The sequence below is a fragment of the Lissotriton vulgaris genome, chromosome 10, assembly GCF_964263255.1.
Source record: "Lissotriton vulgaris chromosome 10, aLisVul1.2, whole genome shotgun sequence".
Taxonomy (NCBI): Eukaryota; Metazoa; Chordata; class Amphibia; order Caudata; family Salamandridae; genus Lissotriton; species Lissotriton vulgaris.
The window spans coordinates 191,420,439-191,564,617 of NC_141698.1; the positions used below are offsets into that span (position 1 = coordinate 191,420,439).

General features: G+C 46.4%; 1 pseudogene; it reads right to left on the reverse strand.

Annotated features, from left to right (window-relative positions):
- Positions 1-9,470: 9,470 nt before the first annotated feature.
- Positions 9,471-115,855, reverse strand: LOC147684965 (uncharacterized; annotated as a pseudogene).
- Between the last annotated feature and the right edge of the window lie 28,324 nt (positions 115,856-144,179).

Below are 144,179 nucleotides of genomic sequence, written 5' to 3' on the forward strand. Positions count from 1 at the left end.
ATTAGAAGTGTTAGGTTTAGGGCCTGTTCAACAGTACCCAGTCCCTCCCGGAATCCATACTGTAGGTCGGTTAAGATGTTCTTGTCTGCCGCCCAATCCTGGAGGCGATCCAGAATTAGGCGTCCCGCGACTTTACCCAGTGAATCCAGGAGGGAGATGGGCCTGTAGCAGGCAGGATTGTTTCTTTCACCCTTTTTAAAAATTGGAAGAAGTATGGACGAGGACCAAGAGTCCAAAAGGCCAGTATTTAAGACGGCCGCCATAAGCTGGGTGACGATTGGGGACCATAAGTCAATGTTAGAGACAAATATGTCAAGGGGGGCACCATCTGGGCCGGGAGCCTTTCCGGTTTTTGAGGAGGATAGTGCACATATGACCTCCCCGAGTGTGAAATGGAGATCTATTGGATAGACCCCTTTTTTGGCGGATGCAATTATTGGATTGAGCTGTTCAACGCTTACCGAGTGTGAGTCACTAAAGATCTTAGAAAAGTGAGTCACCCACTCGTCCGCGGTCACAGCTACGTCCAGATGTTAATGTGAATTTGCCTCGAGCAAAAATGGAGATTTAACTACCTGCCAGAACTGGAAGCTGTCCTTACTAAAGCAACTCTCATGTTGTTGGGCCCATAATTTGTTCTTATGGTCTTTTTTACAGCTAATTTGGGCTTGTTTGTACTCGGATCTTAGTTTGGCTACTTTATTTTTGTCTCTGATAGGGTTGTGTAGTTCCTTTTTTAGAGCAGTTAGAGCTTTCCGACATACCGTGTTGAACCATCTTGGCTCAGAGTGGTTACCGGATTTGTGAGTTCGGAATAGTTCATTCTGGATAACTATCAGGATTTCCCCGAAGCTAGAAATAATTTGCTCGGGGGGAGAATCCTCCTCAAGACAGATGTTTATCCATGGGAGTGCCTTAGATATGACCTTAGTTGATGTTACTAGTGGATCAATCCTTGACCATTTCACAGAATAACCATTGGTTCTATCCATACTCAGTGTTTTTTGGGTCAACAGGCTCTTCCTGGTAAGATGAGGAATATTCATGGATAACTTAAGAACGATACTGTTGGGAAAATGATCGCCTGAGATTTCTGCTCCTGTATTGAACTGACAGAGTGTACCCTTTAAAGTATAAGAACACAGTATGAAGTCTATAGTGCTCGAACAACCCCTGCCGTGAAAAGTAGGATTAAAGTCAACAGGGGGGTCTACAAGTTCATTGGCATAAGTCATTTCTAAAGACATTAAACTGTCATTGAAGGAGTCTCCTGCGAGGGAGTGGGTAAAATGTGTCAGCGGACAATCATTCTCATCTAGAAGGCCACAGTTGGTTTTCTTGTAATTAGGACACAGTTGAACATTAAAATCTCCTCCCCATATTACGTTACACGTTGTTGGTAAATGCTTAGTACACTGTTCGCTTATAGACAGGGAAATTGCAGACACAGTTTTCGCACATTCTACTGGAGATAAGTTGTTATAAAAATTAATAAAAGTATATGACGTACCATTTTTAAAAGTAACCATTAGAATTTGATAATTCGATGTGGTACAAAGGGTAGAGATTTTCCTTGCTGCGAGGTTGTTTGAAGTGTATACCACAAGACCCCCCATAGGTCTGCCATGTGTTGATGGGCAAGCTGGAGAATGGAATGTTTTATAGCCTAGTATATGAAGTGGGTCAATTGTCCAGGTTTCTTGCAGACAAATTATCTGATGTGTGTTAACAAATTCCAGCCAAGGTTTCATTAAGATCTTTGATCGGAGACCTGCTACGTTCCAGAATAATATTGGTACTAGGAGGGTCGACGAGGTTTCATTGGTGAGTGCTGGACTTCCTTTTTGAGATGGAATTTTTAAGGGTAAACAGGGATCAGTATTAAGAGGGCAGGGAAGGGTATCACCTCGACTGTCACATATAGTAAGATGACGGGGCTGAATGTCATCACATAGAGAAGAATATGCATCCACTGTATCAGTTAAGACTACTGAAATGGGTGACAGCGTCAATCTAGCTGCTGGAGTAAGAATTTGAAAAGAACTTGGAGGCATTGTTGTTGGTTGACCAAGTGGAAATGAATTCCTGCCGATCAGAGGGGTGGGCGATGGTGGTCAATCTACCATCTCCAGGCAGTCAAACCTATTATACGTAGGAACACCCATCCAATCAAGGAGTGGCGTGGTGTCTCTACCTCCTTGTCCCGTCCAGTTTGACCAGTCTGGGTTTCTGTCCCAGCTTCCTACCTGGGTCCAGTTCCACTCTGGGCCTGTTGGTAGGGATTTGGCTGGAGGATAGAAAAAGGCTAGTCTTTTCGTACCAATTCCTTCAGGAGATGTTTGGGGACCCCATGAGGAGATATATTCAACTGTTTGGGGATCCTCAAAAGTTATTATTATGCAATCTCCTGAAATCATTTTTGGCTCCTTCCCTACCCAGGGGACTCTGCGGACTGAGACAACTCTATTATTAGCATAGGGAGGAAGTGGCCGATTCAACGATAACCAGTGGAGTACCTTATTTTTTAAGGACCATCCAGGTTCTTCAGAATTGATGTGCAGCGCTGGGACCCCAGTCATGATGATAACGAATGGGGTTGCTTCTGGGGGAAGATGAGCAGGTCGAGCTCCATTACGTCTCGTGTTGTAAGCTGCGTTTTTTGGTGCAGGTGTTTTTGCTGTAATCGATGTTTTTGTTGGAATGGAGGGTTGGCCTGTTGGTACAGGAGGGACGGGAACGGAGGAATTAGTGGGCTTTTTTGCAGCTGTATTAGTTGTTGTTTGCTGCACAGATGTACTAGTTGGTTTTTGATGGACTGCCGCTGTGGTAGTCACCTGTTTGAGAGCTTGGGGCGTTTGATGGGGAATTATTCCTCCCACATTTTTTGGTTTTGGCTTATGTGACTGGATCGCAGGAAGTGAGGGTGCAGGGATCGGACTTTTCTTAGCTTTTAAATCAGATGTTATTAAAGCTAATGATTTTTCGATTTCTAACAGCGATAGTTCGATAGGTTTTAAGTGTAGTTTAATCAATGTCTCTATAGAGGCTAATGTATGAGTGTCATTAGTGGTAGGATCCCGCCCACTACATACATTACCATGTATGTCAGATGAAAGGTTTATTATATCTGACGTTGTGGTGGTAATCTGCTGTTGAAGGGTCAACGGTTGGGAAATGTGCTGGACTGAGGTGGGAGAGTGCACAATAAATTGTGCCAAGGATTCCTGTCGAGTGTCGGGATTATTTTGGGGAGATTTCATATTTCCTTTTTTCCCTTCCTCTTTTTGGGAATAGCACCTTCCCTCTGACCCCTTGTGTTGGGAGAAGAAAAGTCCTCCTCTGGTGGATTTGTAAAGAGGATCAGGGTTCTCTCAATTGATGGGGAAAGATGGGATGTGGGAGAGCGTGATATTTGTGTTGTTGAAAGATCAATAGACACTGATAAGTCCACAGTACCTGCTACCATTAGATGTTCTTGTTGCAAGCCAGGGTCTAAATTGCGTTGCGGAGTTTTGGCTGCTGCCAATAGACCCAAGGATGAGCGTTTGGCTGCAGCTAGGTCCTGAGAGACCCTCCTTTCTAGCAGGAGAACACCTTGGTTTATGGCGTCATTCGCTTTGGAGATAAATTGGTCTATTGGGCCTATAACCTGGGCAGCATGGGTAAGTTTACTATTTCTAGTGATTCTGGGTGACATATTTGCAAAATCAATGAACACAGTATCAGAATACAATACAAAATGTCCGGTTTAGGCAAAGTACTGTTGTTTAGTAAAAGGGTTGAACGTAAAAGGGAAATGAAATGTCAATAAGGTGGCCCAGTCCAGTCTTACCCGGTCTTGAACGGGCTTAAACGGGCCCGCCCTTGGCCCGGGCTTCGCCCCGTGCTCCGTCCCGCACGCGTCCCGCGTCGCGGTTGAGCTGGTGCCAGTAAAGTACAAGGAGGCTGGGGGCGTGGCCGCCGGGGGAAGAGGCACCAGCTGTGTGAGCTGAGGCTGCTGGTGTCGCGAAAAGTATCCGGTTAGGCTGGGCAGCAGCAAACAGAAGTCTATCTCACTCCGTGGTTCGAGGTAAATCCCAGGAGGCACCCACTCGATCAGTGGACCCAGGCGTAGTTAACAGCGGAGGCTGGGGGCGTGGCCGCCGGGGGAAGAGGCACCAGCTGTGTGAGCTGAGGCTGCTGGTCCTCGCAGTCCCCCGGTAGGCTCCACGCACTGTGCAAATTGTAAATGCCTCGTCCTGGGAGCACGTTGGCTCTCCACCGACTGTGGAGCCACTCACACCAGGTAAGGCTGAGTCAGAGTGCAAAATGAGCGGCACCCGCGAAGCGGGTGTCGCGAAAAGTATCCGGTTAGGCTGGGCAGCAGCAAACAGAAGTCTATCTCACTCCGTGGTTCGAGGTAAATCCCGGGACTAAAGAACTGTAGGTTTGGAGGGATGTACTGACTGAGCCACCCGGCCCGTCCACACACGCACGCACGCACGCATACAGCCTGAGGGCGGGTCATGCCCCAGGTATAAATAAACGGGCGCGAGACCGCCTCGGGGTCTTCGGCCCTAACTGCCAGCTAGTGTCTGTTGTCTGTTATTGCACGATTGTTTAGTTAGGCCCCACTCTGTGGCCTAGGTTGTCCCCACCCCTGCCAACACCACAGCAAGGGGAGGCATTAATAGCATTTTAATGTCCTACACCGCCATGGTTTGACGAGTAAAAAATTGGCCTCAAGTATTCTCATCCTGATATGGGGGGGGTTGGGGCTATGTAGCCTTTTTCCGACAGCCCTTAGTCCGCCGCGCCGTTGAAGCGGTTTGGCTGTGGTGGTGATGGATTAGTCGCCGTTATATAAATCTATATGGTCCACCCACATCTCATCAGGCGGGTGGATCATTACGTTGGCTGTGAGGATACTCCATCACAGTTGCTACGGAGTATCAGTACGGGCAACATATAAATCAGCCCCTTAGTCATGAATTTCCAGAAAATAAGTTTTAATTACTCGTGGTTGCTGTGAATAAGCACGCTTTACTCCAGTAAATTATTCACAGAGAATGTTGTGAGAATACGGCCCCAGTTGTTCTAGCGCATCTGGGGGTTGAGGATAGCAACACGTACATTCTGGTTTTACGTTTTTTACATCACACTTATGCATGCTCTTTCAAATCAAACGGGATGGAGAATTCGACAAGAGCACAATGCAATAGCATGAACATTTGGCGCTCATACTTTTTTACTCTTGGTCCAACTGATCAAGTGGTTAATAACAGAAAGCGGCGCCAATTTGTTAATTCAAAGCAGGTAGCATAGATTTTTGTATGGAAACAGGTGTAATATTTAAAAGTGACCACAAGGTAGCGCCCCAAACGCACTAATAAATAGAGTCAGGCAAAATTAAATCAAATAAATGGCTGACACCGCCGCAAGTAAAATAAAAACGTTTGTTATAAAGCTAATGCGTCTACCTTTTGCATAGTGCATGCACATACCAGGCACGCCCAGCATGTCTTCCTTCACCTCTATAAGTGGTTCTCACGCGTGAGATATTCATTCTTATTTAACTGTACAGCTGTATGTAATTTCCCTCTTGACAGCGTGTATAGTGAGCAGCTGTTTTATGGTAGGGTTTTCCCTTTTTTCAGTGCTTATATTTTTTTCAGTCCTTTAGATGTTCAATGCTAAGTAGCTAGTTGTGCGGGCCCTTTTGTTCTTTGTGGCACTTTATACCCCGTTTTATGGACTTTCAGGTTACAGAGGGTCTTGATTTACTACAATGGGTATTCAGTGCTCCTTCTTCCAGGAGGTTTGCAAATGTTTTGATGGGAACATATTTTCTGTTTTGTGAATGCTCTCGGGTTGGTCTGTGGTTCGTGTCCTGTCGTGCTGGGCCTCGGAGTCGGCCAGCACTTGGCGCTTCAATAAATAATGACTCAGGCCTCATTTATGAGAGGTGGAGCATCGCTGCGTGAAAGCAGCGATGCGCCACTTCTCGGTGCGCCCTCCTTGAGACGCCAATGATGCGTCATATTTATATTATGACGCATCATGTCACAAGGAAGGACAGATATGTCAGTAAAACTGACGTATCTGCCAGTGCAAAAAGTGGCGCATTGCTGGAGTTGTGTCAGAAGCATGACGTGACCCCAGCAATGTTCCTTTCACATGGGGCAAGCCCCATGTGAATGGGCCTGCGTCACCCTTACGCCTACCATGAGGCAGGCGTAAGTTTTTGACACATTGGCGTCCTAGAAGTGGCACAGCGAAATCTCATAGAAATGCCAAAAAATCTGAAAATTCTATCTTGGAATGTGCATGGTCTCAGAGTCCCTTCCAGAAGAAGGAAAATTCAAGAATATTTGCGGCTTTTTGATCATGATGTCTTGCTTATACAAGAGTCACATTTATGCAAAGAGGAATGGGCAGCGATACTTAAAAAACAAAAATGGATAGAGCCTTGTATTTATACCACCCAGACATGTCCAACGAAAGGGGTTGCTATTATCTTTAAAAAAACAACGCAAGCAATATTAGGAGATTTTGCAGTGGATCCACTTGGCAGGTGGGCAATCGCCAGAGCAAAAATTAACGGTTCTTGGTTAACCTTTGTGGGCTACTATGGCCCTAATATGGATGACCCGGCCTCCCTAAATGCTTTCTTTCTCCACTTAATTGATATTAGAAATCCTATTATAATGGGTGGGGATTTTTTTTAAAATTCTTTTTATTAACTCACACAATATAAAATACAAAAATGCAAACATTAAGGTTACACTGGGTGGCATCTGAACATACAATAGTTGTTGTCACAGCTTCCAAGTTACAGAATACAATGCAAATAATATCAAACGGGTTCAGGGATCCTCCGACACAACATGGTCATACCGTGTGGCGGGGGGAGCACAGATATCTCCTCTGTAGCCGTTCCAAGCCCCCCACATTTCCCCCCACTTCCTGGGCCTGCTCATGGCCACGTACACAGATCGTTCTCTAAACATGCACCAGTCTAGGTCCTCCATCCATTTCCTAATATTTGGGGGCTGATTAGCCCCCCATAGTTGAGCGATATTGAGCTTGGCAATAGCACATGCCAGCGTGACCCAAACCTTTCCGTGAGACGTAAGATCAGTTGGTTCCCAGACATTCAAGAGACAACGGCGTGCCTCCAACTCAAGGCCGACTCCCCACACCTCACGTATCTTGTCATGAACTGTTGTCCAATGTCTCCGGATGACAGTACAGTCCCATAACATATGCATAAAAGTTCCAGCCTCACTGCATCCCCTTCGACACTCACCACTCGCAGCCAAACCCATTCGCACCAAATGTGGGCCCGTAACATAACAACGATGAAGGACCTTCAATTGCACCAATCGGAGTCTCATTTGTATAGCGATCACCCTTGGGGAAGATACAGCCTCCATCCAGTCTTCATCATCCAGGATCCGCGTTCCATTGTTCCCTAAGAGCCACGAGCGGATCGTCCGTGTGATAAACTAGCTTTTTATAGCTCAGGGAGATCGTTTTCGTCAGAAGATGACCGTCCAACACCCGATCTTCCAATGGGGAAGCCTCCGGGGGCGTAACTCCCGGGGAATAACAACCAGCAACGCATGTCTAATCTGTATGTAACAAAACCGCTCGCTCTCCTGCAAATGATGCCGTTCCTGAAGAGCCTCAAACGTAAGGATCCCGTCCTTGCCCCACATATCTCCCACCTGGGAAATCCCAATGAGGTCCCACTTGTCAAAACCTTTAGTCTTCCATAAACTACCCAGGCGTTCAGCATTCCATAATGGTGTGGCCAAAGTTATTTTCCCATCCCATTTAAGGGAACGACTAGCCTCATGCCACACCCGAACCGCCACCGCCGCAGGCCCAACCAAGGGAAAGCGCCTCTGTCTGGCATACAGTGCCCTAGAGTACTCACCGCCAGGTATCTGGCCGCGATCCATAGCATATCCAGGGTCAAGCGGTGATACGTAAATGGCATGATTGATTTCCGCCAGCTGAGACGCCCAGTAATACTTCTGGATATTGGGCAGGCCAATCCCCCCGTCGTACCACAACAGTGTTAGCTTAGAAAACGCAATTCGCGGCCTACCCTCCCAGAGGAGCTGCCTCTGGAGAGACTCAATCTCCTTAAAGTAAGACGGGGGAACCAGGTCCATGGAGATTTGGAGTGCATATAAGAAGCGGGGAAGAGCCATCATTTTGAACAGGACGGCACAGAGTGGTTTGAGAGCATAGACACTCACACTTTAAAACGCTATAAGTGTGGATTAACATAAGTATTCACATTAAGAATACCACTTGGGAGCTAATGTACGAATGATACAACTATATTCCTCCTGACTAGTCACGGTTTTGTAATAGCGCGCTGACACTCACTGGTGTACTGTTGTGCAGTGCGTTGCAATGCATGGTCATGGACAGCTGTCCTCTTGATTATGCACACCAGCGCCACAGCAAATCTGTGGCACGTTATATATGGTTACCATTTTCTAGCCACTGTACAGTATACAGTTATACCCACTTGGGTAAGCATGAATACCGTTGAAGAGGAGCACCTTGTTTTCCTGCAGATACCCGCAATTCAGTTGATGTTGTTGTGAATTTTTCTGTTTGTTTATCTTCACAGATCACTCTCTTTCAAGAATTGAGAAAGGGAACACCTAACTGTGAGTAGACGAGTGGGTTCCTCAGTGACTAAGGGTTGGGTACACCTTAGCGTGTGTAGACCGCCCTGGTCACTCTCATTGGTCCTGACGAAAACCTGGAATACTCCACCTAGAGGTTGAAACATGTAGACCTCTTTTAATTCACCTTTTTTCACTTACAGATACCGAAGGTCAATTATACCTAACACGGTATCCCCAGAATTAATTTTTAATCTTGTTCAGTTGCTCCAGAATAAATAGTTCCGGTCAAGGAGTTAAAACTGGCCAATTTTTAATTCATTCACTTTTTTCACTCAATCACAAAATACCTGCTCCACTGTAATCAGGTGTTGCAGCAAACCCGAACGGCACTCGGCTGTTTGTGTGGGAACCTGATGATAAAGCATGTCACCAACTAGGTTGGTGAGTGAGGGGTCTTTTTAAAAAAGGAGAATTTTTCCTTTTTTTTGTGTGCACCTCCTGTCTAACTTCAGAGACATTGCCATGTCTCTAGGGTGTACCCCTCCTAATGTTTTGATAAGAGCATCCGGATATTCAAGTAATCAGCAAAAAACTGAATTAATGACATGGAACACCAATTACAAGAGTGACCTTATAAAATATGAAATATGATATCTTGGGATCCAAATAGTCCATAATATAGAAAAGATAGTGCAGGTGAATTTTGAAAAAGTAACAGCGAGTGTGAGATCACAGTTACATGCATGGGAGACTCTCCCACTTTACATCCTGGGTAGATCAAACCTCTTAAAAATGTCCATTTTACCTAAGTTTACCTTTTTATTTGACACTATTCCATTAGAATGCTCGAAGATATGGTTTAGGAAAGTATAGGGGCTTTTCTCCAGCTTCATCTGGGGAAGAAAAAAAACAAGAATATCTCAAAAGAAGCTTAGAAGAAAGAAAGTTCATGGCGGCATAGCCACCCCGGACCTCTATTTATATTACTGTGCCTTTCATCTAAAAAACTCTTGCCAATTATTGAAGGAAAGTTTGATGTTTTCTCCACTCTTTAAGGCTCTTGGTATGAGTATTACGAATAAAGCTAATTTTTTCCTCCTAAAACTCGGCCACCCCAATTTCTTTAAGAACGTTAGGCTGAAAGTTCTCCTCGCTGCCACTAAAGTATGGTCTCAGGTGAGGTTGATGCTACAAATACCCTACTCCAATGACGAAGCACCCATCTGGGATTCCCCAGGTATCTTGGCTTGCTTAGTTGATAAACTTGCAGTTCCTCTCCAAACATGTGGGATACTAAAGGGGGGGGCAACTTATTGTAGACACTGAGTTGATCTCATGGCAGTGCCTTTCTGCGGTCTCAGAGAACTCAGTATCAAAGTTTAAATATTATCAGATTTCGAGCTGGATAAAATCAATAGGGAATGCGATAGAAGGGAATCGAGATCTGGTGAATAAGATCCGCTCAAGGTCCACAATACAGAAAGAAGTAGCAGAATGGTACTGGTTGTTAATTCAGACCAGTGAGTACATACAGAATCCATTTACAGAGATCTGGAAGAGGGACCTGCCAGGCGAAGACCTCGAAACCTTACAGCAAGTATCTATGTCTCTTTTGTGGTCACATGTGAAAGCTGCACCACTAAAGAGAAACAACCTTTTTTTCTGTCCATAAGGCATACTGGACGCCACAGAAATTGTGGAAGATGGGGAATGGAGTAAGAAAGAAGTGCCTGAAATGTGATGAGAACAATGTGAACAATGTCCATATGTTTTGGCAGTGTCCTTCAATCCAGTGGTTTTGGCAAAACGTGGGTAAGATCATCTCAGCTATTATGGGTCAAGAGATAGGGCTGACCAGGTCCTCTGTTATTTTTGGTGAGATTCCAGGTGGGGTGGAAAATCAAAGCTTTCTCAAAACCCAGAAGGTCCTATTTTTTGTCCTGATTCTTTTGGCACGAATGGAGCTGTGTGCTAAATGGATTCTCCCTTCTCCTCCAACTGAAATTGAATGGATCTGCTCTATACAGAGAATTTCACACCTCGATCGAGTAAATAAGCGGGTTAAGAAAACAAACTTTTCGGGTCTCTGGGACACTTGGTTCAAAAGCTATGTCTTCAGTATTTCTCACTGAGTACAGCCCCCACAAAACCTTCACTGTTTTTCTCTCTTTAGGTTTCCTTCTATTTAATTTTCCCTTCATCTGCCACTGTTTCCTTTCACGTTTGCAGGAAATCTTTTCACTTAACCATAAAACAAAACATTGTGCTCTATGGTCCAATGATTACCAACATGTTGTACAGGCTGTTATAGTGGCGATTCAATTCATCCTAAGTACTCACCTATAGAAGAATTGGTGCCATGGTCCATCCAGGAGGCTTATTTTTTTTATAAACTCCGGGGTAAATATCTACCCACCCTACCATGTGGAGTGACCGGGTATTCTCTCGCCTCTTACTGGTTTGTCTAGGCCCTATATTCTTGACCTCAGAGCATTATTCGTTGAATGAGGACTAAAAAAACAGAAAAAGAAAAAATAAGAAATCCAATGCTTGATGCCTTTTGTCAACTTAGTGCAGCAAGAATTTCAGTACAAGTTTAAATGCATAATTGTAGGTACATATTCGGTTACAATATAGATGTAGAGCAGTATTCAAATGGATACATTTTCAGTTATAAAACAAACACAGATTATTTAAATGAATATGTGAATATATAAGAATTATCAACACTATGCAAACCACACAAGGGCAGATATATAAATATGAACTGCAATTGTTACTGTAAGGGAAAACTTTAATATGCTCAGTCATATAAATGTCAAGATTACGCAGTAAGGGAACTTTCTGTATCTGTTCAAGTGCACTACATTACATTAGTAATGTTACATCACACAAGTATATAAGACTATGTGTAAACATATATGTGACCTAGTTAAGCGTGAAATATTGGAGCCAAAATTACGCTGCTCCAGGTCCCCCCTCTGACAGTGAATCAAACCATCACAGATTACAATCTGATATTATCAGATGGACCATCTAGAACTTTGTGGTCTTGTGTATCTTTTGCAAACACAATGAGATGATGGGCGGAGCGCTGAAACTTTTCGGACCCTCACCCCCAGTCACAGATCTGGGTGGAATCCATCATCATTTGCTTTGTTCACCCTAAATTGGCAGGGTATGCCCAGATGTGGGTCCAATGCTCACTTTGTCACTGGATTCAAGCTATTCTGGCTGATGAGGGGTGCTACCCCGAAACCAGTCCCAGGATGCCTGTTTCCGGTTCAGGTAAGACCTGGCTTGGCATTTCGGGCCGGACTGTTCCCATGAGACACAGGGTCAAAACTGATTTGCATATAGCTGGGTCTGAACTGAGGTGGCAAAGTGAGCTAAAGAACAATGATGGATTCAACCCAGATCTGTGACTGGGGGTGTGTGTCTGAAAAGTTTCAGCACTTCGTCCATCATTTCCTTGTGTTTGCCATTTGTATCTTTCACCTAGAATCCTCCAGACTTTTCATGTCATCATAATATCTACTCTGACTCTCCTTTAACTCCACATCTCCTCTCTTCTTTTTCACCCCCTGTCTGACTTGTGTGTACTTGTATCCCTCGAAGATCATAAATAGGAATATTGCACAAAGGGCAATTCTCAAAAGAGTTTTCAAAATGGTGCCCAGAATTCCCATTCTCAAGCTTTCAAACCATTTTCCTATGGCAGAAGGTCCATTCTTAATGGCTATCCAAGCACCTGTCACTTCTAACTCTTTCAAATGTTTTGTCAACTCAGATATATTCTGAATATATTCCTCCAGATCCTTACTTTTGTCTGGGATATAAGTATAACATTGCTGAACTTTGAACTCTGGCCTCCTTTGCAAGTAACAGGTCTAATGCAAGTTGGTTCTCTAAAACCCTAGATCTTATCGCAACCATCTCAGTATTTGGCAATAAAGAATTTGCAGTGCTCGTAGCCAATTTATCCGCTATTGTAGACAGCTTTCTAACAGCTTTCTAATTGTCAGATCTTTCTGAATAACGGTACAGACGGGATTATGGCACCAAAAATACCTCCTACTACTTCCACTGCACCAACACCTCATCTAGTTCTATGTTTTGTTTTCCATTAAAGATCATTAAAATGTTCCACATGGTAAATCTTCAGGAAAACTATACCAAGATAACATGTACCATGTCATCCATGGGGAAATTTATAATGTGCATAATGTGCATAAATCCTTCTTGTGGGGTATGCTTCAACCCATCATAATAAAATGCACACAACTCCCAAACCGTACCTCAATCCATTCTACAGAGGCATCTCAATGAAATCCAATTTCCTCCTGTTGAAATGACCACTGAACTCCTTATGTGACTCAGTGTTATTGCAGTTCTCTTCCCCACATTATTCTGTTGACTTACGACACATCTATGGCACAGTGCTTCAGCAATCAACCTAAACCCTGGATTGAATCAAGTCTACCTAACAACCTGACCATCATGTCTCTTTCCACATGAGTAGGATCATTATAATGTCTGGCCATCTGGGGTAAAATACTGTTAATAACACTGGTCTCCCATCTCCTGAAACCCAAATCTCATCCTCATCCCTCTTGACACAAACTGCTTTGACCCAACTCTGCTGTTTTGCCGTTGACACTTCTTCCTGACACCTCTTAACTTTCTCCCAAGTTTCAGGCTGTAGTTAACAAAAGGTTGTAGTTGGTCTCATTTGTCCCCTCGATATGTATAGTCTCCATTAAAGGTACAAGAATTGTAAGCACGGTATCTGGCAACTTCGTCAGCATATCTATTGCCAAGAGTCAGACAATCCCTCTGCTTACAATGTGCCACACACTTAACAACACCAACTGTGCAGGTATCTGCAATGCTTCATGGAGTTTTCTGAATTACTCCCCATTCCGAAAGGGCGATCAGGAAGAGGTCATAATCTCCTTCGGGGACCATAACTGTCCGAAATCATGAAGGATACAAAGCCGTACTGACTATCAGTGAAAATGGTCACTCTCTGCTGGTCTGCAATGCTTCAAGGATTTTTCTGACTTACTCCCCATTCCGAAAGGGCGAACAGGAGGTCATAAACTCCCTCTGGGACCATAACTGTCCGAAATCATGAAGGATACCAAATCTGTACTGACTATCAGTGAAAATGGTCACTCTCTGCTGGTCTGAGACACAGCATGCTCTAGTAAGGACAATCAATGCAGCCACTTGTGCTAAAAATACTCCCTGGAGCCACGAAGTTTCTAATTCTAAAAGTACTTTTCTTTCATGGGCTCTCAAACACAAGCCATCAACAAACATGCAAAATCAGATTCAGGTAGTGTCTCATCTTGTATATCTGGTCTTGGCTTGGTAAATAATTCAGTGACATCGAGACAATCATGCTCCTCTTCATTTTCATCATTGTCAGTTTCAAGAAGAGGCATCAGGGTGGTAGGATTCAAAACAGAGCATCTTTTTAGAGTTACATTTTCAGCTGCCAGTATGATCAGTTCATACCGGATCAGGCAGCTGTTTGTCAAATGCTGTGTGGAGTATGCGTCAACAGTATTTCCACAGAGTGAGGCACGCACACGATAAAAGGACGACCCATGTCAATGCCTTCACACTTCTCTATTCTGACACCCACGGCCGCCGCAGACTTAAGATATCCAGGCAATGCTACAGCTACTGGTTCTAAAGTAGTTGAAAAGTAAGCCTCAGGTCTACGTGCACTTCCATGTGTTCGTGTAACCACTGAGAAAAACACAGACCTTCCTCTTACTGCAAATAAAGTGAAAACACTTTGTTGTAATCAGGCCTTCCTAGTGCCGGTGTGCAGCATAGGCTTTTTCTCAATTCTAGGAAGGCAGCCAAACAATGATTGTCCTAGGCCATCCGATCTGACACATCTTTGCGTGTCAGACTCTGTAAAGGCTTGGCCCCTAGGGAAAAGTTGGATATCCACTGGTGACAGTAGCCCACCATTCCCAAGAACATCCTGACCTCTTTCTGGGTTGTTGGTGGTTTCATTTGCAAAATCGCAAAATTCTCTCCTCCAACACCTTTCTAACTCTTTTCTCAATATGATGACCAAGATACAAGGCTTCTATCAAGTAGAATTGCAGCTTTGATAGGGGACATTTTATGTCCATTCTCAGCCAAGTGGTTCAACTATGCAATAGTGTCAGTTTTACAAGCTTCCCGAGTATTTGACGCAACCAGCAGGTCGTCAATATACTGTACCAGGACAGAGTTACAGGGCATAACCAAAGAACCCAAACTCTTTTTAAGGACCTGATTGAAAATGGAGGGACTCTCTGTATACCCTTGCAGGACTTGACACGACTGCTGAGCCTAAATGCAAAGAGGAACTGACTGTCCTCATGCAAGGGTATGGAGAAGAAAGTTTGACACAAATCTATTAACGATAACCACTCAGCCTCACATGGAACCTGAAACAATATCACAGTAGGATTTGGTACCAAGGGACAACAAGGAATCACAATATTCCACAATGGAGTTAGAGTTTCCCACAAAAACCTAAAAGAATGGGGCAAGCAGACGTTTGCCAGTCAGAGTACAGCACCATGTTTTTGGCAGAGTACAAAGTCAACCAAATGCTAAATAAACCCTTTAGTCTGTATATTACTGGGTGAAGAGTTCTGAGTTACTTTAGGCAGAAAGAGGATCAGATATCTTATTAATTAAGTATCATCAACATCATAGATGTGAGAGTCTGGGAATTATCGAGAACAAATAAACAATTAAGTCTGTCTATTGGTAAGAGAAGTGCAGTTCTGGATTGTGTTCGGTTTCATCAAGTGCAAATTTCTGAGATACTCTAGCTAATAGTATGAATGGCTATTAGTGCATGTTCTTGGTATCATGAGAAGAGCTTTGAGTAAGCCTGGCTATTAAGAACAGATTTTTTTTTTAATTTACCAATCAGAAGCAGAGCTCACTAGTCTGTGCACAATGGAAACTCACAGCTCATTGTGACTCTCTGTGTCATCAAGCATAGATATCCGAGGGACGTTGTATTTTAGGTATTAGTACAATTCTATATGAACAGTGGCAGAAGTCAGTTAATTTTGTCTCAATATGTTGTTTCATAAACAGAATCCGATTGGTTGCGAGTTTCATTGAGAACAAAGATCTTGGAAATGTGTTCCTGGTTGATAGCACCAATCCGAATCTGAGTTAGTGTAAGCAATACCAATCGCCGGTCTTTGTGGCATGTAGGAAGAGAACTCTGAGTGAGCCACTGATAGAGGTATGGGCTGCCCCGGTGTCATTAAAAATAAACCATTGTGCTTGTATTATAGCAAAATCAGCAATAGCACATCATCTTCTTACTGGGAAGCACCTTGCGGAGACTGACTCTTTGATCTGAGCTCACATCTATGTAACCACTGGTCCGCATATATAAAAGAAGCACTTATTATGCCAATAATTAGTATTATTTTAAATGTTTTCAGGCTTTTTGAGATTTAAATTGCAAGTGTCAACATAAAACTGTTTTAATTTAAAGCAGAACATTATGATCAGTACATTGTTCTACTGCACTACACCATGAGGCCAAATTCGGTAGCCCATCAATCTATTGCCCCTATCTGGGCCTATCATTCCGGGGACTTGTCCCTTGGCGTGACATTCTAGGGGGCTTTATTTCTATTGAGCACAGTGTTTCGGATGGCAGCATTGCTGCCACCGTATTCTTCGTGGTGTTTTAAAACATTTGTTGACCTTAACACAGATTTGATAACCATATGTATGACTTGTTTGTGGAAATTAGCAATATTAATGTACATAAGCGGCGTTCATTTGCCTTCTCCCATCCCCCTCCCTGTGGGCACCATGAATACCGTGAAACGTTGACCGCATCATTCCGCCAGTAAAAAGCCCGTGCCCATATGTACATGACAGCCATTTTAGGCACCATGGCCTTTTTGCCTGCTCATTGGAATCCCCGGCTTCCCTCCTGCGCACATTTAAACACCCCCCCCCCACTCTCACATGCATAGACCATAAAACCCTCTCCCTCTGCGCGACCCTGCTCTGAAAAGTAACCCTCCTGCTTGACCCACGCACCCCCCATTTCCTCTTGAAGAAGCATCCTTCGCCTCAGCTGACATAACCCCCCCCCCATCTGTACCTGACTGCCCCCGCTCTCTCATGTACGGGTCATAAGATCTCTCTCTCTCTCTGTGCGACTCTGTCCCTGGGAATCACACCCCATGCCTGACCATCACCTCCCTTCTTCCCATGAATACCCCTCCCTTGATGACCCCTCCACTGAGCCCGATTGTCCGCACGGACCACTGGTCATCTCCTTCGCCTGAGGATACAGTTTGTTGCCCACCACTGTATGCGCTCGCCCCTCTTCAAAAAGAGCTACTATTGATCATGACCTCCCCACCCCTCCGAGAATCGATCAGGCGCCCACATTCCAAAGGAATCAGCGGAGCACTCAGCTGAGTGATAGCCCCCTCCCATTGTATGGGGTGAGGACCTCTACTGTAGCCACGTGTTGGATTGCGCCAGAACGGGGAGGGGTCGGGGATGTCTTTTCCTTGCTTCACAATGTCATTATTGTAATAAGGAATGTTTGTGATGTATAAAAGGCGATGTCTCAGAGAACTTGTTAGAGCACCTCCCGAAAGACACTGTGTTTCGTGTCCGAAATGACAGGCTCTCCTCATGAGAAATAAAACTCTGTTCTTGTGTTCCTGCTCCCAGCGCCCGTCTCTTTATTTGGTAACTATTCAGAATGGGAACTAAGAGGCGTCTTGCGCCAGCAGCCTGCGCATCGGTTGTAAATTGGGCTGACTTTCCACAATTGGCGTCCCAACGCGGGGCCCACCAGTGACATAGGGTCCAGTAAGAGAGGTCCAGACGATGGGGTGAACATCTAAAAAATTGGAGTATACCTGCCTTGAGAGGGCCCTCGTCCGGCTGCCGATTGAATGAACTTCACCGATTCTGAACGGACCTCTCTCGAGTGACCTATTGTCCTGGCTGGAAGCCCACAGGAATGCTGCATGGAGTAAGAGAACGATCGGGCGCTGGAAAGGGAAGACGAAGAACTGTCCATATGGTCCGGTCCGGGTAAGATTAAGTACGGCGTTTTTCACGCCTGATTGGTAGGATGGCTTTACCCATCTGATTGATTGATTGATTGATTGTATTGGAATCGGTATTTAAATACTGATATTGTTCGCTTATTGGTTCATTTAGCATTGGTTGCTACTTGAAATATTGGTTCTCTTCTTGAGACGAGACATTCTCTGTTTGCAAACAGCGGCGAATAGGAACGTTCGTCTCTCTTTGCAGATAGAGAAGGGTAGGTAATGCAGACTTTTGTCCCCGTTGTAATCCGTCATGCCTACCTTTCTCCCCACTGATTGTTTGATATCGATTTATATCGATTGTTGCTCTTTGAGATCTTCCCTGTCTACAAACAGAGACGAATAGGAATATTCCGTCTCCCTTTGCAGAGAGCGAAGGACAGGTAATGCAGACGTTTGTCCCCGTTGTAATCCGTCATGCCTGTTTTTCTCCCCACTGATTGATTGATTGACTGGACATTTATTGTTCAAGGAGTAGTTTGTTTGAGGTATTTTCTGTTTGCAAATAACGTGGAATAGAAATATTCTGTCTAGTCTTTGCAAGTAGTAAAGGGTAGGTAATGCAGACTTTTGTCCCCGTTGTAATCCGTCATGCCTACTCACTCCCCACTGATTGATAATCTAGATCCACCCGGACCATTTATTGGAGGTAGATCATCCGGCTCAACCGGAGGGTATCCCTGATAAAAGGACATATAAAATATGAAGTGATCACCAAATCCTGTTAACAGAAACTTTAGCATGAGACACACACTAGAAAAGGAAGGAAAAAGAAATCGAGCTAAGTCAGTAGCCCACTGATGAGTTTCCGACTTCACTAAAAATAAGAAACATTAGAAATAGTCCGTAATAAGAAATATAAAATGGCGAAAGAAGCCAAGCTTGACGCCAAGACAGCCACAAGGTAGCTAGGCCCCGCCGCCCCCTCGCTATCCAAAGCATGTCTGTCCCACCGCCCGCCACGCCCAAATAATGGTAACATGAAATAGATACAAATCAGCAGATACCTACCCCCATTCCGGAAGCTCCCGAAGTGCAACGGGTCCGCGGTTACGCCCATCCGGAAGGCGAGGCCTCAACACGTGCAGAGCAGGGCCCGGCTGGCCGCCATTGGAAGGGGAGGCTGTGGGGCGGACGGCCCGAAAGTTGTAATGGTCTCCCCTTTCTCTTCTTTTGGCTGCCCTGCGGGCCACGGGGAGGGGGGATGTCTTGCCTCTGCCACCGACCCCCCCCCTCTCTATCGCCTGCTCCGGCCATCAGAAAAACAAAACCGGAGTCGAGGTCAGCAGCGCCCTTCTGCGACAACACTGGAGGGTTGACAGGCAGCGCCCTGCTTCGACAACACTGGAGGGTTGCACACGGCGGCACTACTTCTTTCTTTTATGATGGCCCTGACAACGGAGGGGGGGGATGTCTTGCACATGCCACTGACCCCCCCTCCCCCTCGCATCGCCTGGTCTGGCGGCTACGAAAAGTCCAGAGAAAACGGTGCCCTGCAGGCCGCGGGGGGGGATGTCTTGCTGCCTCCGACCCCCCCCCCCCCCCTCTTCATTGCCTGGTACGACCATCCCAAAATGCTGGAACCGAGAAACGGCGTGGGGTCGCTGGAAGGGGGAAGCGGCGCGAACAAGCCCCCCCCACCTCCCCAGGTGGAAGCTTCCAGCGACACCCCAACGCTTCGATCAACAGGGTCCCAATCGAAAAACGGCTTTTGGCACAGGACTGGTGCACGTCCTGTGCTCTTCTCCTCGACCTTGAAGATTCTAGAAGAGCCGGGGGGGGGGCCGACCCCTCTCGGGCGCCCCCGCACCGGTCCCCAGATGGAAACCACGAGACGTCGGCGCACTCCAGCCGGCGCCAGCCTCAGTTTTGAAATGACTAAAATCCTGCAAAAATACAGATTTGTTCAGTTCCGGTGGAACACCAGAGTGACCCGGTAGGAGAGATTGTTGCCTCCCTCCCCACTTTTGACTGATGGTTCATATCGCCAGTCTGTTACCCTATTGCGAAAAACTCTTTGAACTGCGAAAAGAGGTTCTGGTCCAACCACGAGTCAGTGGAGACAATCTGACTGTACTGGGACCTGCCTGAACTCGCCCAAAATGACGCCGATATAAATGAAACTTTCAGCTCTTTGTTGTACCCTGAATGCTCAAGCCTTGATGTTCTGAGATATATATGTAGTTTTTGGACAATAAAAGTAGATAAGATGGATATTGATAATGTGTTCAGAAAAGGAAGTGATATAAGATGGATATTGATTATGTGTTGAGACAATGAACTGGTATAGGGTGGGTACCAATTATGTGTTAAAGCAATGAATTGATATGAAATAGGTACTAATTGAGCATTCGGACAATGAATTGATATTAAGTTTTAACGCACCATGGTTATTGAAAGTTTGACTTTTCGACATTTATGATGCTTACTCCCAATGAATTTCGATACGATGTTATTGCACTTGCCCCACTTTATATTATGAAATGAATGGCCACCGACTTCGTCCCCCTCACGCCCGGCTCCAGTCTGCTCTGTGGCCGGCCCACTGGGTTGTAGGCTCGTATTTGTGCGCCAACATTTTTATTAAAGGTTTTTGAAAAAGCAAGTACAACTGTAGCGATTGCATTAATGAGTTTCGAATGTGTTACTACTGTCTCCGATATAAGCGAAAGGTAAGCAGCTTTATTAAGGTTGAAGGTTAAAAAGCCCAATACTTAAGCCGTTACGTTGTATGCCACAGGCAGCAGGAAAAACGTTTTAGATGCCCTTAAGCAATACTGAAGAATCGCCACCTGGCCACCACCCTCGCACATGATCTAAAAGACCACGCTCGAGTGATTCATGCGGATACGCAGAACACCAATGATTATGTTTCTAACACTACTGGTCCCTCTGGGCTTAAACACCGAGATGGTAGAGAATGCACCGTGTGGAGATAGGTCGAGTATGTGGTAAGTAAAAACATTTTCGGATTTGTGCGCGCTGATGTGTTTTGAATGTTGCCCCCACCCCCCTTCTTTCTCCTCCCATCTGCAGGTCACGTCGGAACATCGGCTGAAGTATGGAGGAGTGATGACCGAACGACCGACGGAGGGGGAAGTAGGGAATTGGAGCATAGTGCTTATACATGACGAGCTTTGTAAGATGTAACACCCCCCTTACTTAGACATGACTGTTCCTCCCTCAGAACCTAGTGATTGGGAGGATGGACTGACGTAGATACTCGACGGGTTAGTACGATATGACAGACTATGACTCGAACCAGCACGCCAGATAATGCAACTATGACGTTTAACTAGATAGGGAAAGGACAAGGAAAGTTCCGGGGTAAGGTTTACCTAAGCACCGCCCGTCTGGAAGACTAGGAATGTTGTTAATGTTTAAAAAAAAAAAAAACGTGTACCACCTCCTTCTCGCACCCTTTTAGATATAGCTAAGCTGTCCGACTGTTCTCCTGATTAATGCCCTCCGTTGCCTCAGCCTGGAGAACCTTTTCGCCAAAAGGGAGAAAAGGAAAAATGATTCAAAGATCCCACCGTGAGCAGTAACCCGACCAGGTTAATTCCTGACCAACTGACCGAGGTGTAAGTATTAGTAACCGAGAACACTCGCAAAGATGGCAAACGAGAGGAAAAGGAGGAAAAAGGTAAAAAGAGCTCAGAACGTAGATAAATAGGATACTAAAGATGCGCAGCATGCAGAAAGAGATCTTTTTGGCCAATAACTGTTCTATGTTTTGTCGTGAATTTTTTGTATGTAACACACGTACTGTCTTCCCTTGTCTGAGTTTGTGTGTATGTAATGTATGGGTTTATGTCTTCCCTCTGTTTGCGTTTCCGTGTTACCTGACCCCTGCCGTTCTGTGTTGTGAGCGCACTAAATGACCTATTACCGTACACGTCTCTCTCTTTCTCTCTCCCTCTCTATCTCTCTCTCTCTCTCTCTCTCTCTCTACCTTTCTACATGTCATACGTGTACCGAATGGCTCGTTTAGAATGCGGACGACTCTCACTCTCTATGAGAGCCCCCCCCCCTATTGCCTCTTCCTTTTTGTGGTAAAATTGTGCCCGGCACCAGCCTAATTGGATACTTATTGAACGAGAAGGTGTTCAGCAAAATTGACAGAAACTAAAATGATTGTAACTCGCCATATTACTACCTCTCCTTTCTGCAAAATGAAAGAACTTGAATTGGCTAAGAAGGAAGGGACAGGTAAGACGGCTGATGTCCCCTAATCTGGCCCTTTTATAGGGGGACTATATGTCAATGGCATCCTATTTTCCAGTCCGTTAGTGATACAAGCCCCAATGTCCAGATTGATCCCCAATGCCCAGATTGCCCCACCCCTCTGCACTCAAGCGCGAATGTCCAAAGCGTCCTCGCCTCTCCCTGACCCCTGCTCCATATCAGCTGTCCTCGAAGTATAACTGATGACCTTGATTAACTGTCGCTCCTCGATGAAAGCCTGTTTTCCCTCCCCCTCTCTCGATGATAGCACCCCTGCCCTGTTTTTGAAAGGGTTAACCGGAATGAACGATAAATAGACTTGGCACAAACACAGTAGGAATGCCGACATATATACTTCATGGTGGTAGGGTTCTGACTGTGACCGATGAACGTAACCCCCAAATGCGTAGGATTGAGGGCAGAATTCAAATGCATAAATGTCTTCTCCTGCTAGTTCTCTAAAACTTGTTTTGTACCCATTCAAAGATATACGATCATCGGAGGAGAAGGGTCGGACGTGACGTACATCCTGGCTGCAGATCTTGAGACACATGTGACCTCGACCAAAGGTGGAGCTGCAGAGCAACAAGATACGGGACGAGACAGCAATCTCAAACGTGGAAAATGAAAGGTTGAAGGGCTGCCCTGAAGTCCTCTGTCTGCTAACCCACGTGTGCCTGAAGTCTTCGCTCCCTTTTTGGGCCCGATTGATGGGCCTGCCTGCTCGTTTTCCTTTGCTCCCTTGGTCCCTTGATGTGTCCAAGAAAAGACCTGACCCCACTCCGCCCTCTCTTCCCTCGACTATCCAACACCCCCTCTTTTCCACATGACTTTTTGACTCACACAAGAAGAACAGCATTCAGATGGAAATGGGGTTTGCCACAGAAGGAAAAAGGAAATACAGGTGCCGAGCATAAGGCATCCTTAAAGAATTGGTTAGGGGACAGGACTGTGGTCTAACAGCAGAGGACTGACCGCACCCTGCAACGCGTAAGGTTAGATCCGAGCGGGACCTATAGCTCCACCACCGGTGCTCAACAGCGCCAACGAAAGAAAACGGACTAGAGCCTACCAGTGATGGCTCACTGCTAAAAAGACACTGTGACGAAGACACCCATCAATTTGACTAAATTACTTGTGTCGAAGTGAATTCCACCCTCAACCACTTTGTATTGCTTTCAAAATGTTTTTCGGTCACTTTTAAAAGCTGTACATTGATGCCACCGAAGAGAAAGTCAGGACATTTATACTATGTAGTATGCTGAACTCTAGGCTTGTATAAGTAACCCAACAACTGTGAATTCATATGTGCTGCATTCCACCAACCGCGTCGATTGTGCCATGGTTATATGCAATTCGCTGGTATTTGACAAACGCCATCTCATCGACCACACATGTATTATATGTACGCCCATTAGTTAGGAAATGAACTCACTTATGTTAAAAGCGGCGACTGTGGAAATTAGTAATATTAATGTACATAAGCGGCGTTCATTTGCCTTCTCCCATCCCCCTCCCTGTGGGCACCATGAATACCGTGAAACGTTGACCGCATCATTCCGCCAGTAAAAAGCCCGTGCCCATATGTACATGACAGCCATTTTAGGCACCATGGCCTTTTTGCCTGCTCATTGGATACCCCGGCTTCCCTCCTGCGCACATTTGAACACCCCCCCCCACTCTCACATGCATAGACCATAAAACCCTCTCCCTCTGCGCGACCCTGCTCTGAAAAGTAACCCTCCTGCTTGACCCACGCACCCCCCTTTTCCTCTTGAAGAAGCATCCTTCGCCTCAGCTGACATAACCCCCCCCCATCTGTACCTGACTGCCCCCGCTCTCTCATGTACGGGTCATATTTATTTATTATTTATTTAATGGTTTTATAAAGCGCGTAGTAACTCAAAGAGCATCCCAGCGCTGACCTGTTTCTCCAAGGGTTTAAGCCGTCTGATGAAATTATGTCTGCGGGAAAAGGAGGGTCTTTAGGGTTTTTCTGAACTGGAGGTAGTTTAGTTCTGTCCTGAGTCTTCGTGGTAGATGGTTCCAATGTTTGGCCGTGTGAACCGAGAAGCGACGGCCACCGTTCTTGGCTTTCCTGACTCTAGGGACTACGATAAGATTTTCTACGCTGGACCGGAGGTCTCTCTCCGCTTTGTATGGGATTAGGAGTTCTTTGAGAAGAGGGGGGCCGTTGTTGTTGAGGGTTTTATGGGCCAGACAGAGGGCCTTGAAGACGACCCTTTCTCTGACTGGGAGCCAGTGGAGGGATTTAAGAGCTGGCCTGGCGGAGGATCTTCCTGGTGTGCCCGTAAGTAGGCGGGCGGCGGCGTTTTGGACTTTTTGCAGCGAGTTCAGGGTGGCCTCAGGGGCTCCCAGGTAGATGGCGTTACAGTAGTCTAATCTTGCCAGGATTAGACCCTGAATAAGGAGCCTCCTTGCGGTATCGGGGAGCAGGGGGAAGATCTTCCTGCAGGCTCTGAGTAGCCCAAAACATGTCCCTGCCGTTCTTTTAGCCTGGGTTTTAAAGCTCATGTCCTTCTCAATCCACACACCAAGGCTCTTGACCTCTTCCTTGGGTGCAGGAGGGTCACCTAGGCAACTGGGCCAGAGGTGAGATGGCAGAGAGGGCCCCTTGTGGCCCATCAAGAGGATCTCAGTCTTGGACCCATTCAGTTTCAGTGAGGAGAGATTCATCCATCGGTGGACTTCGGAGAGGCAGCTATGGAGATCAGATGGGGCGTGATGGGGATGTGAGAGGGTTACGACCAGCTGAGTGTCGTTGGCGTAGTTGATAATTGACACGCCGAATGAGCTGACCCTCTTCTCCAGTGGGGCCATGTACACGTTGAATAACGTAGGGCTCAAGGATGAGCCCTGTGGTACTCCGCACCGGAGGGGGATGGTGGATGAGCAGCTGTTGTTTTCCCGCACCTGGAAGGAGCGTCCTGATAAGAAGGATTCTAGCCATTTCAAGGCCGTACCCTTTAGTCCGATCTCTCCCAGTCGGTGGATTAGGGTAGGATGGTCTACAGTGTCGAAGGCCGCACTGAGATCCAGGAGGATCACTGCCACTGATCCTCCTGTGTCCAGAATGCTTCTGGCCTTCTCCACCGCTGCCAGGAGGGCGATGTCCGTGCCCTGACCTGGACGGAACCCTGTCTGGGAGACCGCTAAGAAGTTGTTACTTTCTAGGTAAAGCGATAATTGCTTGTTTACCAGCTTCTCTGCGATCTTGCTGTTTCCAGGGAGAAGGGATATGGGCCTATAGTTGGTGAAGTCCTGCGGGTCTAAGGAGGGTTTTTTTAATAGACCTTTGACTGCTGCCGCTTTCCAGCTGGGGGGGACTATGCCCTCCGAGAAAGAGGAGTTGATCAGGGCCGTGAGGGGAGGGATGATGGTGCTCGACACTTTTTTTAGGAAGCGGAGGGGTGCAGGGTCGAGGGGGGAGCCACTTTTAATTGAGGCCAGCGTTGCTCCCACTTCTTCCGTTGTTACGGGGCCGAAAGCGTCCAGGGAGGGTTGGGGGTGGGCTAACAACAGAGGAGGATAGGTGGTGGTGGTAGTGAGATCCTGCTCTGTGTGGGCCTGATCGGGGGGGGTATGGTAAGAAGAATTTTTTGAATCTTCTCGTCAAAGAAGGTGGCTAAGTTGTTACATTTAATTTCAGCTTCTTTGGGATCGAGGGGTTTAAGTGGGGGGTCAGGGGCGTGGAGGAGTTCTTTAAGAACTGAATAGGTTTCGTGGGCCGAGCAGGCAGCGTTTTTAATTCTGTTCTCGTAGAAGCTAGTTTTGGTGTTGCGGAGCTCTTTTTTGTAGGTTTTTACAGAGGTACGGAATGATTCTTTTTGTTCCTTGGTTTTTTCCTTCCTCCAGATACGTTCATTCCTTTTGCAAGCCTTGCGCAGAAGGTTGAGTTCCGGGGTATACCAGGGTGAGGGATTAACTCTCTTGGTGTGTTTCAGAGAGTGGGTTTTAGGCAGAATGGCGTCGAGCGATTTGGTAATCCAGGTACTGAATTCTTTGTCCCCTACTACGGTGTCGTGGGGGGGGTAGGGAGCGTTTTCCCTGAGTTTGGCTGCCCAAACGTCTGGTTCCAATTTCTGCCATCGTCTGGTATACGTTCTGGTTTTGGGAGGTGGAGGGGGCGGAGTGATGATGTCCCATACTAGGGAGACCAAAAAGTGGTCCGTCCAGGGAAGGGGGATATGGTCAAGGGTTCTCAGATTGGGGATGTTGGAGAGAACAGGATCAAGCAGTTGCCCTCTTTCATGAGTGGCCCGTGGGTTTTTGAGGTCAAGGCCCATTGCGGTGAAATCCTGGAGTAGTTCACTGGCCTGCTTGTCATCCGGGTCCAAGAAATGTACATTCAGGTCTCCTAGTAGTAGGTAGTTAGTGGTGGACGTACATTTGATGGACGTCTGGTCGATAATTTTGTTCGGAAAGTCTCCTAGATTGCCTGGCGGGCGATATACCAGCGTCCCTGACAGCGAGGTAACTGGGTAGATTTGTATTGTATAGTGGCAGCTTTCGTATCCCTTGATGTTGCCATCAGATGTTCTACAGGTGAGGGTGTCTTTAAGAATTAGCGCTAGTCCACCTCCCCTCCCCTCTGGTCTGTTCAGTGAGCACATGACGTACCCGGGGGGGAGTGCTAGAACGATGTCTGGGCCACTGCTGGGGGTGAGCCAGGTTTCTGTTACAAACAGAATGTCTAAGGCATTGTTTGTAATTAAGAGGTTCACTTCGTGTGAGTGTTTCACGAGCGACCTGCAGTTAAGTAGGCCTAGGTGCAAGCCCTTGGGTGCCGTGGTTTGATTGGCAGAGTCGCAGAAGTCACAACCGGAGAATTGGGTATCTCCATTCAGGATGCGCGAGCAGGAGGGTTGTTTGTTAGGGTTTAAGGCTAATAATTCCGCGCGAGTGTAGGTCCGATCGTTACGGGCTGATAAGGGCAGAGTGGCTGGGCCTAGGGCCAGCTGGGCCCGGACGGGCCCAGACGGGCTTGCCTTTGGCGCGCCTTCGGCGCGCTGACGGCGCGCCCGCTGCGCCCGTCCGCTGCGCGTCCGGTGATTGCACATCCTTATAAGGTAGGTCATAAGATCTCTCTCTCTCTCTGAGCGGCTCTGTCCCTGGGAATCACACCCCGTGCCTGACCATCACCTCCCTTCTTCCCATGAATACCCCTCCCTTGATAACCCCTCCACTGAGCCCGATTGTCCGCACGGACCACTGGTCATCTCCTTCGCCTGAGGATACAGTTTGTTGCCCACCACTGTATGCGCTCGCCCCTCTTCAAAAAGAGCTACTATTGATCATGACCTCCCCACCCCTCCGAGAATCGATCAGGCGCACACATTCCAAAGGAATCAGCGGAGCACTCAGCTGAGTGATAGCCCCCTCCCATTGTATGGGGTGAGGACCTCTACTGTAGCCACGTGTTGGATTGCGCCAGAGCGGGGAGGGGTCGGGGATGTCTTTTCCTTGCTTCACAATGTCATTATTGTAATAAGGAATGTTTGTGATGTATAAAAGGCGATGTCTCAGAGAACTTGTTAGAGCACCTCCCGAAAGACACTGTGTTTCGTGTCCGAAATGACAGGCTCTCCTCATGAGAAATAAAACTCTGTTCTTGTGTTACTGCTCCCAGCGCCCGTCTCTTTATTTGGTAACTATTCAGAATGGGAACTAAGAGGCGTCTTGCGCCAGCAGCCTGGGCATCGGTTGTAAATTGGGCTGACTTTCCACATGTTTCCCCAAGTAAGACTGTAAGGTGGCAATCCTGTTGTAAATGAATAGATCATGTAGATGAATGTGTTTAATGATGAACGTTTAGGCTACAGCAAGTTTTCATGATATCCCAGAAGTGTTTCCCTTTGATCTTAGATCCGCCTGCACTTTTCCCCTCTACAAGAACTGGCGGAAGTCCCTAATCCTCTTTCAGCTACAGATATGGTTGGTGCTGATGAGAACCCAGACTTGGGTGTACCCTGAGATGAGAAAACGCTTCACTGGTTTCCACACTGAAGTCTCCAGGGGCCAGCAGCACTAAAAGTTCTCTGCAAAAGCTCTGGGTCGTGCACAGTATTTTAGTTTTTGTAGTGTGGTAGCAGAAAGCTGAGTACCTCGTGTTTCACTCTGTTTTGAAAATTGGATTGTGACAGACAGGGACCCTTTTGTGTTTATTTTTAGTATGCTTTGAATATTCACAAACATAAAAATTGCAATGTCAGAAGCAATAGCAAGGGCATATCTGCACAGTAAATACTTCTTGAACACTAGTGCCTAATTTGTAGAAAAAATATAAGTCCCAGGGCCAGCGTCAGGTGCCCACTGCAACTTACACCATCCATTGTCCTTGCCTGCACGGCCAGTGCCAGTACCAACAGAATCAGAAACCATCACACTCCAGCAAGTGAGACAATTCAGATCATTCCAAGCCCTCAAAACTTTAAGAATGGCTTCGGCGGCAGGTATTAATCATTTGGTCTCGCCTGAGCCAGTGCATGCGTTGCTCTGGCGAGACATTTAGTAAGTGGGCTTTTAAAAGTCCGACCATATGCTTTTGTCAGCCTCAAGCTTGCGGTTACATGCGCGTGCACGCGCACAGCCGCCATCTGCTTGTCATGCGCCCCCATCTGCTCCTCATGGCTCATTAATTCTAAACACACAATCCGCCCCCTCTCTTTCTCATTAAGCATGAGATCACTTTCACTTTCGCGGCCGAAAGCCGCGTCACTGTGACGGTCGCGCGGCCAATGCTTGTTGGGGAAGTTGCTGCGTAGGAATTTCCTGTGTGGGCAGACAGAACTTCCTGACTCATAGGCTTCTTGGAAGGAAGAGAGCCTTTTATAATGAAATGACAAATGAAAGACAAGCGGTTCTTGAAAAAATTCAATTCATAATAGAGGCAACGTGCGCCATGTCTGTACCCACGCAGTAGGTGGAAGTTCAACTATGAAGAGAGAGTGCGTGCTCCATCCTGTCCCGCCCCTACCCATCCCCAGGCCCACTGTCACCCTGTGAATATTAGATATCTACACAAAAGCATGCCCATGCATTTTCTCTTCTTTCTCCTTTTTATTTTTCTCTTGTACGTGCTTGATATGTCAGCACACACACATTCTAACACCCCCACACACACTCTCTCACCACCCCACATGCGCACACACACAACTCCCAAAAACATACTCGCTAACCTCCCCCTCAAACTAACACACAGAAACACAACACACACAAACACACACACAAACTCACACACACAAACACAGACTTCGTACGGACTCCATGTACCTATTAGGTTCTCCTCATCTTGTGTACCCATGCCAACAGCTGACTGTAATAAAATCGAACAAGATATGGTAAAGAAACTCTCTGACAAACATTTGGTTAGCCCATGAGCTAATTAAGTTACCAATTAACTAATATGAAACAGGTTTTGCGTAAAAGCGCACAAGAGTCTACTGCGGAGGGACGTGCATTCTCCATTTAACCTGCATTGCTTTACAAGGGTGAAAAGTTTAACCTGAGGCCAACACTTCCAGCAAATAAGGGCTAAGACATTCCAAGGCTGACACCAAACAAGACTTCGATTCCCGGAGATGTGGCTTCTGTAAGCCGCCCTCCAACATGTCAAGCCGCAGTAATTCTAGGGTTTGGAGACAGCCGTCAGCGCTGAAGGAGTCTGTGAGCCTCATTATTCAGGCAGAGACCCATCAGTGTTATCTTCAGCAAGCATCTCTTGTTGACAGTGGGGTCACCTTCCGCGCCCACAGTTCCTGTGGCAGGCAGCAGGCCAGGCCTTCTCTAACGGATTATGACAGGGCCACTGACTGACAGCTCTGCTTCCTCCTACCGCCAGGACAGTCGTTAATTAGAGCAGTGTTAAAGTAAGCAGGGGACATCACAGCATTCCATAGAATGTGCATGTGTTTTCCACCTCTCCCCCTCTTTAGCTTCTCCACCCTGCTGAATACCCCTCTCCCATGCTGCTCTCTCCCTTGTCTATTGCTCTGTCTTTCTTGTGTGCTTCTCCAGGCAAAAGTCCCATCCCTCCATGTAGCTCACTTGTTCATATACTTCTCCCCATAACCCATTTTTCTCTCTCCCTCATGTGCTGATTTCCCACCCCACTCAGGTTTATTTTTATTTTACTCCCCCCCCCCACACTCCCATTGTCCCCACCCACTGGCTCCCCTCAAGGTCATATTTTTTTTTCTTCAAATGTTTGGCAGGTGCATCAACAACTTTTCAGCAGCGTCTTTGCTTTACAAACTAGCATTGGCGTAGCCAATAGGTCTCGCCTTTGGGACCTTATAAGTGTTTAGCCATGCAACAGTTGATGTTGTTGCACCAAGGATATTGTGCTGCATAACTAAATGCTTATAAGGTCCCAAAGGTGAGACCTATTGGCTATGCCAATGCTTGTTTATATATGGAATTAATAAACAACTGTTGTGTGCATCTCCAATTTAGACAAACATCGCCACCATGTGGCAGGCTGTCATAAGTGCTGGTGTTGTCAATTAAGTGCCTGTGCCAAGCACTGGAAACCACTGGCTCAAATTAAGCACTGGTCATGCACCTTTATTAAGGTAACCCTTAGCTCCTTGCAGACATTAATTTATTTATAGGACTGTAAAATGCAGGATGAAAGATGGATACCAAGGAGGATAACAAGGATTGTCCCATCTCTCACTGTTTTCTCTGTTGTTCCTTGATTTCATGGCTGCTGGGAAGGAATTCATAGGATATCCACCAGATCAGCTCCCTGGTCATCTACTTGCAGGCAGCGAACACTACAATTGAATCTGGGAACATGATATTTTACAGAAATCACTCTAAATATGGAAACATAGCCATACTTTACTTGGATGGACATTTTGAACTTAGAGAATTAACTGACTACTATGAGCAGTAGGTCATGTCCCAATGAACATGGGCATATAGCTGGAGTTTCTCTTCAGTTTGTTGAACACTATTTGGACAGAGACGTCCTTGTACACTGCTACTCTTGGTGCTTTCGGAGCAAGGACCTGTGTGCTGCATCTTTACTCCTGCTCAGGAATTAGCCTGCCTTCTCCTGCTGAATCTGTAGTGGCTGTTGACCTTGTCTGCATGAAGGCCTCCAGCCAGCCCTCCTAATTGCTTCTGCAGATTGAAGAATAGCTCCCTAAATCCTACTGCTACAACTGCAGGTAGGTAAAGTGGTGACTATGTGTGGTGAGCACACCTACTCACTGCACCACCTGTTGCTCTTCTTTTCATTAGACCTATTCTTTTGGTTGTAGTCCAGCATCCGTTTGCTTGCCAGTTAGTTGCATCAACGGAGATCCTTGAGGTCTTACGCAAGTCCTTTGGGCCAGTGAGTTTGACCAAGTTGCTGTGGGCTTAGCCCTAGAGAGCTATTTTAGAGAGGTATGGAATGAGCATGAGGAATTGTCCCCTCAATGCTACTGATGTGACCTCTCTATCAACAGCACTCAAAGCCAAGCTCTACTGGCCGGGGTCATGCTTAGTCATCTGGCACTGGTGGAACAGCTGTTGTGTGCTGCTCCTGTGCCACCCCGTCACCCCCTTCCCTTTGGTTGGAGGAGTAGACTTTCCCACTCTGGCAAAGGGAAGTGTGACGGTCTTGCAACTGACACAATCACATCACTGATGTGATGATGTCACTTGCAGGACCAGCAACCAGGTAAGAGCAAGCTGGTTTGGCTGCGAGTGCGGAGAAGGCTGAAAACAGCCCCATTCTCCACACACCTGGGAAACTGTCAAAAGGGAGATATCGCTGGAAAGCTGAAAAACTAAACTGTCCAGCAGGACATCACTTGCCCTTCAAAGAGCCAGTGATCACAGTAGAATGTGATCACCTAGCACTTCCATTGGACACTAGGGATTATTTTTTGGGGGTGGAGTACTTCCCAGATCCATGGTCTTTGCTTCCCCTCATGGGTGTAATCAGTCTTTCTATTTCACCCTGGAGGTAGATTCAGGGTTTGTCCACAGTCTTTCCTCCCAATAAGGTGAAAAGTTCTATAGCCAGCGAAAAAAATATTTTATTTTCAAAAAAGGCGTGGGAGCAGCCCAACAAAACATAGGGCCACATTTCCACCCGAAAGAGGGATATGACAGTCTTTCTGCCCTGTTGAAGGCAGTTTGTGGCGTTTCCTCCCAGTCTGCCACCCAGAGTAGTAGGAAGCCCACGAGACACCAGGGATTGTCATGAGGCAAATTGGGGGTTTGTCCCCAAGTCAACCCCTCATGGCAGAAGAAATCACACAAGGGAATGTAAATAAAAACAATAAAAAGATGGTGGGGCAGCCCACCCTGAGATAAGGTCATGCCCACACTCCCAAAGGGGGAGATATAGACTTTCTGCTCCCCTCGGTAGGCAAATTTGGGGGCATGCTGCAAATCTTGCACCTGGGGGAGGTAGAAAGTCCACTAGCCACCAGGGATTTTTTTTAACGAAAGGCATAAGGCAGTTCACCCTGGCATAAGACCATGCTCTAGACACCAAAACAGACAATACAGTCTTTCTGCCCTCCCTCGCCCCTGGGAGGCAGAGTGGGGATCTGCCTGTAATCTGCCCCTGTGGGGGCTGGAAAAGCGAGTAGACTCTAGGAATTTTACACTGGGGCAAAAAAGGGATGGCAATGTCCCACCCCGGCATTGGGTTTTATACCAACTCTATAAGGAGCACCACAGTCTTTCTGCCCCCAGGGTCGAATGTGGGGTTTCGCCCTAATTTTCCCTCCTAGGCAGCAGAAGGCCAACTAGAGACCAGAGATTTCAAAATGGTCCCCAAACAAGCAAAAGGATTGTGGTGGCTCACCCTGGCATTGGTCCATACCCGCCCCCCAGAAGGAGCAATATAGTCTTTCTGCCCCTTTGGAGAGGGGTCATATCGGAGGTTTATCCTGGTTGGGTGACTCTGCCCCAGATTGACCCTGGGGGTAGAAAGCCAGGGATTTTACATTTGGGTAAAACAAGGGGATGGTGGAATCCCACTCTTGCATTGGACCATGCCCCTACCACAGAAGAGGCAATATAGTTTTTTCTGCCCCCCCTGTGGAGCAGACAAGAGGTGTGTTTCAATTGAGCATTTACCCCTAATCTGTCCATGGGTGGTACAAAGGCCCACTAAACACCACTGATTTTATAATTGGGCAAAACAGAGAAATGTGTGGACATCTCACCCTGGTATTAGGCCATGCCTGCACCCCAAAAAGGGGAACAGTCTTCATGCCCCACCAAGGGGAAGATCATGGGGTTACCCCAATGTGTCCTGACTTCGAGTTGCAAAACCAGAGATATCTAAATGGAGCAAGAACAAACAAAAGGATGGGGGTAACCCACCTTGGCATCGGGCCATATCCCCATCCCAGAAGGGGAAATAGAGTCTTTCTGCTCCCCAGGGGGCAAATAGGAGCTTTGATTTGATTAAAGATTGCTCATAATCTGTTCCGCCCGAGGTGTAGAAAGTTTACCAGACCTCTTGGAGTTTGCATTTAAATTAAAAAAAGGGGATGAGGCTTTCCACCATAGCATTGGGTCAAACTCCCACACCCAAAAGGGGAAACACCGCCTTTTTGTACCCATAGGGCAGAGAGGAGGTTTGCCCCAATATGCATATGAGTGGGGCAGAATGCACACTGAATGCAGGAATATTTTCTATGAAATAATGGGGTGTGTTTGGCCCATCCTGAGATCAGGCCCCACACCCAACAGTTAAACAATCTTTCAAAATAAATTTTGAATCTTCTGGGCGCCTTTTTTACATACAAATCCCACTTTTCCAAGCTGAATAGCTTCACTATACGTGCTTGGGGTCGCCATCTGTCAAGGGAACCTACCAAACCAAGACAATTCTAAAAGTTAGCTATCCAGAACTGTGGCCCAAAACACATATTTTTCTCACATTTCTATGGGAGAAGGTTCCATATGCTGAGCTGAGAAAAATGCATTGTTTTATCTAAAGTTTGAGGGTTGCAATGACTTCTGGGTAAAAACAAAAAACTGATGAGATCCATGCAAGTCACATCACCCTGGACTCCTCTGTGTATCTAGTTTCCTGAAATGTCTTGGTTTGGAAAGTGCCCAATGGTGAGGGCCGAGCATGGGCCAGTTATCCACAATGCAATAAAAGGGTAAGCTTGTACTGGTAAAATCAGGGGTCTCCGCATCTTATTTTGGGGTGCTTTGTGTTGCGGCGCTAGGCCAACCCACGTAAGTGGGGTACTGTTTTAATTAATTAGGAGATGTGTGAAAACACTGGGTGGTAGAAATGTTGGTGATCCCAATGCTTCTGGAATTTGAGCCCTAATAAATGTGAGGAAATTGATGTTTTTAGCCTATGTTTGAGGTTTACATGGCCCTTTAAGTAAATAAAAACGTTGCAGTATCCCCTTATTAACACCATCCTGGACTCCCCTGGATGTCTAGTTTTATGAAATGTCTGGGTTTAGTAGGTTCAATGGGTGGTGTCTGAGTTAGGACCCAAATTTCACAGCTACCCAAATTGTAAACAATATGTGAAAAATGTGATGCCTCCACGTCATGTACCAGGGTACTTTGGGCAGCTAGTGCTAGGCTCGGCCATGCAAGTAAGCTACTGTTTTATTGGAAGACATGTGGGAACACATGATTGTTGGACATTTGTTATTACCAATTGGATTTCTGTGCATTTTTTACTTGCAGTTGTAAGTTGGTGTGCAAGAAAGAAGATATTTTTCAAAACGTCTCTGATGGTATCGATAACCCCAAATTCAATAGTGTAAAAATAGCCACTGTTCCTAAACTCAGTATCTTGTGCACATTTCACAAAACAGAGGTTTCCTTCATATCTATTTTCAGTCATTATATTTTACAGTGGTGCAGGAACAATTTTTAGAGTAGGGTTGCTGCCATTAATGTTACATCACTAAAGTCATAGGGTTTGTGAAAAATCCAAGCATCATACAAACAAATCACATGTGGCAAATGTGCCAAGCTCATTCAGCAGGAGTGGTGAGGGTGTGGTAGTAGCTAGTGGTGCATTTTGGAGCACTGGTGTGGAAGCGGATTGTCATATACAGGCAGCACTTTTTCAGTTGAATCAGCCACTGAACTTTCATAGACATACAGTTTAACTGATAAAGCTATATAGCACAAAAATGATAATATGTGGAAATAGGGTTTCAGTGAATATTTAGCATTTGCTCATCTCCAAGTAAAGTATCTTGATTTATTTTGATCCAGTTAATTTTCTTTCCCATCACACTTAAGAATTACAGAAATGTGCTTCATTTGTGCTTTTCTAATTGTTGATATAACTTGAAATATGTGTATATGTAATTTCCCAATATTTGACTGTTGCTGTGTGTTAGAGAAGCTGCATGCTACAACCATTCCTTTTGTTTCCCTTGGCCCATTAGGGTTGACACTTAGATCACTTTTACAGAATAATCTTACTTTGGAGGCAGAGAAATAAAAGTACACTGCAGTTTCTGAATAATCAGCAATTTGTCAGAAGATATAGCCCAATATTTGACCTTTGCTTTGAAGGAGCAGCAAATGTGACAAGATAAACACAATATATCAAGGCATCTGTATTGCTCATTCACTTTCTAAACTCCAGCATGATTATTTGTGGGGCGCAAGCAGCACCCCTGCTTCCAGCGCCAATGATATTTTACCATATCAATAGCTGTATGGAAGGTACACCATAAAAACTCAATAGAGCAGGGGTCTCCAATCTTTTCTGTAGTGAGAGCTAATTCTGCTCGAGGAAAGTCCTGCCGAGCTACTAGCATATTTTATCACTGTAGAATGCTGATGATATGTACTACCATTACACTGTGACCACCCTAAGCACGATTATTGGTAGTAACCACCCAAACATTCCAGGTGAAGTTATCAGCAGAATACTAGGGAAACGTTTATCAATATTGAATGCTTGTAATCAAGTAAAATTCAAATCATCACATGCTGTGTGTATAATGATCCTCTTGTTGTCACCTATCTCAACACCCGTTCGATGGTGAAGCACTAACTAGAAATTTTTCAGTTGCTGGATGCTAACAACATCGATATCCTTCTCTTGTCAGAAACATGGCTGACGGATGATTCCGCCCCCGACATCCTAGCTGCCATACCTGCTGGTTATTACAGTCTGCAAACGAATCGGCCTTCGGGTAAAGCCGGGGGGGAGGGGGTTGCAGCCATTATCCGCCAACAGTACAAATTTACGATCTTGGAAAGCGTTACTCTATCTAAGGTGGACAGTCTTATTATGAAATTTTCCTCCTCAAGGTCTCTTTTTTATCACCCCCCCCGACCACATGCCCCTGTTCCCTCAGCTCTTTGGCGATTTAATCGCCCAACTCGTAATTAACCATGCCAGAATCATCATTTTTGGGGATTTTAACTACTGGCCCACGGACACTCTGGAAAGCAGTCTCTCAGTGGAGTTCTCCGACCTCCTGCTGGGAATGAACTGCTCTCAACATGTTCATGTTGCCACTCTTACTAAGGGACATATCCTAGACCAAGTTTGGACCTCCAATATCGACATCTCCTCTCCCCTCATTTCCCCCTGCTCTTGGTCTGACCATTCTTTTATTTCCTTCACCCTGGCTCATATTTCCCCTACCCCCCGTCTCCTGCCAGCAATCTTGTGGCTCGAAACTGGAAACGTGCCAATCTGGAAGAATTCCATTCTCTCCTAGCTGCCTCCGTCCCCAGTGATCTGGCCTCTGTTTCCTGCCAAGCCTCTAGCCTTGAATCTTGGCTGAAATCAGCCAGTGATAAGGTTGCTCCTTTGAGGAAAATAAAAACTAAACGTCCCCACGACGCCCAACGTTGGTTTACTGAACAACTAAAGAGGGACAAATTGGCCCTCCGCCAGGCGGATCGCCGTTGGAGACATTTTTATGCCGCGGATGATAAAACTAAGCATGTTGCCTTATTAAAACAATACAAAAATTCCATTCTTCAGGCTAAAACAGCATACTTCTCACAAAAGATCTTGGATTCGGCCTCTAGGGCTAAAGACATCTTCTCCATCGTCAATTAACTTACTTCGCCCGATCGGGTGATTATTCAATCTTGCCCTTCACAGACATTATGTGACTCACTTAATTCCTACTTTATCAATAAAATTGTCACTATAAAAAAGAATATCCCCACTCCTTTTTCACCTGCCACCCCGGTCTTGCCTTGCAAGAATTCATTTTCGTTGGACCCCTTCCCTCCGATTTCTAAGACAGACTTCGAGGCTCTCCTGAACAAAGTGAGTTTGAGTTCGCCCCATGATTGCTGCCCTCCCCAGATTCTTAAGGAGGCCTTTCTCGCCTGCCCCGAACTCCCGCTCGCATTGCTTAACAATTCTCTAGCAACAGGCATAGTTCCAGACTCGTTCAAACGGGCAGTAGTGGTCCCCATTTTAAAAAAGCCTAATGCTGACCCTTTAACTTTCGCCCTATTTCGTTACTCCCGTATCTATGGAAGATTCTGGAGGCCTATGTCATTAATTGTCTAAGCCTATTTATCGAAAACTCCCGGTTCCTTGATCCCCAGCAGGCGGGTTTTAGGCCAGCCCACTCCACCGAGGCCGTCATTGTGGCTGTGATGGACGAGCTTAGGTTGGGCGCTGATAATAATATCTTCCAGGCCTTGGTGCTACTAGACTTATCGGCGGCCTTTGACATGGTCGATCATGAACTTCTGATCGACCGTGTCAACAATGCTGGCGTACAAGGCTTGGCACTGAAGTGGATTAGATCTTTTCTGCATCAGCGCACCTTTCCACCTTCGCGGCATCTCCCTCCAGTCTGACTTGTGGAGTCCCTCAGGGCTCTGCTCTCTCGCCCCTTTTGTTTAATCTTTATATGCATCCCTTGATAGCTTACCTCTGTAATAGCCCGGTTTCTGTTTTCAATTATGCGGACGATCTCCAGCTGGTATTTAAGCTTGATTCCACCTTGGCGTCTCGCACCAACTTTCAAACTACCATGCTGGCTATCAGCGACTGGATGTCCCATAGCCAGTTGAAGCTTAACCCAGATAAGACGAAACTTGTCTTAAATGGAGGGCATGCCAACCCTTGGAATGCCAGCTTTTGGCCTCCCCTTTTGGGTTCTCCCCCCCACCCTGCCGACTCGGTTAAAAGTCTTGGCGTCATTATCTGTAAAGATCTCTCAATGAAACCTCAGATTAACGCTGTCACCTCTTCCTGTTTTTTTCATCTTCGCAGAATTCGCAAAATCTGTAGGTTTCTGACTACGGAGGCTCTCATTCTTGTCGTCATGGCCTTGATCACCTCTCGTATTGATTATGCCAACATACTTTATGTTGGCATCCCTTCTTACCAGCTCCAGCGTTTGCAGCTGGTGCAAAATCAAGCTGCCAGGCTCGTCTTCCGACAGCCTAAACACCAACATGTCTCTCCGCTACTGAGGAACCTTCACTGGCTCCCGGTGGCCAAACGCTGCATTTTCAAACTCGGGTGTACCGTCTTTAAGGCTCTATCTGCCCAGGGCCCAGCTTTCATCACTTCCAGAATCCATTGCTACGCCCCCTCTCATGACCTTTGCTCAGCTCACCATAACCTGCTTGTTATCCCGTCATATAAGCAAAAAAAACATGGTGGCCTTCGTTTTTCCTTTCTGGCCCCCAGGTTATGGAACTCTTTTCCGAGTGAACTCAGACTTACCCCCAGGTACGCCCCCTTCAGGACACTTCTTAAAACGTATTTGTTTTTCCAAGCCTACGAGTAATCACACGTCCATTATCACCCTCCGTCTCTAGCGCCATGAAACCGCCTGGTGTCCGTGCGCTGTACAAATTCTTTTAACATAACATAACATAACATATGGCTAGGTTCAAACAGGAATGGCACGGGGAGCACACAACTATGGATTTATTCACATATCTCTGAAGTGGGGTGCATGAATGACATTGTTTTGCATTCTGTACATCAATTGTCCTTGCTGCAATATGCATTGAAGCATTTGGGTGTCCATTAAGTTGGGCAAGGATCGTGCCCCACCCAAGAAGGTTTGTGTCAACAGTAATCTCTGTATGAAGTTTCAGATAAAAAAGTAGGCCATTTCATTGGCATTCTCAATTGCATGTTCCCATTGGGCGTATGGTGAAGACTGATTTGCATATGGCTGGGTTCAAAATGGAATGGCATGGGGAGCAAATAAACGATGAATTTAGGCCCAGAGCTCAGTATTGAGGTGAATGTATGAAATTGTTCTGCATTCTGTCTATAAATTGTTCTTTTTGAATTAGTCACCCGAGTGGGACGGGTATGCCCAGACGTGGGTCCCGTACTCTCCACGCCACTCGAGTCAAGCTATCCTGGCTGATGAGGGGTAAAACCCTAGAACAGGCCTTAGGATGCTTGTTTCTAATATAGTTGTGTTCAAACTGGAATGGCATGGGGATAAAAAAAAAATTATACATTTAGGCCCAGATCTCTGTACTGGGGTGAATGTTTGACATTGTTCTGCATTCTGTCCATCAATTGTTCTTGTTTGCATTTGTCACCCTGAATGGGACGGGTATGCCCAGACGTGTGTCCAGTGCTCTCCATGCCACTGGATTCAAGCTATCCTGGCTGATGAGGGTTGAAACCTTGAAACAGGTCCTAGGATGCTTGTTTCCAATCCAGGGAGGACCTGGCCTGGCAGTTCGGGCTGGACTGTTCCCATAGGGCACAGGGTCAAGACTGATTTGCATATGGCTAGGTTCAAACAGGAATGGCACGGGGAGCATACAACTATGGATTTATTCCCATATCTCTGTACTGGGGTGCATGTATGACATTGTTCCTCATTCTGTCCATCAATTGTCCTTGCTACAATATGCATTGAAGCATTTGGGTGTCCACTGAGTTGGGCAAGGATTGCGCCCCACCCGAACAGGTTTGTGTCAACAGTAATCTCTGTATGAAGTTTCAGATAAAAAAGTAGGCCATTTCATTGGCATTCTCAATTGCATGCATGATTTTCTTAAAACTTTGCTCACATTTGTGTGACCAGTAAAATGAAGCATTTCTTTCTGTTAAGTGGCAAAGTCACTTATTTATCAGGAACAGTAACTGCCCATGCCAAGGAATGAATGTAACATGATAACATCTTGTGGGGGACTGGTAGTTGATGAAGCTTGTACTTTTGCTGGATCTGGCATCATGACCCCATCAGGAAAGATATGGCCAAAGAATTTAAGTTGTGTTTTGTAGAGCTCACCTTTCTCAGTGTTTAAAGTTAAATGTGCATCAGCAAGTAAACAACACACTTGTGTAAGAGCTTGATAATGTTCCTTTTGTGTACCTCCGAAAACTAATATGTCATCTTTGTAATTGAAAGCATTCATGACAGGTTGTATGATACGTCAAATGATATCTTGAAAAATGTATGCAGCCTCATGACACACCAAACATAATTGTTTATATCTGAACAAACTAATATGGGTAGAAAAGGTGGTAATGTACCAGCAATTTTCTTTGATCTCCAATTGTCGACACCCTTTGTTCACACCAAGGCAAGAGAAAACGTTAGCACCAATTGACTCTGTGATCATGTCAGCAATGTGTGGACAGGGATGTTGTTCTTTCAATTGCCTTGTTGGCTTGACACATATCAACACAGATGAGTACAGCTCCTTCTCTGCCCTTCTTGAGCACTACCACTATGGGCGAAACCCACAGAGTTGGAGCAGTAAATCGCAAAATGACATCATGCTTTAGTAATATCCCAAGCTCTTTCTCAACAGCTTCTTGTAGATGAAATGCAATTTGTTTGTGTCTTTGAGCAACAGGACAAACTTTCTCATGGATATGCAGTTGCACTTTCATGGTCTTATGTTTTCCAAATCCATGAACAAAGACGGGAACTGACTTACTATTTTGTGATTAGCATTTATTTTGAAGTTAAAAGATATCAGTCCCATATCAGCAGCAGTATTGAAACTGAGTAAACAGGCACTTGATGCAGTACCTTGAAGTACATGGATGGGTGCTTGTACTTTTGTCCTTTTGTGTTTCATGGTTGCTATGAATAAACCTTGACTCTTTAATGGGGTCGATGCACCCCTTTTTATACACTTTTATAATTCACGATACGAAATAGTAATGGAGACAGTTCACTGTATTTCTCCTCAAGCATAATGTTTATTGACGCAACACGGTCGATAATAAAAGTTATGGAGCAGTCATTTTTTTTGGTATCATTTTGGGGAAATGTTTGAATGACTTTTATGAATTTACTAATCAACTTTTCTTTGACTCATATTCCTCTGTGCTTGCAGCCAGTCTGACATGAACTCATGTGTCTGAGGTAAGCATGGACATGGCACATCTGTCTTCCACACTGTCACTTGACATATGAAACTGAAGAACTCTTGGACAAAGATTTAGATGACAATGGACTTTGATTAGTGTTGATTAGCCTCAGCAGATGTTGCCACTTGGCATTGTGGGTGTATGTAGAAGGTCGCTTCTGGAATGTTCTGGCATCCATATTATTTTGTCACCGTGATGCACTTAGCATTTCCTTCACCTTGCAAACCATTAAAAAATGGTTCTCCTTCTAACAGCCTTTGCATACTTGTTCAATGGCGATGCATTTACCTTTGTGTAGAAGCAAACATCCACTTCTAAAGTATAATTTCTTTTTCTAGAGACATCATTTTGTGTCCTTCAGCGTTGTGTTTCTGCTTACTTTTCATGTTTATGACTGACTCATTCTGGGCAACTTTGGCCTCCATATCAGCAGCTTGTTTAACAGCATATTCCTCAGCTCTGGCAGTCAAGAGAACTCGCTCCGGACTCAGGGTTTCCTCTCAGCACTCGTTGTCTGAATGAATCTGACAGACATCTGTAGAGAACTCAAAGACGTATAACTTCTTCATCATTTAAATAATTGAATTTACAGTGATGAGCTTATCAAGTCTCTCAACATATTTGTTAATTGTTTCACCAGCTCTCTGTCATTCCTGACTGATTATATATCTTTCATAATCAACATTATACATTGGATTGACCTTGAGATTTAACAAGTCTTTGATTTGACAGTATGTGACTTCGTCAGTTTACTGAAATTTTGCAGTCATTTCTTTATTACCTCTTTTTCTCCTTTACCAGTAGGATTTTTGAGATATTTGACAATTTTTTTTGTTTTTGTTTCTTTTAGTGCATCAAAGAAATCATCAAACATTTCTGTCCAGGCAGGCCTTCTATCACCAATATTCTTTTTTTTTAGCAGTGTGGAATGAAGGTGGTGGTTTCAGGAAGGCGGCGGCTGTTCACCTGGACTTGCACCATTCATACCATCGACAAGTCCTTGCGACGTGCTTCCTTCAGGGTTGCTATGGCCAATCAGAATGAGTAGAGCTTCTTTTCGTGTGTCCATCAGAAGTTTTCAACTCTTGAACAACTTTCAAGTTGTGCGGATCGAACCAGGCAACTCTGGTGGTGTCCACTTCAGGGATCAACAGCTCTGTATTCACAACCTCTGGTATTCTACTTGAGTCCCGGTTCCCACAGTAGTGGTATGAAGACTCTCTTTACTTAGCTTTTGGGTAAGTACCACAATCATTTCTCAACCTGGCTTTCACGGCCTTTAGCTCTTTTCTTTATTTGACTATTTTCACTGCTAGCGCTTTTCTCCCCTTATCTGTTGCGGCACCCAGCACTTCTCTGTACCTGGTTGTTTCCGACTTTAGCGTTATTGTTAGAAATGGGGGTTTCTAGTTGGCAGTGGTTTGCACCTTGCCCAAGTAGGGTTCCTCCTTCTAGTCAGGGTAAGGGGATTACACAGCTAAAATAACCCTTGCTCACCTCCGTGGTAGCTTGGCACGAGCAGTCAGGGTTATCTTAGAGGCAATGTGTAAAGCATTTGTACATATACACGCAGTAACACACTGATAACACTACAAAATTACACCACATCAGTTTACGAAAATAACCAATATTTATGTCAATAAAATAAGAACAAAACAACAAAACCCAACATATACAAGTAAATATATCACTCTTTAATAGGTTCAAAACAGTTTGGCTCATAAAAACCTACGAATGGGTCACTTTTATAACAAAGTACCTGAGATGTGTCAAAAGCAAAGTCAAAAATAGGCGCGGGGGAGGTGAGGTGCAGAGAAAGCAAAGTGATGCATCGGTTCCTTACTTTCAGGGGAGGTTATGCATCGGTTCCTTACTGCCAGGGGAGGGTAGGCATTGGTTCCTTACTGCAGCACAGGGGATGTGATGCGTCAGTTTCTTACTGTCGGGGGGGTGATGCGTCTATTTCTTACTGTGAGAGGAGGTGATGCGTCAATCTCAGCACACGTGGCCTTGGTTCCTTACTGCTGAGCAATGTTGATAAAGAACGATGCACAGGGATGATGCATCGAAAATACAGAAGCACTGGGTCAATGTGGTGATGGCAGAATAAGCGCTTCATCAATTTCCCAGCCACGAAGCAGGTGATGCGTTGATTTCTCAGCCACAAAGCAGGGTCTGCGTCTGAGCCAGAGAGTGCACCACGGGCATCAGTGACACAGTGCTTGGGACTCGCGGGAGCGGCGATCTTTCGGCCATAAAGCAAGCACTGCGTCAATTCTTTGGCCACTGGAATGCGTTGGTTTTTCTACCACATGGTGGCGCTGCGTCAGAGAAACAAACGCTGAGAGCAGATATGTGGATTTCCTTGGTTCTTAGCAGCAAAACCACCTCAAAGGGCCCAGCACTGGAATTGCCCCACTTGGCAGGTCAGAACCTCCAGCAGACGAGTTCTGGGGCTGAAGAAGAAGTCTTTGAAGTCCCTGAGACTTTTTAACAGGAGGCAAGCACACACCACAAGCCCTTGGAGGACCTTGGAAGTAGGATATAGAAAGCAAAGCCCGGTCCTTTCACTCCCAGGACAGAAGCAACACGCAGCAGACCAGCACAACAAAACAAAAAGTGGAGTGGCAGTTTCCCTCCTACAGAATCCAACACTTCTTCCTGGCAGAATGTCCTCTTAGTCCAGAAGTGTTCTGAAGTTATGGTGTCACAGCTCCAATAGTTATACCAGTTTCTGCCTTTGAAGTAGGCAAACTTCAAAGGAAAGTCTTTGTAATTCACAAGACCCTGCATTTCCCTGACTTGGCTCCAGACATGCTTTAAGGGGAGACAGCTTTGTGTGAGGACAGGCACAACCCTATTTATGTGTCAGTGACAACTCCTCCCACCACTGCAGCTCAGGAGGACCCATCTGCCTGGTGATGGGCCATCAGGATAAGCAGGGCACACCTCAGCTACCTTTGTGTGACTGCCTAGAGTGAATGCACAAATAGCCCAACTGTCAGCCTCCCTCAGACATGGACTCCACAGGCAGACAGAATCACAGAATGGTAAAGCAGGAAAATGTCCATTTTCTAAAAGTGGCATTTTGAAACACATAATTTAAAAACCAGGTTCACTAAAATATGTATTTTGTAAACTGTGAGTTCAGGGACCCCAAAATTCCAATCTCCATCTTTTCCCAAGTGGAAGTTACACTTATAAGAAGAATAAGTCAACTCCAACGATACACTATGGGAGAGATCCCTGCAATAGTGTAAAAATAATTTAGCAGTATTTCAATATCAGGACATGTAAAACACACCAGTACATTTCCTACCTTTTAGGTACACTGTACCATGCCTAGGGGCTACCTTGGGCCTGCCTTAGGGGTGCCTTACATTTAGTAATAAAGGGAATGTTTGGGCCTGGCAAGTGTGTGTACTTGCCAGGTCGGCATGGCAGTTTGAAACCTCACAGACAAACACTGCAGTGGCATGTCTCAGACATGGTTGCAGGGCTACTTATGTGGGTGGCACAATCAGTGCTGCAAGCCCACTATTAGCATTTGATTTACAGGCCCTGAGCAAACACAGTGAAATGTACTAGGAACTTACCAGTAAATTAAATATGCCAATCCTGAATACCAATTATAGATACATTTTACACAGGGAGCACTTGCAATTTAGCACTGGTCAGTAGAGGTAAGGGGCCCAGAGTTCTGAAACCATCAAAAACAAAATGCAGTAAACAAAAACAGGAGGTCAGACACAAAATAGACCGGAGAAAAGCACACCAAAGATGCAATGTCTTTCAGTTATCATTCCAAACTATTTATAGCTCAGTTTTGCATAGTAGCACAATACCTCTTTCATGGCCTTAGTATCAGATTTCTGACCAACGATGAGTAAACTTCTCAGTGAGGCTTTCATTATCCTCAAATGCTTCACAGTGGCAGGAGTGGCGCTTTGTCTTCACATACACCACACGTCGATCTTCACTTTGACTGAGGCACATGCAGCACGTGCAAGCAGTTTGCTGGAAAGCTGCAAACTCCCTGGGAGAGTACTGTCGATCTTCATGTTACGTATCCCATCCCAGCTGTAGCATCCTCCCCAGCCTGGGTACTCGCAAATGAGTCTGTCACACACTGAGCTTAGCATTGCTCTCTTTATTCCTCAGTGTGTAATTGCGAACTCAAACGCTCTAAACATTACCTCTATTCACCACACCCAAACACATCATCGTTCTACGGAGTCCATCAGGAACCAAAAGGGTCTCGTCATCATAAACTAACAAGACACTAGAGATACCTTTTGTGGAAAAAAGATATGAACCTTTAAGCACTAACATCCCGTAGCATTAAAAAATATGGCTTAGGACCAGTGGTAGAAATCCCTAACAGTCAATTGGTTAACCCCTTCGCTGCGGGGTGTTTTTCCTCCGTGTGTGGGGGGGGGGAGGCGCAGCGCCCGCATGCTGGTGACGAACGTTCAGCACAGCAGGGTAATTAGCCCCGCGTGCGAACGTTCCAACGGCCGTGACGAGCTGAGCTCGTCATGAGTGCAGCTCCACTGTACTCCATGACGAGCTGAGCTCGTCACCAGGGAGGGGTTAATCAATTGGAGCGACTATGAAGTCTTCCAACAGGAAATAGATGTTAACAATTGGGTTGACATGAGAAGAGGAAAATGTGAGGATCAGAGTAGTGTAGCTGCGAGTAACAATGAAGGCAAAACACAGATTCACAAAGATGTGCTTAGGTGTGACTTGCTCTTACAGTACCTCTGACTTTCATGCTTTCCTGAAAGTCCCCGACCGACCCGCCTGACGTACTCCGCCGCCACCCTCACCGCTCTCAACACCGGCCGACTCCCAGAATGCCATCAAGCCTCTCCACGACGTACCCACGGACCCTTCAGCTGCCACGCCTGCAAGTTCACCTGCATCCGGACCTGCCTCGCACCAGCACCCACCAAGCCGAACACCAGCAGTACCCACCTCAAGTGCATCCTGCTCAACACCCGCTCCATCCACAGACATGCCATCGAACTCTGGAACCTCCTCGACACCACAGCTCCAGACGTTGCCTTCCTCACGGAGACCTGGATGAACGCCTCTTCAGCTCCCGACATCGCCATCGCCATCCCAGAGGGCTACAAGATCGTCCGGAGGGACCGAAACGCCAACCAGATGGGAGGAGGCATCGCCATCATCCACAGGAGCACCATCCGTCTCACGACCAGCACCGACAACTCCCTGACCACCGCCGAACACCTGCATTTCCAGATCCACACCAACCCGAACACCACCCTCAGAGGCACCCTGATCTACCGACCCCCTGGACCACGCACACAATTCAGCGAGGACATCGCCGACTTCGTCAGCCCACATGCCCTCCCCTCCGCTGACTACATCCTCCTGGGAGACCTCAACTTCCATCTGGAGAACAACAACGACCGCAACACCAGCACCCTGCTCGACAACCTCACCAACCTGGGACTCAAGCAACTGGTGTCCACCCCCACCCACCTCGCCGGACACACACTCGACGCTGTCTTCTCATCCAGCAAGGACATCAACTTCAGCCACACCACAGAGCTTCAATGGACGGACCACAGCTGCGTCCACTTCACCTTCAAGAAAACAACGACCCACCACCACCAGCAACAGACCGCCCGCAGAAGCTGGAACAAGATCACAGCAGACCAGCTCGCCACCTCCCTGAGCCAGCACCCTCCTGCCAGCTCAGCGAACCCCAGCCAGGCCGCCGACAACCTCACGAAGTGGATCAGCAACTGCGCGGACGAACTCGCCCCACTGAGGACCCCGCCCAGCAGACCCGGCAGCAAGAAAGCCCCATGGTTCACCGACGAACTCAAGAGCTCCAAGAAGAACTGCCGAGCCCTCGAGAAAGTCTGGAGAAGGGAACCGACACCGGACAACAGGACCTCCTTCAAACTTGCCACCCGGAAACACCACCAGCTGATCCGCGCCGCCAAGAAAACAGCATTCAAGGACCGGTTGGACAACAACGCACACAACTGCAAGGAACTCTTCAACATCGTCAAAGAGCTTTCCAACCCCAGCGCAGGAAACAACGACATCACCCCATCACAAGACCTCTGCAACTCCCTGGCTTCATACTTCCACAACAAGATCGCGGACATACACAACAGCTTCAACAACCAACCAACGCACACCATGACCGAACAACCACCCCCCACCACCACCCTCCGCGCCTGGACCCCGATCAGCACCGAAGACACCATCCGCACGATGAACTCCATCCACTCCGGATCACCGACCGACCCCTGCCCTCACCACGTCTTCAACAAAGCCGACGCTGTCATCGCACCCCACCTGCGAGACATCATCAACACATCCCTCGACACCACCATCTTCCCCGAGAGCTGGAAACACGCCGAACTCAGCGCCCTACTCAAGAAACCAACAGCGGACCCCACCGACCTCAAGAATTACCGCCCCATCTCGCTCCTCCCGTTTCCAGCCAAAGTCATCGAGAAGACCGTCAACAAGCAGATGGCCGCTTTCCTCGAGACGAACGGATCCCTCGACCCCTCACAGTCCGGCTTCCGAGCCAACCACAGCACCGAGACCGCCCTCATCGCCGCCACCGACGACATCCGAGCCCTGATGGACAATGGAGAAACAGCGGCCCTCATCCTCCTAGACCTCTCCGCGGCATTCGACACGGTCTGCCACCGCACCCTAGTACGGCGCCTCAGCAACGTCGGAATCCAGGACAAGGCGCTGGAGTGGATCACCTCCTTCCTCGACGGGAGAACACAGAGAGTCCGCCTACCACCGTACAAGTCAGAGGCCACCGAAGTCATCTGCGGCGTCCCCCAAGGATCATCTCTGAGCCCCACCCTCTTCAACGTCTACATGAGCCCCCTCGCGGCCATCGTACGCAAACACAACCTCAGCATAATCTCCTACGCCGACGACACCCAGCTGATCCTCTCCCTGACCAACGACCCCGCCGCCGCCAGAGCCAACCTGCACGAAGGGATGAAAGAGGTAGCCGAGTGGATGACGACCAGCCGCCTGAAACTGAACTCGGACAAGACGGAGGTCCTCATCCTGGGCTCCTCTCCCTCCGCCTGGGACGACTCCTGGTGGCCTCCCGCCCTGGGCACCGCACCCAAACCGACAGACCATGCACGCAACCTGGGCTTCATCCTGGACTCCTCCCTCTCCATGACCAGGCAAGTCAACAACGTCTCCTCGGCATGCTTCAACATCCTACGCATGCTACGGAAGATCTTCTGGTGGATCCCCACCGAGACCAGGAAGACCGTCACCCAGGCCCTCGTCACCAGCCGACTGGACTACGGCAACGCCCTCTACGCCGGGACCACCGCCAAGCTCCAGAAGAGACTCCAGCGGATCCAGAACGCCTCAGCCAGACTCATCCTCGACATCCCACGAACCAGCCACATCTCCGGACATCTGCGAGACCTTCACTGGCTCCCCGTCAACAAAAGAATCACCTTCCGCCTCCTCACCCACGCACACAAAGCCCTACACGACCAAGGCCCGAGCTACCTCAACAGCCGAGTCAACTTCTACGCTCCCAAACGCCACCTCCGATCAGCCAACCACGCCCTCGCCGCCGTCCCCCGCATCCGAAGAGCGACTACAGGAGGAAGGTCCTTCTCCCACCTGGCCGCCAAGACCTGGAACTCCCTCCCGACCGACCTGCGCCTGACCCAAGACCACCTCTCCTTCAGGAAGAAGCTGAAGACCTGGCTGTTCGAGCAGTAGCGGCTCCCCCCCCCCCAGCGCCTTGAGACCCCACGGGTATGTAGCGCGCTTTATAAGTGTCACTGATTGATTGATTGGAGTAAATGTGGAGAACTCCAAGAGTACTTCACTGTCAGGCCTTTTGTGTAGGTGAGGGAAATGAGGAGGAAGACAAGAATGAGTGTTGGCATCAGCATTGCCTAAAGATGCAGTGGGTGGGTGGTTTGGGGTGACGCAGGTGGTTCATGTATTTTCTATGCCCTGCTTGTTAACATCGGTTCCTCCTTTGGTGGCAGCCAGCCAAGGCCTTCCTGTGATAGTGCTTAAAATGTGCATTCCCACAAAACGGTAGCAGTCAAGGGAATGTTGATACTAGTATGAAATGTTCCTTTAGCCTTTACACGCCCATGGAAAACAATATTCCTCTTCTTTGTCAGTGTTTTTGTTCATTGTTTGTATGCTTTTATAAATTTTAAGTCACGTGTTTGGACAAGTTGCAGTAGGCCTTCCTTGACACGTTGTTCTCATGGTTGCCTATTTGCCAATATTAAAATAAAACTCGACTAAATATGAGGGATACCCCCCATCTTTTTCAAAATGGTTAATTTGGGAAATACAATGACATCACAACTGCATGCAAACAATGCCGCTACTTAATATCTATTCAATTAAAAGCATTGTTAGCTGTGTTTTTTGTAAAGTAGGCCCAGCCTGAGGCCTGTTCCCAACACCCCCCCCCCCCCCCGAGCATTTAAATGGGCTAACCCAAACACAGCCTGTAAAGGCTGTGCGTGGCAGGCATCTGTTCATGCAGGTTTCTGAAATATATTTTCCAACAACATAATGAAGGTTTGTGTCTCCTTTTGTTTCCTGGGCTGTCATTGAGCCAACATAACCATGTCTTTGTTTCTGTTCGGTGCGCCCAGCCTGGTGTATGTAATTATATTTAAAAATAACACCTGTAGGAAAACAGTCCCTTCGTGCAGAAAGAGATTCTATGTTTCTGTCTATATGCTACAGTTCCAATTTCAAGGTATATTTTGAAATAAACGACGACCGCTAGTGCAGGATCTTGGGATGTCCGTCCTAAAAGACTGATTGTTTGGATTTGTGGTGAGAACTAAAGAAGTTATGCGAGTCCTTGGCTCCCACTGTTCTCCTGCCGGTTTAGGATTTGGGAAAGTTTGGGCTGTGCCAGAAAGGAAGCACACATTTTTGTGTGAGAGAAAAATTTTTGTTTCAAATATTACTTTAGATGTGCATTCCTTCAAAATTCTGAGACCATATACGCAACTCCATTACTGAGAATAAACTAGATGTGGCATTTGTGGTTTAAGCGGAACAAATATGTTCGACCACTTAAACTTGTTCAAAATATATTGTCCTTGAATTATAGCAAGAGGAGTCATATTTGCATAGCTATCATTTTGACATAAACTGTTTCCCATATATGTCTTGAGATTGAAAGTGTTCTACTGAAATGCTTGTACAGTTCTATGTTAATAACATGTAGGCCACCCGCGAGAGCACAACATATTGTTACAAAATGAGGCGTCCCTTATTCCATGCGCATTATAGTCTGCATTTGAAGAAGTTATTGAACAGTTTAAAAATTACTGTTTATGTAGTAGCCATGGTTTACGAATTTGTCGTAGATAATAGTTATGATATATTGAGATTGAAATTGTTATGTGTTTAATTTCAGGTGTTTTCTTTTATTGATTTATTGTATTTGACAGTTTGAGATGTTTTCTGTCTTATCTTGATTTATTTTACTTGGTCAAATGATGTCTAATTGTATATTGTTAGAGCAAATTCCTTACAGAATAAACTATTTTCTCTGGCTTACTTGAGTTAGGTGAGTCAGGAAATTTATAGGGAGAGTCGAGCCAGGGATCTGGCTTAGCTTTACGAGCCAGAGTACGAGCCTAGCCCCCACAATATTCAGCATGTAAATCACATAGTAAAACGCCCTATAAAAACATGATAAAAATACTTTCTGATGAAACATATGTTATTTCTTGAATGGCTGTATGCCACTTTAGTACATTACATCACTGCATTGACATCTGTTAAAAGTAATAGTTCCTAAACAAGAACTTTTCCTCACCTCCAGTGCCCATGGCAACACTGCCAGAAGCTAACCATCAGTTTATGATGTGCACTGTATATATGGCTAATGTTGTTGTTGAATGTGAAGTACCAACATTGTCAATTGAACCATACATGAGTTTTTAGATAGCACACATTCTGAACTCATTTCCTTAAAGGTGATCTCAAATTTGATACTAAAATAAAATGAAGCACATTGAAGTAAACTGATTTACAGAGGTTCTCACACTTTATTTCAAGTGGGGAAGCTGGGATTTGAACTCAGTTTTCCTGGTTACACATTGTGATATAATGCTAATCAATTAATATATCCTTCTTTGTCCCTTTAACACCGCAGAACACTGATTTGCATTCATTATTTCATGATTGATTGCACACTATGTTCAATACCTACAAGTACTGCATGTTAATTTAGTGTGACATAACATATGAATAAAATGTCAAAATCCATTGAACAATGTTAAGCATAATGGAAGACGGGAAACTACTTATATGTTAACATAACTCTTTGCCTCGTAGTTAACGAGTACTAAAGCATGAGCGGGACAGCAGCTCAATGATAACTATTACATTGATTATCAAAAAAGGGGATCTCCGACTGCCTAGAGGTCGTATTAGAGCTTCATGAGAGACTCTGACTTCCATAAGGTCTTCTGAGAGACTCATGTTAATTGCTCAGCTCAAATGGGGACACACACAGCAGAAAACCACCTTTGAAGATTTTATCAGAGAAGGCAGCTTGGGAGAGCAGTCTGCTCATTTTCAAGCACTTCACTCGTGCTTGTGGCGCGGCGCTGCTTGCTCCTGCAAGGTGGATGCCGCCACAAGCATGAGTGTGTGCTTCAAAATGAGCAGACCAATGGCTAAAGGCCCCCCTAGAGCAGCGCATGTGCCCTGCCTAGGCAAGACCTAAACAGTGGTGGGGTGGGTGGAGGTGGAGCGGGGAGCACAGGATGGGGAGCGCGAGGGTATAATAATAATAACTTTAAAAAAGAAACTTACCTGAAGCTGCTGGCCACCTCCCACGTCACGCCTCAGTCGTCCTGATCCCAGCAGCCCCTGGGACAGAATCACAGACTCCCTTTATAATCCCTGTGCTGCTCTCATTTTATGAGAGCAGCACGAGCATTGGCCTGAGCAGACTCGATTGATGCTCTGCTCAGGCACAGGAGTCTGTTCTGTTTCTCTAACCCAGCTTCCATAAAAAACAAGTATTGGCATAGCCAATAGGTCTCGCTTTTGGGACCTAATAAGTGATTAGTTATTCAGCACAATATCCTTGATGGAACAACATCAACTATTGCATGGCTAAACACTTATAAGGTCCCAAAGGCGAGACCTATTGGCTATGCCAATGCTTGTTGTGTTTCTTAAGGACTGGCTGCTCACCACTCTGTGTGTGTGTTCCTGATCAGCAGGTCATGGTTCAACACAGGGGCAACGTCTTTGGGCTGGTTGTCTTGAGATTCACTAAGTAGCTTTGGACTGCGCCCCTTGAGACCACACAGCCAAGGGCTTGGGTCCCAAAACCTTTCACACACCCTAGGCCTCAGTGATCATGCATAGCTGCTTCTGAGTGCTGGGCGGACAAAAAAAAGTCAATACCAGTGAAAACTGCAGTTTAGTTAATTTGGGTACGGGTAAAACCATGCAGGGGATATTCCTTCCCCTGAACAAGGTTGAGAGAGCAACAATGTCCCTCAGTTATTGTACATAGCATGGTTGGCGGCTGCAGTGAATGCTAACAAGGGGCAGAAATACTGGTTTCACTGAAGAACCAGTTCATCTGTAGAACTACAGTAAACGCCACAGAGGCCTTAAATACGTCAGACCAGTGCTAAATTGATGCTGTTGTTGCCGGTGGGGCCCACCAACACTTTTTTTTGGGCACGGGCACCAGGGGCGGCTCTAGGCTCATGGCGGCCCTGGGCAGGGAGCGTAGGTAGGGGGCCCCCGGAGTAAGAGGTAGGGGGCTCCCAGAGGAATGCAGGCATGGAGGCCAGTGAAGAGGGGGGGTCAGGGTGTTCGGAAGTGGAACAGAGCCGGAGGCCGCCAAATGCCTGCCAGGGGCCGCCACGCAAATATGTATCCATCCTCAGATTATTAAGGATATATATTGGCGTGGTGGCCCCTGGGGTTTGGTGGCCCTGTGCAGGTGTACAGCTTGCACATGCCTAAGGCCGCACTTGCGGGCACTTTTCTTTCCTTTTCAGTCTTTAAGCTACAACAAGAGAGAAAATCACAAAAGGGGGAAAGGAGGAGGAGGAAGAGAAAGGCGAAAAACAATGACAAAGGGAAAAAGGAGGGATGAAAAAGAAAGTGCAGGAGTGAGTTGGAGGGGTAAGGAGTGTCTGGTGGTGGATTAAAGATGCATGAGGGTTAATCAAGACTACGCAGCCATGCTATTTAGCACCACAACCTTCTGCAGTGCCGGTGATAGCTGAGCAAACGTTTGGGCTCCAGCACTTCTTCTACAAATTAATCCCTTCCGCGCTGATGACGAGCTCAGCTCGTCATGTGGCTTACCTGCTGTGCGCTGATGACGAGCTGAGCTCGTCATGGAACGCAGTATTTTCAAAATCGCCGCACACAGCGGGAAAAGCCGCCGCAGCGATGCGGTTAAGCACTCGTCAGACCATGACCTACACGTGGGTGTGGGTCTGGATTCTCGTCCTTCAATATAGCAGCAACCCGATAAACGCAGAGGTACAAACCAAATACTTCCAAACTAGCTACCTCGTGTGCACGGTTGGTGACTCGGCTTTGAGGACAGCAAGTTGAGCGCCTCACATTAAAGGTTTCCCTTTTAAAACACCAAGCTACATGGGGCTCGACCCTTCCTCGTGTTTACTTGTACATGCTGGATGCAAAAAAGCAGCTGTTCAAAAGCTGACATAGGAGCATTTACAAAAGCAGAAAAACGAGCTCTTTACAAGACATCCACACTGGTTTACAAACTGAAATTCACTTATTTTACCCTGCCTTCTATGCTGTACAGCGCCTCGCTGGGGTTGAAGCATTGCCCTGCTAATATTTGCAGAGACTCGGGCCATTGTTATACAAGGCCAATAATAAAAATGTCTTCTCATAAAAATGAGCGACATGTTGGGGGCCTGCCAAATATTAGAAATTGAGCTATGCCCATCGTTATAGTGTGTTCTCTTAACAGAACCTCGGTGGGGGGGGGTTAAGTCTTCTGTCGCAGCATCTTCTCCCCCTTTCCCATTTGCTTTATTGATTATATCGGAATGTATCTTATCTTTGTGTATTCCATTGTTGGTTCCGTCGCATCAGCTTTCAGCGCTAACACTCTTTGTGCGACCCAGATGTGAAGAGAATACAGGCACAAACATTTGCATCAGTAATTTAGGAAAACCTCAAATGCGGATGTAGTGTGGGCACAGTCAAAAATACGACTTTGAAAACTAGATTAACTGTGTGCATGCAAATCACTTCGTGAAAGGTAAAACATGCAGACGGCTGTTTAGTCTCTTATGGTCCCGTGCTACATATGTCCCTACCGGTCATTTGAAGTTTTACTAATTTGGAGTAATATTTTTTAATCAATACACATTTTTTTATGTAAAACAGGATAAAGGGAGCGGGATCATTTAAAAGATTTAAAATAATAGATTTAGGAAATCCAGCAGTTTAATAACGTGCAAACATGCAGCAGCTTTCTTCATGGAACATTAGCCAAGGTTACTTTGACTGAACGAGAAAACATAATAGCATGTAATACAAAGAAACAAAAGTTTGATAGAGAAGTCGATGTGTTCTGCACGTATTTGCGTATATAAATATACGCAATATTTGGCGAGACTTTGGCCATTGTGTTATACAAGGCCAATAATAAAAATGTCTTCTCATAAAAATGAGCGATTCAAAATAAAGGAGCAGTGAAAATACACAGCGCTTGCTGAAAATACACAGCCCGCGAGTGATCCGTGCGTGAGGGAGAGAGGGAGCAGCAGGTGAGCCTGCTAGTGACGCTTGCGCGCTTGGGAGAGCAGTCTGCTAATTTTCAAGCACTGCACTTGTTCTTGTGGCACGGCGCTGCTTGCTCCTGCAAGGTGGATGCCGCCACAAGCACGAGTGTGTGCTTCAAAATGAGCAGACCAATGGCTAAAGGTCCTCCTAGAGCAGCGCATGTGCGCTGCCTAGGCAAGACCTAAACAGTGGTGGGGTGGGTGGAGGTGGACCGGGGAGCACAGTATGGGGAGCGCAAGGGTATAATAATAATAACTTAAAAAAAATAAACTTACGGGGGGCGTGGCTAGCAGCCAAACATGGTGGCTGTGGAGAGAGGAGCTCCGTGGTTGAAGCGGCCCCATCCACTAATCGGTGCCACATATCCGTCACAAAGCAGCCTCTGAAGACTGAATCCAGGAGTGGAACCTGAGCGGCACCGTCCGGTGCAATCCCGGCATATCTCCGGTGCCCTGAACGGTCGGAGCAGTACTGAGTCCGGCGCGGCCTGGCCACGCATCGGCAGCACCGGTCTAAAGTTGTCGCATGCCCGGGCGGAATTGAGGGCAGAGCGGCGACGACAACCGGAAATCGACCCTGATCCGACGGGGGTATAAGGCATCTGCATGGCCACAATCCGGGCGAAAATAAAGGCGGACGAAAGTTGTAATCCCCCGCCCGACTGGAAACAACTTGGACCCCCGTCGACCGCTTACCCACCTGTGCCGGCCTGGTGGAGGAGCAGGTCACTGCGCTCCGCCCTGGCTGAGCGCGAGGCATTGGTTACCGACCTTGATCGGGAGTGGGTCCATTCCCAGCACGACCTTCGCCACTCCGCATCAACCCCCGCGAGGCACAACAAAGAGACAAACGACGCGACGCTAGTCCTAGTGAGCACACAAGGGTCTCGCTGAGGGGGAGATATTGCGCTGAGGCACTGCCCGCTAATGAACTGTTCCACAAAATCCTGTACCTGGCTAAGGAGCAATGCGTGGGTCGCGCGGGGGGCACACCGGTTACAGCTGCGGTTGGTGAGGACTGCACGAGAGGCGGATAGGTGAACGAGGCCTGAGAGCATCTGACGGAACGCACGCGGAGCAACTGTGTGGTGACCCACTGCACGTGTCCCTAGACCCATATTGTCCTGCCAACCGCCTCCACTGCACTGGGCCGCACAGATCCAGCGACGGGAGAGATGGTGAATGGGTAACTCCTGACTTCACAACCATACTTGCAACCGCTGACACAGATATCCTTTCAGCGACGACACAACTGCGATCCCACTCCACTCTCAAAGCCATATCGTAGCCCTTCTCGGCACAGCGGCTGTGACAGAGAGCGGATATTTCTATACACACACTATTGAGACATAGCCATATTACAAGCAGCAAGGACTTCTCCGCCGATTAAAATCAAAAACTCGACACTAGCTTTTTTCCCGGACTACACGGCGGAAGTGGCCCGCCGGTGTAAAACTTTTACAGAAGTCAAAAAAGGGCTGAGACTGAAAGAACTGCCCTACTCGATTCTGTTCCCGGCAAGATTAAGAGTAGTCGACAATAACAAAACATGGTTCTTCGACACACCTGAAACTGCACAGGACTGGCTGGATGGTTGGCGGCCGGGGGGAGCACCGCGCCGCAACAACAAGGGTCAAAGACACCAACGACATGAACACCTACAGGAAACACAAACGTCAAGATGCAATAGCTTAGCAGACCTGTCGGCGACGGGTCTAGACTAAGATGACCACCAACCGGAATCATAGTAGACTACCTCACAGGGCTATGAAACATGACATCTGCTATTTAGGGCGTGTTGCCCTTGGACTCCTCCTGGGTGAGGCTAAGGAGGGCTGATGGGGCGGTCACCATCAGGAGACTCCTTACCCCTGCAAGCAAGTACATGGTTCGGGTTGGGATAAGCACTCTGCGAAGTTGGGGAGGCAGGCGGTTGTAAGTTCGTTGAGCAGAGAGGCAGGGGGGGGGTGGAGGGGGGAGTTTAAATGTTATTGTTTGTAATTCACATGCTATAGCACGACATGGCAACATGCTGACACACACCACGCTACGAGACAACATGAATACTGTACTGTTGTGGAAGGAAGGACTAGTCGCACTCAAACCCATTCCATTATGTCACAGACCTCACACTTCTCAGCCAATGATGGCTTGACGCAGCGAACCATGGTTCCGCCCCTCAAAATATTGACATGGAATGTCCGGGGATTAGGAGACAAAATCAAAAGGGGACTGGTCATTGCGAGCAGCCCGGTGGCAGTGGGCTTGCTGGCAGGAGCTGAGGGCTGCGATTGAGCATTGTGTTCTTAGCGCGCTGTCACGCTGACCAAAAGCGGCGACACGCATTAATTTTTAAATTGCGTTTATTTTTATCTAACCTGCACCTGAAAATCAACAGGTACCTCTAACTTCCTACCTTGTCTTCTAGGGGCTCAGCGGGGCTGGCTGGCAGCTGACAACATTCTAGGCGCCTAGCGGTAGTGGCCGCCATCTTGGATCGGGCTGGTTCGCCCAACCCCACCCACGCCACTCCCCCCACGCTGCTCCTCTATTTAGGAGTGATTCTCAGTCTCCCCAGCGATTGCGAGCAGCCCGGTGGCAGTGGGCTTGCTGGCAGGAGCTGAGGGCTGCGATTGAGCATTGTGTTCTTAGCGCGCAGTCACGCTGACCAAAAGCGGCGACACGCATTAATTTTTGAATTGCGTTTATTTTTATCTAACCTGCACCTGAAAATCAACAGGTACCTCTAACTTCCTACCTTGTCTTCTAGGGGCTCAGCGGGGCTGGCTGGCAGCTGACAACATTCTAGGCGCCTAGCGGTAGTGGCCGCCATCTTGGATCGGGCTGGTTCGCCCAACCCCACCCACCCCACTCCCCCCACGCTGCTCCTCTATTTAGGAGTGATTCTCAGTCTCCCCAGCGATTGCGAGCAGCCCGGTGACAGTGGGCTTGCTGGCAGGAGCTGAGGGCTGCGATTGAGCATTGTGTTCTTAGCGCGCTGTCACGCTGACCAAAAGCGGCGACACTCATTCATTTTTAAATTGCGTTTATTTTTATCTAACCTACACCTGAAAATCAACAGGTACCTCTAACTTCCTACCTTGTCTTCTAGGGGCTCAGCGGGGCTGGCTGGCAGCTGACAACATTCTAGGCGCCTAGCGGTAGTGGCCGCCATCTTGGATCGGGCTGGTTCGCCCAACCCCACCCACGCCACTCCCCCCACGCTGCTCCTCTATTTAGGAGTGATTCTCAGTCTCCCCAGCGATTGCGAGCAGCCCGGTGGCAGTGGGCTTGCTGGCAGGAGCTGAGGGCTGCGATTGAGCATTGTGTTCTTAGCGCGCTGTCACGCTGACCAAAAGCGGCGACACTCATTAATTTTTAAATTGCGTTTATTTTGATCTAACCTGCACCTGAAAATCAACAGGTACCTCTAACTTCCTACCTTGTCTTCTAGGGGCTCAGCGGGGCTGGCTGGCAGCTGACAACATTCTAGGCGCCTAGCGGTAGTGGCCGCCATCTTGGATCGGGCTGGTTCGCCCAACCCCACCCACGCCACTCCCCCCACGCTGCTCCTCTATTTAGGAGTGATTCTCAGTCTCCCCAGCGATTGCGAGCAGCCCGGTGGCAGTGGGCTTGCTGGCAGGAGCTGAGGGCTGCGATTCAGCATTGTGTTCTTAGCGCGCTGTCACGCTGACCAAAAGCGGCGACACGCATTAATTTTTAAATTGCGTTTATTTTTATCTAACCTGCACCTGAAAATCAACAGGTACCTCTAACTTCCTACCTTGTCTTCTAGGGGCTCAGCGGGGCTGGCTGGCAGCTGACAACATTCTAGGCGCCTAGCGGTAGTGGCTGCCATCTTGGATCGGGCTGGTTCGCCCAACCCCACCCACGCCACTCCCCCCACGCTGCTCCTCTATTTAGGAGTGATTCTCAGTCTCCCCAGCGATTGCGAGCAGCCCGGTGGCAGTGGGCTTGCTGGCAGGAGCTGAGGGCTGCGATTCAGCATTGTGTTCTTAGCGCGCTGTCACGCTGACCAAAAGCGGCGACACGCATTAATTTTTAAATTGCGTTTATTTTTATCTAACCTGCACCTGAAAATCAACAGGTACCTCTAACTTCCTACCTTGTCTTCTAGGGGCTCAGCGGGGCTGGCTGGCAGCTGACAACATTCTAGGCGCCTAGCGGTAGTGGCCGCCATCTTGGATCAGGCAGGTTCGCCCAACCCCACCCACACCACTCCCCCCACGCTGCTCCTCTATTTAAACGTCCCCCATGTGTCAGCGCAGCGGGCGCGCCGTAGGCTCGCCGGAGTCGCGCCAGAGTCCAGCCCGTCTGCGCCCGCCCGCGGCAGGCCGGGGCAAGGGGCACCTCCTTATGCCCACCTGGTGACATACTCCTCCCTCGATCTCCTGTCCCACTGGACTCCAGGTACCATCAGCCCACATTTATCCTGCCTGCTGCAAAATGTATACCTTCTCTCCTCCCCTCCATCTATTGCTCCCGCTGCCATATTAAGCTCCACTTCCTTGCGCCGTCCCACTTCCCCTGCTCTTTCCCTACCTTCTGCCCCTCACAAGCCGATTTTTAATACCACTGCAGCGCTTCTCAACACCAGATCAGCTGTCAGTCATCGGTATGAGCTATATGACTACCTTGACACCCACAATCCAGATCTTCTGTTTTTAACAGAGACCTGGCTCAAGGCCGACTCCCTACCCAACGTCTTAGCCACACTCCCTCCCTCATATTCCATCGTCCGAGCAGATCGACCGGAGGGCAGAAGAGGCGGTGGTGTGGCCCTAATAGCTCATACTGACTTCTACTTTCAGACTCTTCCCTGTCCCCCCATTCCCGAAGTCGACTGTCTGATAATTCGCGCTACTTCCCACGCGACTCCCCTAACTGCTGTTCTTATCTACCGCCCCCCTCACCTTACCCCCACTTTTGTTTCTGGCCTCCAAGACATCCTCGCAACCCTGGTCGTTAATAACTCATCAGTGTTGGTCCTGGGCGACCTCAACTTTTGGCCTAACGATCCCGCCGAAAGCTCCCAATCCAAAGAGTTCACTGATCTCATGACCAGCCTCAACTTTACCCCCCATGTTCACAGTTCTACCCACGTGCACGGCCATTCACTCGACCAGGTCTGGACCCTTAACATCCCCACCTCCCCTCCTATCATTTCCCCTTGCCCTTGGTCGGACCACTTTTTAATTTCTTTTTCCCTTGCCTTAGCCCCAGTGGTTAAACCTCCCCTTCCCAAGAACACCTGGGTTAGGAAATGGGGTAAGGCAGATATGCCATCTTTCCACTCATCCCTAGCCAACTCCTGCCCTGATCTTTCTGGCCTCGCCGCCTCGGATCAGTTGGCCACTAACGATGGGTGGTTGACCCGGGCTGGCGAAGACTTCGCCCCCTTGAGGCGGATCACGGTTAAGCGAGCTCATGCCGCTAACCGCTGATTCACTCCTGACCTCAAGGTAATGAAACTGGCCGCTCGTCGAGCAGAGCGTGCATGGAGAAGAGAATATTGCCCCTCAAAAGAAACTATCTACCTCTCCGCGCTCAAGGCATACAAGCAAGGTATCCTTGATGCCAAGACCCTGTTCTATTCCAACAGGATACTGGCAGGGGAATCCCAAACTAAGGAGATCTTCGCCACAGTACACGAACTTGCTTCGTCCAACAGAGCTGCGGCCTCAATCCCCCCCTCCCAACCGCTTTGCGACTCACTCAACGATTTTTTCATTGACAAGGTCGCAAAGATCAAAGCCAACATTCTTCTCCCTTCCCCCACATTTACCAACCCTTCCCCGCCCGTTGTCACGTCCATACTCACCTCCATTCCTCCCTTAACCAAGGTTACGCTCTTCCCCCTGCTTCAAAAGGTAAAATCAGGCTCCCCCCTTGACTTTGCCCCCGCTCACATCCTAAGAGAAATCTTTCTAAACTGCCCCACCCCTCCCCTCACACTCTTGAACGACTCGCTCAGCAACGGAGCGGTCCCTACTGCCCACAAATTTGTGGCTATCATTCCCATTTTAAAAAAACCCGGTGCTGACCCCTCTTCCCCTTCCAATTACCGTCCCATCTACCTCCTGCCTTACCTGGCCAAGGTTCTAGAAACCCACGTGACCAGTACCCTGAGCACCTATGTGGAAACCAATCACTGCCTCTCTTCCAGGCAGGCCGGCTTTCGCCCGCTCCACTCCACTGAGAGGGTGGTGACCTCAGTGATGGACAGCCTACGCGAGGGCATTGACACCAATCGTCCGCAGGCCCTCATCCTTTTAGATCTGTCCGCCACTTTTGACACGGTGGACCATTCCATCCTTCTCACCCGTGTCAAGGCGGCGGGCATCGAGGGCCTGGCCCTCGCCTGGCTTGAGTCCTTCCTGAGCGACAGGGCTCAGGCGGTTCACCTAGCTGGCTTCACCGCTACCCCTAGCAAGGTTGTATGCGGAGTCCCCCAAGGCTCCTCACTTTCCCCTCTTCTTTTTAATTTGTACATCTACCCTCTCATATTTATGTTACAGCAGCTCGAGGTCACGGTGTTTAATTACGCCGATGACCTCCAGCTAATTTTCAATCTTTCCCACTCCTCTTCCTCCTCCCAGAACGTCCAGTCCGTCATGTTGTTAATCCAGGACTGGATGAACTGCAACCACCTCAAACTCAATCCAGACAAGACTGAGTTAGTCTTGACTGGAGGTGGTTGCAGTCCCTGGTCACCTTCCCATTGGCCCTCCTCACTTGGTGCCCCCCCGCTCCCAAGGTCAAAACCCTTGGTATTTTTCTCCATTCTTCACTTTCTGTTCACTCTCAGATCACCTCGGTTGTTTCTTCTTGTTTTTTTTCTCTGAGAACTATCAGGAAGATTTCTCGCTTTTTCTCTCTGCCTGCGTTAAAAATCATAGTGATGGCCATGGTGCTCTCGCGCCTTGACTACGTCAACATCATTTACAATGGCGCTCCAGCCTACGCCATTCACCGTTTGCAGCTAGTGCAGAATCAGGCAGCTCGCCTGATCCACGGTCTGCCAAAATTCCATCGGGTTACCCCCTTAATGCAGGCTTTGCACTGGCTGCCGGTGAAAGAGCGAGCCTTGTTTAAACTTGGCTGTACCACCTTCCAGGCCAAAATGGGCACCGCCCCGGAGTTTATTTGCTCCGCCATCAAACCTTATATACCTGGTAGAGAGCTTCGATCCACCAACCAGGCCCTGCTAACTACCCCCCGTTTCCGTAAGAAAAAGGCCGGAGGAACCAAATTTGCAGTTCTCGCTCCTGCGTTCTGGAACTCCCTTCCGACGGAACTCTGGATGACATCCTCCTACATCGAGTTTCGGAAGGGTCTCAAGACTCTGCTCTTTTCCCAAGCCTACAAGGTCTGATCCCTCTCTGCTCCTGTCACTCCTTGCAGTCCAAAAGCACCAAGAAACCGCGTGGTAGAAGAGCGCTATATAAATATTTTTAAATTCAAATTCAAATTCATGCAAGCATTCAAACAACAAAGCCTTACTGCAAGAAAAGCCTCTCACAGGGAAGGCATGCCAAGCACTAGACCGCCGAGGCTACAAAATGGTGGCACACTCAGAATTTATATCGGGCTCCAGGGGAACAGGTGTCCTGCTAAAAAAAAACTCCACATTCATTCTCTCACAGCATAAAATAGATGATCAGGGACGCTTCGCAGCAGTCCATGGGCAATGGGAGGGCAGACCCTTAACTGTGGTATCAGTCTAAATCCCGCCAGCTCTCCAAACAGTGGCCTTGCCGGCTTTGGGAGAGTTCCTACTGGACCTTCCGGAGGGAGACATTATTATTGGAGGAGACTTTAACTCAATAGCTGACCAGCTACTATATAAATTCCTGATACGTACGCATGCCTCCAGCCCCACAAGCTTTCAAGGTTTCTTAACGGCACTAGGCCTGACAGATATATGGTGTCACAAACACCCCACAGCGACACAATATACCTATCATTCGACGGTGCACAACAGTCTGTCCCGTATAGATTACTTTCTACTGTTGGGAAATGGGATGCACACAGTTGACACCATAGATATACTCCCTAGGGGCATCTCAGACCACTCGCCACTAGTGCTGACTCTCTCCAGCCAGGAGAAGACCAAGAGGAGAATATACCCTATTTACCCTAATTTCCTGAAAATTCCCGAAATCAGAACAGCTCTTAAGAAGGCGACCAAACTCTACTTTGCCGAAAATGAAATGTCAGTGTCTTCTCCCTCGATACTCTGGGAGGCATATAAAACTGTCCTTCGAGGACAAGCAATAACTTCCATCACAGGGCACAAAAGGGCGCAGTGGCAGGAACTCTCAGAGCTAGAATTAGCATTACACACAGCAAATGTAGCCCACATGACAGACCCCACGACGGACTCAGCACATACTCTGCAAATACACCAACAGCGACATAAAGACCATATCCGTTTACAAGTTCTTGATAATATCTCGGCCACGACCCGCAAAATATATGATGTTGGGGATAAAGCAGGCAAGATGTTGGCCTGGTTGGAGAAGCGAGGGGGGAGCAATAGAGCCATACAGCAATTACACACAGCAGAGGGACACCCTCAGACACACCCTGAAGAGATAGTCAATGTGCTGGCGGACCACTTCGAAAGGGTGTATACCCCTAACAGCGTCGTCACAGAGGACGCAACTTTAGATTCCCTTGATCAGATTGAAACCAGGACGCTTCCGCAAGAGGCAGTCCAAGAATTAGAAGCGGACCTAACTGTAGATGAAATACAACTAGCTATAAGGGTAATACAATCTGGAAAGGCCATGGGCCCCAATGGGATCCCCATCGAATAGTATAAACTTATGTCTGATACACTTAGCCCACCGCTGCTGGCTATGTACACAGAGAGCCTTACGAAAGCGGAGCTACCACAGGATCAGCGAATGGCGACGATAGTGGCAATACCTAAGCCTAATAAACTACCGACCGATTGCGCGTCATACCGCCCCATCTCGCTGATCAATGCAGAAGCGAAGATTCTCGCGAAACTGCTCGCCACTAGATTGATGACCCATCTCCCACTGCTGATCCACCCTGACCAAAGATGCGGTCCGGAGGGGTAACGATTAGGTAATACGGTGCGGTTTCACCGTTAAGGAACAATGTTTCCATAAGGTGATCCTGCCCCCTACCAGAGACCATGCAGTGCTAATAGGCACCACTACATAAGTACCGAAACAGTACAAACGTATGTATAACACGCATGTTTTAGAGTTAACAGCGTTGAATGTTCTTTAATAACTTTACACACCATAAATAGGGACTCATAAGAGTGGCAAATACAGGGCTGGTCCCTGTATGGTCCTGATGAAAAGCCTGGGGAGCTTGAAACATGTTGACCGCACACTGATTTAGACCTGATTAAAGGTTAAATAGCAGTGTCACCCCCTTTTTAATATACCAATCTAGGAGCTAAATAAATTTGTTGAGACCCACTAGCATGGTATTTTTAAAATCACTCAAATCCTCTCTATCACTATCTCACTTACACCACACATAGTCTTTCGCAACTAAGTGCTCCTGCGTAGTTCGCTAGTCGCAGCACGCCCCGGTGAGTGAGGGGACACTAGAAAGAAATGTTTCTTTCTTTTTGGTCTGTACTGACAAAATTTGATCAGTGACCATCATACAAGCTAGGTCTCTGAATCCAGTAGATTGGGTTCCTACTGTTTTTTCAATCAGATTTTATGTCACATAGGAGTACTGCCCATAACCTCCGATGCTTACACGGAGTGATAGCACGAGCTCCGTTACTACTAGAGCGAGCCGTCATCCTCTCGCTTGATGCGAGAATGGCTTTCAACATGGTGGAATGGGGACACTTATTCGTAGTCCTGACCCGCATGGGCTTTGGCCCCAAATGTATAGCCTGGATACGCCCCCTATATGCCAACCCAGTCGCACATGTGGTGGCGAACGGTCATATTTCACGCACAATCCAACTGGCGCGAGGAACCCGACAGGGATGCCCCCTTTCACCCCTGCTATTCGCCCTAGTGCTGGAGCCGCTGGCGGCACTGATTAGAAGTACAGCAGCACTGAAAGGTATTAGCTGGAAGGAGAGATGGGAAGATCGTGTGTCGCTATATGCCGATGATATGTTGGTATATCTGACGGACCCAGAAAGAAGTGTGCCGGCACTGCTGTCGTTATGCGACGAATATGGGATGACGTCAGGATACACACTAAACTGGTCGAAATCAGTCCTGTGTGTTCTGAAGGGACCGGCGCCCACACGCGACAGGGACTGCCCGCTCAAGATAGTCACGACCTCCTTCAAATACCTTGGCATATATATCACTGACAATCAGACGGAATTCTATGACAGAAACCTAAAACCACCACTAGACCGGCTTCGAAACGATGTAAAACACTGGGCGCAATTGCCGCTCACGCTTCTTGGTATTGCAGCACTCTACAAAATTATGGCCCTTCCGAGATTCCTCTACGCCCTAGAAAACTCACCCTACCCAGTCACACCGCGATACTTTCAACAAGTGACGGCATTAGTGACTAACCTGCTATGGAGTGACCGACCTGAACGTATTGCCCATGCCAAGCTGAATAGAAGCTGGAACGAAGGAGAAATTGTGCTGCCAAACCTGCAATTATATTACTGGTCTGCCCAACTCAAAATAATTAACCAATGGATCCACGCACCCCGGGATGACCCAGCCTACAGGGCTGACTGGGCCCAACTGGGTACCGACGGCATGCTTTCAACGCTATACAATAGAAGCCAAGTAACAGGACTATTACACCCAGCGAAGCACACGATAGCGATATGGCACAGCGCGCAGGCAAGGTTGGGTTGGAAGGACGTAATCACTAAACTTACCCCACTTTGGGACACCAAAACACTAGGACAATTAAGAAAGAGTAAAGGGTTTACGCAATGGAGAAGTGTGGCTCACGGTGTAGAGCAGGCAGACCCGGAAGCTGAGGTCAGACCCGGGACCAGGGTTCAATTCCCGACGCGGCAGGGTCTTGAGCTCAAATGTCCACGGACTCGATAATTCTCGCTTCGGTGCCTGCTCTAATCATGGGTTCTCACTCTGCAACTCTGGGGATTAAGCTTGCTTAATCTCCACAACGGCCCCCCTGCGGCGGGATGCCTGGCTTTCACCTTGGGGGTGCCCTGTAGTGGCTATCTCACAGGGAAAAGCCAGGACGGGTTCCCAAGGCAAGCGCCGGGAAACCTCCGGGTAGCTGTGCGCTCAATAAATGCAATAATAATAATAATAATAATGGGACAACATAGGGATATCGACGGTGGGAGATTTGTGGGATAAAGGGGCGATAATCCCCTTCACTCAACTCTAACACCAATATGCACTGGGTCCAACAGAAACATATAGATACGTTCAGATCAGACATGCCCTGCTGCAAGTACTTACAGCAGAGACTGAAATCCCGGAGTCCTCCCCATTAGAGGACAGACTACTCACTGACTATATGCAACATAGCGCAACCTCCCTCACTTATAAAAAACGAATAAACAATCTCACAGACCCCATGCTGAAATTGCGCAAGAGATGGGTGGAGGAACTGGGCGCTATAGATGACACGGAATGGAATGAAGCACTGGCGTCCCCATGGGAAGTGGGCATCTCGGCTAGATTTATACTAATACAATTAAAAATCCTACATAGGATATACTACACGAGGACCACCTTACATAAACTTCAGAGAGCACCATATCCATATTGTCTTCGAAACTGTGGTGCAGAAGGTACCTTGTTTCATACCCTTTCGGAATGCCCATTCATAGCAGCCTACTGGCGCCAGGTACTACGCACGATTACACAAACACTGGGGGTGTCGCTAACTCGGAACCGCGTAAGTGTCTTTTAAATATCTGGTATCCAAATGACTTATCAAGGTATGGGTTGATATGGACTACGCTGGCCCTTGTGGTGGCGAAACGGGACATTGCGCAAAAATGGGGCGCAGTGGAACTACCTACGCTGGCGCAATGGAGCAGAAATATGGACTTACTAATGTTTACCGAAAGGGCAGTGTATGTAGCGATGGCCTGCACTCGAAAGTGGAATAAAGTACGGTCTAATTGGAATACATATAGGGGAGAACTGTGTGACATGCTGCCTGAAGAAGATGACGCCTTCTCAGATGACGAAGAGGAGTGAAAAGGGGACTGGGTTATTAACATTGCTAACTATAATGGGTTACAAGACGAATCGCTTCTCATAATAATGTCATTATTAACCCTGACAATGTATAATGGTGTGTTGGAATTATGGCTGAAGGTTTGTAGTATTGTTTGTCAACGTGCATGGCTACCAACAATGAAAAGAATAAAAATTGTTTCCAAAAAAAAAAAAAAAGAAACTTACCTGAAGCTGCTGGCCGCCTCCCACGTCACGCCTCAGTCTTCCTGATCCCAGCAGCCCCTGGGACAGAATCACAGACTCCCTGTATAATCCCTGTGCTGCTCTCAGTTTATGTGAGCAGCGTGAGGATGGGCCTGAGCAGACTGGTTTGATGCTCTGCTCAGGCACAGGAGTCTGTTCTGTTTCTCTAACCCGGCTTCGCAATGCAGCCGGGTTGGAGAACCCCAAGGGCACATGTGTGTTTGGCCAGCCTAAGACGGCCAGCCAAACAAACATGTGCACTCATAAGTGCACCAAACTCTCCTCTCTCCTCCCATGGTCCCCTCCACCCCTCCCTCCAGACGTTGGCTCAGCCAGCAGCTGAAAAATAAAACAATGATAAAATATAGTTTTATTTTTCAGCTGCTAGCTCTGAGCCAGTAGGGCGACGCTCCTCCATTGTTGCGGAGGAGCCGGACTAGGATTTTGTGCACTCAGCTATCCTAAATGAAGTGGATTTTGTCTTTTAAAACTGCAAAGCATAAAGAATACGTAGTGCCTGGAATGCTTGACTTGGCTCTATTTTGACTCACCAGTTACCAAAGGAAGTTGGGTGAGTTAGAGCTAGTCGTTCAGTGCGAGCAGTGCTCATTTCTATCATCAGGACAGCTTGCATAATAATTAAAATTCATTTGCTGCCCTATTCAATGGAAAACATGCAGTGGCAATGCCAGTCATTTTTCCTTTTGTAATAGCTTGAGTTATGCACCAGAGAAGAGCACGAGTAACAGTGTATGATGTTTATTTCTCAAACACAGGGGATCTTGTTCTGCTGCAGCTTGTTACATACGTTCTCCCTGTGTAAGGAAGAATACACTGCTGCCACCAGTGCTGTAAATGTTCTTTGTGTTAGGAAACATTGGGGTATATTCACAAGAACGTGCGATAACTATCGCAAGAGTAGCGTAACGCAACTTTCAACATCGCAGCCCATCGCGGGAAAATAACCCTGTGTCAACGTGGAATTCACAACAAGGCGGTAGCATGCAATAGTCTGCCAAAACCACGGACAATGTCAGCGATACATCCACCTCGATGGAGACAAAAACACAAACCACAACACCAAAAAACATGCGATGGGCCAAAGCGCGATGAGGAAACCAGCAATATGCAGCGCCAGGCCAGCACCACACACCTGGCAGGCGGGAAAAACCACCATAAAAGTAGAAAAAACACCCAAACACAAACTGACCCAACACCCAAGCACCATGGAGGCAGCCGGAGCAGGCGCAGAGGACGAGCGCAACCCCACAAGCACCGCGGACCACCAGCCCGGGACCTCAGGGACAGGGAAGGGCAAGGAGAAGAGGAAGAGGAAGACGAAGTTCAGTCAAAGGTGAACAGGATCATAGTCACGGAGGTGATGGAACACCATAAACAACTGTTCATCACCGTCAACGTGTCATTGGGCACCAAAAATGGAATATGGCGGGACATCGTGGACAAGGTGAATGCCGTCGGGGAGCACAAGAGGACAATGGACGAGGTCATCATGAGGCAATGGAATGATATCAAGCGGTGGACCAAGGAGAAACTCTCAGTCAACCAGAAGGCAGCAACGCAGACTGGAAGTGGGGGCCCAGCGCCACAGCTAGTGCTGGACGACATGGAGGAGATGGTGTCGACAGTCATCAGTGTGGAGACTGTGGCCGGGGTTGGGGGATCAGACACTCCTCGAAAGGACACAACACACGTGCAACAGGGGGAGTGACCACCAGGTACTGGGGGGACGGATGGAGATGGGCACAATGGCACACATGCACAATCAAGCAGAGCACAGTGCACACCCACAATGACTCTGGGTCCTCGCCCAGATCTACAGACTGTCACAATGTACAATGCCATGCTGTCTGAACATCACCATGTACCATGCGGCTACATACATGTGGACACATTGTAATACACCATCTCCCCTTCACATCGCAGGGGCACCGTTAACAATTCCTGCAGAGCTGCCCCAGCCACTCTTCATTTATGACGAGGAGGACAACACCAGCCTCGATACCCAAGCCATCCAAGACATCATTGACCTCATCCGCCACTCACCTCCAGGATCAGGGCAGGACAGCTACATCGAGGAGACCCCACCCACTACCCAGAGCACCCAGCAGGAGGCACCCACAGCCCTGGCACTTCCCCAAGTCCCCCAGGAACAACACATGGCTTTCCAACGCCTTGTGCTGGAGTGCCAGAGGGAGACCGCAGAGCAAGTGCGGTTGGCCTTCGGCAACATGACAACCAAACTTGACGCCATACTTGGGTGTGAAGCCCCGCTCCATGGTCTCCAACGAGCCCTGACTGACATCGCTGGAGTCATGACGTGAAGAGAAGAACACCTGTCCCCTCAGAGTGGCTCCAGCGATACCAGCCATGAGCTGGCACACATTCGGAGGCTCATGGAGGACTGGGTGTGTATGGAGGCGGAAAGGATGGCAGCCACTGCTGCACATCAGCGGAATGTAGCTGGGATCTACCATGCCCTGCAGATCCTCATCACGGCATTGCTTCCACAAGGCATGTCGATGTTAAATGCTGCTGCCCCCACACCATCCACATCTCTGCCCCCTGGTGTGTCCATGCCTCCCTGTGAAGCAGGCCAAACCACTCCAGCACCTGATGGTACAGTGCCACACAATGCGGCCGACAATCCACCTCCGGCACCTGAGGTGTCATTGGCACACAGTGCGTCCCACAATCCACCTCCGGCACCTGAGGTATCATTGGCACACAGTGCAGCCCACAGTCCACCTCCGGCACCTGAGGTGTCATTGGCACAAGTGCCGCAGCTGGTACAGCAACACCCCCTGGTGGGGCAGGGCACACATCCGGGGACGAGGACGTGGATGGGATTGTGAGCAGAAGGGCTCAGTAGCATTTATTTCCGCCACTGGCCTGCTCCTGGTTGGTTCTGCATATGGCCTCATGACCTTCCACTGACCCCCGATTCACTCATATGCACTCACCTTGGACAGCGACATGGACTGCTACATTCTGTTTCATGACCAATGTCACGGCGACCAGACTGCAGACTGCATCCCTCCTCTTCCGCAGTACTTGTCTTCCACGGCTGGACTCTGGCTGGCCCTCCACGGGCCTAATGGTGTGGTGTATTCGGCATTGCCCTGTACCACTACAGCTGCGGAATTGCACTGGATGTGCAATAAACATCCAGTGACGCTCTGCTGTGTCATGTCTTTCATCATTCATCTATGTATGTGTGGATGAATGTAGGGACAGTGATTCCCCTTGCATCAATGATGCTCATCCTGTGGGATGCCAGTCTGAGGGTGTTACATAGCAATGTGTGCATGGGTCCCGTGGACACCACAACAGGGACACATGCACCAGCCACTTTCTTGTCCGGACATGGACTGAACCACGCCCAGTGCACACAAGTCATTTTTGCAAGCTCGGCGCTGTTCTGGCATACGGCAGGCCAGACCACTCCGCTCCCAGGGGGGGGGGGGGCCTCATTGCTACTCATCGCAGGCATACTCGCTGGTGTTGTGCATTTCACTGGTCTAGTTGCCAGCATGTCACAGCCACTCCCTGAGGGCAGGTTTGCACGCACACCACACCCACCCGGCACAGGAGTCACATGCCATGTGACCCCGCAACTATAAGGGGTCGACGACCTCACATACCCCTCTGCCGGTGGTGACTGGATAATGGATCAGAGGCCTTGAGGCCCGCACGGGCCTACCACCACGTGGCGCTGACTGGGGTTGAACAGGGTTTGTGGCACATGCTGAATTGCGGCCTGCACAAGCCTACCACCCTGCAAAGTGGCTCTGACTGGGGTTGAACAGGGTTTGTGGTACATGCTGCATTGCGGCCGGCACAGGCACCCCGCCACGGGACGCTGACTGGGGTGGAACAGGGTTAGTGGCACACGCTGCATTGCGGCCGGCACAGACACCCCGCCACGGAACAGTGATTTAGGGTGCACTGAGTCACTGGCACCTTGAACTGCTGAACGGGTGTGCAGCCTGCGATGATGGCCCGTCCCGGCTGGCCGGACTGCTCAGGATTAGTGTGCCCTGCTGGACCGCAGTATAGGCCGTGCCAGCGGGCTGTGCTGGCCTACAACCACATGGCCTCTCTTCCGGGATCACAGAGTTAGTGGCACCCATTGGGCTGAGCAGCTGTGCAGGCTCCTATGTTGCCGGGTGCCCTGGTATGTCCATCTCATGGTGTAAATCAAGACCCAGCACCAAACGTGAGACCTGGTGGCCTGTGCATCGTGGCTGCATGGTGTCGAGGGTGCCATGTCCGCGGGTCCCGGGCTTGTGGCTTGCAGCAGCACGAGGTGGGACCTGCAGTCTACACACCGGTGGCAGAAGCGGAGCAGGAAGGCGTGTGTGTGCATGGGCGGGCTTGCTCCGATGGGCAGCGGGAGGGGCTTGGATGCCTCTGCCTGGGTGTGCATGGGCGGGCGGGTGGGCGATGTTATCTTGCGCAAGTGTGTGTACTGTGCCAGTCATGTCTCTGGACTCTGTTTCAGATGATGGCTCTGTCTCAGATGTGTGACCTGGTGTACCGCTATACGTACCGGTAAGTGGTTGGAGACACACCGGTGGCAGCAGGTGAGCAGTGTGGCCTGGGTGCGCAGGGTCAGCTCTCTCTCCCTCCCTTTTCTCTCTCTCTCTCTCTCTCTCTTTCTTTCCCTCTCCTCTCCTCTTCTCTCTCTCTCATTCTCTCTCCCCATCTCCTCTTCTCTCTCTCTCTCTCTCTCTCACTCTCTCTCCCCTTCTCCCCTTCTCTCTCTCTCTCCCTCTCCTCTTCTCTCTCCCTCTCTCTCTCTCTCCCCCCTCTTCTCTACCTCTCTCTCTCCTCTCTCTCCCCCTCTCTTCTTCTCTCTCTCTCTGTCCTTTGATGTGCGCAAAACACACCTTCTCATCATGTTTTTTGTCTTGCAGGCTGTGACCTACGGATTGTGTGGAGGGGAGCCGCCATGTGTCTTCATTTGATTTCTGTGTTAATTTCAATAAAGTTTCATTTTTTGCTTTGAAAAGTGAATGTATGATGCTCATTTCTGTGATGACATATGCATGTCACCAGTTGTGATTGTGCGAAATCAGGTGGATTATTTTGTACATGTTTCGGTGTAGCTGATGTGGCATGTCTTTGCTCTGGGGGGTGCCAGGGAGGGGTGGTCCTGGGTGTGGTGTCGGTGAGTGTTGTGGCCCTCTTGGGTATCCGTGCTGCATGTTCAGTTGCTCTATGGCATCTGTTTGTCTTCAGGTGTAGATGTGGGCTGTGCTCCCTTTTGTGGTGCAGGCTGTGGTCCGACTTTACACCAGGTAGGTGTAAATTTCCTGCTGCTAACACGCCTCATCGCGTGTTTTGTGTTCTTATTGTCGGTCTGTCTGGTCATTGTGAATGTTGGGGTTGAGTTTTTCGCGGGTTTTGTCACGGGAACGCCTACTCTGCATCTCATTAGCGATAGTTGCGGGGGTCCTCTGTGGCGATGTTTTTTGCGGCTGCTATCATGGGAAAACTGGTGCTGTAGGCTGTCAGCACCAGATTGTGAATGGTGGGGTAAATTTATCACGACTTTGGCTGCAATAAAGTGCCGTTAATTCGGCAATAGCTCCTTGTGAATATACCCCATTGTATTGCTACTCTCATGCAGTACCAGTTAATGAATTTTGTGATCATTTTTTCACTAAACAAAAGTAAATACAATTGGCACTGCAAATGAAGTGGGGCAGTTCTGAATGCAAGAGAGTGAGAGTACAGGGCTCAGGATACAATAGTGAGAGCTGGGTGCATGGGGGAAGAGCAGGCTGTAAGGAGTGAGCACAGACTGGAGGAGAGAGCACAGTGGGTACTAGGGATTGCATGGCCATATGGAGTACAGGGTGCCTAGGGCGTGAAGGGTGCATGGGTGAGTAAAGAGTGTATGAGGGAGCAGAGAATGTAAAGGAAGCAGAGTGCCAGAGGGAGTGCAAGGGAAGGGTGCAGTTTGCAAGGGAAAAGCACAGTTTGGAAGAAGAATGCAGGGTGCAAGGGAACACTGGAAGGAAGGTGGGCTTGCATGGTGGAATAGAGGAGCACAGAGGGCAACAGAGTGAATGCTCTGATTGCACACAAAGAACAGCTACAGTAGAGGCAATAGCAGTGCATTTCACACATAATCATAGAACAGGTACTGCATGGACTTCAGCAGTACAAACTTCCCTCATACACAGATAAGATTGCACAGCAGCAACAGTGCAACTTTTAAACCTCACACACACACACAAACAAAAACAACCGCTATCGCGTGGCAATAGGATTCCACCTTCTCTCATACACAACAATCAGGTGCTAATTGGGCATCAGTATTGAACGTTTCCCTCACACTGGATAGGTACCACTTGGGTAGCTTGGAAGGCAGGCATCCATCTCGCACACAAAGTAAGTCCTACATGGGCAACAGAAGGTCAAGCATCCCCTTACACACATTCCAGTTACCAGCAGTGCAAACCTCCCTTGCAAACACAGAAGAGGTTATTTTCATGTTGTACTAGCCAAGCCACTTTATCCTATGCCTGTCCTGTTATTTTTTAGATGCTAATAATTTATGGAGAGGAATATATATGGTGGTTTGCAAATCTCCTCAGTACATTAAACATCTTATACTTACTAAAAGAAAATGTATGCATTTTATAAGTTCATTTATGAACCAGTTTATGTTGACTAATATGTTATCAGCCTAAAAAGTTTGAAAAGCTGAGGCACCCCCTGCTGGATGAAAATCTGTAACCCTGAAGTTACTCAGGTGAAGTGTATTTTTGTTACCTTTTGCAGCTAAGTTGATTTATCTCGCCGCCCCGCTCCGGCCTCCCAGCTGCTCCTCCCTCCCTTCCCGCCTTAAATGGCGGCCGCTGCGCGACAGCTGGAGTGACCCCTGACCCTGCCTACAGGCCAGGTCGCTCCCTGCTGCCGCACAGCTCCACCAGTGCGCCAGTGTCTCCTGTGCTGCCGCTGCCCCCTTGACCGCGACTTCGGTCCTGCTGTTTGCTGTGCCCCGATATCGTGGATATTGTGCCTGCTTGCTTTCTGTACTGCTTCGTTTTTGTATTTTGCTCCATTCTGTTTTGCTCCTCTCCTGTTTGCCTCCGTTGCCGTTCCCCCCTCCCCCCTTTCCTTCTGTATGCCCACCGCTGCTCCCCTGTGGCCCCAGCCCCCTCGCCGTCCCGCTCCCGCCTCCCAGCTGCTCCTCCCTCCCTTCCCGCCTTAAATGGCGGCCGCTGCGCGACAGCTAGAGTGACCCCTGAGCCTGCCTACAGGCCAGGTCGCTCCCCGCTGCCGCACAGATCCACCAGTGTGCCAGTGTCTCCTGTGCTGCTGCTGCCCCCTTGACCGCGAGTTCGGTCCTGCTGTTTGCTGTGCCCCGGTATCGGAGATATTGTGCCTGCTTGCTTTCTGTACTGCTTCATTTTTGTATTTTGCTCCATTCTGTTTTGCTCCTCTCCTGTTTGCCTCCGTTGCCCGTTCCCCCCCTTCCCCCTTTCCTTCTGTATGCCCACCTCTGCTCCCCTGTGGCCCCAGTCGCCCCGCTCCCGCCTCCCAGCTGCTCCTCCCTCCCTTCCCGCCTTAAATGGCGGCCGCTGCGCGACAGCTAGAGTGACCCCTGAGCCTGCCTACAGGCCAGGTCGCTCCCTGCTACCGCACAGATCCACAAGTGCGCCAGTGTCTCCTGTGCTGCTGCTGCCCCCTTGACCGCGAGTTCGGTCCTGCTGTTTGCTGTGCCCCGGTATCGTAGATATTGTGCCTGCTTGCTTTCTGTACTGCTTTGTTTTTGTATTTTGCTCCATTCTGTTTTGCTCCTCTCCTGTTTGCCTCCGTTGCCCGTTCCCCCTCCCCCGTTTCCTTCTGTATTCCAACCGCTGCTCCCCTGCGGCCCCCACCCCCTCGCCGCCCGCTCCCGCCTCCCAGCTGCTCCTCCCTCCCTTCCCGCCTTAAATGGCGGTCGCTGCGCGACAGCTGGAGTGACCCCTGACGCTGGCTACAGGCCAGGTCGCTCCCGGGCCACCCCGTAGCGCACCCAAGGACCCTTCACCTGCCGGAACTGCAGCTTCACCAGCATCCGGCCCGCCAAACCAGCAACCAGAAAATCCAACCACCTCCGATGCATCCTGCTCAACACCCGCTCCGCTCGCAAGCAGGCCAGAGAACTCTGGGACCTCCTAGATTCAACCACCCCCAATGTCGCCTTCCTGACGGAGACCTGGCTGAACGCCACCTCGGCACCCGACATCGCCATAGCCATCCCGTAGGGCTACAAGATCTCCTGCAGAGACCGCGCCAACGGAGTGGGAGGGGGAATCGCCATCATACACAAGGACACCCTCAGAGTCTCGACGAACACCGACGACACTCTCTCTGCCGCCGAGCACATGCACTTCCAGATCCACACCGACCCCCACACCACCCTCAGAGGAACACTCATCTACAGACCACCCGGACCCCGACCACAGTTCAGCGACACCATCGCTGACCTCATCAGCACCCATGCCCTCGCCTCCACGGACTACATCCTCCTCGGGGACATGAACTTCCACCTCGAGAACAACAACGCCAACACCACCACCCTGATCGACAACCTCGCAAACCTCGGACTCAAACAGCTTGTGACGACACCCACCCACGCCGCTGGCCACACACTGGACCCCATCTTCACCACCTGTGCCCACGTCTCCTTCAACCACACCACCGAACCCCACTGGACGGACCACAGATGCGTCCACTTCACCTTCAGGAAACCCACAACACAACACCACACCCAACAGCTGCCACGCCGCCGCTGGAGCAAGGTCACCAAGGACCAACTGACCACCACCCTTGCCCTGGAACCACCCGCAGACCCCACCGACCCCGACACAGCCACCATCAACCTCAAACAGTGGATCAACAACTGCGCCGACACCCTAGCCCCACTCCAGACCTCGTCATCCAATCACACCAACAGGAAAGCCGCATGGTTTAAAGAAGACCTCCGGACCTTCAAGTACACCTGTCGGAAGCTGGAAAAGATCTGGCTCCGCGACCGAACACCAGACAGCTACACCGCCCACAAGAACGCCACCCGCAGACACCACCAACTCATCAAGACCGCCAAGAGGACCGCCTTCAAGGACCGCCAAGACAACAACGCACACAACAGCAAAGAGCTCTTCAACATCGTGAAAGAACTCTCCAACCCCAGCTCCAACACCAAAGACATCCCACCATCACAGGACCTGTGCAACTCACTGGCCACCTTCTTTCACCGCAAGGTCACCGACATCCACGACAGCTTCAACACCAACACCCCCACCTCCGCCACCAAGACCACCGCCTCCGCGACTCCCACCCACATCAGTCGTCTGACCACCTGGTCTAACGTCAGCGACGAAGACACCATCAAGACCATGAACTCCATCCACTCCGGATCCCCATCCGACCCCTGCCCTCACCACGGGCCCGATTCACAGAACTAACTTAAGACAAAATCCTAAACTTACTACTTTTGGTATTCACAGAAGTTAGGATTTTGTCTTAAGACAGACTTAAGACAGACTTAAGTTAGGATTCTGTCTTAAGTCTGTCTTAAGTCTGTCCTAAGTCTGTCTTAAGACAAAATCCTAACTTCTGTGAATACCAAAAGTAGTAAGTTTAGGATTTTGTCTTAAGTTAGTTCTGTGAATCAGCCCCCACATCTTCAACAAAGCCTGCACAGCCATTGCACCCTATCTCCGGAAAACAATCAACATATCCTTCGAGACAGCAACCTTCCCGAAGAGCTGGAAGCACGCTGAGATCAACGCCCTACTGAAGAAACCCAAGGCGGACCCCGAGGACCTCAAGAACTTCCGGCCCATCTCCTTGCTCCCCTTCCCGGTGAAAGTCACGGAGAAGATCGTCAACATACAGCTTATCCGCCACCTCGAAGACAACAACATCCTGGACCCATCCCAATCCGGCTTCCGCAGCAACCATAACACCGAGACCGCCCTCCTCGCCGCCACCGACGACATCCGGACCCTCATGGACAAAGGAGAAACAGCCGCCCTCATCCTCCTGGACCTATCAGCAGCCTTCGACACGGTCTGCCACCGCACCCTAACAGAACTCCTCCAGGACGCCGGAATCCAAGGGAAGGCCCTGGCCTGGACCACATCCTTCCTCTCCGGCAGAACCCATAGCGTCCGCCTCCCACCGTTCCGCTCCAAGACCACCGAGATCATCTGCGGCGTCCCTCAGGGATCCTCCCTCAGCCCGACGCTGTTCAATATCTACATGGCTCCACTCGCCCACGTCGCACAACAACACAGCCTCAACATCATCTCCTACGCTGACGACACCCAGCTGATCATATCCCTCACCGAAGACCCCCACACCGCCAAAGACAACCTCCACAGAGGCATGAAGGCCGTCGCTGAATGGATGAAAAACAGCAGGCTGAAACTGAATTCAGACAAGACGGAGGTTCTCATCCTCGGCCCCACCCCATCTGCCTGGGACGACTCCTGGTGGCCCACATCGCTAGGAACAGCCCCGGAACCCACCGACCACGCGCGCAACCTGGGGGTCATCCTCGACTCCGCCCTCTCCATGACCAAGCAAGTCAACGCCGTCTCCGCATCCTGCTGCAACACCCTCCGAATGCTACGCACGATCTTCCAATGATCCCCTCCGACACAAGGAAAACCGTCACCCAGGCCCTCGTCACCAGCAGACTGGACTACGGGAACGCCCTCTACGCAGGAACAACAACCAAGCTCCTGAGATGGCTGCAACGCATCCAGAACGCCTCGGCACGACTGATCCTCAACATCCCCAGACGCAGCCACATCACACCCCACCTAAGAGGCCTACACTGGCTCCCCGTCTACAAGAGGATCACCTTCAAACTCCTCATCCACGCACACAAAGCCATACACAACGCCGGGCCGGCATACCTCAACGACCGACTCAGCTTCTACACCCCTACCCGCAGTCTCCGCTCCGCCAACCTCGCCCTCGCCACAGTGTCACGCATCCGGAAAACCACCCCGGCAGCAGATCCTTCTCCTACCTCGCCGCAAAAACCTGGAACATACTCCCCACCGACCTACGGCAGACCCAGGACCTGCTGGCCTTCAGAAGACTCCTCAAGACCTGGCTCGTCGATCAGTAGCAGCCCCCCCCCCCCCCCCAACGCCTTGAGACCCTCCCGGGTAGGTAGTGCGCTTTACAAATGTAATGTTTGATTGATATGTCCTGAACTTGATCAAAATCTGTATCTGTCTTGGTATTTCAGACTCATAGCCCGCTTCCCCCTTCAGCAATCAACATTTAAACATGTCTTATCTAACACATTCCTACTTAATGTCTTTATTGTTGATCTCTCATTGACATTGTTTCCAGCCTGCCCGCACTAGGCCAAGGCTGTCTCCTTCTCGATCCGGAACTTCTCCCCCCATCTATCCTTCCTAGGTCTACTCTGTCCATATCCATATCTCTTTCTTTCTGTTATCAAAAAAACCCTCCCTTGTGGTGGTCTTTCTGCCAACACTCAACCAGTCATACATTACCTCATTCATCTTCATCAAATACATTTTGTTCCCTAGTAATGATAAATGTACCATGTTCTGCCATGGGCCATTCTAATGTCATATCAGAGCATAGCTCACTACCCTGATGCTGAGTGATTTGCAAAAGGCTAGCAAAACTTGCAAAACCCAGTCATCTCTGCTGGTTTGCATATGCGCTGCCATACTCTCCTGTGAGGAAGCTGGGTATAGAATACGTTCACCCTGTTCAATCTATGGGAAACGGCCACTACAACGCGGCCGTTTCCACGGAAACATTAACCACGCATGCATTACAACGCATGCGTGGTTACCACGAAAGCCTTTACCACGCATACCATTACTACGAGGTACGTAGTAAAGGCATGTGTGGTAAAGGGTAACAAAAAAAGGGGGGCTTGGGGGGGTCTCCCCCCCCAAAAAGAGAAACTCACCTCAAAAAACGTCGAGATGTGCAGGCAAACGGCGTCCTTTAAGAGGAAAAGGAAAGAAACTTCCGCTTCCACTTAACGACGTACGACGTCACCACGGAAGTATTAGAGGAAAAGGCTATGCGAAGAAAAACCATTCCGTTGTAACGCATGCGTGGTAAAGGCATGCGTTGCAACGGAATTCGTTGTAAGAACACATATTCCAATCTATACTGTATGACCTTCAGATCCATCTTCAGAGTTTCCTACAATTAATAACCCTGTAAGCCATAGCAGGTCATTGTCTCCCAGGTGCACCATGACCAAATTTGGCCTAGGCCTCTTCCTACTAATTTCCAAAATCCCAAGTAGTAGCTATCCTACCTTATGGGTCCATACATTGCCACCTCACCACCACCTTACTGTCAATCAGTCCCAACTGCTGACCGTAAGACTATCTCTTTGCGTGCTCCCCAGCTCGCTTCACTATGAAATGACCGCAAATTCAAACCTTTCTTCTCTGCGCTGCTCACACCCTTTCTGTATTGAAAGCACAATCCATTAGCACACTTCCACCTAATGCTATCCGCCTGGTCTAACTTAGTTCCACATCCTGCTGGACTTCCACCTGCCTAGTCATTTTAGTGTATCCTCCCCCCCACCCTACAATCCAAATGCCTCTGACATCACTCATATTCTAAAGGTATGTGTTCCAAAGCTATGTCTGACCAACCCTTTAAACATTTTCTCAGCAGTCCCTAAACTTGATTATCCATCATCCTGCTGCCAGCCTTGAGGGTAAATGCACTGACCCAACCCTGCAACTTCAATTCAAAGTCACCTATTTATGCCCCGTATGGGCAGATCTCCTTCCTAAATTATCTCTGTCTCTGTTACCTTTGTCCCTTTACACCTCTGGTCTGTTCTGATCCTTCTTGCTGTAACTTATGGCCTATGCCACTAGATTCTAAGCCTCCAAGGATCACGCTGTCATAGGTTTTGGCACCTAAATACTAATCATTCTAAGGTGGATGCATATGCGCGTCATGCCTGGCACATAACTCCCTCCAATACCTTTGCTACTATGTCCCTTCTCCCATCACGCTTTCTATCTCGCTAGTCCACCCCTCCACTACTTGGCTTACAAATTTGCTGCGCCGTTCTCCTCATAGCCTCAAAACCTTTCCCATATAAGGCTATTCAAGCCACCTTTCCTGAAATGGTCACAGGGGAGATTCTTTTTTTTCCACCAATGATATCACCGGCTTCACCACATCTGACCTCCTTGCTGCTTTTTTTGCTCTGTCATCCATTCTCCTCTGTGATCCACTTCTTATGAATTCCGTCCAGTTTGAAGAATAAGAATTTTATAATTTCCCAGACAAGCGCCCCTTGCAGTTCCATTTCCTGTGATAATCCACAGAATCTCAACCACTAAAACAGAGATAAGGCATCTTCTACCTCAACCTCATGGTCTGATATGTGTTTAGTGCAGAACCTCACATTCCATTGCAGGAGCGGCCCGTGCAGGTGAGAGCGGTGGGGCAGGGTAGGGGGGACTCGTCAGACGAAGACAAGGGAAAGTTGAATAAATATTCAATTTTCCTTCTCGTCATCTGTTGAGTCCCCCTCACTGGCTGCTCTTACCTGCACGGGCCGCTCCTGTTCCATTGTAAATATCTCAAACCCCATTCCCTTAGCAAATTCAGAACACTTTGGTCGCCAACAGTATCTTAACCACTTTCACTACAGCCTTATAGTTTATCACAAAAGTTGTTTGATGTTAGTCAAGGCCTCTCCACATAGTGTTACAGCCAAAACTGCTGGCCAATATTCCAGTGACGCTATGCTGTGGTTGGGTCCCTTCTAGTCTATGCCACTGTTCAGGACATCATTCCTCTATCCAGGAAATTCTGAAAATGCATGTCCCTGACACGTCCGACAATATTTACATCTAAGTTAAGGGGTCTGTTTGTAGCCACATCATCGTGCCGTTAGAACTTTCTAAGATCCTCACCCAAGTCCTCATTTCATGTCCTATTTCTTCAGTAACCCTTATGCTGTTGTCCACTTGTGTTGCTCCCCCCATAGCAAACACCTGGAGCAAATACTTTGCAACCAAACTTCAAGTGGCCTAAAACCATATTCTCGAGTTTCACCTTTTCATGCATACCACCTTTAACATTAAATTCTTCAATGTTTCCAGTTTTTGTGTTGTTAAGTGTGAGACCAGAGGTACCAAATATATAATTAATAATGTAGCAGTTGCTGCCAACCCCTAGTTTTTCTCTGGTGCCAATGGTACTCCAAGATCCCTGTCCTTTTTGGAATCACTCCAAGATCCCTGCTGCTTGTTCCATTAGTCAGTCAGTCAAAACAAAACTTTGTTTGGTTTGTTACAACCATAAAAGTACAATTTACCTCTTATCATGACATTAAAAACATAAACATAGCGGTATCATAAAAAGATATTGCACACCAAAACACATATAGTTTAGCTTTCTCTTAAAATCAGAGTGTTATAACCTTCTGAAATATTAAAATCAATTAATTCATACATATGCATCAGGACCTTCATATATATGGCAAGTAATACTGTAATCCCTTGATAGTTCCACCTCGTGTAATCCTAAGGGGAGCACTTTTAGTGCGTACTTTGTGCACTTGAGGAACACCTTAACTTTATTCATATATTTCCCCATAGCACAGGCTATATCTAAGTTCCCCATTTCCATCAAAAGGTTAACAGCTTGCATCCTATTCCTGATATTATAATTTTAAAAAATCGGACATAAAATCTCCCTTCGTATGTCTAAAAACCTTATACAATCTAATAAAATATGTAAAATATCACAGGTGGTACCTAATATACAAGTGCATCTACCATTGCAGTCTATCATAAGGTTTCGAACTCCGTTATTTGCATAACATGGGTTTATCCCAATTCGCATTTTTAAAACTTCCCGCCTTAAACAGTAGCTAGGTAGCCGGTCCACATAGGGGAAATGTTGGTCAATCTCCCGAGCCATTGTCATGTGGGCCACCGAGATTTTTTGTGAAAGGTACTCCCGATCATATTTACGGGACATATCAAATCCCAAAAGCCTTAATTCTTTCTTGCCTATTGTCACGTGGTCTTGCTGCGGACAAGCCTTCAAATCAAGCACCCCATATGCATCGCTTATTGATGCTCTGGTCTCTTTCGCCAAGGGCAACTCGCTAGTGGCAATTTCCTCTTTAGCCCACTGGGATATTTTAAGAGACTCCCCTGCTCCTAATCGCTGCCAGAAACGTACTAGGGCCATACAGGTAGTTATTGCCCAAGAGGTAATTCCCAACTCAAGTCTTGCTGCCTGTACCATTGATGATTTAGGCAGCAAGAACAAGCTTTTTAGTATATTTCCCTCCTCTTTATCCCAGGAGTTCTTACCACTTAAATAAATTACCTCGGCTCCATGCAGAAATTGTGGGGGGACCATTGCTTGGTAGGCTTTTATGACCGGCCTATCTGACATTTCTCCATAGGTACTATTAAATCTTTGTAGGCCTTTCACAGAGGCCGATGCCCTCATTTTTAAAGCTTGCAAATGTGTTTACCATTTCAGGGTACCGGTGAACCACATTCCCAGATATCTATAGTCTGTTACCCTCTCAAGCAAATCTGTACCAAGGTACCATGAGAACTTCGTTTTTCTCCTTCCAAAACATACAATTTTTGTCTTCTCCATGTTTACTACTAATTTTTTGATTAAACAGTATTCTTTAATTCTATTTAATTTTCTCTGAAGGCCTATCTCCGTCTGGTCCATAATCACCAAGTCATCAGCATAAAGTAGGCACAATATCTGGTTTCCTCCCATTTTTGGGCTCGCCCCTCTAACCTCTCTTAGTTTTTGAGGTAGATCAGCTAAGAACAGGGAGAACAATAGGGGGCAAGTACACACCCCTGCCTCAAACCATTTCCAATTGGGATCCTCTCGGTCAATCCTCCCTCCTCGTCCAAAATTATCTGAGCCCAATTTTCTTTATGCAATGCTTGGATCAGGGCTAACAAATCACCCTGTATTTCATACCCTACCAATGTTGACCACAGCTGCTCCCTGTCCACCAGATCGAAAGCTGCACGGAAGTCCAAGAAGCAGCAGAATAAATTACCCCTCTGATCAATCGACTTCCGCGCAATGGACCAAAGGGCAAAGCAGTGGTCAACCGTTGAGTGGCCTTCTTTAAACCCCCCCTGTTCTGGGGGTACTATCTGTTTATCATCCGCCCACTCCTTTAGTAAACCTAAAATTACTTTAGAGAAAACCTTTTCACCTATGTCCAGAAGGTTTATTAGGTGATAATTTTTAGGAGAGTTTACATCACCTTTTTCATGTATTGGCCTAACAATAGCCCCTTTCCAACTATCAGGGAAAATGCCAGTTTTTAAAATCCCTTGGAACATATTCGAAAAAAACCCGGCCCACCATTCTGTATTTGAATTGAATTGAATTGAATTGAGCTTTTATATAGCGCAACTGTCACCCTACGGGTATCCTGGTGCTCAGACTTAGAAAAATCAATCTACACGCAACCGGAGCAACCGTAGGGGCAATATTAAAGGTCAGTCCTAGGGAAGAGCCAGGTTTTCAGGCTCTTTCTGAAATCCGTCAACGAGTTGGCCTGTCTAATGTTCTGTGGTAGCCCATTCCATAGTTGGGCGGCCACCACGCTAAAGGCCCTCCACCCCATCCTGGAGCGCCTAAATCTAGTAGTCGCCAACAGGCCTGTACTAGAGGATCGAAGCTGCCTTTTTGGATTATACCAAGTAAATTTCTCTCGTACCGGGATAGGACCTAAGTTGTGCGCAGCTCTAAATACAATGCAAAGTGATTTGAAATATACCCTTTCCTTGATGGGCAACCAGTGAAGTTCTCTCAAGGCCAGCACTGTTGAGGACCTACGTTGTCTATTCAGCACCATCTTTGCCGCCATGGACTGGATTCTCTGCAACCTCTGAAAGATGTATTGCAGCGCTCCCAGATACAGGGAGTTGCAGTAGTCCAGCCTACTCACCACTATATTCCTCACTACCAAGGCGCGCGTATCTTTAGGTAGTAGTGGAAGGATCTGGCGTAGCATACGCATCAAGGAAAGACATACTCCCACAGTCTTATTAGCCTGTGATTTCATTTGAAGGTTGCTGTCCACCCAGACTCCCAAGTTTTGCACCGTTTTAGCTGGGGTAAGAGGTTCCTCTTCAGGTGTGAGCCTGAACTCTGTTGGGACAATCTGGCCATGGGGCAGTAGACCACCTCTGTCTTCCCACCATTAAATTGTAGGGAGTTACTCCTGAGCCATCCAGCCGTCTCCTGCATACACTCCTGGAAGAGGTCCATCGACACTACTTGTCTCCCCTCAAGGGAGAACACCAGTTGAGTGTCATCGGCATAGTTGACCAGGTCAATGGCGAAAGATTTAATTATAGGGAACAGAGGCTGAAGGTAGATGTTAAACAGGACAGGGGTGACCGCAGAGCCCTGCGGTACCCCATATTGCACTGAAGACTTACTAGAGGTGAAAGGTGCCAGATTCACCATTTGCTGTCTTCCTGAAAGGTAAGATCTCAACCATTTTAAAGCCTGACCTGACACCCCTATACTCTCCAGCCTTTCCAACAATATTACATGGCTCACCGTATCAAATGCGGCCAACATATCGAGTAGCACCAAAATGGTGTCACTCCCATTGTCGGCTCGCGTCCGCAGATTGTCCAGTACGGTCGCCAAGGCGGTCTCTGTGCCATGACCTGGACGGAATCCAAATTGGTCCCTATCCAGCAGATGGTTGTCCTCCAGATAACAAGAGAGGCTTTTGCTGACTACTTTCTTCAGGATTTTAATAGGATAAGGCAAGAGAGAAATAGGTCTACAATTTGCTGGTGTATTGGGGTCTAATGATGTTTTTTTTAGCAGAGGTGTTACTACTGCTAACTTCCATGCCTCCGGAACAACTCCCACTTCCAGAGATTGACTGCAAATCTGTTGTAACCAGGGGAACGTTCCATGGCCTACAGTTTTCCAGATTTTATGCGGAAGAGGATCGAGTGGGGAACCAGAGGACACGCTGTTAGCCAAGATTTTAAAAGAGTCGGCAGTAAGGGCGGGAAATATGTCCAGGGAGATATTTGCCCGGACCACTTCATCTGGTCCCCGAGCAGAATTATCCAGGTCGCTGCTGTTATTAAGGTCAAGGTCTCCGACAATTTTCGCAATTTTATCTTTAAAATGAGCAGCAATCTCCTCGCAAAGTTCTTGCTAGGCAGCTACCTTCTTGCTTGTGCCTACTGGGCATGAGAGTTCCTTGACGATTTGAAACAGAGCTTTTGTACTATTGGAGGCTTGTAGAATGGAGTTAGCATAGAAGTTTGATTTGGACAGAGCAATAGCCTTTTTATATGTGGCTAATACCAGCTTCAAGGCTATTTTATCTGATACAGAGTAGGTCTTCTTCCATTTCCTCTCCGCTTTCTTACAGGTCGAGCGTAGTAGTCTTAGTTCCTCGCTGTACCAGGGGGCTGAGGTTTTCTTCCTATTTTTTAAACTCTTTATAGGAATTATGGGGTCGAAACTATCAGTTATGTGGCTACAAAAAGCTTTGTAATTCTCCTCTACCGTAGTGGAAGGGGAGAAAAGATTTACATTAGTGAGAGGCTGTAGATTGTTCCTACCCAGTTTGGCCCACTCTCTACCCCTTCTGTATGTAACAGAGCAGGTGTTGTCGCTCCTAGGGCTAGGAAACTTGATCCTAAAGTGGATCAGATGGTGGTCAGTCCAGGTTTGTGGCAATACCTCTAGCACCTCTGTCTCTGTCTCCAGAGCGAACAGAAGATCCAGCATATGCCCCCTAGATGAGTGGGTTGCTGAACCAGTTGATGTAAGTTAAGATTCCGACAGGAACTTTCCAGATCTCGTAGATGGCTGCCCAGACTGCCATTATCCCATAGATTAAAATCGCCCATTATGACCATTCTAGAATGGGTTAAGTTCAGATTGGTAATTGTATCCAAGAGTGCAGGGAAGTGTGTGTCCTGTCCCAGGGGTCTGTAGCAGATCATTCCAGAGAGCAGCCTACCTTTAGCCTCTTGCACAGAAAAACCCAGGATTTCTATTCCTTTAACTTCATCTATCTCTAGCGGCGCAAAGTTCCAATCCTCTTTAAAAATTACCCCTACCCCTCCTCCCCTCCCCACAAGCCTGTGTTTATGAAAGACTTTATAGCCCTCTGGACATGCAAATCCCATTTCTACAGAGGAGTCAGGGCTAGTCCAAGTCTCCGTTAGAAAGAGAGCGTCCAGATTCATATCTTCTATCAAGCAGCAAACTTCAAGATGGTGCTTGACTAGGGATCTACAGTTGATCATCCCACAGTTCAGAAGATATTTGGCCTGACCTGTTCCTGAGGAAAGCTGGATGTGCCCTCCACTTACTTTATTGCCTATTTCCAGTAGCTGTTCCCTGGAATATTTTATCCATCCTAGTTCTGTAAAGGATCGACCAGCATGGCTGGCGCTGGCCGCGTCCGTGGCGCGGACGGGCGCAGACGGCTTGCCTCTGGCGCGCCTCCGGCGCGCCATCGGCGCGCCCGCTGCGCGCCTGCATAGCCTTGTCTAAATAGGCGGTCGCAAAGCAGACAGCCAGCCACTAGAGCTTGAAGGGAAATGGCACTCACTAGTGTACAGTTCAGCCCCACACCCAATATGGCGCCGGTAATCACTCGGGAGCCTGGAGGGGTTCAAATCCCGCTTAAGCAGCAGGTGATTTTATAAAATTTTTATAGTGCAAGTGAGGGGAGTAAAAATGTCACTGGACCACAGTGACTTAGCTATAATTATTAAAAAAAAAAGGAAAATTCGCCCGTTTTCACCAATAACTTGCCGCAGCGCGGGTCAGCGCGATGTCACTTGTTCCAGTCTTGAGATGTTTTTATAATGACAGCTGGTAAGTTATCTGGGCCCGCAGCCCGTTTTAATTTTAGCCTTGTTATTATGCTCCTAATTGGGTCTGGGGAAAAATGCTCTTTTATTTCTTCCCTTATTCCCGGCCAGTCGTTGGCTATTGTTTTCTCCCTCCTTGGCCATTTACCATAGATTTTCTCTAGGTAGGTCACCCACTTGTCCTCTGGTACAGAGCACTGCAGGGTCCCTAAGACTTTCCCCGTACATTCTTGTATTAATTTCCAAAAGCCTTTCACATTTTTTCTTCAATTACCTCGAGTAGGTTCACCCAACATTTATCCTTGAACATCCTTTTTTTATCTCTAATGATCGCCTTATATTTTATCTTTAGTTTCCTAAGTTCTATTGATGCTTCATCACTATAGCTACCCCTAAGGCGTCTCTCCTGTTTCCTAATGTCGACTTTTACTTTCCGGCATTCATCATCAAACCAGTGTTTGTTATTATTAGGATATAGTTTAGCGTTATCTACTATCTTGTGTTTACCATGTTTAATTTTTATCCTGAGGCATTCAACCAGTTGCCTTATTATACCCTCGTACCAGGATATACCCTCTCCTGGTGCTAGGTTATCCAAATTAACAGTTAACTGGAGGGCACTCAGTTTCTTTATATATTCATCGCTAATTCGCGTGGTAAGTCGCTTGGGGTATTCCACCTCTAATGGTAGTACTTTTTGTCTATGCGGGGAGCTATTTACCTGTAATTCTACCTGCAGTGGGTAATGATCGCTACCCTCCACTCTGAGTATTTCGAACTGTTTGATTAAGTGGAAGTTCCAGGCCTGTATAAATGCATAATCTATCGGGCACATTTGTTGCCCTACTTTAAAGGTACGGTTTGCAGGCCGATCCGCTTCCTTTCTTCCATTAGCGCAAACCAAGCCCATGGCCCCCAGCAGCTGACCAAGCTTATCATCTTGAGTTGAGGTTTCACAGCTAGGAAATTTTGCAGTCTCTATTTTATGTACTCTTAGCAGGTCTCTCTGCCAAGAGTCCGTTTTTTGGGGGTTTAAGCTATGATTGAAATCCCCCAGTATCATAAGTACATCTCTTGGATAACAATCACTTAAATCCTCCAGATCCGTTTTTAAACGTTCCAGGTCAGCCTTATACTCATTTGTTTTCCCTTTCTGTACATACACATTTATAATGTATAGGTTTTTCGGCCCCCCAACATATTATTTGAGATTCACACTCTACTACCTAAAGCTCAATTACACTTAAGTTCGAGGGGTTCCATATCTCTGGCTATCCTTGTTGAGACCAACGTCATCTGACCACCAGATGGTCTACCTACTATGTTCTTTCTTGCAGGTTTTACATGGTGTGTGAAGCCTTCGGTAGCAGGGGTTTCGTCGCACAGCCAAGTTTCCTATAAACATATAATATCATTTTTCCTCAAGATGTTTTTAGAGTCTTCCTGCGCCAATATTCTATTATATCCATTTACGTTCCAGGACAAAATGGATAGGTTGTGCGACGACCCTACTTCCTAATCAATATTGCTCATATATCCATCTTCCTCACAACTCATGTATGCCAACTCTCTATATCTATTCCCAGTAAGGATATCTTCCGCATCTCACCTCTGATTTTTTGGGATTATAGTGATTTCAAGGGCGTCTTTCTTACCTCGACCCAAACTAATCATTTTTATTTGTCTTTCACCCAATACCGCATGGTTCCTGAGGAATGATTTCCCTAATTTGTCCATCAACACTTCCTCCCTTTTTAATATTCTGATTCCTTCCCAAAGCATCTCAGCCTCCGCCTTTTCTATTGCATCTTTTATTAGGGCTGAGTGAAGTAGGACCTTTGTTATTTCCTCCCCCTTGCTATTAACCACAAACCCAACTTCTTTTAAATCGGCAGTGCTAACATATCTTAGGCTGGGACACTTTGCAAATAAGGAGAGGAGCTGGGAACGATTCAAGGGGTTTAATTTCCTAATTCTTTCCCCCCCCCCTTTTCCTGTCCTATTGGTTCTACAAATATCCAGGTGTCTGCAGACCTTTCTGACTCCCGATTTTGAACATTTTCATCTAGCGTTTCTTCCCTTCTATGCCTGCTAGCATCTTCTCTGCCTCTTATTCTGACACCCTTCCCTGGGATTAAGTTACTAGGCCCCGCACCTGGAGACATCTCCATCCCCCAAACTGATGGTGCGTTCTCCTTTACCCCTGGGTAATTCCTCAGAGTAGCCTTTTCACTTATTCCCATACTTTTCTTTGTTATCCGCCTGGGTTGTTCCTCAGGTTGTTCCTTGTTCCATCACCATCCTCAGTCATGCACACTTGCTGTGGCAACCCACTGGTTCTACTAAACTATATCCCTAATAGAAAAAAGTTATCCAGTTGTGCTAGTAGCAGACAGAATACTCATTATATGTCAATTTTTGTCAATGTTGCCCCCATTCCATACCTTCTGATCATTTTGATGATCTCATTGATGCGGAAATAGAATATAGAGCATTCCTTTTGGTCAATTTACTTATTAATTTACTTACCTTCTGGCCAGGAAAAGTAGTGGACCAATCTATACTCACCCTCCATTTTCTTAGATATATATCCGTAATGATGAAACCATCATATTGAGAAGGGGGATCTCCTCAAACGGGCACCTCAGACTTCTTAGTTGCACCTCCTTCATCACTTTTTTGAACACTATGTCTCTGTGCTCAAGGCCCATGTCCCCCCGTCTTGTGGGCCCAGGCGGCTATCATAGCCCATGACCCCTTCCTTTTGGGGCCCGACCTTCTCTTTTCCTTTCCCAACTTTGTGGGTGGCCGCATTGGTGCTGGGGTCGACTTCCACTTTTATTCCTTCACTGGAGAGCCACATAAGCCCTTAGCGGTGTGGTAACACCTGCAGATGCTGCTCTTTTGGGCCAAGCCTGCATGCCCAAGGGATGAGAGGGCACTACTTCCCTCAGACGCCAATGTCCACAGTACTATCTCAGAAGCCTCTATCACTACCCTAGAGGGAGCGTTGCTCGTGAATACTCATTACGACACTGAGGGACTGAATAATTCCTTTGGTGCGAGCACAGGTTTGGAATGACACGGTGGATCTTTGGCCAACAAGGTCATACACTCACTCATCCTCAGGTTGCCCCTCCAATGTCCCTGCACGGAGCAGGCAGATCTCTCCCCTTCTAGTAAGGCCCACTGTTAGCCCAGTTCTGCAGCTTTAGGGGCTGTTCACCTTGGTGTTTTTCAAGCACACCGTTTAGGGGTCACCAGAGGTCGCAGCTTGTCCCTTGAGACCCTTGGCACTAGCTTTGCAACACCTGACCTCTGAGGTGGCAAAATCAGTGACAGGAACACAGGGCCAGATCGTCCTTATGAACGTCGGTTGGGGGCACCACTTTTCTTATTTTCTCCCATTTTGTTATTGCACTAATAGTGGATAATATTATATTATTCACTAATAGTGAATAATATAAAATGATTCACTACTAGTGTTATAAAAAATAATGTACAGTTAGCTGGGATATGACTCTCCCTGTCAGGTGAGGTAAGCAGAAGATTATTTAAAATGTATGTTGTGTGCAATCTTGCAGGTGAGATTGTGTTTATATATGAGACAGTGTGTGAATGTGTGTGTGTGTATGTGTAAGCATGTATATGTAAGTGAACGTAAACGTCAAATGGCGTGTGATGTCCTTTCCTCTACACCTGGCATTTTGGTGAATTAACGTCCATGGTGTTTTTGTGTAATGCCATGAGCACCTATGATCTGAATTGCACAACATACCCGCAGCTACCAGCCTCAACCCAGAGACTGCTGCGGATTGGCCATGGAACTGTTTGTATAAAGGGCGGCTTTGTGATGCAGACAGGCATGTTGAAGGGGTAGGGTAGGGAAAGACAACTATAACCGATGTAAACCTCAGCCATAGGGTCGGACACTAATGTTTTAAGCTGCCTGGCATTAATCAGGTGTCACAGTCTTAGACAAAATCTTTTCACTCGACTAATAACTCATATTTCCAGCAGATCCAATATCATCTAATTTTCTCAGTGCTGCCAGACCACGTTTCCACCTACCTGATTGGTTGCCACAAGTGCAAAAACTATAGTTCTGCTTGTCGAACTTACTGGACAAAATACATTATTCACATGGGTTATTTGTCATATCACACAACATAGCGCATATAACCAGCTTCTTTATCAAAATGCTAAGCAAATAACTGTTAATGTAAAACAATGTAAACATCATTAAAGGAATTGGTGTAGTTTATGCAAATAGTGAAAACTTAGAATGTTAGTCTTGCTAGCAAAAGTATTTCACTTCTTTGACTCCGCTATACATCAAAATGTTGCTTAGCAGATACTTATCAGAGAACAGTAACCAGCAGTAAATATGTTTATTGTGCAGTTATTTAAAACCATTACAAAAATTGAACGTTGTTTATCTATACTACTATTATAAAGAGAGAACTTGCACCTTTTGGCCAGGTAAACTCAGGAACCACAGCGCCAATCTACACACCCGATACATCTATGAAAATGTCAGGGTGTGTAGATGGACATAGGCTATATAAATTTAAAAAAAAAGTAATTTTTTATAAAATGACGTTTCTAAACAAAGTAGTCCCCTGAAAGTAGCGCCGACCGGGACCTAGCGCTGGCCACGACGCGACGTGCGTCATGTCGACAAGGAGGAGGGCGGTGCAGTAATGCCTCGATTTCAGTCTCTCAGGGCCGTGTCTCTCTTCTATGTCTACGGCTCTGAGAGTCCGAGCGACGAGTGCGGTGGAGCGGAGGGTCCGCGCTTGAGCGCACTGCCCGGAGAGTTGCTGGAACGCAGGACTTACTGCCCCAGGACTTACTGCCGCTGACGCGCGGCTCGGAGCTGCCGAAGGTTGCAGGATCTTTGCAGGGCCCGAGGGAAGGTGTGGAGGCAGCAGTTTCGGAGGAGGTACTGGGGCGCAAAGGGTTTAGGATTAGAGTCTGGGCGGGAGGGGGGCGCGAGTGAGTCTGGGCGGGAGGGGGGCGCGAGTGAGTCTGGGCGGGAGGGGGCGCGAGTGAGTCGGGGTGGGAGGGAGTCGGTGTGGGAGGGGGTCAGGGCGGGAGCGGGTGTACTGCCCCCAGCCCCTTTCTGCCCCAGGCAACGCTGGGGCGGGCTGCTAGTAAACAATAAAACATCAGTTTAAAAAAGGCTGATAACCACAGTTAAAAAAAAGCGCACGTTGAGATCGCGGAGCGAATCCCCCCCCCCCCCCCCCCCCCCGACCTTGATGACCCATAGTCTTGTTTCTTTATTTTTGTCAGTTGAGGTTAGCAGCAGTTCATGAGACAGAATTGCCCCCCTTATCAGAGTCTTGGCTACAGAATGAAGGCAGGCTGATAGGTGCAAGTTTATAGTGCATAGTCCCGTCACAACATTCATTAATTTGTACAAGGGTAATTAGCCTATTGATACTTTCCTTTGAGGCTTACATGTGCAAAAATGCTTAAAATTGTATGCTTAAAAACACAGTTACAGTTGGGAGCACAAAGGATTAACAGGACGTCGCCATCTCTGTTCCAATACAGCTTCATCGATGATCCAATGGTACTGACCAAAAAGCCACTCACTCACTATACTTCTTCTTATTGTGCTTTTTTGAAGAATTGATGAGAAGTGGCCCACAAGATATCTAAAGTTTTCTGTAACCAAGCCTAAAAAGGATCTAGTCTTGCATGCATGCAATACAAGAGCTAGTATTTCCACTTAAGAAAGTAACAGAATGAGCTAATGAAGATTGGACATGCAACTTCATCTTAGCTCCTACACTGATGACACTGTCAATACAATAACCAAACATTTTGTGACAGAAATTAAGAAGTATGATCAGAGCAGGGGCTGAAACAGTTAATGACAATATATGTATATTTGGCATTTTTTGGATGTAGTTCTTGGTCAAATTTGTCATAAAAGTCTTTCAGTTCTCTTTGTGGCCTGTTTTCCTTGCCTAGGTGTAAAGTAAACCATCTTGTGTGAGACTTTGTGTTCAGTGCATAGACTCTGTGTGCTCTGGTACATGGGGATCAGCAAGGAGCTTTGAAGGCACTTTCTAGATTAAGAGAGTCCTTTATATGCCAGATCAGTGGCATGTCTTCTGAGAGCCATGGGGACGAAGATTCTTGTATCTCATAGTAGGATGTCATTAGAAGTTTCAATTATCTCATTGTGTAATTGTCTGAAAGTGGACGGCTCTCTGATCTCCGTGCTATATGGGAAAGAATCATTTCAATGTGTCTCTGTCTTCCTTCTTATGTCTTTTGCTTGACCTCAACTAAGATATGGTCAGGTTCAGTGACTTCTCAAATAGCTTGATGGGACATGCATGCAGGTTTTGCTGGGCTTGCAACAAAGTTTGTGTATTCTTCGGCTTAAATGATGTTTTTTTGTAGCTGTCTAGGGGCCAGATGTAGGAGCCCTAATACCGGTCGGAAACGGCCGATTTCGGCCGTTTCCGACCGGTATTAGGGTTTTCAGATGTAGGGGCATGTTATTTTAAGAATCGGTAATTTTACCGATTCGGTAAATATACCGATTCTGTAAAATACCGAATCGGTAAAATTCGGTATTTATGAGTCGGTAAATTAGATTTACCTACATCTAGCCCTAGGTGTTTTAAGATATGTAGTTTGCTGGCTTGCAGTCTTTACCCAGATGTTGCGTGATAGTATATGAGTATTGTTAGAGGTGGAGGCTCATCATTCAATTCCATGAGATAGAAGAAGAATACTTTATTGTATGATTACGTAAAATCATTTACAAATACAATGCATATTACTTTCATGATTAAAACAATAGATTAGTATTCAATTCGATGAGGCATCTTAGCTTTTATATTTCAATATATTCTGTGACTATATTGAACTGTTTTGCGTAGAAGAAAATGTAGCATTGTTCACACACCTACATTACTGCCAACATCTTTTTCTCTGGTTGTTTGACTTTTCAACATCTAAGAAGTTGTAGCTGGCCTAGGATACAATGTGGTGATGGCCATCACCTTTGCAATGTTATGCTATTTTAATTTATTTATGTTATTAATTTATTTTTTGGATTTGTATATCAGCGCACAGCTACCCAAAAAGGGTTTCCCGGCGTTGTACAGAACAGCAGAGAGTAGACCAGTCTACTGGCTGAAAAGCCATGTTTTCAAGGATGCTATTATGGATCCTAAACCTACTAAGGCTTGCATCAGAGGTGGGTTGAAGTATGCCATATTGGTGGCACTCTTGACTGTCTTTTTTAGTTCTTTAAAATCATGTTCACACTCCAAGGTCCAATAAAACCCACATACTTGCTCATTTAGCTCTCTGGGAGCCCTGCTCATGGTGGCATAGTCCTTTATGTACCTTGAGCAGAAACGTTGTAAGCCATGGGCAAAGGGGGCGCCTTCCCAGGGTCCTAGGCTTTCAGGGGGGCCCTAATACACCCAACTCTGTTCTGCAGGAAATCTTGTCCTGATGGCCTTGAATAATTACTAAACAGATTGTTTTAATTACTTTTTTCCTTTAATTTCTTTTTAAATTGGGCGATGTGTGAGAGTCTATTACAGGCATTTTGCAGATAAATATTTTTCATGTTTGATGCAACACCCATAAAAAAGTTTCTTTTAGATCATAACAGGATCTCACATGCGAGAAATGGGAGGGTGTCCCAGAGATTATTTTAGTAATATTACTGACCAGCTGCTGTATTGCAATATTGAAAACACACATTTCGAGTTTGAACGAGTACGCCTGTGACCTCTTTGGCCTGTGTCCGGTACCATGCCAAAAAGGACGTGAAAGACAATTAGATTATAAATTTAAAGCTGTACATAACAGGAGACCCCAAAATATGCTTGGCCCAGGCACCCCTAAATCCTTAAAATGTCCAAGACCTTGAGCAATAGCTGCCAATCCTTAAGAATGACTAAATGTCACTGATGTCCGTGGTGGCCAAAGTCTGATTGAGGGCTTGTCCAGATCATTTCTTTGTCTGAGAACATGTGTCCATAAAATGTTATATGCTTTTACGAAATTCACAATTTGAAGCATTCAGATTCAAGTTAGTACCTTGCTGAACAGTTTGGTAGGGTTCTTCCACAGAGGTTCCAAATGTCGCTCTTGTTATTCAGTCCATTGATGATGGGCTGATAACTTTTGATGGTTTTTGGAATATATCTGTTGCTGCTGATACTGCAAAACTTAGGCTCTGATTTAGATCTCAGTGGACGGGTTACTCCATCACAACGATGACAGATATCCCATCCGCCAAAATATAAATCACATTATATCCTATGGGATATATATTTTGGCAGACGGGATATCAGTCACAGTTGTGATGGAGTAACACATCCACCGAGATCTAAATCAGGCCCTTTCGGCCATATTCATCAACCTGATTTGCGCTCGCAAATGGCCAGATTCTGAGAATCTGGCCGTTTGCGAGTGCAATTTTTGCATTTGGGATTCATCATCCCAAATGCAAAAATCGCTATTTAGAAACTCGCAAATTTGCGAGGAATAGCATTTAAGGAATCTCTATTAGAGATTCCTTAAATGCTATTCTTGAAACATTTTAAAATTGCCAATTCGCAAAATTCGGCCGCTATTTACCGCGAGGTCAAACCTCGTGGTAAATAGCGAAAACTTGGAAAAATGCTTTGAAAAGCATTTTTCTAAGTGGCATGTTACACACACACATGTCCTTAGGACATGTGTGTGCGCAACACCTGTAGAAATGTGCATTTGAGGGGTGCTACAGGGTGTCCTTTGGACACCCCTGGCACCCTTCAAATCGCAATCTTATTTGCGATTAGCAAATTGCTAATCGCAAATAAGGAATACTCCCCATTCATTCCTATGGGCCTTTTGGCCCATAGGAATGAATGGGGAGTTTTTCCTTATTTGCGATTAGCAATTTGCTAATCGCAAATAAGGAATCATTAGGATTCGCAAACATTTTTGCTAATCCTACATGAATCCCTGTTTGCGAGTCCTTAATACTGCAAAACTTAGGCTCTGATTTAGATCTCAGTGGACGGGTTACTCCATCACAACGATGACAGATATCCCATCCGCCAAAATATAAATCACATTATATCCTATGGGATATATATTTTGGCAGACGGGATATCAGTCACAGTTGTGATGGAGTAACACATCCACCGAGATCTAAATCAGGCCCTTTCGGCCATATTCATCAACCTGATTTGCGCTCGCAAATGGCCAGATTCTGAGAATCTGGCCGTTTGCGAGTGCAATTTTTGCATTTGGGATTCATCATCCCAAATGCAAAAATCGCTATTTAGAAACTCGCAAATTTGCGAGGAATAGCATTTAAGGAATCTCTATTAGAGATTCCTTAAATGCTATTCTTGAAACATTTTAAAATTGCCAATTCGCAAAATTCGGCCGCTATTTACCGCGAGGTCAAACCTCGTGGTAAATAGCGAAAACTTAGAAAAATGCTTTGAAAAGCATTTTTCTAAGTTGCATGTTACACACACACATGTCCTTAGGACATGTGTGTGCGCAACACCTGTAGAAATGTGCATTTGAGGGGTGCTACAGGGTGTCACAAATAAGGAATACTCCCCATTCATTCCTATGGGCCTTTTGGCCCATAGGAATGAATGGGGAGTTTTTCCTTATTTGCGATTAGCAATTTGCTAATCGCAAATAAGGAATCATTAGGATTCGCAAAAATGTTTGCTAATCCTACATGAATCCCGTTTTGCGAGTCCTTAATAGCGATTCGCTATGATTCGCTATTAGGGCCTCGCAAAACGGGAGATTGATGAATAAGGCTGTTAGTCTTTTGTATCTTAACCCCTTAGGCGCGGCCGCGATTCTGTGCGGCACATTCCGATCTCGGGTGCGGTCATGACGGCCGGGAGCCGTCATCAGCACACGAGCACTCATCAGCATGCATGGAAGGGGTTAATAATCCAAGACGCGAAGTGAATATTGTGATGTACCAGAAGTCCTAATGAAGTTCAAGCTGGTGGTACCATTTGTTATGGTACAATTGAGAGGATACTTGGACTCTGCTGAGAAGTGTGATTATATCTGCTAATTAAGGTCCAAGGTGGTGTTCTCATTGTATGGCGGTGTTGGGTATTCTCATGTCAGGTACTTCGCCCTCTGTTTTGCCTTTGAGCACCACTAGCATCCATGGAGTTAGCCCTCAGGACTCCTAAAGGTGCCAACTACTAACAGCTCTTGTAGCTCCTCCTGTACTGATCTTTGTCGATGAAAAGGTATTCACCTGTGGTGCTAAGCAACCAGTTTGATGGTCCCATTTATGTGAAAGTGTACCATGAAGTTTTTAATTTTTTCATACACTGTTAATAGTTTTGGGTAATTCTGAGCAATGGGTGGAACGTTATCTACCTTGAAGTAGTGCAGACATAATCCAGGAGAGTTTCATCCAACACATGTATCTCAGCTTTAAATGTGCAACCTTTTCAAGCAAGTGTCATCTGGAACTTGCCAAGGCATGTTAGAGGTTCTTTGGAAATTCATGTGCATACCTGAATATCTGCTCCATTTTACGATAGATATGGGTTCATCTTTTTGTACTCTGCAACACAAAGGTAATTTAAGTATGCTTGTTGGATGACTTCCCATTAGAAATTTTAAATGGGGTATTATTTTTTACAATGCTCATCAGACACCATGAAAAGATATTTATCACTCCCTTGTGAATGTAACAACAGTGGGCTTCCGTGTGATTCTGTGGATGGTGATCTCCATGACTGCAATGCTGTACCTGTTGTGCTACAACATCTGAAGGAGCTGCTCCATTCTTTTTTACAGGGCATTGCAAAGTGACACTTCATAGTGCTTTTTTGTCTTCTGGCCTTTATTGGATCCTTTCACTTACTATATTTTCGATTTTTTTCCCCACAACAAGACACAAGCCATCATGAGGGAGTTATTGGCTTCATCAATAATGTTCTCTCTTTTTTGGACTGTGATTCCTTCCTTTGCGTCAATGTTGATCTTTTGATTCGGATTGCTAGGTATGTCACTTGGAAGGTTTTCTAGGTTGATGAGCTTGTTGCCAAAGCGCTTGTTCTCGCTTTTCTACCTGGTCCATTTAAATTTTTTTGCTTGAAATCAACTTGATTATTGACGCAAGTCATGTCCTACATTTATTCAAGGGAATACATTTTTCTTACATCAATCAACAAAACCCGTCCTCCAAGGCAAAAGATATTGTGTGTAGATCACTTTAATTTCCTACTCTACGAAGTGTGTGCATCACATTACTTTCGAATTTTTGCAGAAAAAACTATTTCCTTTCTTATGGTTATTTGCAGCACTTCCATGCCATTTCACTTTTTGAAAAAAACACAACTCTTTTCCACTGACAGTCCTTCTGATAGAAAAATGGTGACTGGCTTATATATTTATTTATTTATTTATTTTAGGGTTTTATAGAGCGCGAACTTGACCCGGCGTATCAGAGCTCTTTACAGATTCTGAGATTAATACAATAGGCAAGATATCACAGGAGAACTGTACATCAGAGCACTTTACAGAGTTGAAGGGTCATACAGTAGGCAGGGTATCAAAGAGTACTGTACATTAGGGGGAGGGGATGCTGGGTACCAGAGGGATGGGAGAATACTGTACATCAGAGTACTTTACAGATTCAGAGAGTCATACAATAGGCAGGATATCACAGGAGTACTTTACATTATGGGGAGGGGGTGCTGGGTAACAGAGGGATGGGTGAATACAAGGAAGCATTACAATTACAGATTACTGAAGACAGACCCCAGGTTTCTTGATGTGGCGAGGTCGCAGGATGGGGCAGTAGTCTCTGAGGTGGTTGTGGAGCGGGTTTAGCCAGTAGACTCTGAGGTGGCTGTGGAACGGGTTTAGCCACGGAATTTAGCCATGAGGAAGGATTTAGCCTCCTTTTTGAAGTGTGCCAGGGAGGGGATTCTTCTGATGTCGGGTGGGAAGGAGTTCCATATTCTTGGTGCAGTCCCGTCGAACGCCCGATTGTAGTTTTTTTTTTTCCTAAAGCGTGCAGGCCGGAGTAGGAGGGCATTGGCCGATCGTGGATTTCTGCTTCCTCCGGATATCACAAGTTTCTGTGCAAGATACGCAGGGGAGTTAGAGTGTAAGGCCTAGTGCGTGATGCATGCCATCTTGAGGTGAATCCTAGCCTCGAGAGGAAGCCAGTTCAACGCTTTCAGATGAGGAGTGATGTGATCAAATTTTCTTGTGCCTGTAAGTAATCTGGCTGCTGCATTGAGGCAGGCTTTTAAGGGTGCTAGAGAGATCTTGGGTAAACCAGAGAGGGTGGAGCAACCATATTCCAGCTGAGAAATAACTAATGATTGGACTGCAAATTTTAGGTCGGGAGCATCCAGAAAGGGTTTCAGTTTCCATAGGTAGCTCAGGTGGAATCTGGCAGATTTGGCCATTGAGTTGATGTGGTCTCGCATGTTTAGGTTATAATCCAAGGTAATTCCCGGACATTTGGCCGAGTTCACAATGTTCGGGGACAGTTTAAGGCTGTGATAGCTTTAATCCATGTCTGGATCTCAGAGTTGCTTTTGGGCGGGGAGATTAGGAGGAACTCAGTTTTCTTAGCATTGAGTTTGAGTTGGTTGGAGGAGAGCCATTGGACGGTCAGCTTCAGGGCCTCATTCAAGGTGAGGATCTCCTCAAGAGATGAGATTTTTATGTAGATCTGAGTGTCGTCAGCGTGCATATGGAAGGAGATATTTGCAGTGCGAAGGACTTAAGCAAGGGGTTCTAAATAGAGGTTGAAAAGGGTGGGGGACAACGTTGATCCTTGAGGGACTCCCACCGTGACCACGGAGGGAGCGGACAGGTTGCCATTGATTAGGAATCTCTGAGATCCGTTTTGGAGGTAGGAACTAAACCAGTCGAGGACTGTGCCATCTAATCCCATCCTAAGTTTGAGGCGTTCGAGTAGCATCTCGTGGTTGACTGTGTCGAAGGCCGAAGATAGATTAGGAGACAGGTTTTGTCTTGGTCAAGGGCTTGTAGAGCATCATCGACGATGTGGAGCATGGTGGTTTTAGTGCTGTGTCCAGGTCGGAAGCCGGATTGGCAGTCAATGAGTAAATGGAAGTTGTTGATGTGGTGACTTAGCTGTATTTGTACACACTTTTCCAGCACTTTAGCCAAGAGAGGAATGTTGGAAATTGGTCTAAAATTGTCTGGGGAGGCTGGGTCCAGAGACGGCTTTTTCAGAATGGGGAGGACTTGGCCTGCTTTCAGCGAGGCCGGGATTGATCCCTGCCGGAGGGAGGCATTGATTATCGCAGTCCAGCTAGGAATAATGGATTTGGCAGCGGTCGCAAGACAGTTTGAAGGGAGTGGGTCGTTGAAATGGTTGTTCGGGTTTAAGGTGGAAAGGATTTTGGCGACAGAGTTTTCATCATTGGGTGAGAATTCGGACCAGTGCGCTAGATTCTTAGGTGAGGACTGTGGAGGCAGGGGGGGAGGAGGTAGAAAGTCAAGGTTCGGTGGAGGGAGTGAGGCAGCACTAAGTTCGATACCTAAGGTTTTGATTTTGTTTGTGAAAAACGAGGAGAAATCCTCAGAAGAGTTGAGAGACTTAGGGTTTTCTTTCGCTGTTTTGGACAGTTTGTTCGATTGGAGTTTGACCATCTCAAAGAGTTTGCATGGTCTGTTCTGGGCATTTCCTAGTTCCGCTCTGGAAAACTCTTTTTTTGAGTTGAGGATGTTCTTGTTGTATGTATTTCTGGCCTGGCAAAGACGTTTTAGGTGATCTGCCGAGGGCTGCTGTCTCCAGATTCTTTCGGCTTGTCGGAGGGCTCTCCTCTTGTCGTTGAGGGAACCAGTGAACCATGGGTTTCTATCTTTGACTTGAGTACTTTTTAGTTTAAGAGGGGCTAGGTCATCCAGAATGTTCGACATTGTTACAGAGTAGTGATCATTGAGGTCACTGACCAATGTGATGTGGCGTGGGGGAGGTCGGATTTGCAGCGGATCTCAAGTTCATTGAGGTCTAGGTTTTTGGTGTCTCTGACCCAGCATTTAGGGAGCACCGGTTGTGGTGCCCTTGTCTTGCGGGTGCCAGGTAGAAGGAAGGCGATGGCATGGTGGTCAGACCAGTCGCAGCGGTCAATAGAGAAGAGCTTGACGGTTGTCTCCTTAGAGATGATCCAGTCTAGAGTGGCCCCTTTCGAGTGGGTTGGGAGTGAGCAAGCTTGGGTCAGGGCTAGATCGGCCGTGAGGTCTTTAATTGCGTTGACATGAGGATCCTTAAGGTCATTCCAGTGCAGGTTGAAATCTCCGAGGAAAATGTCTTTGGTGTTGGGGGACTTCTTAGCCGTGATAATTTGCATGAGGTAGTCAGTGAAGGGGTCGTTCATGCCTGGGGGGGTGGTAAAAGATGTGCAGGTTGCATAGGTGTGTGGTGTTACTACAGATAGAGTGGGCTAGATATTCACAGGAATCTGTGGTATCCGCTGGAAGCTCTGTGACAAGGAGGTTAGAGTGATGGATGCAGGCGATTCCGCCACTTTTTTGTTATGTGGGCTGTCTATCCTAGCAATGTTAAAGTTGGGGGGGACTAAGAGGTCAAGGCATGGGGATGAGGAATCATTAAGCCATGATTCTGTTAGAATAGCTAAGTAGGTGTTATTGTTCAGAATGAAAGCAGCGACATCGGCGGCATGCTTTACTGCTGATCGGCAGTTGATTAAGAGACCCGTCAGAGCGGGGAGGGAGGTGGTGTCGGGAGTCGGGGCAGACAGGGGTACAGGTGCAAGATTGCTTCTGATCACCCTTCTATTACAGAGGGGAGCTGATCTGCAGGGGTTGATAGCGACCGTGCAGATGGGGTGTGGAGCACTCAGGTCTGGTAGACAAGGAGAGGTAAGCATTATGGTCCTGGAGAATATCCTGGATTTCGTTTTCAGTGAGGTCTAGTGGATTTGTTGTGACAAGGGAAAGGTTGTAAGAGAGGGCGAGGTCAAGGGTTTCCTCCTCCTATAGACAGCTAGTGTGCTTGCGAGGGCGAAGATGCCTCAAGGATGTCGGTAGTGGGCATTTGGGGAGCTCTGGGATGGGAGGGGAAATCAGCTGAGGCATGAGGTTTGCGAAGGAGAGTTCGTCGAGGTGGAGGAGGTGAAAAATGTGTGGGGAGACAAAGTGACCCCTCACGGGCGAACCACCAAGGGGGTAACTGGCAGGTACTTACCAGATAAGCCCACTGTTCTCATCATTGGTAGTCACTGTGTCTAAAGTAAATAAGTGTCCAAAAAAACAGAAAAACTTGTGGGTGCAGAAGAGTGATAAGTAAGTACACTCTATGATAGTGACGGAATACAGGTTAAAATTGACAGGCACGCCTGTCACACAATTACTTTATTCTTCACTAGGAGTTAACTGTCACATTAAAAATGTGGACAGGTTGCTATTCATGCATACCCATTTTCACATGCCAACATGTTTCATTGCCTATAAGTTTAGGCAAATTCTTCAGTGCTAGACAACTCGTCACAGCACCATGGTTGGACACATCAATCTAGAAAGACTGTCAATAGAAAAAGAGAATACACCATCATGTCACAAGGGAATTCGCCCATCTGCTCCCAAACTTAATCGCAAATTAAAAACAAATTTGAATTGTACTGGACCATATTCAAAATAATTACCCTGTTTAGGCTTTTGTTTCTCATACCAGCCTAAGAGGGGAACCTCAGATCATCCAAGCTCCTTATGTGAGCCCTTATTTTCGGTTGACCCTATGATCTTTGTATTAATCTAAAAAGAAGACACATGTGCTATGATGTAAAATCCCTATATTTACAGAAAGCGAATAGCATATGTACTGCGGTCAAAAGTCCCTATGTATTTATATACAGACTCAAAATGTTTCCTTAATGTCTGATTCGCCACCAATTGGCTATATATCTACATCAAGCTATGAAAACCATTTGTAAATATACTTGAATTGTGCCAGGCTCATTTACTTCATTACAAGTCCGGACATAAAAGAGCCCAAAGGAGATCAATCATACCAGGGAGTGTGCTCGCCACACCATCACTACAAACTGAAGCAACACTCTAGCAACATCACTTCTTAAAGACCCGGTAAAAAGAACACAGCAGGAGTTCACATTCACGAATCAACCACTCCAAAGCAAGGGCACCTCGCATGTTTCCTGCCCCCCTACTCCTCACCAATACGTGATTCGGCAAGCGCGGCGTCTCATCCTGTAACTTGCCGCTATGCTCGTCAGGTTTTTCATCTGTGTTTCCTCAAAGACGCGGTCACGTGTAAAAGGTGACCCACGTCTACTCAGGCTGCCATGTTGAATCGGGACGCGTTGGTTTTACGTTCCGTTTAATATTTCAAAAATAATTAATCCTTGTGTTACCTGCCTCCCTACTCCTTACCAATACAAGGTTTGGCGAGAGCGACGTCTCGTCATGTGTTTCGCTGCTATACTCGTCAGGTTTAAAAACGGAGTTGTTTTAAGAAGCGGTCACGTGTAAAGCGTGACCCGCGTCTAATGCGGCTGCCATATTGAATAGGGACAAGTTGATTTTACGTTCCACAATAGTGAAAATACTATAAGTAACGTTCATATTGTGTTTGTGCAGGGCTTAAACCAACTAGATCTAACATTCAAAAGATCCTTTGTTATTTCTACATTTATGTACCTGCATTTTCAAAAAACTAGTCTTTGTCAAAAAACAATTTGGTAGGAACCAAGAATTGTTAAATACACCAGAGGAATATAGCCGCCCTGCTATATTGTTTACCCTCTTCCTATGCCTTTATGAAAGGATAAAAAAAAAACTTAATTTAATTGCAATTCAAGGTGGTGCAATTTTAATAAAAAGTTCATGACCTATTAAGTTCTTCTCATTGAGAGTACGCTACGTCACAACACACCTCTCTATCTCTGCGGGGAGATTTTGACAAACACTAGTGCCAATTGGAATCAGTATTCAGCCACAGTTCATTGATTTTCATTTCCAAAAATCACAGTTTATCTTCCAGTTAACTGTGACTCATATATATCTCCCAAGGCACAATTGCTACCTTAGTACACATACCAATACCACCTTAACTGATACCAAAGGGCAGCCAAAGTTTGAAATACAGCTGCATGTCATATAAGCATTTCATGATATCCTGTTCCATTCAATAATCTCGTTCAAACCCAGCTGGTCGCTTTTTTCTTGATAGATCCATCTTGCTTCTTTTGAAAGAAGGATCTTTTCTGCATTTTGTGGGTTACCTACTAGTTTTTCTAGGACTACCCAGGTAAAGCAGTGTTTTGCTGTGTGGCAGTGCTGTACCAGTTTTGTTGTCAATTTCCCAGATCTAATCGTACTAAGGTGTTCTTGTATTCTTGTCTTTACTTTTCTCGACGTCAGCCCTATATATTGAAGGCCACACTCACAACGCAATCTGTAAACCACATTTGTGGTATTACAATTGCTGAATCGGTTCAAAAACCACTCCTTCCCTGAATTTAGGGTTACACTCGTGGTCTTCATATTCAAAGGACACACAGAACATGTACCACATGGAAAATGTCCCTTAGGAATGGTCGTCTCATTCCTTTTCATTACAGGGGGTCCCAGGGTATGTACTAATTTGTCTTTGAGGTTGCTCGATCTTTCAAATGCAAACCTCGGAGGTGGCATGACAAAGTCTTTACATGAAAGCAAGGGCCAATGTTTTCGAATGGACTGTCTAATTCTTGTAGACAATGGATCATTCGTCATTACAACTGGAACACAGTCATCTTTCTCTTTTACATTGCTCTCCAAAAGGACACATCGTGGAGTGTTGAGGGCACGTTTTTTAGCCTGTTTAATTATTTTTGAGGGATAATTCCTTTGTTCTAACTTCATCGCTAGCCCTTGAGATTGTTCCATGTACATTTTACTTAAGGAACAATTCCTCCTGTACCGCAAAAATTGGCCTACCGGGAGATTATCCCATAAAGCCCTCGGATGATATGAATCATAAAGGAGGAGGGAATTTCTATCAGTGGGCTTCTGATGCACACATGTAGCAATGGCTCCATCTTTAACTTCGATAACCAGATCCAAGTAAATTGCTGTGTCCTTACTATAAGACCACGTGAATTTCAGGCTAGCATCCTGCCGGTTCAGCCAAGCAAAAAATTGCAGCAGTGCCTCCTCGGTACCAGTCCAGATGCAGAGCACGTCATCTATGTTCCTCTTCCAGAGGTTTTCTTAACAACTGGCATCAGAGTGATTCAGCCTGACATCTCTCGATTACTCGCAGTCTGATTGCATCTTTATCAGAGACATTGTTGAATTTGCAGCGTTGAACCAATAACCAAAAGCTGGTAATGAGTTCACTCATTGGTTCCCCTTTTTCTTGAGCTGCTTGGTTGAATGTGAACTATTCGGCGTCCATTTTCTTGTTGGAAAAATATGCATTTAACACATCTTGCACCTTTTGATACATTGCGGATTGAGCAGGTGGTAGTTATTTAATTATCTTGTTGAACATATTGCCTATTAAGATCTTCATTGTCAGGAACACTTGGTTCTCGTTTATTGTTTTTAGAGTTCTTTTTATTTAAATTTTGTGACATTACAAGAGATACCTCAGTACAGATACGGCCAATAACATTTATATGAAACTAGAAACATATGGAAAAAGAGCGAAAGAAAGCAACAGTGTTACGGCGGGATTTTTGATCTCTTATCAGATCACTATAGATCTAAATCCCAACTCAGGTCGACTGAACCTTTGTTACCTGTCATAGAGTAAAAAGCAATCCACTACTAGGTTAATCAGTTTAAGACTTACACAACTCTAAAGAACCACTTACTACGAATAAGTTTAAAAGTTTTATTATAAAGCCAAAGATAACTGAAGATACAAACACCTCAATATAAGGTTCAAAAGATACACTGGTATTAGTACAAACATGAATTTTCTAAATGCTCTTAGGCGACAGAAGAGTATCACCAAAACCAATTCAAATATCATCAAAGTTGCAAGGATGAACACAAGTTGTAACTTGTGCGACATTTACAAAAGGGAAGGAAAATTCAGATTAAACTGTCCCTACACTAGACTAAGTGACATCCCTATTTAGCAAGATCTTAACCTAAAAAGGTGTCAGCCGTGGTGACTTCCAAAGAAGATCACTCACTTTCCCTTAGTCTTTGTTGTAAATCTGTGCATCGCAGTTATGCTCTATCTGCCTACCCATCCGCTCTCTTAGGTTCCTCAGGCCATCTGCTCTACCTCCACCCAGGGGTGCTGTCCCTAATAAAAAAAAGCAATTACAGTAGAGAACGCCCCTCAGAGACGCCCCTCACGTACACCCCTCACGTGGTGTCGGTTCTGGCTTTTTCCATGCTGATACTCCTCTGGGCTCCTTGTTAGCGTTGACCTTGCTGCTCAGGCTCTTCTCCGGCAAGACGGTACCCCCTAGGAAATTCCTGAGCCCTCCTCCAGGCCTGTGCCTGTCTCCCAGAACAGAGCTCTATTCATCACTCGCTTGATTGGAACCCCCTCGCACCTGCAAACAGACACCCATGAAGTGGGCCCCAAATTCCGGCCTCCAGCTTATCTCCTAAGTCGTAAACCTTCGAGCACGGTCGACGATTTATGCTTAACACGATCAAATTCTAACTAGCACATGCAGATCAAAAGAAACAACCATATCTCTTCAGGCCTATTAGATTTACATGAAACGGGCCTGTGCACACTATGAACCTTTATTTCTCAGCCTAAACAGTATTCTAACTTATTACACACTACTGGTTATAGGGAACACTTCTATAAAACGTATATTTTCAATTCTATGATCAATAATACTTTGAATTATAACAAGTAATCCATATCATGTGAAATTGTAAAGGCACGCATTCTTTCTCAGTGAACTGCCATGAGGCCTACACATTTCTACGGTTAACAGCATTTCATTCTCCTCTGCAACAGCCACATAACATGGAATTTAATATCATTCTAGCATCTCTAAACACTCCTACATTAGCTTTTCATACTGATATATGCACTCTGTATTAATTAAACACTTTTATATGTATGCACTCTATAAATTCAACACTCTTATATGTATGCACTCTATAAATTCGACACTCTTATATGTTCCTTTAACTAGACTGGTGCAACGTGCTTGTAAATATGGGGCACCTCTACATTTTACTTGATTTGCGCTCTCTCAGTTCCCCCCTTTGATGACCTTTAGAGGTCATCACCATCACAGCAGCATCCCTGAGAGTATGAATTGAATCAAACAGAACTCATTGCAGTGCTCCCTCGCTTCATCATCTCTAGAGCCCTCAGACTCCTGTACTGGTTATCCTGCATCACAGCTAACCTCTGCTCCTGCTCTCTCATGGATCTTTGCAACCTATTTGATCTATACCATTGATACAGCCGCACCAACCCCCCCAATGTGATTACACAAATCACTATTATGATGATAGGTTTCAGTATGTACCAAATGAAACCCTTCCCTAGGTTGGCAAACCAACTTCCAACTTTACCCATTCCATGACCCACTTTTTCCCACACATTCACCTGTGTCAGATCCTCAATCTCATGATGAATTTCAGTGATGCTCTGTATATATTTTTCAAGAGGTTTTGAATTGTCTGGAATGTAAGTGCAACATTCCTGGACCTTCAAAGCCTTACAGACTCCTCCCTCTTTGGCTAACAGAACGTCTAGAGCAAGTCGGTTCTGGAGAACCATTGCCCTTATCGATTGCATCTCTCCTTCCACCAGCATTAGTGATCTAGCAGTACTGGCAGACAACCTATCTACAACTGTTGCCAATTTCCTAATCTTGACATCATCCAGTATTATCCCTAAAAGAGGGAACATAGCACCAAATATGTCTCCAATTACCTCATCATTGCTTACATCCCTTCTCCCTCTGGCTTGAGTTCCTCCCTCTATGATTTCTAGATCCTTGTTATGGTATATTTTGGGGAAGACAATTGCTAAATAACATGATCCGTACCAATTATCCGGTAGTTTCACGTATGCATTTCTTCCACAGACAAAATATACATTCGGGATCACCTGCATTCCCTTCAATAAATCCTTTGTATAGTATTCTATTTGGAAAGCATGTTCACAACTAACTTCTCCCACAAACACATTTTCATAGTAGGTTTTACCCCTGTATATACATAGTTTCCCTCTTTGCTCTCGATCTAAAGCTATTGAACCATTACTACCCTTCCTTTTGTGTGACTTTTCCTCCTCGGTCCAATCTGTTTTCCATTGGCCCGAAGCCTTTAGGATCTTCTGCCTCCTATATCGATCATTCACCTGCCCTATAAACTTTTTCTCAATTTCTTACACTTTACAAGTCAAATTATTTCTTCGGGCATATGAAGTATCCAGCGTTCTCCAAGGAATGAAAAATTTCCTTAATCGATCTTCACTCTTATAATAATCCCACTTGTTCATGTGCTTGTAGGCCGGGACCTCTGGTAAAACAGCGTCAAAGTTTGAAAAATAATACTCAAAGCTATCGCGTCCATAAAATATACTAAGCAACAAACTACATGGGATTCCATAAGTCAATGGAAGATGATGGTACCTAATACCTTCATCTACAGAGGCTGGCAATTGCATGCAAACATAACAGTCCTTTGCATCCATAGCATCAATGTATTCATAAAGTAACTTAGCATATGCATTTGATTTGAAATTTCCTTGTGATTCATCTCCGTGCAACCTACGAGTTTCTGCTGCTAGCAAAGCTTTATCTTTCTCTTTATTGTCCCCCCTTTGACCAGCAGTGGTAGGTTTCAGTGTCACTACAATTTTTGCTTCTTTTGTTGCCTTCTCTTCATTTTCATGTCCAACTATATATGATACAGTAACTACTAAAACTATAAGAAACATTACTCCCACTAAAAGTGTGCCTACTATGCATTTTGCCTTTCGGTTCGGGTTGCCGGCCTCCATGATCTCAAGACAGTGTAGTTCTAATTTTCTGCCACAACACAAAGTCTGTTTTCTTTGCTCCTTCAACAGTGTTTTCTTTGCTTATTCGGTCTTTTCGAACCACACCTGGAAGCTGGTAATCCCTTTTGCAAGATCAGTCTTTTGAATTATAGCAACAGACAACCCTAGCCCTTCTCCATCCACTAAATGAAAAGTCCCTAAATTTCTTCTTCTTCCACTTGGCGCTAGGTTATCTCTCAATCTGTTTATTTACAAAGTCTTTAGCAGTCTGTAATCATGCGTGTTCCAGCGGCTCTAATCACGTATTCTAAAATTTCTAAGCGAAGAATGATCTCCTCGAGTGCTGGAATCGTTGGACCAAAAGTCGGAAATTCTACTCTGTTTAAAACCAGTTCTCTTATTCTGCTCAGATAAGGAGGATTGGGGACAGTGAGTGTCAGCAACCCTTCGATCTCAATTCCAGGTACCAACAACACCACTTCCAAAGTTATGATTGGGTCAGTACTGGTCACTGTCACTTCCCTCACCCTCCCGGATCTCCGTGCACTGGACATCTGCTGCTAGGTAGGTCCACTCAGGAGTGGCGTATCTTCTGCAGGGCACTCGCACCCTCCATGATCTTCTTGGACCCTCCTGCTCTTGATCCTGTGCACCTTCGTCCCGATCTGAGTCTTCAGATATAGGAGCAAGAGCTCTCTCTTGAGTTGGCTTTAAGCTCAGCCTCTTCTTCCTTTCAGGCCAACTAGCTTCTCCACGCCTTGTTCTCCTATTTCTTGTCCTCACACTCGGTTCTTGATCACTTTTGACTTGATCAGTGTCTGAGCCGTATTCACAGCAACTTTCTCCTTCTGTGGCAACTTCAGTTTCACTGTCGTCCTGTCTTTCTTCCGCTTGATCTGAAGCACTCCCAGCTTCCTCCGACACCCCCACAGCTTGACTGATCCCCTCTAGTGGTTCGCCGTCCACAGCTGGATTTTCATCTGTGAGAGGAGCTGTTTCTTCCAGGGGTGCTGGAACTCTTCGAGTATGGGAGGCGTGAATCCAATTTGGCAGCCCTCCACACTTTACAGCAGTGTTCGTTGTCAGAATTATCTGGTAAGGCCCCTTCCAGCGCACGTCTAGGCAGTTCTTCCGGACGTGCTTCTTCACCAGCACCCAGTCACCAGGGCACAGGTCGTGACATAGGTCTCTGGAAGATGTAATTTCAGCAGCCTGCACCTGAAGAGACACAGAATGAATGACATCAGAAAGTCCCTTGCAATAATCCAGGATCAAGTCATCTGTGATATTCAACAAAGCTGTAGTTGGAACAGATGGAAGTCTCATTGCCCTCCCCATGAGAACCTCGTGTGGGGAGAGGCCTGTTCTCCTGTCTGGTGTGCTACGCATACTCATGAGTACCAAGGGCAGAGCATCAGGCCAGCTTAAGGACGTTGATGAACACACTTTGGCCATTCGGGATTTTATAGTTCCATTTATCTGCTCCACGATCCCCGAAGCCTCTGGTCGATAGCTACAGTGCAACTTCTGATCAATATTTAATGCAGAGCAAAGCATCTTCACAACTTCACTGTTGAAATGTGTCCCTCTATCTGATTCCAAAGAGGTCGGCACCCGAAGCGTGGTATTAACTCTCTAAGCAACATCTTTGCTACTGTGAGTGTATCGCACCTGCGTGTAGGGTATGCCTCGACCCATCTGGAAAATATGCATACAACCACCAGAACATACCTGAGGCGGTTGCTTTTTGGCATCTCAATAAAGTCTAATTGCATTCAGTTGAAAGGGCCACCAGACCTCCCAATGTGACTCAATGTAACTGGTGTCCTTTTCCCTACGTTCAATTGCTGACATGTTACACACCTTTGACACACTGCTTCTGCGGCAACTCTGAACTTAGGGTTATACCAAGTCTGCCTAAATACCCGCAGCATGGCATCTCTTCCTAAATGTACTGGACCATGTATCTGTCGTGCCATTGGACTCACTAATTCATCTGGTAATACTGCCCTTCCATCTGCTGAAACCCACAAATCCATTTCACTTTTTACACAACCTGCCGTTTCCCATGTCTTTTTCTCAAAATCTGATGCGTTCTCTTGCATGTCTTTTAAATCTTCCCAAGTATCAACTGTTTCTAGCATCATGTTTAACTCTGTCTTTTCCTGAGTCCCACCCACTTCCACTTCCGTGAAAGAGTATCCTTGCTCCGCGCAATAGCGAGCAACCTCGTCGGCATACCGATTGCCTTGGGACACAAAATCTGTACCTTTGGTGTGTGCTACACATTTAACAATGGCAATTGCTGCCGGATCTTGTAACGCTTCTAACAATAGTCGCACAAACTCCCCATTTCGAATAGGCGACCCTGAAGAAGTCATGTAACCTCTCTGAGACCACAATTGCCCAAAGTCATGAACTACCCCGAAACCATATTGGCTATCTGTGTAAATGGTGACTCGAATTTTGCTACCTGCTAAACAGGCACGTGTCAATGCAATGATTTCGGCTACCTGAGCGAAGTGTACTCCTTCTAGGCAAGCGGCTTCCACAACTCCAGTAATGGTGCAAACAGCATAAGCTGCTCTCAACTGACCAGTATCGTCTCTTACGCATGAGCCATCAACAAAGAAAATTTCATCAGGGTCAGTCAACGGCTCATCCACAATATCTGGTCTTGGCTTGGTGCATAGTTCAGTCACATCAAGGCAATCGTGATCTTCACATTCTTCGTCTTCTATATCATTAGGAAGTGGCATCAAAGTGGCAGGATTCAAAACAGAGCACCTCTTAAGGGTCACGTTCTCCGCAGCAAGGATAACTTGCTCGTAGCGCGTGAGCCTATTATTGGTCAAGTGCTGTGTCTTGGTCCTGGTCATTAACAGTTCTACAGAATGAGGTACATACACCACTAATTGATGTCCCATCACGATACTTTCACACCTTTCAATGCTGACACCTGTTGCAGCAACGGATTTAAGACATCCGGGCAACGCTGCGGCTACTGGGTCTAAAGTAGCTGAAAAATATGCAACGGGTCTACGGGCATTTCCATGAATTTGTGTTAGGACTGACAAAGCACAACCTTCTCTTTCGCAACAGTAAAGTGAAAATGGTTTTTCATAATCAGGCATTCCCAAAGCTGGAGCACGGCACAAGTCCTCTCTCAGCTGTAGGATCGACATCAAACAATCCTTGTCCCATGGTACCGGATCACTCACCTCCTTGTGCGTCAGTTTTTGTAAGGGTTTTGCTTTCAGAGAAAAGTTAGCTATCTACTGTCTGCAATAACCAACCATTCCTAGGAACATCCTGACCTCTCTTTGTGTCGTAGGCGAGTTCATCTTCATGATCGCCTCTATCCTGTCTGGTGACACCTTCCGCTTTCCTTTTTCAATTCGGTGACCCAAGTACTGTACTTCTGTCAGACAGTACTGCAATTTGCTCGAAGACACCTTATGCCCATTTTCAGCTAAATGGTTCAGCAAGGCAATGGTGTCTATCTTACAAGCTTCTTCTGTTCCTGACGCAACAAGTAGGTCGTCTATGTACTGAACTAGAACCGAGTTCTGTGGTAGTACTAGACTTTCAATATTTTTTTTCAGTAGCTGGTTGAAAATCGATGGGCTTTCTGTATACCCCTGTGGGATACGACACCATGTTAATACACGGTCTTCCAGCTTAAAAGCGAAAAGAAATTGGCTTTCCTCATGCAAGGGTATTGAAAAGAAAGCCTGGCAAAGATCTATCACTGTGAACCACTCAGCTTGGAATGGTATCTGAAACAATATCACTGATGGATTCGGTACCACTGGACAACATGAAACAACTATGTTATTAACCTTTCGGAGATCCTGTACTATTCTAAATTTCCCGCTAGGTTTCTGCAAACCCATAATCGGGGAGTTGCATGGACTACCCACGATTTCCTTCAGTATTCCCTGCTGAATCATGGAGTCGATCACGGGTTTTATTCCTGCAATCGTCTCCGGGGTCAATTTGTATTGAGGCGTTCTTGGATATTCAACATTTGGTTTTATCATGATTTTCACTGGTTCTACTCCTTTAATCAATCCTATCTCTTCTCCAGTGAAATCCCATACTTCAGATGACACAGTATCTCTTAATTCCCAAGGGAGCTCTTCCACTGTCAGGGTAGGATACAGTTCTACGCATACTCTTGAATTTGCAACTTTAAAGGTGGCATCATCGTCGTTAGTCTGTACCTCTACTCCCTGAGGCGTGCAGTATATTGTGCAATTTAGTTTGCACAATAAGTCTCTTCCTAACAGACACACAGGGCTAGAATCACATACTACAAACTGATGTTCATCGCTGTAGTTTCCTATTCTCACTAGCACTGGTTCCGTCAAAGGGTTAGTCATTCTCCTATTTGCGACTCCTACCACTTGAACCGTCTCCCCCGACATTGGCAGATCCGGAACCACGGCTGATCTCAAAGTTGATCGAGTAGCTCCGGTATCTTCTAAGAATGTTGTAGGACACCCCGCCACCTCAGCCTCAACTAACGGTCCTCTTTGGTCCACCTCTAGAACTGCCCCGAGGGTACAGTCCTCCTCTCTACTCACACGCCGTCCCGTCAGTGGATCAACGTAGTAACACTCTTCTCCTCCTACTAAAAGAGGCATTTGTCTATAGGTCTTACCCCCTGTCGAAATCTTTGGTGGTTGCGGGAACTGAGCTCGAGGAGCCGAAGTCCCCCCTTGGCCACCTTACCCTTTGGTACTGTCACCCCTAGGACTGGAACGGTCTGAACTTCTTCCTCCTCTACTTCCAGTTCTCCATTTTCAGGGTTATAGGGACACTCGCGTTTCCAATGTCCCACCTGGTGACACTGGTGACACTTTGTCGTCTTTTTCAATGTAGCAAAGTCTATTCTAGGTCTCGGATTTTCCTCATTGTCCCTATTCTGGCTATTTGATCTCCTTCCCATCGTCCCCGTTCCCTGTTAATGCTGTCCACCCTTTCCAGCCGACTGCATCTGAACCATCATCAGCTTCTCCTTAAGTTTCTTTGCTTTGGAATCTATTTCATCACTGCAATACCTTGCGTATCTCAAAATTTCATCCAATGGTTTGTTTTGCCAACAAATTAAGTGTTGCTGAATCATCAAACAAATATCAGGTCTCAACCCCAAAACGAACTTCGATACAAACTGTCCTATGTCTTTGGGATCCATTACATCTAATCCACTGTATTGTTTGAACGTTTTCAGCAATCACTCATAAAATTCATGGACTGTCTCCTTGGGTTCCTGTCTAGTTCGGTCTATTTTCACCCAATCTATATCTTGCGGTGGCGCCTTCTCTTTCAGCCATGTCATCACCCTTTCATATTTTATCATTACTCTTTCTGGCGGTCCATTAGTACGAGCATCTCTTTCTGGTTCTGCTGGGGGCCATTCGACACTAACTTTGCATGCTATCCACAAGTCTCCTGGGACCACAATGTCGAATAAAGTGTTCAAATCAATCCACAGTACCTTAGAGATCTTGACAAACCTCTCTACCTGTTTGTACCATTCTACGGGATTCTCTCTTAACTTCGGAAACGAATTGGTAAACACAGCCAAATCTCCCCTACTCCAGGGCACATGTACATAACTCCCATTCGCTATTTCTCGCAAAGGGAATGCCTCCATCCGCAGTGGCCTTCCCTCCGGGGACATCACAATCTCGCTCCGCCTGACAGTCCCCTTCTTGGACCACCTTTCTTCCCATTTATCCAAATCTCTCCATGCTCTTATTCCTGTGATCAGTTCCCTTATGTGTGTTTTTAATCCAGTTGTCCTCCTCTCATCCAGGTCCTGATCTGAATAATGCAACCTATGGTTACCCTGTAATGCCTTTGTTCTCGACAAGTCTACCATATACTTGTCTGCCAGTTCAGACAATTTCTCGTGAGTTGCTCTTGCCTTTCGAGTAATATCCTTTGCTATAAACAGCAGCTCATCTTGCTCGTACATGTCAATCCTTTCTAAAGGCAACGCACCATCTATTATCTCATCCAGGTCAGATTTTAAACTGGTCACATCAAGCCTTTTTGCCTTTATCACAGCTTTCAGTGTGCTGTCTCTAGAGAGCCCATTTACGTCTCTCCCATCACAGCTCTGAGTCCTACGTCTGGGCTCAGGCGTGTTATGGGGAGTCCTCCCATGCTCCCAAATCTCCAGGTCCCAGGCAGTTCTATCCTCTCTTGGTGTATGGAAAAACACTTCTCTACTCCCCATAGTCCCACATTTGCCATTCTGCCTGGTTTCTCTAGGTGCATGGTAAGACACTCCATTATTCCCCATGCTATTGCAATTCCCCTGCTGTCCATGATCGCTCGACGCATGGTGAGACCCTTCGCGGCTCCCCATGTTCCCGCGATTCCAATGCTGTACGTTATCGTCAGTTGCATGGTAGGTGCACTTAAAGCTATCCCTGTACTCTTGCGTCCTTCGTTCTCCCTCACTGTGAATGAGACGAGACGTCCCTCCACACTCTGTACTTCTACCTTCTTGCTCCTGCCTACTTCCACCGTGGATATGACGGGTAGCTTCTCTACTCTCCTGACTCTTACCATCCCACTCCTGACCGCTTTCGCTAGCCCCGCAGTGAGACAGTGTCCTGTTGCCTCGACTTCCCCATTCAGCTTCCGCTCTTGACCTGTTACTCTGTGTTTCTATGGCAGCATCCCATTCCCTCAAGTCAGCCCTCAACTCCTTAAAGGATTTCGGCCGTGGTCCTCTCAGATCCATCGGTCCTCTCTGACCCCCCTGTTCTGTAATGGGATCCACTGCTGAATCCAATGGGGTGCTCCATTTTATCGGTCCTGGCAATTGCCTCCAGGCATTTGTCATGTTTTTCCTTCTTTACATTTCAGCTCTTTCTCTGTCTAGCTGTACCTGTTCCTCCTCTCGCACTTTCTCTGGGTTATAAACCGACACTATAGGACCTATGGTAACGGGTACTTGAAGAGCATCTGGCAATCCATGAGACTCAACACACTCCGTTGCTGGCACCTTCTGTTCCACAAACCTTCCGACTACCCTCTGTACAGGACTAGGTTGAGGTGTTTTCTCACCTTTGGTAGGTACCCAATCCGTTATAGGGAGTGGTCTATTCTCCTCTATGCCAAACCTATCTTCCCTTGGGAGCTCGATACCTTCCGTCTCCCTATTGTACGGAGGCGGTCTATCTATCAACAACCTACTTATTAGGCTATCCTCTGACTCGCTCTCATCATCCTCCTCTGGGTTTCTCTTTTCTCCTGTAACCTCTCTCACTGGGTATAACTTATCCACTTCAATAGTCTGCACCCTCCATTTCTTGGTTTCCGCATCCCATTTGGCATCTTGCACTGCTCTTACTGATCGTCTCACCCTTTCTTGACGCCTGTTCTGATTCCTGTCGTGCGCCGCCCTAATCCACGCATTAAGGGCCTCAAACTGTGTTGGTCTAGGCAAAGGTCTCAGTGAAGACATAACTGCTTTTAGCTTGTGCAACACTTCTAATCTAAACGTTCCGTATTTCGGAAAAGTCAGTTCCTCGTTCCCTTCTGTAATCTTGCTCCAAGTAGCAAGCCACAGTATAGTATGTAACCCAACATTCGTAGCCATATAATGAGCTGGTGTACCCTCTGGCGGGGCCTCTTCCCCGCAATAAGATTCCCTCCTTTTTCTCTTAAAGATCGCTCTCAAGCATTTAAAACACTTCATGTTCGAAATCTACAATTTTTTCTCTATTTCGCTACGTTCGTTTACTTCCTGATGACAATCCACCAATCCCAGCGCGGCTCTCGCTAACCGGCCTATCCCAGCGCGGCTTCACACCAACCGGCCTATCACAGCGCGGTTCGCGTCAACCGGCCTATCACAGCGCGGCTTCACACCAACCGGCCTATCACAGCGCGGCTCTCTCTGACGTCACTCGTCTCCCCTTCGCAGCAGTTCCCCTCCTCTCTCAGCTCGTCTCCCGGTCATGCATGCGTCCCATTCATACCCTGAAAAATGATTACTTCCGACCAAGCGATCACTTTCCTTGACTGTACGCCCACAGTCTAACTGTAATTGTCACCTTAACTGACGAAATGTCTTTCCGTGAACGTCCAGACAATCGCCTTGACTGATAGGTTACTTACACACAGTAACTTCCGACCTGCGTCCGTTACCCATACACTCACTCTTGCGTTCCCCCTATCACGGTCCTGCGGGCGATCAATGGTACCTCATGACCCCCTTTACAATGGTCGACAATTACTCTGGCTGTTCGATACACCCGAACCACTTAAGCTCTTCTCTGAACTTAAGATTTTCACCAGGTTGCGCGCGCTCACAACCCTCCCTCAATGACACTACAGGCATTCAACTCCGCATGACATTACAATACAGATACAACACAAAACACCGCAATCTGACAACGCATGACCCTTATTATACTCACTCTCGTCCGACCCTGCTACTTTTCTCTCGCACCGTCAGCACCTTCTTCGGCAGGCGATTCTTCTGCTGCTCATCTCTCGATCTCTAGGGGCCTCGGGGTAATCTTAACCTAGTCTAGATCACCTTCCTCTAGAAGGTAACCATCCTACTCTGCTACCAACTGTTACGGCGGGATTTTTGATCTCTTATCAGATCACTATAGATCTAAATCCCAACTCAGGTCGACTGAACCTTTGTTACCTGTCATAGAGTAAAAAGCAATCCACTACTAGGTTAATCAGTTTAAGACTTACACAACTCTAAAGAAGCACTTACTACGAATAAGTTTAAAAGTTTTATTATAAAGCCAAAGATAACTGAAGATACAAACACCTCAATATAAGGTTCAAAAGATACACTGGTATTAGTACAAACATGAATTTTCTAAATGCTCTTAGGCGACAGAAGAGTATCACCAAAACCAATTCAAAGATCATCAAAGTTGCAAGGATGAACACAAGTTGTAACTTGTGCGACATTTACAAAAGGGAAGGAAAATTCAGATTAAACTGTCCCTACACTAGACTAAGTGACATCCCTACTTAGCAAGATCTTAACCTAAAAAGGTGTCAGCCGTGGTGACTTCCAAAGAAGATCACTCACTTTCCCTTAGTCTTTGTTGTAAATCTGTGCATCGCAGTTATGCTCTATCTGCCTACCCATCCGCTCTCTTAGGTTCCTCAGGCCATCTGCTCTACCTCCACCCAGGGGTGCTGTCCCTAATACAAAAAAACAATTACAGTAGAGAACGCCCCTCAGAGACGCCCCTCACGTACACCCCTCACGTGGTGTCGGTTCTGGCTTTTTCCATGCTGATACTCTTCTGGGCTCCTTGTTAGCGTTGACCTTGCTTCTCAGGCTCTTCTCCGGCAAGACGATACCCCCCAGGAAATTCCTGAGCCCTCCTCCAGGCCTGTGCCTGTCTCCCAGAACAGAGCTCTATTCATCACTCGCTTGATTGGAACCCCCTCGCACCTGCAAACAGACACCCATGAAGTGGGTCCCAAATTCCGGCCTCCAGCTTATCTCCTAAGTCGTAAACCTTCGAGCACGGTCGACGATTTATGCTTAACACGACCAAATTCTAACTAGCACATGCAGATCAAAAGAAACAACCTTATCTCTTCAGGCCTATTAGATTTACATGAAACGGGCCTGTGCACACTATGAACCTTTATTTCTCAGCCTAAACAGTATTCTAACTTATTACACACAACTGGTTATAGGGAACACTGCTATAAAACGTATATTTTCAATTCTATGATCAATAATACTTTGAATTATAACAAGTAATCCATATCATGTGAAATTGTAAAGGCACGCATTCTTTCTCAGTGAACTGCCATGAGGCCTACACATTTCTACGTTTAACAGCATTACATTCTCCTCTGCAACAGCCACATAACATGGAATTTAATATCATTCTAACATCTCTAAACACTCCTACATTAGCTTTTCATACTGATATATGCACTCTGTATTAATTAAACACTCTTATATGTATGCACTCTATAAATTCAACACTCTTATATGTATGCACTCTATAAATTCGACACTCTTATATGTTCCTTTAACTAGACTGGTGCAACGTGCTTGTAAATATGGGGCACCTCTACATTTTACTTGATTTGCGCTCTCTCAACAGCAAAGAGAAAAGAAGATCATACAGCGACATGCAAGTGCTTACTTCCTTATGCATTGGACTAGAATCCTGGGCCACACAACTACCCAAAATAAGAGGATCCCTTCAACAGTATACAATACACGCCAATACAAAATTAGCCATGGACTTTGTCCTATTCCCCAGCTTTTCAACAAGACATTTTGTAGAGTAATATCTAAAAGGCAGAGAAGCCCTATCTTCGTGAGGGGAGAAGAATATATGTAGACTTCTTTTTAGTACACCAAGAGCTATGGGCACCGTTATTAACAAACATACTGAACGTTATAGCCAAGGTGGGCCCACCAGACTCCTGGGAAAAAAACATAATTATCCCCATATTTAAAAAAGGGGATTAACTACAGACCTATATCATTGATAGAATGCACAGTCAAATTAATGGGTAGGTTACGGCTAAATAGGCTAGAGCCCTGGATGAAGGAATTGAATATTCTAATAACATCACAATATGGCTTTAAAAAGGGGAAAGGGACCATAGATCAAAGTTTAAACCTGAATCTGGCCTTTATGGACCTCTCAGCCACTTTGAATTGTGTCAAACTATGGTCCATTATGGAACCAATGGGGATAGAAGAGACCATTATAGCGTTCATTCACCAGATGTATCCACAGGCATCTGCCTGTGTGCGTTATGGAAGGAAGGGGGAAGCAATAGGTCATTTGAAATTATTAGGGGCATCAGACAAGAATGTGTCCTCGCCCCGTTATTGTTTTCAATCCATCCCTGACGTCCCATATATTAATTCTACTGCCCTTCCAATATTATTATATGCAGACGATGTTGTGCTAATTGCTAGATCTGGGAAAGTGCTGCAGATACTGATTGGAGTATATAAGACTTTTATGGAAAATGTGGACCTCTGAGTTAATTAAGCAAAAACCTATGAACTAGTCTCAGGAGGCCGCCCGAAGAAATTGTCACCCTTTCTTATGAATACACAAAGGCTTGAGGTGGTGGAGACTTTCTCCTATCTAGGGATCCTCTTTGATGCCAAACAAACCTGGAATAACATGATAGCTAATTTGTTAATGGGAAAACGTATAATGGCAACTTTTACATTTAATAAGAAACTAGGGTCAAAACCTATCCCTGAAATTAAGAATATATATAATGCTAAAGCAATTTTTATAGCAATTTATGGGGCAGGGGTCTGATGGCAATCGACATCCAGCAGGGCATAGAGGATGGCTTTTACAAAAGCCTGTTAGATCTCCCCAGTAGCTGCTTGAGTTTCAATTGCCATGCTGAACTTAGAGCGCCGTTTATAACAGATATAGTCAATTTAGCACCCATTTTACTGTGCCACTCAATTTGGAAAAGGGAAACAGTAAATTTGAATCAGAGTATTATTAGGGACTGCCAGCAATTATGTTTTGCATACAATATAAGGTGGTTACAATATGTTAAAAAACGTATTGAGTTAATTGGACTTATTGGCGCTTCATGAGAACCCTTTCAGTTGTGACTTATTTCAAAGTCGAGAATTAAGGAAATCTTTGCAGCTAAGGTGGAGAGTGAGAGAATGGAGGCTAACTGCACAAAGCCTACAGTGATGACATATCTTCTGACTCCTCCTATAAAACATGACCATCATTCGTACCTAGCCACAGCATCTAACCCGAGCACCATTTTATTTTACTGTTGTTTAGATTAAATTATATTCCGTTGATGTTGGGCTATCCAAGCAATGTCTACTCTGTAGGAGATTTGCCACCATGTCCCTGTGATAGGCTGTCACTCCAATCAATCTTATCATGTCTAGAGGAAAAGATTCATTTTACCTCTCCGGGTAGACATAATTTCAGACAATGCCGGGTAGCCTTGTATTTCATCCAACAGTTGACAGTTCCTTTTGTATGTTACTCATTGGCTTCATTTTTATGGTCTTCGCTGAAGAGTAGGAGAACACAACCTGACTTGTAAAACTGTGTTGGCTTATGAATTATTGATATCATGATTTCTATTTAATATTGTAATGTTGTTTGGGCTGAATTCTTATGACAGAGTTTCGTATTAATATTTTTAACTTCTGATCAAATGTTTTAAGTCCTAATTGTATTTTTAACTATTTTAATAATTGATGTTTATATATCCTATGTGCTCTATATGCTTTAGAAATTAAAGTAAAATAAAGATTCTTTGATTGATTAATTGACTATATCTATTGACTGGTCATGCAACACATCGAAGAGAGCTGTCAGTATTTATGAAGCAAACACAAGGAGATGATGGACGGAGCGCTGAAACTTTTCAGATACTCACCCCCCAGTCACAGATCTGGGTTGAATCCATCATCATTCTTTAGCTCACTTCGCCACCTCAGTTCGGACCCAGCTATATGCAAATCAGTCTTGACCCTGTGCCTCATGGGTACAGTCCAGCCGGAACTGCCAAGCTAGGTTTTCCCTGAACCGGAAACAAGCATCCTAGGACCGGTTTCTGGGTAACACCCTTCATCAGCCAAGCTAGCTTGAATCTAGTGGCAAATTGAGCAAGGGACCCACGTCTGGGCATACCCTGCCAACTTAGGGCAAACAAAGCAAACACAAGGAGATGATGGACGGAGCGCTGAAACTTTTCAGACACTCACCCCCAGTCACAGATCTGGGTTGAATCCATCATCATTCTTTAGCTCACTTCGCCACCTCAGTTCAGACCCAGCTATATGCAAATCAGTCTTGACCCTGTGCCTCATGGGTACAGTCCAGCCCGAACTGCCAAGCCAGGTCTTCCCTGAACCGGAAACAAGCATCCTGGGACCGGTTTCTGAGTTACACCCTTCATCAGCAAAGCTAGCTTGAATCCAGTGGCAAAGTGAGCAAGAGACCCACATCTAGGCATACCCTGCCAACTTAGGGTGAACAAAGCAAACACAAGGAGATGATGGACGGAGCGCTGAAACTTTTCAGACACTCACCCACAGTCACAGATCTGTGGTGAACGTATGACATTGTTCTGCATTCTGTCCATCAATTGTTCTTTTAGTATTTATGAAGCGTCAGCGTCCCTGGACCTCAGATAAGCAAGTCAGGGTTCCTAGATATCTATAGGAATGGACCGTGGTGGCATCAATTCCCAGAAATGTGACAGTGGGTTGGCAAAATAAGCAGCAACCCGCAACCAGTCCTCCACCATCCGTGCCGGGTGCCTTCCTCAGTTTATGGCAGCTCTACATTTGGCTAGGAGAAGCATCATAGCAGTGAGCCTGCGAGTGTCTGATAGAACATCTCTGACTTAACCCAGTAAGCCTATCAGTGGGGAACAATCAATGTGCAAGTCCGTTATTAACTGTATGGTCAAGAATACTTCCTTCCAGAAAGTAGCTACCCTTGGGAATTCCCATGCCAAGTGGAAAAAGGGTGCTTGTGGCACTGCACATTGAAGGCAGCTAGGGTCACTGGCCAGGCCCAGCTTGTGCAGTTGTGTTGTGGTGCGATATGTTCGGTGTAGGAATTTGAAGTGAATTAGCTGGGGGCTGTAGTAAGGCAATAGCATTTCCAGTTGCACACAGAAACATTTCCAATGGGAGTCTGTCAAGTCAGGGCCAATGTCCTTCTCTCATAGTCTCCTGGCATGGGGGATCATCACCGGAGCTCTTTGCGGAACCACAGAATATAGGCACGTTATCAGTTTACGAGGGGAAAGCATAGTGAGAATGTGTTCAAGTGCCTGGAATGTCTAGGGCTGTGTTGGAAATGTTTTGTGAAGGTTGTGGCAGGTGGCCCTGATTTGGTAATATAAGAAGAGATCTAGCGCAGTGGATGGGTGAGAAGGATCAATGGGCATTGGTTGTAGGAACCTGTCCCCGGGGTAAAGGTCTGGGAAGGTACAAACCTTTAGGCGGCTGGCCGTCTGATTAGCACCCTTATATTGTATTGGTGGCATCAGAGGGATGTTACCCAACCGAATCAATGGGGTGTATAGCTGAATCAGCCCAGCCCTTGTCCATATGTTGTCCCATGCCCACCAGACGCATTCTACCATATTTATTTCTGCCCTGAGTGACTTATAAGGAGCATATGGTGCTGTAGCCAAGGGCCAGGGGTCCGCACAGTCTATTTCTAATGCAACATGGAGTTAATATGGGGTTGGGTGAACCCAGAAGTGTAAAAATTGCGCTAGGGGGCATAGTGCTTAAAGGGTCATGTCTGGTGCCCCAACCCTCCTTGAGCGAGGGGTAGTGCGAGTATTTCCCAAGAAATGCAAGGTTGGCCACCTACCCACATTAGAGTGATTAGGTTAGACCTAAGACATCGTAGGAAGGCGCTTGTGAGTGTTAAGGGGACATTGAGAAATAAATATAAAAATGTAGGTAGCACCACCATCTTGGCGATGACGATTCGGCCCCCTAATGAAAGAGGCAGTTTGGACTATATGGGGACCCTGCCTTCAAGGCATTCAATTGCGTGGCCAAAGTTGATTGTCCACAGTTCCTGCGTGTCTTGGCTGAGCCATATACCTAAAAACCATACTGGGCCCTCCACCCACTTCACAGGGTATTCAGTGCTGAATGGTGTATGTTCTGTGAGGGGGGGAAAGCATGTATTTCACCCAGTTGATATGTATGCCGGAGAGACCCCCAAATCAAATCACTTCCCATATTATCGGCACCAGGTTTGTTTGTTGATCGCATATATACAGTGTGATGTCATCTGCGTATACCAAGATGATCAGCCCACGCAAGGAGAAACCAATACCATGCGGTGTGTGATGTTGCCTGAGCCTGGCAGCCAGGGATTCCATTACTACACTGAATAGGAAAGGTGAAAGGGGGCATTGGTGTCATTTGCCACAAGTGATCAGTATGGGACTGGAGATTAGTCCATTCAGATGGACTCACACTGTTGGATGTGTGTATTGGAGTTGAATATAGCGAATAAACGTAGGGCTGAATCCCAGCTGTTGGAGTAGGGGGAAGAGGTAGTCCCATGCTAGCGAGTTCAACGCCTTTGTGGCATCGAGCAGGGCGGCCATTTCCAGTACGTGCGGGTCAAGGTGGTGCATCCCTGCAAATAGGGTGCATAAGTTATGTGAGGTTGAGCAGTCAGGAATGAAGCCGGATTGGCCTGGTCTCACAATGCTGGGCAATAGGGGCAACCGTCGGTTAGCCAGTATTTTTGCTAATATCTTATTATCCATGTTGAAGAGCGATAGTGGCCTATATAAGTCGCGTATGTAGGCGGGCTTGTCCAGCTTGAGTAGTGAAACTATTACAGCCTGAGTGTTTGGGGAAGACTGCCCTTCCTCAGGGAGTCCTCAAACATAGCCAAAAGATTCAGGGCTAAGAGGGCAGCAACATTATTTGCAAACAGAGGTGGTAAAGCCGTCAGGGCCTGGTGCCTTCTCACCTGGGAGGGAACTTATGGTTTGTGTGATTTCTTCCACCGTAACGGGTATATCAAGAAATTCTCTGTGTGCATTGTCGAGCCAGAGTAGCTGCAATGTGTCAAGGTATGTTGTCAACAGGCCTTGTCTTGGGTCATAGTTGCAGTGTATAAATAGGTGTAGAACGTGCACATTGTTTTAGGGTTCCGGAGGAAGTGTCTTGGACACAGTTATCCTCATCTAATAATTCAACTACGTATGTGGAGGTGTGCGGTCTGCGGAGGATATTCGCCAGAGTTTTCCCAGGTTGGTCCCATTCTTCGTAGCGATGGGCTTGGGCATCTCAGCCTAAATACTTTACTTTGCACTTGGCTTCAGCAGAGTATTCAGATATTTTCTCTCGAATAGCCGCCAGTTTGCTTGAATCATTAGGGCTGTGGTGATCTAAGTCTCGAATATTCGAGTATGGCCAGTTGTGTGCATATCACCTTAAGCACTCCAGCCTGTTTAGCGATACACGCTCCACGCAGCATTGACTTGAATTCCTCCCATATCATGGATAGAGTTGTCACCGTGACCACATTACACTCAAAGTGCGCTATGCGCATATTTCCCCCCGAAAAGTAGCATCAAGTAGCACCCCCAGGAGAAGGTGCCATGAAAATGCATTGGGGGGATCTGAGGAATTGACAACTCCAGCAGCACTGGGGTGTGGTCCAACAGTGTGCGGGCCAGGTGTGTGGCCCTGGCTCCCCAAAGTTTCACCTCTCTAGATATAAGCCAATAGTCTATTCTTGACCAAGTATTGTGGTAGGAGGAAAAGCAAGTTCCCTCGCGCTGTTCCACACAAGACCATCTCCATATGTCAAGTAACGGATTGTCTTTTTTTTTTTTTATCCTCATTTGCCTGGCCCTCCTCTTATTTAGCCTCCAACTGCCATCATTCGAGTCGGCAGGAGAAGGCCCGAAGAGGAAACGGGGATGACTCCAAACTAGATATTAAAACCTGTTGAACCAGCCATTGAACCAAGAGGAGGGGCCTAGTTCTTGGAGCTTTAAGGCATAATCATAGGACCGGGGAAAAAAAAAAAAAAAAAAAAAAAAAAAACCCCGGTTACTGTCTCCACTGAACCAAAAAGTTCCAAAAAGCCAGGTTTCGTGAGCCACAAGATCTCATCATGTCTGTTTTAGAAGTTGCATACAGAGATGACAGCCAGTTTGCATGTGTTGGTGCCGAGTTTTCTGTCCAAACCTTGCATATCTCTCTTCTTGCAAGCAATATTGCATAGAACTAGGCGTGGGCGGAAAATCCGTTCCGCTCGCGGATTTTGCGGATTTTCGGGAAATCCGCAATCCGCGAGATTTGCGAATTTCCCGCAAAATCCGCAAATCCGCGAGCAGCGGATTTTGCTCGCACTGCTCGCACTGTTCGCGTGAGTTCGCGCCCCGCGAATAAGTGCAAAATTGCAGAAATACGATCTTAGCAAAACTGAAAGTAACTACTTACCAGGTTCAAAAGTTCAGGCTCATCATTAGTAGCCATTTCCTGGAGTGCTTCCTGAGGGGCCCCTCCAGAGTTCAGTTGCCAGTTGAAACTATTATGTGACCCTGCTCTGAACCTCAGAATAGTTACACATATGCCACAAAGGTCCTGAATTACAGCTAAGGGAGACAAGCAGGAGCCAGGCTGGAAGTTAAAATCCATTAATCAGCCCCTAATTCATTATTGTCAGTTGGGGCAGGGCAGGTGTTGTAACTAATTTTGCAACAATGAAAGCACTTAGCAAGTGCAAAAGATCACTAATCAGGGCGCACTAAGGAAGCAGGTGCCAGCTAAAAAAATATTCTGTGACACATGAATCAGCCCCAAATTAATTCAGGTCACTTGAGGCAGGGAAGGTGTGCTTTGCTTTGCCGAAAATAATGTACACTGGACAACCAGAGGGTGTGGTGATGAAACAGAGGGTGGCATGGGTGGGCCAGAGGGTGGCATGAGTAGTCAGAGAGTGGCAGTGGTGACAGAGAGTGGCAGTGATGAAGAAGAGTGTCCCAAACAGGCTGGACACGTAGAAACAACAAGTTCGCGAAACTTGCGACCCGACAGGTAAGTTCGCAATTTGCGAAAGTGTACAAAACCCTCGCGAACTGGCAGAAACACGGGCGAACACAAAAAAAAAAAATCCGCAAATTCGCGGGAATTCGCGGATTTTGCGGATTGCGAATCCGCAAATCCGCAAAATTCGCGAACGCGAGATCCGCAAAATTCGCTCAGAACAAAAATTTCCTTGCATGACCCTTTATGCTGTTATTCCATCCGAATATAATCAGGGGTAGTGTGATAGGTACCGAGATGTTAAGAATAGAATCCAAGGTCGCTTTCACTTCATTCCAGAACTGTAATATATTAGGACATTCTTTAAACATGTGGATGTCCGAAGCCGCAATATAATTGCATTTATTACATTTCTTCCCTGAGATGAATTTAGACAGTTTTAAAGGGGTAAAATAGGCTCGATGTATCGTAAAGAAGTGGTTACGCCTAAGCCATGCAGGTTTAACGCACTTATATAACAAGGTACAGGATTTCTGCCAGATTTCGATACTTTGGACCCCAAGTTCTGTTCCCCACAATTGTTCCGGCAGGGTAAATTCTCCATCGATCTCTTCTAACAGATTCCAGTACCACTGCGAAACTTCTTTACCCCCTCCTGGTTGTTCTACCAATTTTTCTTCAATGGTGCTGCTCTTCCCAAGTGTTACCCCTGACCTAGCCAATGCTTTGACCCAACTGTCTAGTTGTATAAACTTGAACCTCGAAAACTCTGAGCCCAGTTGTTCCCGTAGCTCTACCCAGGGCCTGAGTGATTCACCTGCCAACAACTCTCCCCATGTTAATAATCCTCCTTCTCTCAGCGGGATTGCCAGCCTATTTTTCAGACAAAGCGGCAACCCCGGAGATTCCCAGATGGGAGCAAAATTTGAAAAATATGGCAGACCGAGTTTTTTCCTTATCTGTGACCAGGCCTTTGCCTGGGATGTAAGAATTTTTAATTTTACTTTTTTAAAGTACTTCTGATCCCCGTATTTAAACATAAAACCATTAGTTGGTAAACCAGCACCAATCAGCATAGCTTTAAACATGAGACCAATAGATGTGTTAGAAGGAACTTTTAAAAGCATTCTGGAGTGGGACAGCTGAAAAGCCCAGGAATAGTACTGCAAGTCAGGCAAAGACAGTCCCCCCTTTTCCCTCCTCCTCCTCAATTTCTTCCATGCCACACTCGCTGATTTATAGTTCCAGACAAAGGAGTTAAGCTCTCTCTGACACTTCTCCAAGATTGCCTTGTCAAAAGCGAGAGGGATGGTATTAAAAATAAAAGTGAATTTAGGGAGGATAGACATCTGTAATGGCTGGATTTTCTGAGTAGGTGGGATCAGCCCCCAGGGGCCCCTCCAACCCAGCCAGAACGTACTCACCTTCCCTCCTCAGGACTCCTCTATCCAGGCACCTGGTACCTACCTGAGGATGGGGAACTCGCAATATACAAGCTCATATTATTAAGAACACCACTAAATCTATAGGGATACTAAGAATACTCACTGATTACTAGGGATATCCATACCCTACACCACACTTATTCACATCAGTTGGTCTCGCGGCCACCCTGACCCAGACCGTTCTACCCTAGGGCAGATATGACACACAATCCGGTGTGTCTACACATGGGCCTGCAGAACCCAATGCTCCCTTTTCCAAACTGTTCGCAATCCTGCGAAACTACACGTTAGTTCGACCTCCTAACGCTCTCACTTACTCAAGCCACAATCCAGTGGGTATTAACACTGGTCTCCCACCCAGTGCTGTCACTAACGCCGCATATCAACGACGACCACATTCCTATGAACCATTATTTGGGGTATTATCTCAGTGGTCTACTTCGAATAGAACTACAATAATAACTTTGAATAGGGTTCCAGATTGTATAGTGTACTCCCTGCTCTTGGCATCAAAGGTCCACTCACTCCCTATTTATGTGATCACCACTTACCTGATTGGGATTACTCATCCATTCACATACCTAGTAATCACCTAGGAGATACATTTACCTTCAGTGAACAAGAATAGGGGCTACACACCAGTTTGTTATAAACTGGGGTTATTTTATTACAACAATATAAACATTTACACAGATCTGACAAAGACTATAGGTAGAACACACCGCTTGAAAGAGAAGGATTAAACATAACAGGAACACTCCGCTGAAAGGGAAAAGATTGGACATAAAGTGTAAGTGTAACTAATTCAGACTACCACACCTATTAGAAGGAAGATTTCTCTCTCTGCCTCTGGTGGGATTAGGGCTCTCTCTCTGCCTCTGGTGGGATTAGGGCTCTCTCTGTCTCTCCCTCCTTCACCACATCACCACGCCTCTGGTTCAGTTGTTCCAGCTGACAGCCTTCTTTGATGCTCTCTGCACTGCTTTCTCTCTCCTCATCTTCAGCAATCGTCTGCCTTCTTTCTCCATTCAAGAACTGCACTCTATTTTGCAGCTCCAGCAGACATCCTTTCTCTCTCTGCAAGCTGTTCTGAGCTCCCAGCAGTTCTGTGCTCCAAGCTGTTCTGAGCTCCCAGCAGTTCTGTGCTCCAAGCTGTTCTGAGCACCACACTGAACTGCACACCACGCTGGACTGACCTCCAAACCTGAACTGAACTGAACTGAACTGACCACTCCTCCTCTCCTGTAGCTCGCTATTATGGATTCCTCTCCCCTCATGGAAATTTCCACCGGAGGGCTGTCTCCTACCGAATTCCTGTGCCAGCTCCCAGGCTTCCACGCAACCGCAGTGGCCATCTGCTTGTTACGTCTGGGCCCAAGAGAAAAACACATTTCTCGGATAAGAAGCAGTCCTAACTGGATTTCCCTCTAGCACAAAACAGCCTTAACTATAAACATTGCCTTTGCCCTGAAAAGCCTCTCAGCTTCATCGAGATGGAGTCCCTCTAGCTCTAGGCCTGTAGGCCTGAAAGGGGTGAAATGCTCCTTAGCTCTGTCAGAATACCTACATAAACCATACCAATGTGTCTAATATGTCAAAGCCAATAGACAATAGACAGGTGAAAGTCAAGAATAAAGGCATATTAAGCAGCTATCCTCTTATAGGTCTGGAAAAAGGGCTTAAAAGGGCCAACACAGGCTAAGAATACCTATACTAGATGCGAGCAAGACTAATGATCTATATCACTGCTAAATAAAGCCAAAAACTCTGCCATAACATTGCACCCCTAGATCCTTATCTTGCGAGCATCAGTAAACAACAACAACCATCTAAACAAACATCAACATAATCTATCCAACATAGGCTAAGAATACCTATCCTAGATGTGAGCAAGATTAAGATCTATATCACTGCTAAATATCTCTGCCATCCACCCTTAGATCCTTATCTTGCGAACATCTTATAAACAATAACATCTAGATAAACAAACATCAACACAATCTATCAACAAATCAAAACCTAAAAAACTCCCTAAAAACAATGACAACTCAAGGAAATTCCACCTGAAACTCAATTGTAGGGAATAGAAACCTAAAAACAAATCAAAGCACCCTTGACTTGAATGCTGAAACATATCTGATAACAACAGAAACTAACCAAAGCATCCTCAAACTAAATGTGCCTCAACTTCTAATGATAACTGATGAAATCTAGTGATGTAGGGACTTATGTGTTGAATGAAAACAGCAAGGGGCCTAAATGGGGCCTACTTCGGACAACTTAAGGCTAAATGAGGCCTACCTACTATTGTCAACTTAAGAACTAAATGTGTGTCAACTCCTAATGAGAAAACAAGAAAGGGCCTAAATGAGCCCTACGTACTATAGGCAACTTAAGCTAATGATGACTCATGAAACTATTGGTGTAGGGGCTTGTTTGTGAGATGAAAATAATAATGGACCTAAATGAGGCCTACCTACTTTGGTTAACCTAAGCTAACATTTTGGTGAAATCTGAGAAGTAGACATGATAAACTGTGTCAAGGTTTGGGCAAACATTAATACATAATCATACTAAAAGACACACCACCCAGAACAATCCAAATTTTAAGGTAACCACCCTTTGATCAATCAAGGTGAAAATGTAAGAACAGTTAATAAAAAAAAAACAAGAACCCCATTTCTACAAGATAGCTGGTGTAACATTAAGAACACATGTGGGCACCACCATTCAAAAAAAAAGTCCTTCATTGAAATCACGCAAAAACTGTTTTGAAGAAAACAGAAAAACTGTAATAGGTGACATATTTTTTGCTTTAAAAGTGGGGCCTGCTTGTCCAAGGTATTATTCATCAAATCCTTTTAAAATTCTGTAACAAATAAAACATGATTGTGGTATTATTGTTTTTTAAGTGGGGCCTGCTCGTAGTGATGTCAACAAAAAAATGCAGGCTAAGGAATTAAATAACTTAGTCCAAAAGTCTTCAGTGTAGGCCACCACCCTGCATCCTCGGTATCCGGACACTTCCTCCAATGCGGCCATCCATCACCCGGTCTGGTCTGGTCTGGTCTGGTTCCATCATCCAAAAATAATAAACTAAAATAAAAACATGAAAGTAAAAAGCTAAAACAAAAAAAAAGTGGAAGGGGGGAGGGACCCACGCACAACCACAACTTCAGCAATCCTAGAAACAAGAGAACAAGTATCATTATTCTTGCAAAATAAAATTTTCCATTTAAAAAGCACCCCGGGTGCCTTTCATTATTGAAAAGAAAATATCCTAATTAATTAAAAACATTCAAAATTTAACTTTTAATAACTTTTAGCAGGGCCTAACATACCCTAATCCTCCCTAAGCCAGCCCCTCCCTTCAGAGCAGGAGCCATGCTACAGTGGGAAGCTACTTTAAACACTGCAATATGATGAGCCTCTCTAAACCAGCCCCTCCCTTACATAAACAAGCCATCCGCGGAAGAAAATTGGATTGTAGCCAATCATAACGAACTGGGACGTGATCGAAACTTGCAGAATGAAGGAAAAAAAACTCGTCTGCACAAACCAGCTGGTCTGCCAAGGTCGAAAAACAAATTTCTCATGCCTTATTTTCTAACTAACGGAAGCTAGAATTAAAAAAAAAAAAAAAATTCTGTTACAGTGTACTGCCAATTAAAAAAAAAAAAAAAAAGCTCCAGTTTTTAAAAAGACTTTAGTCCAACTAATTCAGCTAAAGGCAAGACACTTAAAATATGGGCACTTATTTAGAAAGGGGCAACTACCTTTGGCACACAAGATTATACATTCTGCATTTGAGAAAAAACGAATTAACATGGTCCATTGTAAAAGAGAAATAATTTGCAAAACAACATAAAATGCAGATACATTTCAACATTGGATTTAATTTAATGTTTTGCTGACACATTTATAAAAGCATACATTTTAATTTACATTTGGGAAAATAATAATGTTACATTTTAACATTTTTTTCTTTCAAAGGCACATGGTTGCCTTCCACTAATTAAAAGCACATGTCACCATGCACAGTCGGGCAAGATTCATTATTCTGAACCTATCATTATTGCAACCAGCACATTCCTGTCTAGATGGAAACCCCTCACAGAAATAATTAATGAAAACAGCTCCGCAGCGTGCACTCTAACGGGCCATCTTTTTAACATTTCACTCATTTTAAAAGAACACAGCTTTCCCCGTAATCAGACTGGTTGATTTATAACCACATCAGTTCCAAGGCAAACCCACACAAATTCGTAGACGCATTTCAAAAAGAATGTGAAATGAACAAAACCCTTCGCAAGACACAAGATGGTACCTTTCCGTCAAGAAACTGACAAAGCACATAGGCAGACCAAGGAATCAAAAAAAGTCAAAATCAAACCATCAAATAATCCACTGACTTTTATAGTCAGGTCAGATAACCATGCATGTTGACAGCATGTAAAAAAAAAATAAAGACTGCCACCTCAACTCAAGATATTAACCCTTTGGCAGCTCAAGCAGAATCATTTCCCAACGTCCATTTATACATGGGAAAATCATGATCACATTTCTTCACGTTTACAGATGACACGTACACATATTTTCAAAAACGTTATCCCCAAGCACCCGAGAGAGATCCAGCTCTCTCCTGCCAAACGTAATGATAACATGCCCAGTCCAAGCCATGACCACATGGCGCTATTCACAAGCCATATTTACAAGACAAGCCTTTCACAAACAACATTTCCAAGGCGCAATGCACAAGGAACACAGCAGATCAACATGAGAACATGCACCTCACAAGCCACAATAATATGGCGCTATTCACAAGCCATATTTACAAGGAGCTATATTCAAAGAACTCCACAAATCATAGAACAATGAACACATTTCACATTGCACAGCATAAGCAGATGCAGCAAGCAATTTAATGGGCAATTTAAAAGCATTTTTTACACACATTTATACAATTGGACCATCACATAGATGTAACTGGCTTCCTCATGTAATGCCATCCTTCAACTCTGACAGTTTAAACACCAAGATGAAAACCATTCCTTCCACCCTGAATAAACCAAATGCCATGATGTAATGCAAACTCCTCACGCTGCAACTGTTCAAGCCCATATGTCTAACAGGCTACATAAACTGCAACATTACGCCAGATGGAACCAGCGTTCAGGGCACTCCCTCAGAACACATGGGAAACAATCTAAGCACATGGCCAGGCACACAGGCTTCGTAAACTGTCCGACTACGCCAAATGTAATGTCTGGATTTTCTGAGTAGGTGGGATCAGCCCCCAGGGGCCCCTCCAACCCAGCCAGAACGTACTCACCTTCCCTCCTCAGGACTCCTCTATCCAGGCACCTGGTACCTACCTGAGGATGGGGAACTCGCAATATACAAGCTCATATTATTAAAAACACCACTAAATCTATAGGGATACTAAGAATACTCACTGATTACTAGGGATATCCATACCCTACACCACACTTATTCACATCAGTTGGTCTCGCGGCCACCCTGACCCAGACCGTTCTACCCTAGGGCAGATATGACACACAATCCGGTGTGTCTACACATGGGCCTGCAGAACCCAATGCTCCCTTTTCCAAACTGTTCGCAATCCTGCGAAACTACACGTTAGTTCGACCTCCTAACGCTCTCACTTACTCAAGCCACAATCCAGTGGGTATTAACACTGGTCTCCCACCCAGTGCTGTCACTAACGCCGCATATCAATGACGACCACATTCCTATGAACCATTATTTGGGGTATTATCTCAGTGGTCTACTTCGAATAGAACTACAATAATAACTTTGAATAGGGTTCCAGATTGTATAGTGTACTCCCTGCTCTTGGCATCAAAGGTCCACTCACTCCCTATTTATGTGATCACCACTTACCTGATTGGGATTACTCATCCATTCACATACCTAGTAATCACCTAGGAGATACATTTACCTTCAGTGAACAAGAATAGGGGCTACACACCAGTTTGTTATAAACTGGGGTTATTTTATTACAACAATATAAACATTTACACAGATCTGACAAAGACTATAGGTAGAACACACCGCTTGAAAGAGAAGGATTAAACATAACAGGAACACTCCGCTGAAAGGGAAAAGATTGGACATAAAGTGTAAGTGTAACTAATTCAGACTACCTCACCTATTAGAAGGAAGATTTCTCTCTCTGCCTCTGGTGGGATTAGGGCTCTCTCTCTGCCTCTGGTGGGATTAGGGCTCTCTCTGTCTCTCCCTCCTTCACCACATCACCACGCCTCTGGTTCATTTGTTCCAGCTGACAGCCTTCTTTGATGCTCTCTGCACTGCTTTCTCTCTCCTCATCTTCAGCAATCGTCTGCCTTCTTTCTCCATTCAAGAACTGCACTCTATTTTGCAGCTCCAGCAGACATCCTTTCTCTCTCTGCAAGCTGTTCTGAGCTCCAAGCTGTTCTGAGCTCCCAGCAGTTATGTGCTCCAAGCTGTTCTGAGCTCCCAGCAGTTCTGTGCTCCAAGCTGTTCTGAGCACCACACTGAACTGCACCCCACGCTGGACTGACCTCCAAACCTGAACTGAACTGAACTGAACTGACCACTCCTCCTCTCCTGTAGCTCGCTATTATGGATTCCTCTCCCCTCATGGAAATTTCCACCGGAGGGCTGTCTCCTACCGAATTCCTGTGCCAGCTCCCAGGCTTCCACGCAACCGCAGTGGCCATCTGCTTGTTACGTCTGGGCCCAAGAGAAAAACACATTTCTCGGATAAGAAGCAGTCCTAACTGGATTTCCCTCTAGCACAAAACAGCCTTAACTATAAACATTGCCTTTGCCCTGAAAAGCCTCTCAGCTTCATCGAGATGGAGTCCCTCTAGCTCTAGGCCTGTAGGCCTGAAAGGGGTGAAATGCTCCTTAGCTCTGTCAGAATACCTACATAAACCATACCAATGTGTCTAATATGTCAAAGCCAATAGGCAATAGACAGGTGAAAGTCAAGAATAAAGGCATATTAAGCAGCTATCCTCTTATAGGTCTGGAAAAAGGGCTTAAAAGGGCCAACACAGGCTAAGAATACCTATACTAGATGCGAGCAAGACTAATGATCTATATCACTGCTAAATAAAGCCAAAAACTCTGCCATAACAACATCTTTATCAGATTTATTCTACCGAGGATAGTCAGTGGAAGATTGGACCAAGATTTTAACAGTTTCCTACTCTCTTTGAACACTCTCTCAAGATTAACTTGGGCAATTTTGCCGACATCATGTACTACTCGAATACCCAGGTATCGCATTGAGTTGGTTGCATCCAGCTGTAGATCTGGGATGTTCCATGCCATGATGTCGGTTTTGCTTGGGTTGATCTCATATCCTGAAATGCGACCAAACTCTTCGGCTCTCTTGATTACCTCTGGGAATGTAGTCTCCGGCTCTGAAGTGAAAATTAAAATGTCGTCTGCATAGAGAGCTACCCGCCTTTCCCACTCCCCAAATCTGAAAGATGGAATAAGTGCATTCCGTCTTAGGACTTCTGCAAACGGTTCGATGTACAGATTGAAGAGGAGGGGGGAAAGCGGGCAACCCTGTCTAGTGCCTCTCGTGATTTTAAATGAGTCAGACAATGTACCATTTATTAAGAGCCGTGCAGATGGTGAGTTATACATAAGTACAACAGTGCGACAAAACTTCTCCCCAAAGTTAAACTTCTTCAAGACGTCGCTAAGATAGGGCCAGTTCACCCTGTCAAAGGCTTTAGCCGCGTCTAAAGTGAGTGTTGCCAACGGAAGGGAAAAGGATGTGGCAATATCAATTGCCCCCACAAGATCATACGTTAGGTCGGATAGCTGGCGACCTTTAATGAATCCCTTCTGGTCCTGATGTATAATTTCCCCCACTACCGAACCCAGTCTAGATGAAATGATGGACGCAAAAATCTTATAATCGCTGTTCAATAGTGATATTGGGCGATATGACCCACATAAAGTTGGGTCTTTGCCAGGTTTGGGGATCAGTACTATGGTGGCCTCACTCCAAGATCGAGGAGGGTCATGGCCCTCCCTCAAGATACCATTAAAGAGGGCTGTTAAAGTTGGGACAATTACATCTATCAATGCGCGGTATAATTCCCCTGGAAGCCCATCGGGGCCTGCAGCTTTGCCATGTTTTAGAGACCTAATGACCTTCCTCACTTCTGCTTCGGAGATATCCATCTCGATCCCTTCACGTTGTGCAAATGAAAGGGATGGTAGAGATATCTGGTTTAACCAAAGGTCCCTAGTATGTTTATCGTCGAGGATATCTTCCCTGTATATCTCCTCGAAGAATTCCCTAAAGGCTGTACTAATTTCTTGGTTAGATGTCCTAACCCCGCTTTCTCCCTCTACATTGATTTCTCTTATATAGCTTTTGGCCTGATCAGCCTTAACCCTCCAGGCCAAAATCTTGCCCGCTGTTTCCCCAAATTCAAAGTTAGAAATTTTGCTCGCCTCCCATCTCTTCGTTACTCTCTCTTGTAAGATATTTTCTAGTTGGATTTTTAAATCAGACATATTCTTTTGGTCTTGAAGAGAGCCAACTGAGGCTTCAAGCCTCTGCTCAATTTTTCCTAGCTCTTGTTCAAGATTTTGAATTTTCAATCTGTAGATTTTACCCAGGTGGGAGGCTCTGTTTGTTATACAACCTCTCCAGTATGCTTTTAAAGCCTACCAGACTGTACCAAGGGAAGCTGAGCACAAATTAATATCCAAGAACATACTTGTTTCGCTCTTCAAGAATGTCACTTCCTCTGGTTCTAATAAAATGGTACGATCAAATGACCAAGAGGGGTGTTTGATTTGAGCTGGAAGTTTTAGAGTAAATAAGAGAGCCGAGTGATCCGATAAGTGAGAGGGAATATAATTAATACTGGTTATAGAGTTTTGGAGGCAGTAACTAAATAGAGCAAAATCAATTCTTGAGGTATGTTTGTATTTTAAATTTCTATAGGATATCCCTTGTTTAGTGCCCGCTTTTTCTCTCCATAGATCTGCCAGGCCTATTTGCTCCATTATCCCCTTAAAAGACTGTCTAGATTTAGAAGGGGCGTGGCCTCTGTATCCGCCGTGGTGGGTCGATTTGTCTAGTTTTGGATTAAGTATAACATTAAAGTCCCCTGTCCATATTATGGGATCCGAAGTGGTCGTTAAGTTATTCCTGATTGTTTCTAAAAAGGACGGGTCATCTATGTTGGGACCATAGTATCCTACTAGGTTACACGCCCAGCCATTGATAGACATTTTGACTAAAAGCCATCTTCCACTATGGTCTTCCTTATAATGTAGAATCTGAACCTTTGCTGATTTTTTGCAAATTAGGAGAATTCCTCTTATGTTAGCGTTGTGGTCGGTGCTGATGAATTTGTCTATCCATCTCTGTTTATTTAGTATTATGTTGGCCTCACTTTTTAACAGATGTGATTCTTGGATGACAATGATCTGCGCTGGGGAGTCTCGTAAGTATTGTAAAATACGTTCTCTTCTCCCTTGCACGCGCAGACCATTGACATTCCAAGATAAAAACTGAACAGATGTCATCTTTCAACATCTACCCCAATTTGCACTCCCCTGCCTCTCACTAATGTGTTGATTACCCAATAATGGCAATTTGGTCTATTTAATGGTAAAATTTGTGTTGAAGGGCCTGACTCCTGAGGATTTTTTTGTATTTTAGTGCACCCCCCCTCCCACCCCCCCTCCACCCCCCCCTTGGAGAACCCTCCCATACTTACTCCGACCAGATGTGGGGCCGGATTCGCGTCTTACAACGCCTTCTCCTCTCACACCACGAAGTGCTCACCTTACATGAACTAAAAACAGAAACCTTGAGCATAACCTGTGAAGAGACTTTTGCATTTATTCGCCTTCCCTTTTATTTATTTATTTATTTTATTTTTCTCTCTTTTTTTTCCTTTTTTTTCCCTTTCCCCCTTTTTTCCTTTTTTTTTTTTTTTTTCTTTCTTCTCTTCCCTCCTCTTCTCACCTTCTTTCCTTTGAGACCCTGTACCTCCCCCCCATATTAATGTCCTCATTTTTTCCTTCTTCCTTTCTTCCCCCTTTTTCCCTCTTTTCCTTCCCAAAAAAAATAAATAAATAAATAAATAAATAAATAAAAAAAATGGTATCCACTTATAGCTTCTGGCTAACCATGCTGAACCTAGCTATAGGTCCCTGAGCCTGAAGTAGAGTATGTGATATTACTTAGAGGGATTGCCCAAAAAAAAAAAAAAAAAAAAGAGCGGGGGGGGGGGGGATTCTAATGGTTCTAATCAATTAGAGTTTGCCCTGGGAGTGATTTTGGATGGATTCCAGAAGCTCATCAGCCTCGAAAGGTGATCTGACATTATGCATTTTATTATTATACATAATGCGCAGAAATGCCGGGAACCTCATCTGAACTGTTGCACCAGCCGCTCTAAACTTGTCCATCCTCTGGCCCAACTCCCACTGCCTATCCAGCGTGGTCTTAGAGAGATCAGAGCGAATTTCAAAAGGGAAATCAGGACCTTTTGTAGATTTTAATTTAAGCGCAACGTTAAGGATTTTTTCTTTCAAGGCATACGTCAAGAAATTTATCAAGATTTTCCTGGGTTTAGTTCTAGCGGGGTTTAATCGAAAGGGGTCGCAATGTATTCTTTGTATATCTTTATCTAGCTCCTCTGCTGACTCCTCGAGGTTTAGGGATTCCTTCAGTAGATTTATTATATAGCTCTTAAGGTCTCCGCCTTCTTTTCCCTCCGGTATCTTCAGAAGACGCAAATTATTTCGGCGTGAATAGTTCTCTAAGGATTCCACTCTTTCTTTCATAGCATCCCCTTCCCTCCGTAAACTTTGAATTTTTGACTGAGCTGCCTCTAGATTGGCTTTCATCGCTCCGAACGAGCTCTCCAGTACATCTGTTCTTTCCCCCAGCCTGTCCACCTTCCTCTCCAGTACTTCACAGGATGTCCGAATATCGTTCTGATTTGCCTTAGAGATCAGAAAGTCATTTCGAATCTCTTCTCTCATTGATGCTATTGAGGCTACCAGGGCTTCCAATGCGGACTCAGTATTAGTGGACCCCTTGTCGCTATCTCCTTCTTGTTTGTCTCCCTCCACTGAGTTATGTGAGTTTCCTATGGAGATTGGAGCTTGCGCCTCTCCATCATTTTCCAAAATGTTTACTGCTCCATTCAATGATGGAGACAGTAGATCCGCCATATCAGATACTGGGATAGGGATTTCAGGGGCTCTATTGGTATTGTAAGTACCCAAGTCTGTGTTAGTGGACAGACAAACAGAAGGAGTACTTGTATTGTCACTCTTGCCCGGGTCGCTGGCTGGTATCAAGTCTAATACCTGAGGCAAGACTTTAAAAAAAGAGCGCAGGGAGGGGGTTATTCTCCCAGAGCTGCAAGCCAAGTTTGAGACCTTGGACCCCCCTTGGAGACCACTTTTGCTATTTTTTTTACTTCTTTTCCCCTTAGATTTAGGCTTCTGGTTTGACCTTCCTTTTATTGAGTCTGTGGAGGTAGAAGTAGAGTGCTCAATTATTGCCACTTTCTCTAAAAAAGGGGATTCTGGGAGTTGTAGTACTTTCTTGCTCACCCTCTGTATCTTTTCCAACTTTTCATCACGGACTTAAAGTTTTTAGACTTCGTGTCCCCTAGGGAGGTATCTTTATCCTTGAATGTAAAGTTTAATGGCTCTAGAGTCTCTAAGGCTTCTGGGGGCCCCTCCTCACTCCTCTTGCTCGCAAAGCCCTGAGCAGCAACTACCCGGCTCTCCTTCCCTCTGACTATGACACAAGCCCCTTCAGACGTGCCCCCCTGTTCAGGTCTAAGTTGGTCAGTAGCGTTAGAATCAATAACCCGCTGCAGCAGCTGAGCCTCCACACCCCCAGCACGACCCAACCTACCTCTCAGCTGCCCCCGCGCCGAGCGGCCTCTACGGAGCTCCACGGCTGCTCTCTGCCACGGGCCCTGAAGAGGCGGAGGGCTGCCGGGGGGAGGTAACGAAGCGTCGTCACAACACATCCGCAGGAAACGCCGCAGGAAAACGCCGACTTCAGAAAACTCCGAACGGTAAATAGAAACTCAGGACAAAAAAAGAACTCAGTACAGGTCCAGCCTCCTGGCCCCTGCTTCGTGCAGAGAAGACTCAGTGCTTATTGCGGCAAAAAACAGCAGGAAACTCCTGCATTTAGCATTCTCGGAGGGAGTGCAGCAGAGAGCGGCTCCGTGGCTCCGTGGTGCTGGAGATCGGCGTCTGACGCGCGCGCCGCACTAGCCTGCGGCCGCCATGTTCTCCAATCCTACTGCTCCGAGGGAAAGTTGTTGATCAAAATAAAAATCATTCCATGCACTTTAAGTAACGGATTGTCTTGTATGAGAGTACTAAGCACTGATGATGCGCCAGGGTGTGGGCGGTGAGACAGACCAGATCGGTCACAGCTGCCATCCAGTACCACATTGAAGTCTCCTCCCCAGAGTTTTGCACCATGGTTTACGCCAGCCACCAGTCTCTGCAACTCGGTGAAACACTCCGGAGCATCTGTGTTTGGCCCATACGCTGCCATTAGGGGTAGAGGTTGTCTGTGCAGTGCGCCTTTTACTATGATGTATCGACCGTCTTTGTCTATGACAATATCTTTAGTGCGCCATGGCAGCCCTTTGTGGTTCAAAATGGTTAAACATCTAGCATAGTTCGAATATAGCAAGGTATGTGCCTCACCCCACCATCTAGCCTTTAACCCCGGAGCGGTGCATGATGTGAGATGTAACTCTTGGAGAAAAGGGGATGTGGCTTGGTAAAATGGCCAGCTAGACATGTCCCAGTGGCGCTCCTGCCCCGAATGGTAAATATCCTCAAGAATCCTGGTGTTTTGGAAACCCTACCTGTGCTAATGGGCAGCGGAACCCTCCCATTGCCTGGCAGGCAGAGGTGGTGGCAGCCTGCTGTAGTGGACCAGCGCAACAAGCAGTGAAATACCCGGGGGAGGCTTGGTACCCGTAATGGCGGCAGCCATTATCCGGTGAAGAGGGGGAGAAAATTGGCGGGCAGCGGTAAAAGATCCCCGGGAGTCCCGACCCGTGACCACTGCAGCAGGCCAACCCCAGGCGGGGGCCTACTTGCTGGAAGAAAGTGTGTGCAGACTCAGCCGGATTGGAGGGTCTCCGTGGACTGGGGAGGCGCAGTAGGAGAGGTCGCGGCGGCGGGGCCTAATCCTGGGCTTGAGGCAGTGGTGGCCTGGATCGAGACCCGTTCCCAGAGGCGGTGAGCATCGGGTGGAGCAGAGGGACGGCCATCAGGGGTTGGAAGTGGCGGCCCTGTGCCCCCGGTGTGACCGGCCACATAGCCACAACAGCGGTACGGCCCTGAGAGAGACGACGCACATAGAAAGTGAGGAGTGGCGGCTGGCGGGCCCGCGCAGGCCGGAGGCAGAGACTGCGAGAAGGCGAGGCGGCGTGGCCGGCACACATTCCAGCGGGCCGCGCCTGAATCTTGCAAAGAAATTGCAACGTGGGCCTGAACTGTGCGGGGGGTGCTTCCGGGGCCTGGTGGTTGTGATGAGCAGACATATGCACCCATTGTAGGGTTCCTCCCCTGGTCTCTAGAAACATATGAGTCTGGAGACTGAAGATTGACGGCAACGACAGCTGAAGGGGCAAGGAGAGGCCAGACTACTCCCGGGCTAGTAGGTTGGGAGACAGTGACTCGGCGTAGGCTTGGGGGTGTTACGGAAGGGCACAGTACTGGGGGCCGGGGGCAGTACCCCAGGTGGAGAGGTGAGAGGGGCCCCCCTTTTTTTAGGTGTGGCGTATCCCCCTGGTGAGCGGGAACTGGGCCGGAGGCGTACACCCCATGAGTGAGTGGTAGACCAGGCTCACAAGGAGACCATTCAAGAATTGACGACCGGCTGGGCTCGGGGGAGCAACACACAGTAGCGGTCCGGTGGGCCTGGTGGGGAGAGAAAGAAAACCAGGTACAAGCTCAGAGCATCAGCCGCGGGGCCAGCAGGCTAAGGACACTGCTGAAACCCCTGAGAGGGGTGGACTGTTGAACAGAATCAGTCCCTGAACTGTTTGGGGCACTACGGACTCTTGGTCAGGGGGCCCGCCGGGGAGTGTCCTGGGGTGGCCGCACTGAGTTTGGGGAGAGACTGACCCCTGAGAGGTGCCCAATCGAATAAAATTGTGCAATACACGGCCCGAGGCCGACGGCGGCGGAGCGCCCTCGTACAGATATGGAGCAAGGGACCCAACAGGACTCGGCTGCTTGGGACAAGGCGGATATCTTGGAAGTGATCCGAGACTCCAGGGTGGCATTAGAGACCAAAATGGATGGGATGGCCATGTACATTAATCACCTGAGACTGGACCTCAGGAAGGTCGCAGCCAGGGTCACTGTCACGGAAGGGGACCTGGGTGCTCTGCAGACGGAGGTCAGGCAGCTGCGGGAGACGGTGACAGCGCTCCAGGACCAATACGGCCCGGCTGGAGGAAAGGGCGGAGGACGCGGAAGGCTGATCCCGAAGAAATAATCTCTGCTTTTTGGGATTCCCTGAGAAAGTGGAGGGGCCGGCAGCAGATCTATTTTTGGAGGACTGGGTCGGTAGAGTGAACCCCAACCTCAGGCTCTCCAAAATGTTTGCGGTGGAACGGGCGGTACACAGTCAAAATATCGAGTTGTAAATATCGACCTACCATAATATCGAGTCTGAAATATCGAAGGTGCATAATATCGAAGGCAAGAATATCGTAGGACAGAATAGCGACCCAAGGTAAGTAATATCGAAATACTTAATATCGATGTAAGTAATATCGAAGTAAGTAATATCGATAGCATATATATCGATGTTACTAATTTCGATGACACTAATATCGATATTTGTATTATTGTATAGTTTTTTATTATGTATGTGTTATATGTTTAATTTAAGTATTTAAAATAATTACTATTATATGTGTATAAATTTTATATAATAATAAAAAAATGTATAAGTAAATTTTATGTTTTTGTACCGGAGCGGGTTGTGGGTTTATAGGGGAATAGGGTGGGAAGTAATTTAATTATGGTAAATTGTTTAGTAATTAGTAGGATTAATTAATTAATTATAATTAATTGGTAATTATGTGAAAATAATAGGAAAATAATTTTAATTAATTTATTAATTGATATATATATGTTCTGTAGCGGGTTGTGGGTTTATAGGGGAATAGGTTGGGAAGTAATTTAATTATGGTAAGTTGATTGTTAATTAGTAGGATTAATTAATTATAACTAATTGCTAATTAATATTGATTAATTGGGAAAATAATTAATTGATTAATTGATATATATTTTCTGTAGCGGGATGTGGGTTTATAGGGGAATGGGGTGGGGAGTAAGTTAATAATAATTAATTAATTAATATATGTTTTTATAAATTTATATTTAATTTATTGGGAAATAATTAATATTAATTAGTTAATTAATTATTATTATTTTGTACATATTTAACATTATTAATTAATTGGTAATTAAATAATATTAATTAGTTACATTAATTAGAGTAATTTATTGATATATAATTTTTAATTACTGTTAATTAATTAATTGGGAAAAAATAATATTAATTATTAAATTATAAT